The sequence below is a fragment of the Lucilia cuprina genome, chromosome 6 (assembly GCF_022045245.1).
Source record: "Lucilia cuprina isolate Lc7/37 chromosome 6, ASM2204524v1, whole genome shotgun sequence".
Lineage (NCBI taxonomy): Eukaryota > Metazoa > Arthropoda > Insecta > Diptera > Calliphoridae > Lucilia > Lucilia cuprina.
In genome coordinates, this window is record NC_060954.1 from 31,673,334 (window position 1) to 31,810,758 (window position 137,425).

Below are 137,425 nucleotides of genomic sequence, written 5' to 3' on the forward strand. Positions count from 1 at the left end.
TTATTGCACAATTTATGACATTATTTAATTGTTTTGAATAGAAAGGAAATGTTAAATTTGAATTAATCCACAATTTTTAATTTAACAATTTATACAACCAGTTTTCGACGGCGGTTGTTAAGATTCACCATAACCGAATATTGCATTCTAACTTGTTAACTATAACTTTATATTCTAAAAATAAAATTTCTCCCATCATTTACAGAAGAAACTGAAAAAAAAAGTTACAATTATCAAAATAATGGTATCAAGCAAGTTCAGAACCTATAACCAAAATGATGATAACAATTACCAAATTTGTAAAAAAAAATTTCCAAATAACAATTAATGTCAAAAATTGAGACAAGGTTTAATATTGATTAATTGATATAAAATTTAATAAATATAAACTTGATTTTTTATATACATATATGTTTTTTAAGTTGAGATATGAGCATTAAAGTTTTTTTCTGAAGGAACCCTTATATGGGGGGTAGGGCCAATTATGAACCAATCCTTATAAAATTTTACGAATATATTTAAATTATTATAAAACATGTTTGTAATTTCACCAATATTGATGCTTATCTTAACCAGATATGTCATTTTCTGAAGGGGAATTTATATGGGGGCAGGGTCAATTATGGGCCTATCCTTATAATATCTTACAAAGAGATTTAAGTTCTCATTAAACATGTTTGTGTCGAATTTCACTGCTATTAATGCATCTCTTAGACAGTTATGAGCGATAAAGTTTAGTTCCTATAAAACTTTTGTATGTCGAATTTTATTGTTATATATATGCTTCTTAAGGTAAATATGAGTATTAAAGTCATTATAGACCGATCCTTATAAAATTCTACGAAGAGATTCATGTTCTCATAATACATACTCACATACATACATACTTTTACAAATAAATGAGAAAAACAATATACCCTCATCTCTTTTGATGGGGGTGGGTATAAAAATAATCAAACAAATTAAAAATTAACTTTTTATTTTTAACAAGCACATATAAACAATCGTTTTGACAGTTTTGTTTTTGTTCTCATTAATTCTTCTGTTTCGAACGTCAATGTGGAATATTTCTTATCTTTTATACTTCGTGCACAAGTGTAAAGAGACTGGGACTGGTCCCAAAATAATCAAAGTACATGAATAAATCACATTTAATCAGATAAATCCCAAAACTACTCCTTTGCTATAATTACGGGAGTACATGATAATGCCGTCTGAATGCATTACATAGGACTAAATGGATCATGTTGTGCAATAATCTTAACAGAAAAGTGGTTTTGGGATAACTAAAATATTTTTTTAGCGATTTATATAACCAACAAAACAATTAGTTTCAAATACATACCTTTATAATTTATATTTTTATTATGTATTGGTAAATCGTTAGTAATATATATTTACAAAATTATAAATATTATTGCGTGCTAAAATACTTCTTTATTTTCCATGAAAATTAGGTACATATAAAAATAAATAATATAAAGTCATGAAAATAAAATTCATTCTATAACGCCTTCAAAAAGTTTCATAAATCACAGTGTTTGTGTATGAATTTCATTCTTGTACGGGTTTTGATTCTTGGTATACTACCAGTATTATATACTAAAAGAATAATTTAGCAAATTAAATGCATAAAAAATACAATCTGTCCACCTTCAGTGCTAAACTTGGCCGGATGTGCCAGTGCGAACAAAAAAAAAATAACGGTTATTTAAATAATCCAAGGAACAACGAAAAAATCTTTGCAAATATGAAATAGTAGTAGCGACTGATCATACACACCATCATAAGAAAGTTGGATGTTTTATGTAGTTAAACATATTTCACTACATACATAAAATGCTTCCAACTTTCTGGTAAAGTTAAAAAAAACTACAACTGAGAGAGTGAGAGGAAGAGAGTTCAGTAATAATAACATGGACAAACATTGCTAGAAGTGACATTGGTTGCAGCTGTATGACTATATGACTGTTTAATTTTTCTATCAGTTTCGTTCAACACCATTTACGAAAGCGGTTGCCGCACATTTAAAATGCAAAAATCCTTGCTTTAACAAAGAACGACGAAAGAGAAAACGATTACAAAACTAAATTCATTCCAAAATGACAAACTAAATACACATTCGTACATTTTCATATTAAAATTAAAACACAAAAGAAAAAAGAGAAAATAGTAGAAGAAATAAAAATAAAATTAATTACCAAAACGAAAAATAATTGCTGTCGTCTGGTTGCTTATATTACTCGGTTGCCAACAAACTGCAGCATACAACACAAGCAAATGACAAATAAATGTATTTGTACTTTCCCAGCAGTTCGACAATGAGCCAATGCCCAGCAGTCCGACAAAGATTTAATGCATACGAAGAATTTTCACTAATAGTTAACCACCTGGATGATTGTAATTCGTATGTTTTAGGTCATTCGTCACGAATGTACCCTTTGTGATCGAGAATGAAGGCAGTCATCTTTACTGTCCTCAAGTAACCTAGAGATTATACTTTTAAAAGTTGTTTTTTTTCTTGTTCTTCCGAAAATAGTTATTTTACCCATCTTTTGGTTGACTCAAATTTATATCTTCCGGGTCAATCGCCACATTGATGTTCCATAGTATTCTAGAGACACTTGAAATTTTTAAATTTTAGTTCCATTAATATCTTACCACCTGGTTGACTCCAATTCGTATGTTTTTGGTCTTTCGTCACAAATAAACTCTTTGTAATCGAGAATGAAGACAGTCGCCAGTTTATCGTCCCCTTTGTAAGCGATAGCGGAGGCAATCATCTCTTTACTGTCTCCAAGTAATCTGGAGATTAGACTCTTAAAACTTGTTTTCGTTTTATTGAACTTCCGAAAAAAGTTATTTTACCCATCTTTTGGAGAAATGATTGTTACTTCCTACTAATATACCATCATATGGTTGACTCAAATTTATATCTTTTGGGTCAATCGTCACATTGATGTCCCATAGTATTCTAGAGAGTAGACACTTGAAATTTGTAACCATTATTTCCATTAATATCTTACCACCTGTTGACGTGCGTGTTTCGGGCCGTTCGTCAAGAATAAAAATAAATCGTCACTATCCTAGAACACATCCATGTCCTAGTTTTATATAAAGAAGTCAAATAGCTAGGTAGGTTAAGTGGTCAGTTCGGGACTGTCCCGTCGAACTGTTGGGTTGTAACTGAGTCGAAATTCATGTACATATGTATGTATTATATCTATATGTGTATGTTTGCTTCATGTTCTTACATTCTACCTCAACACATGTACATCTATTAGGATAGACTACCAAAAATGTTCATATCTTTTCGGACTGAGAATACTCACTCTGCCAGGTTCTTATGGTGAAAAGAAAAGATTCACTTTGTAAACAACAGAACCTATCCACTATAGCGGGGACGTTTTGCATTTGTTCTCATGTTTGTAACACCCAAAAATATTGGTCACACAAATAAAATAAGTCCCCAAAAATGGGGACTTATTTCATTTTCGTTTTGGGGAGTTACTTTGTGGAAAGTTATTTCATGACGCCGACTTTTTTCCACAAAGTAGTAGAAGTTATAAATTCTTTTACCTCAGTAAAAGGAGCTACCCTAATGCAGCTACTTACAAACATGGAAAGTAATTGTGTAGTGCCATTTGCAGCAGTTGTAGCACTGGTATTTTAAGATTGAAAGTTAGTGAGTTTTAAAAATATATTAGCCAACTCTACTCCACAAACATACAAACTTATGTACGTATAAACAACATTTATCCTATTTTCGGGATTTTTGTTGATTTTAATTTTGTTTGCACAACAACGTGGAACTTGGATAAATTAAAATGGTTACAAATTGCAAATGGCATAAAAATGGCGGTACTTGATTTAAAACAATGATAAGTCAGTTAGTTGCTGCATTGGTGTTCCAAAAATCTGACTCGTATAAAAGTAATCGATTAAGCGTAAAATATACTACTTTTTAAATTATAAAAGATTTTCACATGTAATATATGTAAAATATATTACCTGTAATATTAAATAACATTTGGTAATAAGAACATTTTGTTGAAAATATCACAATATCCAAAAATATCCGATTGTTTTATAATAAATCTGCTTTATGTTTCTACTTCGAATTATTTAAACGGCAAATAAGACTGAAAATTTTCGTACTACATATTCAAAACAATGATAAAATAGAAATGTTACTGAAAACATTTACAAACACATAGCGGTGCACCGGTGACAAAATCAACCCTAAGGGCAATGAAAATATAAAAAATGCAAAGGAATGGGCATAAAAGAAACATACATATACAGAATAAAGAAACAACGAAATACTGGGTTTGTTAAATTGAAGGCTAAAATTTGGCATAGTACTTATGAATATTTTAAAGAACAAATAAATGATGCATCCCATATAGCATTTTTGGAATTTTTGATAATATTCGTGTCATTTAAGACTCTTCTACTCAATTTGATGAAAAATTAAACATTCGTTGGGAGAAAATGGTATTCCATCAGCGACTCTCCTAAATGAGTCATTTATAAGCCACTCTTCAGACTCATTTTTAATATTTTTTTTGTCATTAATGAGTCGGATTACCGGTCGTTGTATAGTAATACTTAAATCATATTTCAGTAATATTTGAATCCTTGCTGAGTCTCTTATGCAAACAATACAAACAATAATACAGAAAAAAGATTTATAAACAAACTAAAATAGATTTATATACAATTATATTCCGAACACTTGGATGATTTATTTATGTTTTCTGTACACTTGTTTTATTGTCTTTAGAATTAATGTAATATGAATCATTAATTTAAATGATTTTAACAGTGTATTAAAATGTTTATACAAATTTTAGTTTTAGAAATTAGTATAATGACATTTTCAACAGTTGTTAAATTTGCCATTCTACATAATAAAATTGTAAAATAGGCGTTCTATCGCCCAAAAAATTGCAAAGAATTTACCATTTATTGAATGTTTAAATTATTTTTGGATTTATATAATGTCTAATATTGATATCTGAAATTTTTGATATATCTTTCGGAGCGAGAAGGCTAAAAATGCTCTGATGGCTAAAATAAATATATGTTGATATACATAACTTTAATCCAGAATCAATGGACGATTTGTGTTAAGTCACGTAAATTTACAACTTTACTACAGGATGTCGCTCGAGACATTCTTTCAACAGGAATATAAACATCGGATGCAACGGTGCTGAACCATACCTTGCATCTGTTAAACTGCCCGTCGATTCTCTGACACCAACGTCGGAACTGATGAAATAACAAAGAAAAAATAAATTTGTTATAAGTTGTGATGCCAAATCCCACCATGCATGAAATAAGTCTATGATATAAGGAGTGAGATCGAAAAATTCTTAACATACATATATGTTTATAAAAAAGAAACCACTAAACTTACAGCTTTATTTTTTTTTATTTGATTCAAAATATTATTACAATTTACAAAAAAAAATATTTTTATAGTTTTAATCACTAGTGCTGAAATTTTGAACTCTTTTCGGAAACCCTTCCATTAACGTTTTTATAGTGCTTTCTGTCACTTTGCTCGAGCATGTAGTCCATCTCCGTTTAAAATCTACCACACTTTTGGACACCTTTTTTGTACTCTTCAATTCTCTTTTAACAAGAGCCCAATATCTCTCCACTGGCCTTAGCTCCGGGCAGTTTGGAGGATTTGCCTCTCTTGGTACAAATACCACATTATTGTTCTTGTACCACTCAAGGGCTTGTTTACCATAGTGACAGGATGCCAAGTCTGGCCAAAAATAAGTGGACACATTATGAAGTCTTATGAATGGAAGCAGCCTTTTTTGTAAACATTCCTTGATGTAAATTTCGGTATTTATAGAGCCCGTTGTAACAAATGATTGGCTTCTTTTGCCGCAACTGCATATTGCTTGCCATACCAAGAACTTTCTGGGAAATTTTGTCTGCTTTTGGGTCCTAAACTTTTCTTCAACATTCCCTCGAGCATCAGCAACATAAAACTTTTGACCTGGAAGTTGCGCAAAATCTGCCAGAACATACGTTTCGTCATCCATTATGCAGCAAGAATATTTTTTATAAAACTTGACTTCAATTTCCGTGCTCTGTTTTTGGCCTCTAAATTTTTAGCAGCGTTCCTGTCAGGAACTTTTTGAGCTTTGTATGTTTTTAAACCTGCATTAGCTTTAACTTTTCGTACCAAATAGTCCGAGCACTGAGCTAACCGAGGTGCTTTCCTACCGGATGTGTTGGGAGCTCTTTTGAAAATGCGTTCCATTTTTTTTGGCTTTAGAAACATCATGTGGATTATTCCTTCTACCTGAACCAGGTTTTCTATCAACTGACAAGTTCTCCCAGTACTGTTAATAACATTGGAAACAGTTTGATGGCAGACCTTTGTATGCTTGGCCAACTTTTTGTAAGACCAAGTTGGGTTTAGTTGAAAATATTTAATAATTTCAGTACGCACTTTTTTCTGGTCACTCATTTTAATCAGATTAACAAAAAAATTAATATAATTGACATTACACATAATAACTGACATGTTTTTCAAAGGTAACTTGATCAAAAAAAATCAAATAATACTTTGGTTGAAAAATGTAATGAAAAACGTGTGTTAAGAATTTTTCGATCTCACTCCTTATATATATTAGGTATAAATTCCAAGTCAAATGTAATATTTTATTAAGACTATATTTGCACAATATGTTTCTTATTTTATTAGTTCATAATTTTATTAAGCAGGATCGCCAATATAGAGTTTTTAATAAAGGTTTTTTATTGTAATATATAATTTTATTTTTTTAAAAGAAGAAATTTTGTTTATTTTACATGTTTAACAAGAACAATGAATATAGGTAATAAATAAACAAAAAGTTTTTAAAAATGTGCAATTAAAAAAAATACAATAATACAAACTACATACGTGTTCCCAGTTGCAAATGTTTTGACCATATATATATATATTATAGGGTCGGAAAATTATATTATAGAAATTACAAACGGAATGACAAACTTATATATACCCTTCTCACGAAGGTGAAGGGTATAAAAATTCTAACCACAATAATCCGCTTCTCTCATTGGTACTTAGCCAATTTATTACCCAAATGTTTACATGGATGTTAAAGTTATTCATGCAAAATTTTAATACTCTAACTGTAATATTTTCCAAGATTAACGAATTTTTGCATTTAATTTATATAATGCAAGTCATATTGATACTGTAGTGACGTCATTTGTTTTTAATTATATACTTTTGTTATGTTTTTAATAACTTGTAAAAAAAGTATTTTTAAAACAAGCAAACATTGTTTTTCGTTTTATATGTAAATTTTCATTTTGAAATTATTAAATAAAAAAACTTTTGTTAAATACATATTACAATAAAAAAACCTTTATTAAAAACACTATATTGGCGATCCTGCTTAATAAAATTATGAACTAATAAAATAAGAAACATATTGTGCAAATATAGTCTTAATAAAATATTACATTTGACTTGGAATTTATACCTAATATATATATATGTATATAAATAAGGCATATTCATGAATAATTTGGAGATCAAATCTAGAAGATAATTGTCTTTAAATAACTACATATCTTCAAGATAAATTATAAAGATAATTACAATCAACAAATCTTTAAAAGCAAATTTGGGCGAATGGTTCACAACATTTATTTGCTGTTATTAATACAAAATTGATACATTGACTTACATTGGAGATTTAAAATCAAGAATATATTTCTCAATTCCTTAGATTACCATTAAAAACAAGAATATATTCTCAATTCCTTGGATTACCATTAAAAACTGAAAAGCTAAACTCCAGTTTATCAAAAGATAAATCTATAAATTTTGTATGCTTGGCCAACTTTTTGTAAGACCAAGTTGGGTTTAGTTGAAAATATTTAATAATTTCAGTACGCACTTTTTTCTGGTCATTCATTTTAATCAGATTAACACATAAAAGTGGTGTAGGGTATAATTTAATATTGTTTGAAAAGTTGTTAAAAAATATAAAAGAAAATTAGTTATTAGTAAATTTGTGTTATTTCGGGCTTTTCGCGGCATTCATTCCTCAGACCCGTAAACCATAAAATATTGCAAATACTGATGTAAAAAATATTGAACGTCCAGGTAATAATCAATCCATTTACATACGTCGTGATCCCAATTGATCAATACATATTGAACGTGTGCCAGTGCCCTAACAAACATTTTATTGAAAAAATTAAAATTTTTTTTGCTGGTTCAATAAATGTTGAAGTTTTATTTATTTCTCAGCATATGGAATGCAACAATAACACAATGAATTTAAATTAGATGTATAAGTATTTCATTTTTTATAAAATAGTGGTTTCTATAATGTGAAATGTTCTAAAATGAATTGATATAATTCTTATTTGGTTTGTAACATTAAATGTATAAGTATTTCATTTTTTACAGTACAGATAAAATATTTGCTTACATTTCAGTTCAAATACAAATAACTTGCGTTATTGTTTTAGTAAACTAATTGTGTGGAAATATACCGAATATTTATTAGTGTTTTTCGTAAATAGTATATTGTTTAAATAAGAAAAATCCTGAAATTTTTTTTAATAAAGAATTTGAGTACTTGATTTTACGAATTTCGTGATAGTTCCTATTGTAGTAAAAAAATACTTTCCTTTTTTGTTTAATTTTGAATTTATTTTTTTTCTGTGTACGCATTCTAAAATAAAATGAATTCAGTACAATGTAGAGTATAGAGGACGGTGAAACTCTGGAGCATTTGCAAATATGACATTATAAGACTTTCCCCGATATTAGATCCAAATATCTTGGCATTGATATTAGGTCAGGTCGCGTACTTGATAATTTGCAACAATTGTTACTGGATTCCATTCATTTGAAAACTTGCAACGAGAAAGTAAGAGAGCGATAAAAATGACAGTTTGTTGATAGAGAATTTCTTGATTTTACTGCATATTTTTCCCCAGTAAAATATATCTAACATATGTTCATAACATATGAAAAAATTAAATAAAACAAGTAAGAGTGCTATATTCGGCTGTGCCGAATCTTATATACCCTTCACCATAGTGTATTTTAAACATAATTGATCTTACAGTCTTGTTAATAAAAACATTAAAAAAATTTGAGTCGATTTAAGCCGACTGTTTCGGCGGCGGTTCAAGCAACTAAATATAGTTCGGCGGCGGCGAAGCTCCGACTAGAAGCCGGTCGACTTCGACCTCTGATTCATTGCTGGTAAACATTGACGAGACGTAGATTTTGTTTTTGTTTATCGTAAAAAAAAATTGTTTTCAAAAGCACTTGGGAAAAATTTGTGTTAGTTTCAAATACGTTTTAAATACTTTTTTCTATTCATTAAAAAATATATTTGCAATACAAAAGGGAATATTATTTTATTTTAACAAAAAATGCAAATCATATTTTTTTGCTGTGTATTTTTTGTATGTTTGGATTCCAAACAAAACAAAAAAATACACAGCTGAATAAAACCAAATACATCTACACACACACATGTAAATCTTTTTCTATATTCAGTGTTGTTGTTGCTTTTATAACAATTTTTTGATGAAATTTTCAGAGGTTGTCTCGGATTTTTGTTCATATCTCCGTTATTTACCGACCGATTTTGCTGATTTTAAATAGCGATCTTCTCGAAAGCATGTCTAATAGAATTATTGAAGATTCGGATTTCGCCGATATCTGGGGTCCTCTAAAAACTGATTTCAACAGACAGACAGACAGACAGACAGACAGACAGACGGACATGGCTTAATCGACTCCGCTATCTATAAGGATCCAGAATATATATATGGGTCGGAAAATTATATTATAGAAATTACAAACGGAATGACAAACTTATATATACCCTTCTCACGAAGGTGAAGGGTAAAAAAATAAATTTTAATTTTTTGAAAGAAATATTTAAATAAATAGCACACGAATATTCAAAAATGATTTGTATGTCGATGTATTATAATTATATTCATCATAAATTAGTTTTTAGCTTTGTTGTGAAAAATCATAACAAGTATTGTCAATCTAGCGTTTTTAAAACCACTTAGTTTCTCTTAGCGATTTTGTATAAATTTATTTTACTAATATGTTTTTAACATGAACTTTTAAAACTATATTTTTAATGATATTACATGTTTTGTTAACTTTAAATATCCATTTATTTATAAGAAAAATCAGAGCTTCAATTGCGTTTGTGTACTTTTTTTTAATATTTTTTTGATTGAGAGTAAATTAAAAATTACTCTCTATCATAAATTGTCTGTATATTTTTTTAATGGAAAGTACGCAACAGACCTATTATTCTTTGTGAAAATTATTAAGTCCGCGAACAAACCTAATATTGATGCTTGAAAAGATTTTAAATAGAGTTATTCAAAAACAAGACTTTTATTTATAATTTTCTTTCTTTTTATTGGTACAGTGTAATCCTTTTTGGTGTTCGCTTTTATTTCACTTTTCTCATTATGGTTTTATTCTCCCCTCGTGCATTTAACTAAATACAACTTGAAAATTACTTTTAGCTAATGGTTGCATTGTGATTTTATTGGTTGCACTTATTGTTATTAATGATGTTGCAATTTTCTAGATGCGCTTCAATTAAGTTGCTAACTCTAAAAGTTGCAACTTTTTTCATAGTGACCTATTTTTTAAACAGAAAGTACGTATACGCACATTCATGTATACCTATTTATATATTTGTATATTGTTCATATGTACATATTAGGGATGCCAAACGGACTTGACTTTTACAAATCCCGGGATTGGGGATTTTGAAAATTGGAGTCCCGGGATGACGAGATTTTTCAGGATTTTATTTTAAATACTTAATCGTGTTTGTAAAAACAATTTTTTAATTTTGTTGATTTTTAGCAGACAGAAGATGTATAGAAAAGATTAGTCGGAAATAGGTTTCCATTATTAATATTTAATAAACACAACAGAAATGTAAATGTTTTTATAAAATATTAAATTGTAGCTGTTAATTTATGTTTTCGAACGAAAAGATGTCATTTGAAACGAATTAACATTATAACAAATGTATTATAAGTTGAAAAAATCGAATCATAACATTATAGTTACTATCTAATAAATTCGATATGGACAACAAGCTCTAATACTAAATATTGCCTTTTGTAATTAAAAAATCTGTTTTTACAACCAAAAAAAGGTTAGTATTTTTCTGACGTTTAGAAATAATAATTTAATACCCCATTTACACATACACAAAATCTAGTACTTATGAGATTTCGAGCCAAAAAAAAAACTTTATTTAAAATAAAAGGTAATGGTTTATTTCAATATCTAATTTTTTATTATAAATAAAATATTAATAAATATTCCATTTTTCCTTCTTATTTTTTATATCAAACACAATTTTAGGAAATATTAGAAAAAATGAAATCTTCCTAAATGCCAAAAATAGTAAGTTTAAACGGTGTATATTTAAAAAAAGATTTTATGGGGTATAAATTCATTTTAATTAATAAATTTGTTTGAAAAATACCTAGAAAACTAAATATATTTATAAAGATAAGAAATAAATATGTAAGTACGCTATTACTACAATGCCTTTAATTAATATTTAATAATAGTGCGATTTGAAGATGTTTTTATACCCTACACCACTTTAGTGGGGAGGGTATATTGGGTTTGTGCTGATGTTTGTAACATACAAATATATTCGTCCTATACCCACCTTAAAGTATACCAATCGGCTTAGAATCATTTTCTGAGTCGATTAAGCTGTGTCCGTCCGTCCGTCCGTCTGACTGGCTGTCCATGTAAACATTGTGCGCAAGGTACAGGCCGCAATTTTCAAGATAATTGGATGAAATTTGACACAAACGCTTTTCTTTAACAAAAGTCGACAAAACGTAGCTTCATAGAACTTTAAATGACACTACCAATTTTTGTAATCATTTTCATTTGACCCTACCCCCCATACAAACTCCCCTTCAGAAAATGACTTAAAGGTCAAAATTCACTTACAAACACTAATAACACTTTTAAATTCCATAAATAATATTGAAGAAGACTCAACTCCCCTACAAACATTTTTAAGGATAGGACCATATTTTGCCCTACTCCCCTTTGAGCAATCTTAAAAAAATCTCTTTTTTTGCCAAAAAAAAGGTAAAAATATTCCGAAATAAAGTTAAAAAAACAAACCAAATGCTTTATTTTTTTAATAATCCCCATTTTTAACATACATACTGACTGGTGTATTGTATCATATGGTCGGCTACGCCCGACAATACATTCATACTTGTTTTAATTAGCATGGTCCGAAGTATAATTATAAAGAATGTGCAAAATTGTTTTTGTAATGACAAATTATAAACAGATCATTTTAAATCAATTGTGTGTTATGTTTTCTTCAATTTCAATACTTTTACAGCAGTGTAATAGTATGCAAGCAAGAAAATTCAGTACCCATTTAATCTTTCTTTGGGTGTATTCATACTACAAACTACCAGTCAACATAAAAACTTTTGCACGTTGTAAGAAGTGTCGTATTTATTTCACTGTTGTAAATAAAGTACATGTGTAAATATTTTATAACATTTGTATATTTATGTTTGTATATGTATATTTTTTTTATTTTAAGCAAAATAAGGTAATTTTTATTGTATTCATACGCAATCCACTAATATACTTAAAATAAATAATATTTAATTTTTTAATACTGATAGTTTCAATTCTTATTACCGAATTATTTTTAAAAACAATTCTGAGTTCCAAATATTAGGACTAACTAAATTCAAATTCGGTTACAGCACAGAAAAAAATGAAATCCAAAATCAAATAAAAAACTCATAAAGCAAAGTATTTTTTTCTTACTAAAATAGGACCTATCACGAAATTGGTAATATCATTTACTCAAATTCTTTGTTAAAAAAAAAAAAAAAATTTTCAGCATTTTTTTATTAAATTAATATACTATTTACGAAAAACATTAATAAATATTCGCAACATTAATTACAGATTAATTATTTTTTATTTTTTATTAATGACAATACACAGAATTTTTTATAATGTATGAAATTTTAACAAAATTTTTGCTAATTCTACAAAATTACAGTTTGTAAAAAAGTACTCATATACCTATAACAATTTTATTTCACATTCTAGAAACTATTACTTTGTACTGTGAAAACTGAAACTCTTATACATTTAATGTTATAAAATAAAAAAGAACTATATCATTTTTAGTACATTTTAGTACATTTCAAAACTTGTTTTATTGTTGTATTATATATACTGACATAAAAATAAAACTCAAATAAAAACATTTATTGAATCAGTAATAATTTCAGGATTTTTTTATTAAATTAATATACTATTTAATAAATATTCGCAACATTAATTACAGATTATCAAAAGAAAATCGAACGAATACGCTATAAACCATAACAAAAATATTTATAAAAATCGAAATTAAATTTAAACAAACGATTGTTCAGAAAACATTGTGCATATTTTTTTGTGCACAACGAATCTCTTTTCTCTGTGCAGGTATTCAGTTGTTTTCTATGTTTCTCATTACAAACGCTTACTCGATGCTCCGGCGTCATGAAATAACTCCCCAAAACAAAAACAAGAATGAATTTATAGTCGGACATTACCGACCATATGATACCCTACACCAGTCAGTATGTTAAAAATTTAAATTTTTTTTAAATAAAGCATTTAATTTGTTTTATTGTGGAATATTTTTACTTATTGTTGACAAAAAAGAAAGATTTTCGACAAGAGGGCTCATAGGGGAGAAGGGGTAAATATGGGTCTATCCTTATAAATTTTGGTATATGAATTTATGTCTACTTCAAAGTCATTTATGTAGATTTTAATCGTTTTATTAGTAATTATAAGATAATTTTGACCTTCAAGTCATTTTCTGAAGGGGAGTTTGTATGGGGGCTAGGGTCAAATGAGGCCCGATCACTACAAAAATTAGTATTGTCATTTATTGTTCTATAAAACTAATTTTTGCTGATTTTTGTTGACATTATAAAACATATAACGTAATTGTGGGCCTAAAGGCCCGATTCGGGGGGTACGGTTGTATGGGGGCTAGGAGAAATAATAGACCGATTTCAACCACTTTCAATAGCTAAATCGACTCAGAAAGTGATTCTGAGCCGATTGGTATACTTTAGCACCAATATTTTTGGGTGTTACAAACTTCTGCACAAACGCATAATACCCTCCCCACTATAGTGGTGTAGGGAATAATGAAATAACTCCTCAAATTTGGGGACTTATTTTATTATGAAGTAATATCCAAAATTAAAAATGAAAAAATGCCCCAACGAAATGAAATAACTCCCTAAATTAAAATGAAATAACACCCCAGTTATAGAAAATAACAAATTATGAAACAAGTCGGTTTTATTAATTTTTTTTTAAAAAAAAGTAGGTCGCTCATACATTCGAGTGGGGTTTCACAGTTTAATACATTTAAATTTAATCGCTTAATAAAGATTTCCATAATAGCCGGCTTGTGGAGTAAAGACAATCAAACATATATTTTTTAATTAAAAGTAATATAATGAAATATCTCCCAAAATATTTTTAGGGATTTATTCATTTTTAAATTTTGAGGAATTATTTCATAATAAAATAACTCCTTATTTTAAATGTGAAATAATACCCCAAAAAGCGAAATAAAACCTGAAATTTCGTTGTTTTTTCTTTCTGAACAAATTTTTAGGGAGTTATTTCGTAGGGAGTTATCTCATGACGCCCGATGCTCCATTAACATGTTGCTTTTTGTAATTTTAAGAACGGCTTTTTACAGGAAGATGTAAATTAAAATATTTAAAAAAATTAAGGGTATTTAGCAGGAATCGAACCATGTGATAAATGTTGCTAGTAGATAATTATTTTATATATTATTGTAAAGAAATCATAATGTACATTGATTTGATATTTCAGAAAGATGTAAAATACAAATATTTGTTGAAAAGTGTAAAAGTTATTAAAAATAAATATATTAAAAATAAATATATTATTTATTTGTTTGCTATATTTTCTAAAATTACAGGAATGTAAAATGTATAAACAACAACAAAATTAACCCTTTAATAAAATTAACTCTAACATCCAGTCAGTCTATAGTGCTCAAAAAAAAGGCGAATTTTGCACTTCCCCCCTCTAGAATTGTTCTCTGGGTTGTAGTTTTTGCCTTTATAAGATAACGCAAACTTGTTTTCAGCTATGGTGAAAAATGTATGATTTTTTCATTTTTTAAATCTCCAATTTCAGTTTTTTTGAAACTTTGTTTAACAAATTTTAAAATTTTTAAGAGATCTCATGGGGATTTAATGACAATAGATGAGGATATTAATCGGTAAAATATTAGATACATATACATATCTTACAGTTTAGCGATACTTGCGGTTTGAACTCGGCGGATTTCGGTAAAATCTATGTTTTTTGTAATATTTTAGAAAATAAATTTAAATTAAATTTTAAATAAAGTATTTTCCGAGTATTATAATGGAAATTTTAACGCAAGGAAATTTTTAACGCAATATTTTGGAATTCTAAGTGTACCATATCGAAATAATATTTATTTTATTATTATTTTATAAATTTGTCCCATGTATTTTAATGATTTAATTTTACTTTTTTGTAAAATTTGACCTTTGAACTCCACATTTTATAGGTTAAGAATGTCCGTTTTGAACTAAATTTAGAATATGTATTTTATATTTTCTGTTCTTAAATACTTCGAAAATAAATGTGCAACAGTAAATAATTAATACATATTATCTGAAATTTGTACAAAAAAAATGCGATTTTCCCCAAAATCCGCAGAGTTCAAATCCGAGGTACAGCTAAACTGCAAAAATAATTTCTCTTATGTTTTCACCGTTTTATTCACTTTTCTGTTGTTCATATATCCCCATGAGATCGTCTAAAAATTTCGAAATTAGTTTAACAAAATTTAAAAAAAAAACTAAAATTTGAGATTTGAAACGGCCGTCGAAAAAAATCAAAGTTTGTTGACCATAGCTGACAACAAGGTCTCGCTATCATATCAAAAACTATTATTCGGTTAAATTTAAATATATTTTAAGTTAGAAAATGTTTTTTTTAATATGTCTCAAAAATAAGTAATTTTTTATGTCACATTTCTAACTTATATGCTGTGAGATACGTTAATAGCCTAGGGAATTTGCAATAACTTTAAAAATTTCTAACCAATATATGTGTTTTATATCTTTCTGAAATGTTTATTCTGTGCCCATTGCGATTCCTTTAGAATAAAGTGTAAATGGACAAATTTGAGCAATAACTGAAAAAAAAACTATATTTTTTCTTGCTAATGCACTTGGAAACTTCAGAGCGGTTGCGGAACCTGCTAACGTTATTTTATCAGATAAATTTTTTGCATGAGATAGTATTACAAACCATTGAACATACAATCTTGAAGCACTCTAATTTACTTACATATCCATTAGGGCCCTGGATCAGTTAAAGTGAGTTGTATTCATATAAAACTTGTCTAATTATAGGGATCTTATATGAAGGGTAGGGTAAATTTTGGTGTTGAAATAAAATCTGTTATATAGATTTTGTCTCATATAAAACAAGCATCAAAACAAAGTGATCGTTTGTGTAAAATACAAAGTTCGAAAACAACATGTGACAGGGCTAAACAATATGTATTTGAATAATTTATTATTTGTACTATACTACTTCTAAGTAATGCAGACGAAATGTAGTTGTCATTGAAAAGTACGTTGTTGGGTTAGTAATTCATTACCCATTTTTTGCTGGGATATGTTAAAAACTCATACTTTTGTCAATCTGAGTTCCAAGTAAGAAGATATTTTTCTAAGGGATAAACATTAAAATAATTTGCAAACAAAAATGTATTTTTTAAATTTTATTGTTGATTTATTTATTTAACAAATACGTATATAAATGTATATATAAATAGAAATACATATATGTATGTATTTATGTATGTATATAAATAATAATTCATTTGTATACTTGCATTGTATACATTACAAATGTAAAAAGTATTATATTAAAACAAAAATCGATCATTAAACAAACTACTACATATACATACCCAAACAAATAAATAAATAAAAGAAAGTATATGTATATGAGATACTACATACCTACACACAGATAAATTAATAGTGAAAATTTAAATGATACGTTCAATGTATTCGTAAAAAATGATAAATTCAATTTAAATATGTATATATATGAAAATGCATATAGTACATATGTACTTATGTATGCGTGTTTATTGTCAATGTATGTATTCGTATGTTGTATGAAAGTGCTGCATGCAATACGTCAATCTTGAATCAACAAGCGATGTCAGTCATTTGTATACTCGTGCAACAAATTACAAAATCCATCAAAAAATAAGTAGGAATAATGCCGGAGAATGCGTTCGTTTATTCCCGCACAGACTCAGGCACTTTAACACCTTTGTATGACTCGTGATTAAGGTAAAGCATTTATAAAATAAAATAATAATAATAATAATAATAAAAGTAGGAAATTATAATAGTAATAATAATATAATAATAATGTTGATAAAAATAGTATTGTTTTAAACATAAATAATTATATTTATGTATGCATATGAATATCTTGTATATGTATACGTGACATAAATTAATATCAAAATATACAACTATAATCTTAAATAAATATTTAGTTTTATTTTGCCTTTTGTTAGTACACAAATATTTGCAAGTATTTAGTATGTTTTTGATCGCAGGAGATTAAATAGAATTCGTAACTAAGAAGCAATACAGAATTTTACTACAATTTTTAATAACAAGTATTACACGTTTGGCTTATATTTAGTTTGTAGTCAATTACTACGGCTCATGGCAATAATCTCGGATTGAAGCGACCCATGAATAAAATCATGCCTGTTGGATTGTGACGGACAAAATAGAGGAATGGTTTGTCAAACCGTAATCTGGGAGCATCGGGGACGCGTGCTTGTCGTGGTCTTAAGGGTAGTGGAAGTTCCAGATATTTGGGATCCAACAAATCATCGTAAAAACCGCGACCCAAAACAGAATCTTGAACTAATGAACCAAAGTCGATAACTGCCTCTGAAGAGTCCTGTTCGTCATCATCATGGGCATCAACATCTTTATTGCGTTTGCGCAGTGGTGGAGCAGGATACATTTCGACGTGATGATGATCAGCTATTTTTTCTTCGCCACATGTACTGAAAGTATTTATTTGAATCATATCAGAAAGGTAAATGTCACGATTGGATGAACCCGTTAAGCCTCCCAAATCTGCATAGTCGGACTTGAAGAGACCCTTTAATCCCATTTTTTGGAGGCCTAATGTGGCATTTACAAATGATCGATGTGAAAATCTCGGTAGTTGTACTTCCATGCCAGGACGATCCATTAGCGAGGTGAGTAAGTTACTCCAGGCATACTTTGAAATAGCTGTTTCCATCAACTGTTTTTCAAGGCGGTCCAAGTTATCAGATGGTGATATAGAACTAAGATGTCCAGGCATAACGTAAATCATGCTAGTGGTATCCTGTATACGTCCAAAGGCTACTACAGTGGCATCTAAATTAGGTTCATAGCCAGCAGTAAAGCCACTCTTAAAAAGTACTGCAGGAATAGGAACAAGTCGTCTTTGTCGGACCGTTGGATGTACTTGAAAGAATATTTCGCCATCCTTATCTTGTGTAGATCCATGTGAACAATCAGTTTGGAAGAGATTTGCAGAGATCGTAGCCAATGGACCATTTACCCATACACTGTTAGTGCGCAAATATTCTAGGACTTTGCCCATTGTGTGGCGCTTCACTAACAGATTTGTACGTCTCCGAATGATGTCGTTAACGACATGGAAATTTACTTCCTCAACATGGCCGGCATACAATTGTTGCGTTTTTTCTTTAAAGAATTGCAAAATTTTACCATTAGCACGATCACTGAAAATTTCTCGTACAAATGCTGTTGTAGCAATGTCACTATCCATGGCCTTCTCAACAGAATCGGTGATATTTTTAAAGACTAAGTGTGGGTTAAATGTTACCATATCATCGAGCTTGAGAACATCATTCATTTCACCTGAAGTACTGCCACGAGCTCCTAGAAATACCATTGAAAGCATAGAAGTTAAAGCGAAGGGAGACATGACCAAACTTCTGGCAGAGCTAATTTTTTCTGATGTAATCGATTTCCAATAACTAAAGGCCAATTCATTACAGAGCTTTGCAAATGCTAAAATATCTTCATCCAAATTTGTCAAGGATGCTTCTAAACCCTTTGAATTACTGGGTGATGGATCCAGTTTGACTGGTGGTCTTGTGGCCTGCGTGGAAGAAATCATCAAATTGCTCAGTTGTGGAGGTCTTTGCATGGGACGCTGTTGAGGTGTTGGTATGGTGTAGGTGGAAACTTTATGGGGTGAATTTTCTTTTATCTGTGAGTACGATGACTGCATGGATGGTTTATTGTAGAGCGGTTCTACTGGTTCGTGATACAAAGCATAAGCTGGTTGTTTGTTGAAGTATGAGACTGGCTTAAGCGTATTCAATCGTCTTGTTGTTGTAACTTTTGGTTTAGAAGTGGTTGTTGTACTAGTTGCTGTAGTCGTAGTGGACGTAGTAGTTGTACTTGATACAGGATTTGGTAATTTGGGAACTTGGTAACCTATTTGATCATCCTCATCCTCTTCGTCGGCTTCTTCGTATGTTTGACCATTATTTTGTATTAACACATTTGATTGAGTTCCTGTAGGAACATCATTTTCAATTATTGAATGAATTGGTTTTGGTGGTGCTAACATAGGCATATCCTGTTCAAGACTAGGTATTTTGTCAAACATAATTTTTTCGACAGATGTTTGAGTGATAGTTTGAGTTTCAGCGTTCAAAGATAGTTCAGGTTTTTGAGTGGTAGTCGTTTCGCCTAGTTTTATATAGGGGTCCTCATCAATGGATTCATCAGTTTCATCTTCTTCAGAAATCATGGAATTTAGCTCAGCAGAAGTTTCTTCACTCATGTGATATGCAGCGGTATTGGTTTTTTCAGTATTGAAAATTTCATCTGCTTTAACTGTAGTAGTTTCATCAGATTCTGATTCTTTAGAAGTTGTCACTTGAGTGGTAGTTTCTAAAGAGTCTATGAGTTCCTCCTTAATTTTATCCTTATGATTTTCATTTTCAATTATGTTATCAGTAGTAATGACATTATATTCAGCATCTGTATTCTCTTTAGTTTCTTCAGTTGTTTCGGATTCATTATGCTCTGAGAATGTTGTGGTGATTTCATTTGTAGCTGTTGTTGATTCAATAACATTTGTTTGGTGTCCGATTTGAATATATTCATTTAAATCTTCGAAAGATTCAACTTTACCTGTAGTTGCTTCCATTTCGCTTGAAATCATTTTATCTTCTTCACTTGTTTCGTTGGATAATTCAGTGGTTACTCGAAAGTCTTCGTCCTTTATTGTAGTGGTTTCAGATTTTAAATCATATTCTGAACTCTCCGTAACGATGACGTCATTTGCGATGACGCTTTCATATGATTTATTGGCTACATCTACTTTATTAGGAATATTACTCTGATTGTCCTCACTGGAAGAATATGTTGTTTCTTCAGACAATACGTTTATAAAAGTTGTGGTATCTAGAGGGCTATCGGCTTCAAATAATGGTTCTCTTTCGACTTCAAACTTTTGTTGTTGATCATATATCTCTGGAAGGGATGGAATAGAGATTTTTGATGTTGTTTCTTTATTAGATTCAGTAATAGTTTGGGAAGTTGTAACATCTTCTTCAGAAGCAATAGTGGAGGTGCTATCATTGCTATCATCTTCTTCCTTTTTGTGTAGTTTCTCGTTGTTTGTATTGTTATATTCGTCAATGCTTTCAGTGATAGTTTCAGTTGTAGTCGCATCGTGCTCTTCATTGTTTTCATGCACAGATTTTGTGGTATTATCTTCTAATGTATCTGAAGTGGCTGTTGTAGACATGAAATGCTCAACATTGGTTGTATTCGTATCTTCTTCAATTTCTGTTGAGTAGCTTTGAGTGGCTTTTTCTACAGAGTCGGTATCAAATTCTTCATTTTGTATATCTTTGATGGTGGTGTCAGGAAAATGTGTTGTAATGGAATCTGTAGTAGAATCGTCTTCTACATTATAATTCTCACGATTCGTGGTATGGGTGGTTTCAAGTCGTTCATAAATTGGTTTATAATCTTGTTTGTAGTCTTCATCCATATTGGTAGATATGGTAATGGGATTTTGTGCTACCTCTTTAGTGGGTTTTATAAGGAATGATAAATTAAATTGAGCTTGATTTGAATAACGATTGTCGTAAGAATTACTTTGTTGAGTTTTAGAAATATCGTTGGAGTTCGATATTTGTTTAATGACATCCGACATTAAGAATGCAATTTCATCTTTTGTTTCGTTAGAGTTCATCATGCTATAATCGGATGCTACGGTGTTGGTACCGTCAACTAGTGTTGAAGCCACAGTTGCTGCTTGAGTTTGGAAATCGGACATAGTTATTTGTTCAGATGGTTTGATTACTTCCATGTTAAGCTGAGGTTTAAGATCAGCTACTAATACAGGACGAATAACGTCTTTTTCATCATTGCTCATAGCATCTACTTTATGTGGCATAATCACAGGAAGTCTAGTATCAGAATTCAGATGGCCTGTATAGTTTTCAGGCGTTTGGTTTTCATCCTCAATATTTTCTTCTCCATACGTAAATGTTGATTGCTCGATTATTTTTGTTGTGGAGCCATAAGCAGATGTTTCATATTCATGGTGGTGAATTTCGTCTTCTTGTGTCTTGGGAAATGCTGTTGTAAGTTCCTCTTGTTTTTCAATTAAAGTATTTGTGGTTTCTGGAATTTCTGTGTTAATAGTTGATTCTTTGATGACATCACTAAATGCGGTATAGCTGGGAAGTTCGGTAGTTTCAATATCATCACTTACATCCATTTCGGTTGACATGTTTGTGGTAAATTCATCAGGGATTTTAGTTGTTACATAAGATGAGGAAAGATTAGTTTTATTGTTTTCATATTTCATAGTAGTTTCTTCGGAACTATGGACATTAGTTGTCGATTCAAAATTTAGTAATGTTGTAGCAAGAGCGCTGTCTCCATATTGTTCCATAGAAGGTTTTGACATAGATGATGGTTTCGGCTTCATAGCATTTTTAATGGGAATCATATGGTTGTTAGCAATTTCTACCTCTTTGTGCTCATTGTTATCATATTTATTTGGTTTCATGCTGGAGTCATCTGATGAAATTTTAATATCTTCCCCTATCTTTTCGGCTATTTGATCAGGTTGCTTCAGTGTTTGCATTATTTGATCAAATGATTGTAAAGTATGTGCATCCTGTGCGTAAGGCTGGGATCCATGTTGTGTTAATGCAAATGCTGGTAGAGGTTGTTTCTTGAACTGATTAAAACTGAAATCTTCTGAATCGTCTGTTGATATACCGTATGATGGTACAGGATAGCCCGATGTCCCAGAAGTAGGTGGTATATTGGCAGACGTTGCTAATTGAGGCTTAGTGGTTGTTATTCTTGTAGTTAGAATTGCATCTTCATAATTATTTAAATCTGGTTGATAACCGGGAAAATCTTGTACAATTAGTGACATAATAGTTGGACTGTTTGTTGATGTTGTTGGGATAGGTGAAAAAACGACGGTGGTCGATGGTTCTGGAACAGGTGTAGTCGTTGTTGTTGTGGTAGTTGTCGTGGTGGTGGTGGTTGTAGTAGTAGTTGGTTTATTTGGTTTAGGGCGTGGTCTGTGATATGTTACATGCTGAAATTTATTGTGTGTGACTTCTTGATGAGCGGATCCTTCAGCTGCTAAATCGGAAGACGTTGTAGTGTGAGGATATTTGGTGTGCTGCTGTGCTGGTTTCGGCCTTGCTCTGTGAGGTTTTGGAGAAGGTTTCCGTTTTTCCCCAACAAAATGTGGTTTTTGTGTGAAACCATCTGAAGTTGTGCTGGATGAGTGAATTGGATGGCGAGTAGGCTTCTTCTTCTTTTTCTTTGGTGATTTAGTAGTTGATGGTACAGAAGTGGTTGTTATTGATGGAGCTGTAGTAGATGTGGAAGAAGAAGGTGGAGTTGTTGTAGGAGTAGGGGTTGTAGTGGTGGTTGTCGTAGTAGGCGCAGGAGTTGTAGTAGTAGTAGTAGTTGTTGTAGGTTCAGTTGTTGTAGTAGTAGTTGTTGTAGGTTCAGGTGTTGTAGTAGTTGTTGTTGTGGTAGGTTCAGGTGTGGTAGTAGTGGTTGTTGTTGGTAATGGAGTTGTTGTAGTCGTAGTCGTAGTTGTTGTTGTTGGTTTTCTCTTAATTTTTTGTTTGTTTACTTGTGGACGTTTTGTAGTTGTATGTCCACCATTTGGCTTCTTAATACGATGTGGTGGTAATGGTTTATGTTGCACAGATACTGGTTTTTTAGCCAAATTTTCATTTAGTATAACTTCATCATTTTCAGAGATCGTATCCGGTTTCTTTACCACTTCCTGATTGTTTATGAATACACGTCGTGTTGAAGTTTCTATTTCGGGAAGTTTGTGATAGATAGGCTGCATATGCAGTTGTGAAAACCCATCATAGTTTTGCATAGTTGCCGCTAGATTTTGATACTGTTGCATACCAGTGTAAACAGATTCTTGAGAATCAAGTTCTTCTTGTATTACTTGAGGTGTCATTTCAGTAGTTGAGGTTGTTGGTTTGCGCTTTTGACCTGGTTTTCTTTTACTAGGTTTAGGCTTCTTGGTAGTTGTGGTAGCTGCTTCTTTTGTTGAAGTTTCGATGATTTCGGTATCTGGAGTCATAACAATTTGTTGAGGTTTCTGTTGAGGAAATATATCAACACCACCAGTGTTACCAAAAATGGCTGGTAATATCATAGACCAAGATGATGATACATCAGGCGTATCGAAAACCGGTAGACTATCTGTGCTTGAATTTTTATTAGATTCAACTTCCTTGTTAAGAACACTTTGTACACTATTGACGATATCTTGAACATTTTTCTCAGGGTCTCGATCCTCAATTGGACCATGATGTATAATCGTTGGTCCTTCGCCATCTCCGTTTGCAACAATACTTTGGATTTCTTCCATAGTCATAAGACGTTTTACCAATTCACCATGTTCATCGAATGTATAGAATTCATACCGATCGGGATTGAGGAGATCAATAGGGCTAGCAACTTGTAATGATGGTTGTGGTTTAGGTACTTTTTGTCCTAATGCATCTGTGAATTCCGGTTCATTTCCATTTAAAATTACCGATACAGATGTTACAACACTAAAACAAACAAAAGTAAATAAGTATTTAGTAATATTCATTAATAATAGATACTTCGAATGAAATAAATGATTTATATTAAAATATTATACAAAAAATTTTGTTCATTCATTGCTCTTATTTATATATAACATGTAATTTTATTGTACAAAAAATTTATATTTTAAGATTTTATCGAAAAGTGATTTAAGTGTTCGTTGAAACATTTCATGTTTTATAAATTCTAAAATGATGCATTTTATTTCAACCAGGAAGAAATTTCCAAAAATCATGATGTATGGATGAAATCTCTACTTTTCATATTTTTGTTCATTAATAATGCTTGCAGCATATTGAATTGATGCATGCTTTAGTTCATCATTGAGTATGAGCGCTGGTGTTTTAAAATTACATGTTGCATAGTCATGCGAGTAAATTTGAGAGCTAAAAATCTTTCCAGTTTTACTGGAAAATGGCATTTGTACACCTACTACCATACTACTCGGATATAAAGTGTATTGCAGCAATAGCAGTTGCATCATCGCACCTATTTATATACATACTTACATATGTATTAGGGTATTCAATTATTCGGGTTTTTGTCTTATTCGGTTTATTCGACAAATAATTATTTGAGGTTTTACGTTAGCCGGTTAATAATCGGATAATTAAAAATTATTCGGTTATTCGAATAAAAGGAAACTGGATGTTACAATTGCTTTTTAAAATAATTTTCTTCATATTACACCCTGTAACAATTTTGAAAAAAGCATTCACACATGGAAAAGTTGATAAGCATTTGAAAATAGATTTCACATATAGATTTGCGTACTCCGATTCTTATGTCCTTATGAAAGGATTTCAAAGTTTAAAGAACTACAGCACAGAGTTAATAATAATTGTACACAGTTTTCTGTACGCATAGATTTTTTAATGTTTGAAAATACCGTTTGCACGGTTTATAAACAAAAATATTATTTTCACTTTAATTCTATGTTTAGTTTTCTCTGAAATATTAGAAGTTATTCCTGTTTATGTGAAGTGCTTTTCTATATGAAGAAATTACTGTTTTTAAGATTTTCAACGTTCAATTGAACACTAATGGTGTAGTTTAAATTAAGAAAATAGAAACTCATATTGAGAATTTCAATTTAAATTTAAGAAAATTCAAATTAAAGTTCAGAAATTTAAATTAATATTGAGAAAATCCCGTTTGAAATTGAGAAATACAAACTAATATTGAGAAATAATAAAATACAATTATGAAATGTAAAGTCATATCGAGAAAAAACAAATTTAAATTCAGAATTCCAACATTATATTAAGAAATTACCAAGTAAAATTGAGAAATTAATAAATGATAATGAGAAATTTAAAATTAGTATGAACATATTTTTTTATAAAATATTTAAATAGGATATGGATTAAAAATACTTATTATAATTTTTTTTTTTTAAAAAATTATTTTTTCTTAATATCATTTTGTATTTTTTAAATTTCAATTCTTATTATCTCAATATTAATTTAGACTTCTCAGTTTCAATTGATTTTTTCTCAATATTAAGTTGAAAATTCAAATTTCAATTTGTTTTTTCTTCATATCAATTTTGATTCCTAAATTTAATTTGGTATGTCTCAATATTAAATTTGATTTCTGAAATTCATTTTGTTGTTTCACAATATAAGTTTGGATTTTCTCAATTTAAACTTGAAATGGTGTAGTTCAACTATAACTGTTGCTAAAGAACTTATTAGAAATATGTACTTAAGAACACAATAATGTTCCCAAAAAACTGGTTGTAGAAATAAGAGGCGATAAAATTATTTCCGTGATTTCTTTTCAAAAACCATCAAATAATTTTTTTTATTATAGAAAAATGATTAAGAAATTAAGAAAGAAGAAAATTTACTATAAAAATATTACATTTTGTAGAAAATATATAGTAATTTTACTGCTAAATAGTGACTTTTTATTAATCGGTTAATTGATAGAAATTATTCGGTTTATTCGTTATTTGAAATTTGACAATTTTCATTTATTCGAACGATTAATCGACAAAAATTAATCGATTAACCGAACGACGATTAATCGTTTGAATACTCTAATATGTATGTATAAGATTCACTTAAACATAGTATGAATAGACTAAACAAAAATGCTGCTTTTGAAATGAAGAAATAGCAAGAAAAATGTACTTCTGGGCTATCATATAGATTTTTCGTGAAAGATTACACAAATTATGAATTCATATTTGATTAGAAAAAATTCTGACCTGTGCGGTAATAAAGAAAAGGTGTGGTAATAGTGATTTGTTTTGAAGGCGAGAAGGCTTACATACAGTACTCACAAAAATCTGAAATAAAACTCTTAAGTACTTTTAAGTACTAGTAAATTTTAAAATATTAACCTTATATAGGCCGACTAAGGATAATGTTATAAGTTGTAGTATTAACAGTAAACAGTAAATCGTATATACCCACCATCAAATCGTATGCCATAAAAGGAATGCAGCTCTATCGCGGTAAGATAAATTTTATACCGATTGTATTAAAATTGGGTAGATTGATTTTGGTTCGTATAACACTTATTTGTCATCGCTATTCTGGTTTTTTTATATTAAATCATGAAAAAATTATTTCATCACTGTGTTTGTATTTTTAAGCCAATTATATGGGGGTTAGGGTCATTAATAGACCGATGCTCAGATAAAACTTATTTGACTCAAATTCCATCGCCAAACACCTACTTTTAAACGGTAATGAGCGTTAAAGTCATTTTATGAAGGGACCTTATATGGGGACAATATTAAACGGATCACCATACATTTGGTGAAGAGATTATGTCACATAAAAAACTTAGTTATATTTATATAAAACTTACTTATGTCAAAGTAAATCGCCATACTTGTACTTTTAAAACAGTTATGACTGGTCACTTGTATGTGAACACACGGATCGATAGACAAATAAATAGACACGCGGGCGTACATAGCTAGATCGCCTTATAATTTAATAAGGACCAAATATTTCGATTGTTACAAACGGATTGACAACATTAATATATCTTTCATATATTTTGATGGTCGAAATAAAAATAATTTAATTTGTTTTGAGTTTCATATTTTTATTATGTGTACTTCCTAGATCACATTTATATCAGGTATATATTGTTACAGTCGGCCATATCCGAATACTATTTCTAACTTATTATTATACCCTACACCACTTTAGTGGGGAGGGTATATTGGGTTTGTGCTGATGTTTGTAACATACAAAAATATTCGTCCTATACCCACCTTAAAGTATACCAATCGGCTTAGAATCATTTTCTGAGTCGATTAAGCTATGTCCGTCCGTCTGGCTGGCTGGCTGGCTGTCCATGTAAACCTTGTGCGCAAGGTACAGGTCGCAATTTTCAAGATAATTGGATAAAATATGGCACACACGCTTCTTTTGTCCCAAGGACGAAGCCCCCCAAATAGGGCCTTTTGGCTTATAATTAATTTAAATGATCTATTATTTTAAAAAAAGTCGACAAAACTTAGTTTTATAGAACTTTAAATGACACTACCGATTTTTGTAATGATCGGGCTTTATTTGACCCTATCCCCCATACAAACTCCCCTTCAGAAAATGACTTAAAGGTCAAAATTCACTTACAAACACTAATAACACTTTTAAATTCTACATAAATAATATTGAAGAAGACTTAACTCCCCCTACCAACATTTTTAAGGATAGGGCCATATTTTGCCCTACTTCCCTTTGAGCCCTCTTAAAAAATCTCTTTTTTTGCCAAAAAAAAGTAAAAATATTCCGAAATTAAGTTAAAAAAACAAACCAAATGCTTAATTTTTTTAAATAATCCCCATTTTTAACATACATACTGACTGGTGTAGGGTATCATATGGTAGGCTACGCCCGACTATACATTCATACTTGTTTATATTGTTTTTGTGAGATATTTAAAATAATCTTTAAATAATTTAATTTATTTGAAAAAAATTAGATTCTTCAACATTGTTGGTTATGAAATTAAAAAATCTGATTGAATGGAAATCATTTTAAAATAAATATGTATTTCAAATGTAAGGAAATGGAAGTAATTTCCTTAATGGATTTATTGTACATAAAAATATAAAACAAATAAACATCTGTTCAACGCTGACCAACGAGCTAAATACAACACATTAATGTATCTGATAGAAATATCCTTATTGCCAACCAGCATCATTTGTGATTATATACATACATATGTATCCATGTTTGTGCCATTAAATGAATGTGTTTATGAGTTTTTTTTTTACATTAAAAGAAACCCCCAAAAAAGGCTTTAAAAAAGCAATAAAGGAAAAAGGTAATGTAAGTAGCATAAACAAAAACCCCTTTTACGTGAAAACGAACATTAAATGTTGTTAATTATACAAAAGTAAACTTTGAGTATAGCGAAGACAGTTGCTGGACAAGGATTGTGTAAAAAGGCACTTTTACAACAAAATCAATTTAATTAAAAATAATGTGAAAAATAAATAACAAAGAACACAGCAACAGACAGTTCCTAAGAATCTTAAGTAGCTAAAGCAATAATGATTTCCATTTAATGCTAATTATGAAAATGGGTCAAATCTATACCGCAAGACTATTATTATATTATCATGTTGGCCAATAAAATTATTTAAAAAAGGATTTTCACTTTTGTTGCTACAACTGGTGTGGCTATAAAATTTAAATTAGTTTTTTAAACTTAAATATATATTCGAAATAATGATTTTTTACAAGGAAAACATTTTTGCAACAGAGTTTTACATTAAATTAATAAATTTATGTTTTTAATAAATTGAAAACTAATATATTAAAATGTACCTAAACATATAATGGTGTATTGATAACTACTAATTCGATGTTTTAAATAAGTAATTTAAAAATATTCATGTAATCGTGTAAAGTATTTTATGAATTTCATTCACAATTTTTTTTTTTTTTTTCAAAATTTTACTTCACTCAACTTATTGCACCAATTTAAATGACATTTAACTATAAACCAATTTAGATACATATATTTGTATGCATAGCTTCTATTACACTTTTAAACTAATATAAAACCAAGACGAATGTTTACAAAATTCAAGTTCTCTTAATTTTTTTACCAGTTGATAACACAAGTCAACAAAATCGAGCTTTTAAAAAATTAGCTAATTCTTATGTATTTCTATCCGCTGTTAGCTCTAGTTTTTGAGATATTACCTTTTTTGTATAGACAATGTTTAAAGTATTTTATGAATTTCATTCACAATTTTTTTTTTTTCAAAATTTTACTTCACTCAACTTATTGCACCAATTTAAATGACATTTAACTATAAACCAATTTAGATACATATATTTGTATGCATAGCTTCTATTACACTTTTAAACTAATATAAAACCAAGACGAATGTTTACAAAATTCAAGTTCTCTTAATTTTTTTACCAGTTGATAACACAAGTCAACAAAATCGAGCTTTTAAAAAATTAGCTAATTCTTATGTATTTCTATCCGCTGTTAGCTCTAGTTTTTGAGATATTACCTTTTTTGTATAGACAATGTTTACGCCACTTTTTTGAAGTTTCCAAAGTTAACAACATGGAACTCTACGCAAAATTATCTTTCTAACAGATGACACTTATTGCAGTAAATCTAAATTGCCTTGCAAGGAAGTTGAAAATTGAGGCTTATTTTATTTTATACTTAAAATAATACTTTGAGCTAAATTTATTGCAGTTTTCCATTAAGTACTACCACACAAACCAATAATACCTTTTTTCGGAAATTCGCTTAAAACGCAGTAAAATATTTCGGATTGAATTTAACTTTTGTTTGTTATTTTTACATACCATGAATTCAAAATATTATACAATTCACAATCAGTGTCGTTACGTTGTATGTCGTACGTTTGCACTATTCTTTTGTTTTTGTTCAAAAAATTTTGTCTGCGAAATATTAATTTTTCACAAAATTTTTAATTGTGATTTAAAAGTGTTGTTATTGTTATGTATTAATACTATATTGTAAAAAGATATCAAACTCGTTTACATTAAATTAAAATTATAAGGATAAACGGGAAAAAGTACAATTTTCAACTTCGCTGCAGGACATCCAAGGTATCCTGTAATAACCGTCATCATGATTATACTCTAATGATGAATAGTTGATTACCATGTTGTTGAACAACTCCATAATTATTGGTCCGATTCTGAGAAATTGAGTAAAAAATATCAAAAAATTTTTTTAAATAAGCAGGTGGAAATACATAGGAATAAGCTATTTTTGTTTTAAAGCCATTTTCAGTGCTGTTTAATGTATTGAGTATTATTGGAAAATAATATGCACTTTCAACGTTTTAGAACCTAATAAAATAAAATAAGATCCATCCAAACAAAATCTATATTTTTTGGTCATCTCTAATGTACATCCAAAAATATATACAGATAGCTGAATGGCAGACATAAACATATAGTGAAACATTGAGAATTTCCTGATACGATATATGTATGTATGTGTTTATTACTTACCTTGAACCAATAATTTTCTTCGACAAGTCATCATCCTTTTCGGAATTATTGTTAGAATTTGTGTTCGTATTGCTTGTGTAGGATGTTGCTGATGGCGATGATGATGTAGATGAGGTTGCACTGAGGTTAACTTCATTGACAACCTTGTTGGTTTCCGGTTCAACGTGTATTGGTACTTCAGCCTTATAAACATAGGCTGCCTGTAAAGATGGTTTTGTTGACGTTGCGGATATTGCATCTGATGACGGTGTTGTCGATGATGCCGATATGGGACCAGATGATGTAGAGGTTGATGTAGAACTTGTTTTCGATGTTGTAAAATAAGTTAAAGTTGGGTGTTGATCGGGATATTTCTGTTGTTGTTGTTGCTGCTGTTTGTGTTCTTGTTGCTTTTGATGTTTTTCATGTTGTTGGAGTTGAGCATAATGAAGGTTGAACTGCGGAATTATGTAACCACCACCATCATCATCGTTGCCACCACTATCATTGACCGCAGTTGGTTCATCAGCATAAGTTGGAGGATAGGCGCACGCAAAGCCAACAACAAATCCAAACGCAGCTAATACTACAACAAATTTTTTCATATACATTGTTCTTGTTGCTGCTACTATTGTTTTACTTTAAAGCCCCTGTTTGTTGTTGTTTTCGTTAAACAATAACTATTTTCAAAAATAGAATAGACAGAACGGTTAAGTTACTGCTGACCTTTTCTGTTTCTTATTTCCGTTTCTGCACTTATTGTTTTACATTCAATTCTATTTTCTTTTTTAATTTCTTTTGTAACCTTTTGGAAATTTTTCTCAATTCCTTTAGAAATATTAAAAAGTTTTTTATTGTCGACAGGCTTTTTTCTTGACGTCGCTATTTTTTCGATACAATTTATATATGTATTTATTTTATATTTTTCGCTGCCTCACACTAATCCCCTAACAACTTGTTTCTTATTTAAAGTAATTTCTTTTATTCTTTTGATGAATGATTTTATTATAAAAGTGCTTTTTTGTTCGGGTTTTGTACCCTTTATTTGTTTCTTCCAAGTACGTATATGAGAGAACAATAACAGTGTGAAAAGATTCTCCTTTAAATACTGAAAAAGAAGAAAGGAAAAAATAAATAAGACAATGCAAATGGGAAATTGTTAATAATTAATGCGTTTATTCGACCATTAAAAAATAGTGAGGAAGGCTGTATAAAATATTCACTCAGCTTATTACTTTCTAAAATGATAAAACGTGTCTATTTAACGTTGATTTCTCACTCAATTTCCAAAGGATTTGAAAGATATATTAAAAGTCCATTATTGTGTCTAACTTTCATACAAATATAATGCTTAACTTAACAAAAACTTGTTTTATTCTTTAAAGTCCTGTACCTAAACCTGGACCTTTTTGAAAAGACATTATTTTTGTGCTGAAGACTAGTAGTATCAATCATGATTTCTCAATTTATGACATAAAGTGCTTTAAACAATTTTATTTTCGTATTTATAATTTTGTCATTATACCCTAAACCACTTTAGTGGAAAGGGTATATTGGGTTTGTGCTGATGTTTGTAACATACAAAAATATTCGTCCTATACCCACCTTAAAGTATACCAATCGGCTTAGAATCATTTTCTGAGTCGATTAAGCTATGCCCGTCTGTCCGTCTGGCTGGCTGTCCATGTAAACCTTGTGCGCAAGGTACAGGTCGTAATTTTCAAGATAATTGGATGAAATTTGGCACACACGCTTTTTTTGGCCCAAGGACGAAGCCTATTGAAAATGGTTACAATCGGTCGATTATTTCGACTAGCCCCCATACAACCGTACCCCCCAAATAAGGCCTTTTGGCTTATAATTAATTTAAATGATCTATTATGTTAACAAAAGTCTACAAAACTTAGTTTTATAGAACTTTAAATGACACTACCGATTTTTGTAATGATCGGGCTTCATTTGACCCTATCCCCCATACAAACTCCCCTTTAGAAAATGACTTAAAGGTCAAAATTCACTTACAAACACTAATAACACTTTTAAATTTTATACATAAATAATATTGAAGAAGACTTAACTCCCCCTACCAACATTTTTATGGATAGGGCCATATTTTGCCCTACTCCCCTTTGAACCCTCCTAAAAAAATCTCTTTTTTTGCCAAAAAAAAAGTAAAAATATTCCTAAAAAACAAACCAAATGCTTAATTTTTTAAATAATCCTCATTTTTAACATACATACTGACTGGTGTAGGGTATCATATGGTCGGCTACGCCCGACTATACATTCATACTTGTTTTATATTTTATTCTTTTTACTCATTTTCTTTAGAACGAAATTGATAATTTATGTATGGGAGTGACCTCAAGCCATAAATTTTTGACTTTACCTAAATTACCACAAACTGAAGCAGCAGTAATAGCAGTAACAAAAACAACAACATTAACTTTAATGCAAATTGATTTGTTAATTTGACAAGATTTCAATTAATTTTTTTGTTCATGTTCGAAGTTTGTTGTTTGTTTTTTTCTCTTTCTTTTCTACTTTTAGTGAGTTGTGTCCTTTTACTCTGCAATGCATGACTGGCTGTCTACGTAAATATGCGTGAGAGCGAAATTGTTTTTATTTGTGAGTGAATGTTGTTTTAACTTTTTGTAAATTTTGTAAATTAATAAATTGTATAATATAACTTGCACGTAATGAATGCTTGATAATATCAATGAAAGAAATTCATAAATTATTATGAAACCTGCCCTTAAAAAATTAATTTAATTTGGATCTATTATATAAAACTAATTATTAGAGAATTTAATTTGGATCCAGGATCTAAAACTATCTGATGTAAAATTGTAAGCTAGACAGAAAACGAAAATATCGGAATTTAAAATATCGTGCAATGTATCATGTTCAAATATGAGATAAGGAAAGTCAGTATAGCCCCCATCCTTGTTTCGTTCTTCAAGTACAGGTCTAATAGGAATGTATATATGTATCTGTGTATAAGAAAAGGTATGTAAGTAGTCGTCAATGCCTTGAGGCATAAATTGGTTGTTTTGTTGAGAGTTTATGAAATTTCCTGATACGATGATGTGTCTGAACTCAGAATCTAGTTTATTTTAAAATTAACTTTAATTAAAAGGAAAAGTTTTTAAAGTTTATTGTTGTTTTCGCTTTTAGAATTAAGTGAAATTTAATGTTATTTAATTGCATAAATAACTAATTGATATTTCATTACAACAAATTATACATATTTATTGTTTATATAATGGTGTTCAATTGTAAGGATTAAACTATGTTGTTGTAAATTAAAGAAATGCGAGCAGAAATGTTTTGAAAGTAGAATTTATTATACATATAAGTATATGTAAGTTTTGAAAGTTTAAGAGAAATTGGACTCACGGCCATGCGAAATTACTAATGCATATAAAATGAAAATAATAAAACTCTTGTACAACTTTTTAATGCCTATTTTTAAATGATGTCGTGGAATCAAAACAATTCCTAAATGTTTGATTATTTTTAATATTTAGGAAAATGCACTTGTTTTGTTTATTTAACTGTTGTGCTTATGTAGATGAACGTATACCTGTAAGTATGTGGAAGACATTCTGTTATTTTGGTGATGTTGCATGCGCTAATATTATCATAATTATTCTAATAATACCTTCAAATAGATACTTAAATTTAAATAGCATTGAAGTGGATGAGTAATCTACATACATACATACATAATATGTATGTACTATTTAAGAATGTTTAGATGATTGTTTAAATACGTGTGTATTTGAATATTTGTTCGTCTGGCATGTTGGATGTTATTCATTGTAAAGTTGTGATCACTTTCATAAATGCTCAAAATATGTTTGTAAGTGGCTCCTTAGGCTTAGAATAAGCAAACAAGCCTTCTTATAAACCGCTTATTGTACATATTTATGTGTCTTTATGTGTATGTGAATAAACACACCAAACACAATTGTAATAAGTACACATTAATATTTGGAGGAAGAGAATATGAAGTAGTATTTCTAAAAGCCAGTTTACATTATACAACATGTAATATGATATGATAAAATCTTAATGTCATTTAAAAACCAACACTCATGATGTGCTAAAAAATTTCCAGTACTAATTTTATTACAATAAATAAAAAATACCAGTTGAAAAATGAAAAAGTACCAGAAAGTCCTATTTTGAAGATTTTCGCTCAAACAGAGTGTTGTATGTGGGCATAAACAAGCCATATCCGAGTATATTTAGGCCTATGTGAATGCATGATGGTATGTAAGTACATAACATATCTACGTATAAACCTAAAAGTATGCTATTTCACGCCTCTCTAATGGAAGTGTTTTGTAAGATGTTACGGTACTTACTTTCATATAACTACAAATACCTTAGTTTGTTTTCACCAAAAAGTGAAACAACAATTCCTTTCGCTCTATATGCTAAATTTGGTTTTAAACTAAACGTTAGTAAATAAAAAAATTTAACAAATAATATATTTAGTAAGTACCCAGGGTATTTTAGTTAAAGTGCTACATGAAATGTATGTAGTTGTAAACTATGTATGAATGTATGTATATATGTAGTTATGTTTTAAAACATTTGTATATTTAATATCAGCAATCATCGCATACGAATCTTTCTAAAGTTGTTATAGTATTTGATGTGAAATAAATATATTGGAACTTAATTCTATTGAAATACTAACCCAGTCGGATTTTGAGTTAAGTGATAAATAACTCATAGTTAACCACAAATGAGACAGAAGTGACTAAAAACCATTTAGCTTATAAAATATTTTTATGGAATGTCATCGTAATTAGTCAGTATTGATTTGCTATAACCCAGTTCCAATTAACAAGTCTATATTTATGCTTCTGGTGCATAAAGGATAAGCAGCAGTGAGTTACATGTGCAATTTTCTTATATTTTTTACATAATTGTTACTAATTATATATATTGCATTTTTTTAATTTGTTAATTTTTAAATTAAATTTAATTAAATAATTAATACATATTGTTTATTTGTTATGAGTTTCTATAGCATTTCTATAGCATTTTCTATTATTTAAATCTTGGTATGCATGTAAAATGTACATAAATATATTCCTGAATAATTGTTGACTAAGTTCTGGAGATAGTTGCATATAAGTTATAGAAAATTTTGAGCTAACTCATAAAATCCTACTAGGAAAAATTTCTCACACTCACATATCATTACAAGCAATACGAATTATACAGTATTGTTCGAAACCTAAGCAACTTTTTTTGCCTTTGTATACAAAGTGATATATTTACTATTTTAATTGATTTATTCGAAATTATATAATTGATAATAATAACATTATGTCATTATAATAACAACAACACAAATTTAATTCCATTTCGCTGTGAGTTACAAGAAAATAATAACTGAATTAACTCCATAAATAGCTGTTCGAAACTTAAGCAACTTTTTGATGTTCTTATGAAAATCTTTGGTCCTTTTGAGTTCCAAATACCTTTATGAAATAGATTAGTTACTAGTGTAGTTCGTAATTAATCCCAAGCGGATGTTAAGCCATTCGAAAGCTGCAATGTTTTCTAAAACTGTGAGTTTCGACCCACCGCTTCAGAATGCCGATTTTGGTGGACAATCAAATAATTTGGGTCGCATTACTCGATAACTACTCTTAGATCAACTTTTCCAAAGGTTTTGGTTCATTATCATTCTGAAAATCGCAATAAAGTAAGTTGTTCTGTTCGTTGTTCTCAATCATATAATTCATTTTGTTGGCGAAAAACGTCCCAAGAAGAAAAACAATACAACTCTGTTTGTGTTTCAATATCAGGACCTTCTCTTCAAAAATCATGGCCACACCCTTAAATTTTAGCTCTCCATTCATTATTGGGCCTTCACTAAAAGGATATGTTATAATATTTCCTTCAGCCTTTGAGCCTCACATACATTGCCTGAATTTAAGAAGGAAAATGTGGACCCGTTTATAAATAAAACTGTTTTTTTATTAGTCTTGCGTAATCTATTTCAATATTCTACCCAATATTGTACAGAATTTGTAAAAAATCGAATTTCTTTAAGTAAACTCTGTGTCATGTCACTGCGGGATTCATATGCGGTTACATGATCCTACATTAAAGGCTTAAAACACATAGAGGTCAAACAATTAAGGTTGTGGGCAAGATTTTTGGTGAGTAGAGAAAGTCCTGATGTTGAAATGCAAATTGGATTGTTTTACTTTCTGGGACATTTTTGGCCAACAAAATGAACCATAGGATTAAATACATTGAACAGAACAACTTACTTTTTTCGATTTTCAACATGATAATGAACCAAAACCTTTGGCAAAGTTGATCTAAGAGTAGTTATCGAGTAATGCGACCCAAATTATTTGATTGTCCCTCAAAATCTCCCGACTCAAGTCGCTTAGAGATGCTGTTCGGCATTCTGAAGCGCTGGGTCGAAACTTGCAGTTTTAGAAAACATTGCAGCTTTCGAATGGCTTAAAATCCGCTTGGAATTAATTACGAACTACACTAGTAACTAATCTATTCCATAAAGGTGTTTGGAACTCAAAAGGACCAAAGATTTTCATAAGAACAACAAAAAATTGCTTAAGTTTCGAACAGCTATTTATGAAGTTAATTCAGTTATTATTTTCTTGTAACTCACAGCGAAATGGAATTAAACTTTTGTTGTTGTTAGTATAATGTAGACACATAATATTATTATTATCAATTATATAATTTTGAATAAATAAATTAAAATAAAAATTATGGCACTTTGTTTACAATCCCAAAAAAAGTTGCTTACGTTTCGAACAATTCTGTATATATATATATATACATGCGTATATACATACATATGAAAATACATATGTAAAACTGTCAAACAACGAACACTTTAGACAATCCACATTAATTCCATTTCATTCACTTTTTATTGTTTTTCGTTGAGTTTTCCTGTAAAAGGATAAATGCTTTTAATCCTTGTTCTATCAACACAACATTAGTAGAATGAAACAATAGATTTTGCCAACAAATATTCACACAAAGTGAAAAGTCCCCTTTGTTATTATAATAATATTTATTGACATTACTAAAACAAAACATATAGCAATCGGAAAAATATTAAGGCTTTTACTTTTTAGTCCTTTTTATGCCTTTTATAACACAGAAGTTTTGTCTGAAGTTTAAATATTTTGACTTCTAAACCAGAGTTTCAATTTTTTTCTTGAAGAAATTTGTGTGTTGACTTTTAATTACGGAGTATTTAATTTATTGATGAAAAAAAGAGACTTTATGTTGGAGGTAGCGTCAAACGTTAGAAGATTCTCATTAATTTGGAGAAGAGACATATATTTTTATATAACAATTATACAATCTTATTATCTTAAATGACTTATATATACATTGAGCATTTAAGACATTTTTTAAGAGGTATTTGTATGGAGGCTAGGGTCAAATCATTATAACAATCGGCATTGTACTTTATATTTATAAGTAAACTTAGATGTGTTTATTATTAGAAAAATAGAGGTATATTTGCCGTAATTATGGCATAAAAAGCTTAAATCGGGAGGTTGTATGAGTTCTAAGTTTAATAACCGATTTCAACCATTTCTAAAAGACTTCGTCCCTGTTACAATTACATATGAAGTAATTGAAATTGAAGCATTAAAAATTGCAATTACTTGTAATTGTAATTGAAAAATATCCAAATTGTGATTCAAAAAATAATTATGAATCGATCGGTATACCAATATTTTAGGGTATACAATTTATAAAAGTGCATTAGTTTAAGGCCTCTTAAACGGCCGTCATGTACTATTTTAACTCCTACTTATGTGTATATTGATAGTGAATTATCTTATCGAATGGAATCCGCATTGATTTTTAGTAACAACTTGACGTTTGGGTATTAAAGTTCCAAATTATAAGTATGTTTATGTTAGTATTCATAAATGTACATTGTACATGCATGAATGTTTGAATTCCACATTTCTGCTAAAGAGCTTAAAAACACAAAATAAAACAAACAAAAAATGATAATAAATATTACAGTAATGACAACTACTATAAACACTCGATGGCATTACATTCCAGCAGCTTACAAGGTGCCAATTATATTACTTATTTAATCAAAAATATCTGTTATTTGGGTTTGTAAATCAGTTTATAATACATTTTCGGTTTTTCGTGAAGCAGTTTTTAATATTTTTTGGTAAATATTGATATTTTTTATAAATTTTGATATAAATTATTTTTCATTCAAGTTTATAAATTCGGGAATAAGGCTGTAAAGCAAGTGTTAGTATTATTAGCTTTTTTTTTATTGATATAGCTGTATTGAACATTGTGAGATTAATTTAATTATGCTTCCTATGACAATTTTTTTATTCTTAACGAATAAATTATTCAATTAGTTTTGAAATTGATTATGATTATGTTTTTTAAAGTTTAAAATATATATGGCCAAAATATTAGTTTTTTCGAATTTGGACTCATAACACTCTTAAAAATAACGTTATTTTATTTAATGTAATCACTCCTTTAAATTTGGTTCAACTTAGTATATGTATATATGTATATATTATATGTAGGTATATTTGACCAATGTTCGCATTTAGACCATATTCACAAAATTTTATTATTATAATCAGGGAAAAAAATATGCAAATACATATATAAAAATTTTGGCACCGATTTGTTAGAGCATATTTTTGTATTTTTTATCCATAAGATCATGATTTGACATTTGTAGCATTTTTAAGGCATATTTTACTCTTTTAGTGCATATTTTGATGTTTTTCGCTTTAGTTGTTCTTATTTGCATATTTCAATAAACATTTTTTAAAATTTAATCTTATTTTTTTATATTAAAAACATATTTTTATTGAAATCTAAAATGCATTCATATCTTTATTTCTGCAGAAAATTTAACTATAAGGAATTAAAGATACCCTAATTGAGACGGGGAGACGGGGAAGTTAGCTGTTGGTTTCTTATATCCTGTGCAAGAAATAGTTTAACAGATGAATTTTATGTATGATAATTGTTTGTAAGATTTCAAATAAAAATTTGGTTCAATAATAATAGTAATTCCTCAACAGTTTCTCAAAATTAGACTAACAATTTCGAAAAAAACGCTGAAAAAATTAACTATTTATAAATAGAGTACACGTTCTTTAAACCTTCCTTAGAACTAGTTCCGAGGTTGACAAATTCGAATAAAAATCATTCCGGAACCTTTCCAAAGAACGAGTGTCGTCTCCATAACCCTTCCTCAGAACCAGTTCCGAAGGTGACAACTTCAAACAAAAATTATTGGTCTCAACGCCAAGGTAGAACGATTTCAGTCTATAATCATGCGTTGTAGAACTATTTGTGGAACTAATACAATTTTTGTTGGGACGTACGTTATTTTTTTCAAATTTATTTTAAATTGTAAAACTTGAACAGCATAAGGCCAATCCTTTTTAATCCTTTAAAAAAATTATTAATGATAAATATTATTAGTTTGGACGTAAAATAGAATTATATTAAAGTATGAGATAATTCAATTATCAAAATCTTGTAGCATGAAATATGACATTGAATATTTCATTACATTTTCAGTTTTGTTTAGCAATTCAATATAAAAAATAGAAAAATTTTAGAGCATATTTTAAAAATATTTTGAATTATTTTTTTCATATTTTAAGCGCTTAAAAAAGCATATTTAGAGCATTTTTGCGGTTTCCCTGATTATAATAATCAAATAATTGATTAAAACGAAGAAGGGATAATAAATTACATAAGTGTCTATATACAGACTCCTTTTAAATTGATGAATTGATATTGGGTACATAGATAAGATTCGGAATAGTGCAACCCTTTTACTTTTTAGTGCATTTGTATAATTTTAACTTTACTTATACATACTTATTATTAAGAATTTTATTGTTTCAATATTATTAAAAATATTAGAACACAAAGAGCGACAGAAGAAAGTCATTGTGTATTAAAAAGGAAAAGCATATTATTGTGTTTATAATTTTTCGTTTGAAGATTTTGCATTATTCTATTTAGTTTTGGATCCATTTTCTTTGTGCAACTTTCGTTTATCAAGTCAAACGTTTAAAAAAAAAAACTTTTTTTTCAAGACATGCAAGTCTTTTTTCGTGTGTCACATTAATATTGACGTTCAATTTAAAATGTTTTTTTTTTTTTTCATTAATACAATTGCTTTTCTTCACAAACAGAATTGTTTTGATTAATACTACAATGTCTTCTTACATTTCTCCGTTGTTATTGAAATTTATAAATAATTCAATACACTCGATGAATTTTGGTAACAAAAAATTAGGGATAAAATTAACTCTTCTGAAATTATCAATGGTTTATAGGAAGAATTTTGTATGGAAAATAAAAAGTAAGCTAAAACAAAAATAGAATTTCGTTTTAAGTTGTTTGTTTTGTATTATTGATTAAAATTAATTGATTAATTAATTAATTTTTAACATTTGTTTATCTTCACCATCTTTGAGAAATATTCACAAACTTTTAGAAATATTAATGTTATGTACCAAATATTTTTGTAATACAATGAAACTGATTTATGTTTACGAATGTGGTTTGAGTCAACGGTGACTTTAGCGAATTTTAACAATAATTTGAATTGAATAGATTCAAAAAAATCTACAAAAGGTTAAAATTGAAACAAATTTATTGTGACGAATTAAAAATTTGACATTCTTTGAAATACGTTTAAGGGGCATCAACCATTGATGAGTAATATATGTAGTGGTAAAGTCGTGAGTATTTCTTTGTTTTAATTAAACAAGGGGGGGTTACTCTGTATTTCGATTCGAAGTTTACGAAACACAATGTCTTAAACATATAAATTCGAAATGTTTTTCTTTCGAATCGAATTAGAGAGTAGCCCCCAAGGTAATAAATATAAGTATCTGTTTATTTTTTGTTACAATATAAAATGTTAATGTTTGCATGTCTATGAAAATCCTATCAGAAAATAATAAATAAAATTTTTTTTCGAACTTATCACAGGAAAAAATTTAGAACTTGTTCTAAAAGAACTAGCTCTATAATTAATGCAATGATTCACTTCAGATTCTTAAATAACAACCTTGGAACTAGAGATGTCACCATTACTTCTGGAACCTGTTCCTTAGAATATTGTTGAGGTTCTTGAATACATCTAAATTGTTTTTAAGGAACTAGTTCTAGTTATATATTGCTACTACACTAGTTCAATGAAACACATACTAGTTCCGAAACAACTTCTTGGAATCAATTGAAAAAATGTCAAAAAATTAAAATTTATAAATTTGTTTTTATCGAAATAGAAATAGGTGCGGAAAAATCATATTAAATTTTACGTGAGATATGTATATGTATGTAAGTTTTGTAAATAACATTAGTACAATAATAAAAATTCCTTAACAGTTTCTCAAAATTGCTCCTAATCTTAATAATTTGAAAAAAAAACGCTTAAAAATAAACATTTATTTATACGTTCTCTAAAGCTTCAATGGAACTAGTTCCGAGGTTGACAAATTCAAACAAAAATCATTGATTAAAGAACTAGTTCTAGAAGCGTTCCAAAGAACGAGTGTCGACTCCATAACGCTTCCTTAGAACCAGTTCCGAACTTGACGATGTCGAACAAAAATCGAGTTTAGGCTAAAATCATGTGTTCTAGAACTATTTGTAGAACTAATACATTTTTTCCTAGGAATAACAAAATTTGCAAGTTAGAAGGAAGGAAGTTTAATAAAGTCAAGAAATATCCAAGGGAAGATTTCAGTTAAAATCATTTGTTTAAAGTTGTGTTAATGACCATTTTGATTACATAATTATAATGTATTTTAACATATTTCCCTAGATCAATAAACTTGTAAACATTAAAATTGCATGTTTTTGTAACAACTAAATGACTGGTCATTAGGTGGCATTTTCTTGTCATCACTAATGACTGACTGCTGAAAATGGCTGATGACCTAAATGAATAAGTTGTCAATTGTAATGATATTCTTGCTTAAGCTCTTCAATTGGATTTGTCCCTAGCGTTGACAACGCAACCATTTCGTTGTTAGGATATTTGAAAATGTCAGCGGATGTCTTGAAGTTTTTTTTTATGGGAAATAATAACGAATTCATCAGTGATTCTGACAAGTCATGAAGTAATTCCTGAAATTTCTAACTGGGGAGGTGATACATGATTGTCATATCTTATAGCGTTGGCAGAGAAATATTCAGAAAATGTCTATCAAATCTGTTTTGCATGACAATATTTGTAAGTTGAAACGATTGTTTTATGCATTACTGCGACATTATCCTGAGTGTATTCTTTGGAGTTACGTACAATATTTTCTCTAAAAAAAATTGCTATAGAAAATTGCTTTAGAATACATTCACATATTTACAAGTATCTATCAATCTATCTATTGTATGTAAAAGGTAATACAGTGTAACTGAGTTACTGAAACATTATTTTAACCATATCTTTTTTATTTAACATTCTACTGTTGCAAAATACAAAAATATAAAATTCTATTTGAAACCATATAATATATTCGATTTCTTTAATACTTATGTTCATCATAATCAAGTTTAACTGTATTTCAATACTTTTTATCTTCGTAAGACGGATTTATATAAGTTTGTCATTTCGTTTGTAATTTCTATAATAAAGCTTTCCGACCCTATAAATATAAATATATAAATAAATAACAGAAATATTAGCAAAAATCCGACACAAATTTCATCAAAGAAAATTAAATTTTTTGCATGCTTTGACATAAAAGCAACACCAACATTCTAAGGTTGTTCTCATTCGGAGGCCTTGTGACCCATTGTAAACCCTTAGAATTGCCATTCCCTTATATTGACAGTTTGTAATGAATTGTAATTGAGCAGTCTTTGTATTTTAGTGCTGATATTTGATTTTCGCTTCACTAAAAGCCCAGTCTTCTATCAATTTAGATAGGGTCACCAGTGGAGAGTCAATATCCCTTTGCGCAAGATTTATGTCTAGGTACGCTCTTTTGGTTGCGCATTCATCAGATATTTCATTTCTCGGATGCAGTCATATGCAGGATCCCATAACAACTACACGTGATGTTGTGTCAGTTGTGCCCATGATTAAATACAATTGAGAAGACATATGCTTCAACATAAGAGATTCATTTTCAGGATGTCATTTATCTCTGCCTGAAAGAACGTTTAGGTGTCAGGTAAAGATACGAAAAAATATACCTACAATACTTGTATTGGTCTGTTAATAAAGTAATTCCATTTTTTTCGGTAACAGTTTATTCAACAATTAAATTTTGGTAATTGGTTAAATATGTTTAGCCAATGTTTCAAATCTAAGAAGAAATTGCTATCTAAACTCTTTTGGGCAATTCTTGCTAGAATCGATAAGTGAAACTCTTTTGAATAAAACCTTTTATGATCAAAATATCCATTTTTGACCCCATTTTTTAAGTCTGGCAGTTCTTCACCGATAGGCTGTGTCTGACTATTACCTAATAGTACTAACCTTGGTGCAAACTTCATTAAAATCGATGTTTTGAGTTGAGTCACTTGACACGAAATTGCTCATAGGGCTCAACGCTTTTATTTGGGTATAATGTATAATGTAGAACAATTTGAAGAGTTTTCTATGTTGTTCTCATTCTCCTTTTACTGTTCAGTAACACAGTAGCCCCGGGGAATACTGTTTCCTTAGTTTTAAACAAGTATGTGTGTATGTATGTATTTTTCAAGTATTCAATTTGTCTACGACTATTGACAAGAAACGAATTTATTATTTTAAAATTTCAAATAAAATATAATAGATGATTCAAAAAAATAAACTAAATAAAATATCAATAGAGAAATGTTCAGTGTATGGGATTGTTTGTTTAATAATGAAATGTTTTAGAGGTTTTTTACATTAAGAAATAATAGTTTACAAATACATTTTAAATACAATGTGCTTAAAACAACACTTAACTATATCATTTGATAAAAGTTTTACAAATGTAAAGTAATATAGTAGGTACATGTGTATGTATCAGAGAAAAATTAACTAAATAAAATAAATGTAAGTGCGTTTCAGCAAAGGAAACTACTTTAAACTAACAATGTAAACATAATAGAGCCTACACATTTTTAAAGGGAATAACTTACACTTATGTACATAATAGAGCAATAAAGATGTCACATGCAAATAAAACCCAAATAAACATAAGAAATATTTTGAAATGGGACTTCAAGTAACAACATAAAATATTTATTTTTAACAAAAGGTAAAGTGTTAAATAATACAATTTAATAAATTATAAATCAAATGAAAGACAAACATACAGAATTACACAAATTTATGAATGTATATTTACTTATATATTAGTTTAATTCAATAGTCGTCAACAATGGACAAAGTTTCTACAATTCAGTAGCTTTTTCCTGCATATTTTCTTAAATATATGTTTTCAGTTCTCTTATTGCCGACCGCTGTTCTATGTACATACATATGTATATGTAAATATATGCAAAATACAATTTAACAGTGTTTGCAAGTGTCATATCCTTAACAAAATTAAGGACATGTGTCTCTTTATTTACAAAGGCATGTTGTGTATTCACCTACAAAGACATTGTGAATATTTGGTTGAATGCACCCTGTGAATGTAAGAAAATACATTAGGTTCAAAAAATAAAGAATGTTGACAATTTGACAAAGGTAATTGTTTTATCGAAAAAGGGACAAATTAAAAACAGTCATGTTCTCTCTTCTATTAATAATAAAATGCCAATAAATGGAGTAAAATAAGTAGAATAGTAAAAAAAGTAGAATAGTAAAAAGAAGTGAAAAATTAAATTCAAAAACCTCTTTATCAAGAACAAAACTGAAAAGAAAGGATTTAAAATATTTAAGAAAGAGATAGTTTTACAAAACACAAGAATTCAACGTACATATGTATATACATATGTGTGTATATACATAACTATCTGCAACAAGTAGGAAAGTATAGTCGGGCATGGCCGACCATATGATACCCTACACCATGAGTATATTTTTACAATTTTTACTTTTATAAAATTTTTATTTTTTGTAAAGAAACTTTTATGTTGAATATTACCATAATTCCAAAATATTTAAGCCATTTATTGATAAAAAACTAAAATTTCTAAATGAGCCTTTATATAGGTCAAATATGGGCCGATTCTCGGTAAATTTGGGAAAAGGATATATTTCTAAATAACAGTTAGTTTTGTTGAGTTTCATTGCGATACAAATGGTTACGAGTCAATTTTAGACGTTTAAGTCATTTTTTGAAGGGGGGTTTGTATGGGGGCTAGGGTCAAATATAGGCCGATCCTTACGAAAATCTGCAGTATCATTTATACTTATATAAAACTTATTTGTGCCAATTTTTAGAGAGATAGCAGAATATTTGACGTAATTATAGCATAAAAAGTTAAAATCGGGAGGTACGGTTGTAATGGACCGATTTCAACCATTTTCAATAGGCTTCGTCCTTGTGCCAAAAAACATGCTTGGTCCAAATTTCATCAAATTATCTTGAAAATTGCGGCCTGTACCTTGCGCACAATGTTTACATGGACAGCCAGCCAGCCGGACAGACGGACGGACGGACGGATGGACGGACGGACATGTCTTAATTGACTCAAAAAATGATTCTGAATCGATCGGTATACTTTAAGGTATTGGACCAATATTTTTGTATGTTACAAACATCAGCACAAACGTATAATACCCTCCCCACTATAGTGGTGTAGGGTATAAATACTGTGTATATAATATGTTGCTGTGGGTGTTTCTTTAGTCGTAAAATATATTATAAAATTAGTGCAAATAGATTTGGTCATAAATGTGACTATGGATTAAAATATTTAAACGGACAGGGAAAGTTTACTTTTCAACTCATGATAATATACAAACCATTATAAAGACTTACCCCCTTATTTACAAACAAAATTTTTATTTTATAAACGGTTTATAAAATAGATTTTGTATGTAAATTTTGTTTTAAAAAACCTTTTATAAAGTATCAATTTTGTTTGTGAATAAGGGGGTTAATATTTTACATACATATTCATACATAGATAACGAATAAATTTTCTTTTAAAAGCCTTTTATAAAGTATCAATTTTGTTTGTGAATAAGTGGGTTAATATTTTATATACATATTCATACATAGATAACGAATTTGCGTTTACTCTTAAAATGATGCATATTGATGGATCATTTATAAATTTGTTATGGTGATTACAGAAACCAACGATCATAAAAAGTATCTAATCTTTAGATTCTAGAGTGATAAAATACGCCAACTGGCTAACAGGGTGACCAACTTAATATATTGTCCCTGTTTTATAAATGGCATTCTAAATATTACTTTGGGAATACACTTGAAATTGTTCTATTAACACTCGCATGTAATATGTAACATATTTTATATTGCAAAACAAAGACATTTTAGAGACATACACAAGAGTAGAAACATAAACATCCATACACTTACATACTTATATGTATATATAAGCCACTTTTGTTGTACATGTACATTAAATGTTAAAAGTTTTCTTAAGTAATGTGTGAGTAACTTTATTTTGCCAGAAACTTTTACAGAAAACAAAAACCGAAAAAAGATTTTCATCGTTCACAACAACTGTCACGTACTTCACATTGTGCTATTCTTTAGTGGCATTAGAAACCTCATTACAGTCCAACTTCATTTATACATATTCGCTTCTACTTTTATTCACTGAATGTATCTGTTGGTTTCCACTTATTGTTCGAATCCTTATTCTCATATATTCATTTATATATAAACATTTATGTAGGATGTTAAAGGTTTCTTTTATTTTCATCTATATTTTTTTACAATTTTCAAATAATTTGTGTGTGAGTGTGGCTATTGTATTATACATTAATACCAGTAAATAAAAAAGATAAAAATATGTACATTAGAGGTGTTCAAATATATATATTTTGTTTGGTTGGGTGTTATTTTGTTCCGTAGTGTCTGAATTTAAGTAAGATCTGATAACTGGTACCTGAATCGGTTAAAAGTGTAAATTTGTTTAAATAATAGAACTTGTTTTTCATTAAAATTGCATTAACATATTTTCATTTGTATCAAATGTTATCTTTTATTAATATCGAGCGACAAATAAACATTTTTTATTTCACAATTATGTATGTAGCATATTTGACAATCTTTTTTTGTAGATATTTTTGTTTAAATGAAACGATGCAAAAAATTTTTTAATTTTTAAAATATTTGAAAATTGCCGATAGATAGATACGATTTTAAGAATATATAATTTAAATGGCTCAGTTTTTTAGTTTTTTCAATCGATTGCCGGCACAATTGTTAGTTTTAGACACTAATGACCAAAATGAGACCCATCCTAACATAATTTATATTTTTTGTTCAACTCTAATGAACATGTATATTTTATACATGTGGATTTTTTTAAATAATCATTTATACTTATACATACATACGTATGTACATATGTTTCTGTTTATACTGAAGTTTCAAATCAGATGCGAAAATACTTAACAAACAATTTATGTGGAATGAAAATTGGGTCATATTAGCTAAATTTACCAGTTCATACTAACAAATGCTACATACAGTATTAACATAATATTTTTTTCGTTTGAAAATTGTTAAATAAACATTATAATCATTGAAAACAAACTTAGTTAACTTAATTTTAATAATTTCTTAATTTTAATTAACTACACTTTTATTTATGCAACTACAGATGAGTTTGTGCTGATGTAAAACACAATAAACAAATGGCTAATGTTGCAAATTTTTGATTAATTTTTCTGTCTTAAATAATGTGGATATAACTTGTCTCTTTATCTGTTTGCCCTTTTATTTTATTACTTTAAATAGTAGGTATCGCTTATACAGATCGTGAATACATATGTACTATATAAAATTGTAATTTGAAAATGGATTCGTTTTTCCGAAGCATTTCGTTCTGATTTTATCGCAGCCATAAAGAGTTAACTCTAATTTATTTCAATTAAATATAAGATGCTGGGCCAGACATAAATAAAAACTTGTAATATAATTCGAAAAAGACGCAATTACTATTTTTTTTGATTCTGCATGATTTTTGTAATTGCAATAATGTTGAAACATATAAAACGGATGTTGCCAAAGATGTATTGTTTGTACAAATATATATTTATTTAAAGAAAATCAAAATCTTAATTTTTGGGGATCACGTTATTTCCGTCAAATAAAGTGTTTATCGTTATAATTATAATTCGTGGGTATCGCTTCATTTAACCCTTCAATTCTAAAAATTCTATTTTTAAACTTATTAGGAAATTATTTATATAATTAAAAAAAGGAAAACTATTTTTAATTTAAACTTTGTTGTAAGATCCTTCTGACAAGACTAGTAGATTTTGAAATTTTACTTATGAACAAAAGGTATAAAATCGCAGCATTAGTAAGTATAAATGGCTATATCTTAATTATTGGGCAGATGGGTTGGGTATTGGACTAATAAATCAATTCTGCAACATTTCTACGAATTTATTGAAGTTTGGAAAGAAGATGAAATAGGAAATTGTTAGGAATTTATGTTAACAAGTGTGAAATGCCTCGTTAAATGTTTAAGGCAATTTGTGTTTTAAACTGTGATCCTTGAAATTGCTCAACTATAAATTTTGTAAATAAAGGAAGGAAACTTTATATTTGTAATGACACAAGATGTATAATGGTGGTGTTAAGTTCCGTCAATCGCAACCTCAAGGTGTTAAAATATAATATTTCATTTGTACGTGTGTGAATAAATAGTTCAACGTACATATTTAGTTTTCGAAATGTAGGCGAATATGTGAAAGAATTTCTCATACTTTCTAACATTTAAACCACCTACATTCAACCAATATCGATTGCAATTCTTATTGATAGTGGTCCATTAGTATTCACAGATGTGTATGGGGATGTGTTTGAATTTATACTTGTGTACAAGGTGTACAAGGAGCACTGTATTATAAACGTTCATCGGGGAATATATTACTAACTTGGACTTTGTCTTTTGGTTTTTGTGCAATTTATACAGTTTGTAGAGGTTTTTTATTCGAAATAAAATGCAATTTATTTTTTGTACTTAAAGGTCAAATCTGACATAAAGAAGAAAAATCATCTAAACCTACAAAGTTATGATTACAATTGAGATTAGAGTCTATTTCTTTTCGTTTATCCTGTTGTGAATTTGATGGTTGGTTTTTTTATTATTTATTAAGTTTTTGTTGAAACTTTTTGAATGATTTTTTTTCTTTCATTGTTGTTTATAACATAGATTTTTTTCTGATTTTTCGTCAATTTTTATTTTATACTGTTTTATATGGGATTCTTTTGAAGATTTTACTATTCATGTCACGTTCTCGTAGTATATGTTTCTGTATCAGTCCAACTTTAATATTATGTTTTGCTCTCATGTCCTTGTCATCTCTAATTCAATATTTTTTTGAAGCCATAACCACTATATAAAATGGCATTACTTTGTATTGTTCCATCAATTCTATTTAGATCGTATACATACAATATTTTAGCTACACGGCATTGCGGGTTGGTATTAGCATTTGTTAATATTATATTATAGTATATTTTCGAAACTAAAGTTTTACTTATGTTTCTAATTAATATGAAGTTGAATACTTTTAATTTAAAAGAAATCTGGTGGTAAATAAATATTTTAATAATTACATAACTGTTCACTTACAAAATTTGTTTATGTCTCACTACTAAATGCATTTTAAATTTTTGATTGTTACATGATTTTATGTAATTTTATGTCTTGCCAAAGTTCATACGACGAGGCCTGTTTTTGTGAGAAAATCATACCAATAGAATTTTGTAGTCATAGTGATACTAAAAAAGCCTTTTAATATTTTTTAAGAAATTAACATTGGATATACTATATGTAATTGAAAAATAATATTTTGAACAAAAAACTATATAAAAGTAATAATTAAAATTCACAAAAATCATAGATTGTTGACATTTACAGACAAAATATTATAAAAAAGACCACACGAGAGCGTGTGAAGAATATTAATTTCGACTTACAAAGTTATTATTACTGTTTTTCTTATATTAAAATATGTGTTTGTTTATAACACGTCATATTACTCAATGACATAAAATGTATCTTTCAATAAAGATCAAAAATAGTTTGACATTATTTATTAAATATGTATACATAAATGTAAAATTGTATGTACCATTTTTTTTCTCCGATACTCGAAACGCTGTTATATTGCTATACTCAAGATATGAGAGATTTTAACATTTTGTTGGAAATAATGTTAGATCCTTTTAAATCAGAATTTTCAAAAAAAAAAAAAAAAATGGAAAAATTACAAAGATTTAAAAATCTTAAACTTATTAAAAATTTCATAATAACTTTAGCTTTGTAAACCTGTAGACGACTGTTTATGTTATACCGAATTAAGACTATTTTTTGATATATACGTGCAAAAAATCCACTGTATAAATCCAGGAACACATTTCAAAATCCCATCACAAACTCACATGTACATGTAGATACTTAAATATGCATATAAACACATGATAGATATTATGTTTAGTACCCACTTGAAAATGTATTTTCCAATGACAATATACCTAATAGTTTATCAAATATGGACTAAAATATAAATTATGATTTTTTAGCGGAATAACCCAACTAACGTGAATACGTTTTTTGTTTTTCAATTCATATTTAAAGTAGATTTTTTTGAAAATCGGTATAAACTAATTAGATAACAGGCCTTATTCATAAACATTTGTATGGAAATTTTGTTTTATAAACCTAAAAACCTAAAAAAAATAAAATGTTGTTTTTGAATAAGAGGAAACATGTAAAAGATTAATATTTCTTACGCACCTAACTAAGTGATCACTAAAAAATATTTGTAAACAATACAAAGTCATTAATTTTGCAGATAATTTTAATATTTTGGCAATGATCAGCAGTTATTTCATACATTACTTGGTAATGTGTCGACATTACTTCATTTAACTAATTTAGTACTTATTGGTGTAGAAGGAAGTAATTTCGAACTGTTTATAGCCTAAATTATTTCGATTTTTGTCTGTATATATTATATAAATTATTTAAAAAGATTAACATAAAGAATAATTCTTAAAAATTTCCAACAGGGTTTGCAATTTTGTAAATACTTTTTGTTTTAAACTCTTTAATAGAAAACAAAGTAAAAGGAAGAAGAATGAGCAAATGCTACTTTTACATCAATTCTTGTTTCATTTTTAGAAAAATCATGAAGTATAAGAACGTATGCTTATTACTATGAAAGTGTATATATTTTTGTACACAGTAAAAAGTTTCAGCATTGGCTGAAGCCAATAATATTTAAGAATAAATTGTATGAAATCTTGTAGCATAGACTTTATATATTTAAAATTTTATTTCTATTTTATAATTTTTTAAAAAATGTTTGAAATTTTTCTTTTAAATTTTTTTGTATTTCCTTATGATTTTTAGATTAAAAACGATAAATTAGCGCGTAGCATGTTTTGCTATGTTTGTTGATATTTTTATTTCATAGTTTCCAATTTTTTAGTTATTTATTAAAAAAATTCGTTAATATACGACTATTTTCTATAAAAATACGGAAATTATTGAAATTTTTCATGAAAATCAAAGAAGAAATTGTGTCTTTATGTTCAAATTCACATATTTTATAAACTTTTAATATTCTGATTGAAAATCATGTTAGATTGATATAATTTCTTACTAAATTCTTTTTAATTATGTAGTATTTTTTCTGTGTGTGACTGTTGGTATATTAGGGTATTTTTTTCTTTTTCGGATCTTAATAAGCAAAACTATAAAAATAGTTTTAAAAAATAAATTTTATGGATTCTATGACACAGTTTCTCTATGTTCCATGGAATTACTGAAAAACACCTAAAGAAGTTATGATTTGTACACAGGCTTGTCATACGAGGGATGGCCTTTTTATTTCATTCCAAATTCACTACATCTGAAGTCATTCTCAGGAAGTGATTTTTATGTTATTTTTTTGGAAGTTATTAGGAAGTGAAATTGTAGTATTATAGAATACAAATAATTTGACTTAAAATTTAATAACATAATTAAATAAATTACAGGCATTTATCAATTAACTCCGAAATAAAATTGATTTATTTTAAAAAATTTCAGTACAAAAAATATACCTAAAAAATAGATTATTTTCGCTTTTTTGGAAGTCAATAAACATCACTTCCACAGTAGATAAAAAACATTCACATAGAGCTACTTTTGGAAGTATTTCGTTTTATTTTTGCTGGGTGTATATACAAAATTTTAAAAATCAAAAATTCGTCATTGAATATGTCGTATATCCGATATGCATATCGTAGATTTTCTTTGTACGAAATAAAAAAGGTCAAAATTATATTTTGATCCTTTATTTTGACCCTTTATTGATTTTTTGTTAATTAAATGCAAAGTTGTTCAAAGTAATGCATCACACAAGAGCGAGTGAGACGCTACTTCATCGAATGCTAGACAACAAATAGAAGTCTGACCGTCCTTAAATATAATGACGATGACGCGAGAGCTGTTCTCAAACTCAGAACTGACTTGCAAAAATATAGAAACCTCCATTTCCAAGTTATTTGTGTCATTCGATACTAAAGTTTATAATCATTTTATGCAACTTAAAGTGTTTTTCAGAACAGGCCATCAAGACACGGTTAGTTTCGTTTGATTATATGTAGTTACACTAAAAGATTTATCTTTTTTATCGCTTTGAGACTTTAAAATATAGTAATATTATGCATTAAAACGTCTAAAAAATCGCATGACATCCCCCAATTATATTGGTGAATGATTTAAAACCAATTTAAATAATTTCCTATAAAATACATGGTCCAACGTAATTTTAATATTTGGCAATTGTATTTGATTGTCGCCGGGAAATTCCCAAATTGAAAAATTCTAAAATAACTCCCTAATGTACTTTCTTTTAAATATTTAGCTATTTACATTTTGTCTAAAAATTTCTTGTTTTTGAGCGTTTAAGTTAATAAGAACAAAAAACTCATTCACACGTATGAGTTTAAAGCATTGTTTACAGAATATAATAATGAAGGAAGCCATATGGGCCCAAGTTTTATTTCTGCTTTTGTCAGGCTTTTTTGTTTCAATTTGTTTTGCCAGCAAAAAAAAAACAACAACACAAATTTTAAAGTATAAACTCCGGGCAACTAATATGGAAAGAGAATGTATTCTATGAAATCTTTGGAATAAAAAAAATATGATAAATTCAACAAGTATAAGGAGCATTATTAATTATTCCTTAAATTTGTTGGAAAAGAACGAAGACGATTAAGGTCTTGTTATTTAACATTAAAATATGATTGTATATGTACTTACTTAGGGTATTTATAAATGAACTTGATGAATGTATGAATAAAAAAAAGATATGATAAATAACGTGGGAATATCTGCATAACCGTAAATATGAGTGTGGATTTAAGATACAATACGTTGAAATTATTGTGTCGTAATACTTTATGAAAGTGTTAATTAATGTTTTGATTATATTAAATCATTATTACTTACATACAGATGTGTATGTAAGAGAACTAACAAAGTTTACATATTGTCTTTTAACCAGACATTGTGACTTATGACATTCATAACAATAATAAAAATAATTTTTGCGTAAAATGTTTGATGAGGACATTTTAGTATAAAAAACCTTCATTCATTTTCCTAACCCCTTAATAATTTTTTGATATACAAAATGTATTTTTTGAAGAATAAACTTTAATTATTTTATAACTTTTTTTATAACGTTCTGAAACGACCTTCCAACGTACATGTGTAGAAATACATATTTGTTTGTATTGTTTTACATGTAATATAAAAGCATTAAAGTTATTAAATAAATATTTATGTCTGTAAACTAATACATAACACACATAGCCAAACACAGATGTTAATTCATCAATAATCCCTGAAACTTAAAACTTTGACATTTAGATTTTACTCTCCTAACTATTTACAACTACTGTCAATTTGCTGTTATTAATGTCACTAAAATACGTATAAGGCTACGTTTGAACAAACTTATTAATTGAAGTATTTCTTTTTTATAGCATTAAATGTGCCATATTTTTCTTTAACAAAATAAAAAAAACAGGAACTGTTGTGTGTGCCTGGAATAATTCAAATAGATAAACATTATTTTTATACCTTACACAACTATAGTAGGGAGGGTATTATGCGTTTGTGCTGATGTTTGTAACACCCAAAAATATAGGTTATACCTTCAAGATAATTTGATGAAATTTGGCACATACTCTTTTCTTGGTTCAAGGATCATAATAACGTTAAATGTTCTATTATGTCAACAAAAATCTGGAAAACTTAGTTTAATGACACTACTAATTCGTATAGTGGTCGGGCCTCATTTGACCCTAGCCCCCATACAAACTCCCCTTCAGAAAATTTCTTGAAGGTCAAAATTCACTTATAATTTCTAATAAAACTATTAAAATCTACATAAATAACTTTAAGGTAGACGTGAATTTATAAGGATAGGCCCATATTTACACTTACTCCCCTATGACCGGTGTAGAATTTTGATCAAATCGATTAACAGAATATATTAAAATTGTTAAATGGACTAAAACTAAAACCGAGGAAAATATATATTTTTGTATACCTCTAATGTACATACATAAATATGATTCTATTACTCATAAAGAATTCCCTGTAATTCGGAGTGATTGCTCCAAATTAATGTTAACATCTTGTTATATGGAACCAGATATTACTTGCATATTCTAGGCAAAGATAACCCTTAACTGATTTCAATCAATTAACTAATTTTCATAAAATAAAAGATTGAAAATGACCGTATTTTCGATTACTTAGTAATACAAAAGTAATTATTTACTTCCTGATATATATTTATACATATATCGTAAAATAGACTTTTTAAATGTTTGTAAAATATTAACATACATACAATCATATTATTTATTTAAACCCAATTCAACCAATTACTTATAATATTGAGAAAATGCCATCCAAAAGGATACATTGTAAAATTACTGGGTTTTCAGTAAAATGTTAACACCAAAAAATAAATTTTGACAAAATTTGAACAACCTTGTTGTTTTTAATATTGTTTGTTGGAACAATAAAAACAGTTGTACAAGTTTATTTCTTTTTTCACATTAGAGAATTTTTAATCATATTGTAATAAAAACAAAACTGCATGTTGTCCTCATGCAAGTGTGAATACATATAAACAGTAATCCTGCTTTCCATCGTTGGAACAATTTTGTAGATTAAATTTTTTGGTCAATAGGCAGAATCAATTGAAACAAATTTGATCAATTAGATTATAGAAAGACATACCGGAAATGTTGATTAAGTAATCTTTGTAGCCTTTTAGTAAAATCTTTATAACAATAAAATCTTTATAACATATAAACTATTTCTAACTGATAATTATACATACAGCTCTTTTACTACAGGCTATATAACTATAGTTATATTATTCATATAAGTGTTTTTTATGTATTAATCTCTTCTATTTATTTAATTTTGAAACTCATTTTAAAATCCCAAGATTAATTTAAAAGTTAATTGATAAATAGGTTATGTTAGATTGATATGAGGATGTGTTTTTTGAGAAATAGTTTAAAGTTATAAAAAGATGCAAAGCCCTTTTTTCGAACCAATTTTTTTATTCTGTAATATCTAGCTATTACCATGATTTACTAAAGTAAATCAGATCCAGAAGGTAATTAAGATGGGGTTCAAATGTTAAACCATAAACTTTCTATGAGATAAATTCTAAATAAATTTTAGAAAATGTTGTCATTAATTAATTTTTTACATTAAATTAATAAAACAAAACTTTAGTTGAAGTAAACAATTTATATGAAAAATACTAGACATTTTCAAAAATGTTAATTTTTTATAAAATGATAACCTTTATAAATTTTGTAATTAATTAAAACAAAATTTAGTTTTTAAGTTTGAAAGGAAAATGTAGAGGACTGTCAATCCCCACAAACAGATAATTTAAAATAGTTCAAAATTTTGTAGAATCTTTAGAAAACCCCACTCTATAACAATTTCTTTAGCAATCCTATTTGAACAAATTAAGCGCTTTTTCAATTATTTTTTTCTAAAATATTGAGCTTAAAAATTATAATAAATAAAATTGTGCCACCCTAACATAGAAAAAAATCTTCATGTTTGAGCTTATGCATGTTGGTATTTGTGAGAAAGGTGTCGCATTTAATTAACAAAAATTAAAAAAGTTTTCACACCCCGCAAATGCAATTTTCATTTAATTTGTAATTTAAACTTTTGCATTTCGTGTTTGAGTTTTATTACTAATTATTGCTGTTATGACAATAAACCTATAATATTTACTCAGAATTACTTTATAATGCAATATATGTTTAAAAGTTTTATTTTGAATCTTATTATAAGTTATTGATACAACCTCCTTTTTAATGTATACTGCTTAAAATAATTTTAAAAGGTTGTGTTGATAGGTAAGGGTACCCAAATTTATATATAGATTTATTCGATTCTTACTTAATCTATCCCAAAAAGTTTTCTTAAATTGCTCTATTTTTTGTACTTTTTCGGTTTTCGGTAACGGTTTTTATTAGTACGCAAACGTACCAAAGGCTCTTTTTTAGGATGATTTTAATACCAAATTAAAAATACTTATTCTGATTCTGGAAATGTAGAAGTTCCAGAATTATTAATTGTCGACTCATTTCTGTCTCAACAATTTAAATTATACAAATCATAAAATCACTGATTAATGAACTAATTTCAGAACTGATCAATTGAAATTTTTGGTTGCGTATAGTTTTAAAATTGAGTTTATATATATAATGATATTTCAGATCAAAAAACACAAAATTAAATCCTATGTACAGAATGTGTCTGTTATAACTAAATGTTGTTACTAATTTTTATAAAAATATTTAAAATTTGTATTGAAATACAAAACTAATTTGTTATATATATTAAATATTTCTTTCGAATATTATACGAATCGAAATTTCTACAAATAACTGGTAAGAAATTATTACATTTTTTGGTGCTAAATGAGTTTAAAATGTGCCAAATCTAAAAGTGCAAAATTGGCAACAAAGATAGTAGGGTTTGATAATAAATAAAATTAAATAATATCAAATTAGTGTGCAGTACAGCCAGTACAAATTCCCTGCAACTGTAAGCTTTAATTAAATATTTTGATGGTAAAAATTATATATTCAAAGGTTTTGTATATAAGAGAAAATAATTTTTTTAGGAAACTTAAAAATGATGAAAAAAATTATGCTAATATTCCGTAAGAAACCAAAGTAAAGATAGCTTTCTTTCGTCTCTTGTGGAAAATGTCAGTTTCTTATTTTTCTTTTTAGAATTAAAACGTGTGTACCAGAGTTCGTCTGTATTTGCTTGAACAATGTCTTGTCAATCGACATTGTTCAAGCAAATAAATGCATCAAATTAAAATCATGAAACTTTTCAGGTGTTAAATACAAAACGTGTTAAGGAAGTGTGTACGAGTAACTAAGTGCTAAAAGTTTTTCGTTGTCAGGTTGTATTTAAATGAACGTGTTGTTATAAAACGCAGTAGATTTATATCAAAACGTACATATATACTAACTTACATAAATATTTATAAAATGTATGCATTTACTACTAGAAGATATGTACATATATACAAATAGATTTTGTTGGCAAATCTGCAAAATGTTCGACGTTTTTCGAATTTGAGTTAAAGATGACAAGAGATGATAAAGATGTTGTAAATTTAATGATATGAAGTAAAATACTTGGGCGTACTTCTAGGCAAGTGAATAAATCTGTGTCAGTATGAGGTCTTACAACTATAACTCTTTTTTAGAAATTGGTTTTTCTTTCTTTCTATAAATATATATAAAAAAGTAAAAGAAAAATGTTCTTACATTACGATATTTTAAAAACTGGGGATTATTTTTCTATCAGCAATTTTAGCAAAATAAAGATATTTAAACTATAATTGCATATGTTTTTTTCAGTCATATAAATTATAAAAGCTTGAATGGCAAAACTATATATGTTATTCTGTTAAGAATACTTAATATAAACGCAATCAATATGTTACATAGCTTATACTAATTTTTTTAAATAAGTAATAAGAAAACTTACAAAATCATATTCTTTCTCCAACTAAGTAGAAAAAAGGTATATCTCTTTTTTATCTGAAAGTACAAAAAGTTTATATGACAATTAAAACGTGGACATTTAATGATTGGAGTTAGTAGATGTATGAATATATTGTATACTAAGAACAACAAAATGGAACTTATGTTTTTAAATAAGCAATATTCGCTTTTTTTAATGAAAGATACCTGCTTTAAGAGTTATAATTCATAAGCTTATTATTAAAATAAGTCTTTTTTAATTTTCCTGTAAACGCATATAATACTTTATAATCAAACACTTTAAAGAACTCAAATACATAAACAATAAAGTAAACATTTGTAACTCAGTTTCTTGTAAGTTTTGTTAGTTAATTGATAATTTTTTTATAATTTGTGCTAATTTCAAACACAACATTTAAGTAGTAGTTTTTAAGCGACGTATGAGTATTGATTTCTAAAATTTCAATATTAAGTATACGTACGGATGTGCAGTAAATCCAGAAATGAAGAAAATATCTATGGAAATACAAATATTCCAAACAACAATATTTAATTACATGGTAATTTGCAAACCGTTTTTATTCTGTGAGATTTCTTTTCAAAGTTCGTAGAAGACTTGTCTATTCATCAAAATTCTTTTTTCTTATTCGTGCAAATCAATTCAATCAAAACAAAATTTTCTTGAAAAAGAATTTATGTATGTATGTATGTATTGGTATGTTTTCAAAGAGAGAAAATGCTGGATGAAAACTTGATTGTGCAAACTAAGACTTAAATTGGTATAAGGATCCTGGAATAATCATATTAATAATTGATTAGATTGTTTGCTCAGAAAAATTTGGTTTTTAAGGATCGGTTTAATAATTCGTTTTAAGGGAAAAATTTATGTATGTTTGAAAATTTCATGCAAATTAAAAAAATTAAGTATAATTTCTGCTCTTAGGAAGAACTTAAAAATTCAAGCAAAGTTTTTAGATATTATTTTTAAATTAAAAAAAAAATTAAAAATTTGATAAATTTAATAAGAGCCAGTCTACACGGGGACATTTTGTTTAGAATATTTTTCATAATTCTCTTTTAAAGTATCCTTAATGTCTACACAGAGAAACTTTTTTTTTAGCAAGTATTAATTAGATTGATTTGTTTTTATACAAATGCAAAGAATAAAAAAACAAAATAAGTTTCCGAACTTCTTGTAAAAATAACTTTTTAAGTAAATATAATTTTAATATCGAAATATATTCAAGATTAATTGGGCTTTTAATATGTACTATTTCTAAAAATTTAAATAAATTTATATATATTTTTTAATTTTTTGTATAATATCATTTTTTACCATTAATGCAATATTTATTAATTAATTGTCTATGCAAGCACATATAAGCTTTATACATACAAATTAACAGATGCAATATCGATAACAAAGCAAAAATATTTTACACTGATGACACAACCAGCTATCACATAAAAAAATTACATACAAATTTAAATAATATTAAAATTTATAAATAACCGGACTTTACACAATCCTGCAGATAAAGAAACAAAATACTTAATTTAAAAAAATGTACATAATAAAGATGTATATATAATTGATATTTTCGTAATGTTGTTAAAATACATGTTTCTTTTATGGACGGCTCGGCTCATTATGAATAATATTTATTTATACTTTGTATATTATTTTATATTTTGTATATTTAGGCAAAAGTTGTACCTATTTCTTTTTTTAATTTTAATCTAGCATTAACTTAATAAATACCTAAGTAAACATTATTTTTTTAAGATATATATTTTTTATATGCTTTTATTTCAAATTATGCTATTATTTCATATTAAAAATAATAAAATATTTTACAATTTATCTATTAAGTATGTCGTATAAGAATGACATACTGATTGATTTGATGAAATCAATCAAATAGTGACACTATTAAATTGAGCATATGATTTGATATTAAATTTTTATCAGTGCATGTAGTCTAGTGTCAATTTGAGGTTGTTAAGGTAGAAAAATCCATTTAAAAAATTGTGAGATAAAAAGGTTCACAGTTGCCAAAGTGCAAACAGGATTTCCCCAATACATAAATTTAAATGTATATTTGTTTCGTAAATAAGTTCAATTGTACGATAACATTATAAGTATATACATATATTTTTTATTCTTCATTTTTAACAATCAAAAAACTGAATAAAAAATATAAAAAATATTGGAAAAATACATGATATAAAAAAATTATGACAATTTGCGAACTCAATACTATGAATTAAATAAACTGTAAGCATTTCCATTTAAATGTTAATGAATTTCTAAAATTAGCCATTTTGTTTAACAAAAATATGAAATTTGGAATATCTTTTTAGCGATAATTTCTTATTGAAGGCAACAGTTTTCTGTAAAACTATAAATTGTCCTCTGTAGAAGATTAAAATATTTAAAGTTAAATAAATTATAATAGAAAACTCTTTAAAAGACCTATATATACATATACAGTGTCTTTCATAAGAATTCGAATTTAGGTATAATATAAAAAGAAACTAAATTTAATAACATATTTTGTATGCAAAATTAATTAATAAATTAATTTGTTAAATTCTCTAGACATTCCTTAGCTTTGATATCCCGCTTTCTAAAACTTTAAAAATTTACATTTACTTAAACTAATTTAGCTTTATTTAAAAATAGTCCATAAAATTAAAAAATCCTATATTATCGAATCTTTATTTTGCTAAAAATTGTTTTAAGGGGTAACTATCAACCGAATGGATATATTTTTGGACCATTTGGTCCACAATTTTGGGGCATTTGTACCATATTTTCATATAATGTCATTAAAATTACGATTTTTGAAAACAAATATTTAATATTGGAATTTAATAGCTTCCTTCAGGTATCTAAAAATAATAATCTTTGTTATAAGGATTTGTTTTTAAACATTCCATGATATATTTTTGGTATTTGGTGAATCTTAAGTCCCTTTTCGTACCACTAGGATCGATATTTTCCGACAAAGTTGGCTAGGTTATATAACTGTAGAAATTAGCATTAATATATTTAAAATTTTCAAGACATTGTAGCGGTGTACAACTCCAAAACATGCCTTAACAAAACGTCATGTTGCCCATTACAACAACACTGTATGTAAAAAATTTTGGGCTTATTTTGATCATAGTAGATAATATTTCAACAGATATCAATATTTTTGAGTTAGACCATAATGATATGGTGGCATTCAGCCTAGAGGCCATTGGTTATAAAATGAATGATTCCACTATATTGAATGGCGTTTCTTCGAGGCATGCTTTGGAGTTATAAACTTCCACAATATATTGAAAATTTTAAAATGTATAACAGCTGATATCTGAAACAATATACAGAAGACAAGTTTTCCCGAAAATTTTTGACCCTAGTATTATAAAAATGGACTTGAGTTCCAATAAATTGAATTAGCGATAGAAGAATGATTCCAATAATATATCTTGGAACCTTTAAATATAGATTATTGTAATAAAAAATATTATTTTTAGATACCCCAAGGGGTATATTAAATCCCAATAACAAATTTTGGTTTTATCTCTGGGAAAAAGGAGAAAAAAATCAAATATTGCAAAAAACCGCCATTTTAATGATATTACATAAAAAATGGTATAAATGCCCCAAAATTGTGGACCAAATGGTCCAAACATATATCCATTCGGTTGATAGTTACCCCTTTAAACAATTTTTAGCAAAATACACATTCGATTCTAATTTGTGTGTTTCGTATAATATAGTCAAATATGAGATACAGAAAAAATTCGTATACTTTTGTGAGGTAATTTTATGGACTCGTTTTAAATAAAGCTAAATTAATTTAAGTAAATGTGAAGTTTTAAAGTTTTAAAAAGCGTGATATAAAAGCTAAGAATTGTCTAGAGAATTTAACAAATTAATTTATTAATTTTGCATACAAAATATGTTATTAAATTTACTTTCTTTTTATATTATACCTAAATTCGAATACTTATGAGAGACACTGTAAATGTGTAATTTCAAACATTATTTTATACTTATGTGGTACATTCCACACTCACTCAATATTCGGGGGGTACATTGACCTAGAATGTTAAACAAAGACATCTACCATTTCTGCATCAGCAGCTGGACATAATAAATTCAATGCTTGTTTAGGGCAGTAAATAAATTATAAGCTACGAAAAGTAATCCTTTAACAAAACAAAAATAAGATAAATTATTTAATTTCATAAATGAATGAATTGGTGATATTTTTGTTATCTTGACACTTTATAAGTGTGTAAGTGTGAAAAATGTTTGAGTGTACGTTACAGACATATGTTTTTATGAATTGATGTGATGATTGAATGTGGTGGTTAAGAATTTGAAAAATACATACATACATACATACATACATACATACATACATACATACATACATACATACATACATACATACATACATACATACATACATACATACATACATACACTCATACATACATACATACATACATACATACATACATACATACATACATACATACATACATACATACATACATACATACATACATACATACATACATACATACACACATACAAACAAATGTACTGAACTTAGTTGTTTGTAATGATCATTTGATTGTCGTTAATGAATATATGTACTCATAATAACTAAAGTAGAAATTCAGATTTTTTATTTAAGAGGAATGTTGGTGTGTTGAAATTTCTCGATTCATTTAGTTGTTGTTGAACAGAAATATTACAATACAGAGGTGGATAGAATAGTAGAATAATAATTGCATCATATATGTACATATGTATAAATGATCTTTATCATTAGAATTTGTAAATTGTTATAAAAAATATTTAAATATTCCCTGTATTAATAAATTAGTAATAGAATTATAATATAAAAATTTGAGTTGAATACGGTATAAATAGCCTATATACCGGAGTAAATGTTTTTTGAATTCTTGTTGATTTAAATTTTTGCTCAAAAATGCATTAACGTTAATGTACATCACATTTACAGGCGTTTGGCGTTGTGTATGTTGTATGAGCAACACAAAAATACAAACATACATATAGGAAGCGTATGATAATATTGATATCCTCTTATTCATGAGTGTGTGAAAAAATGGTTGAATGCGTTTTTCTCCTTGACCGATTTCAAAATCTTCTTTTTTATTTTTGTTTCCCAAAATTTATTATCCTCTCTTTCTTTATTTCTTTACTATGTTTACTTTTCTTTTAAGCTTAAGTTTGTTTGCTTTTTCTGTTCATGGATACACTTGTGTTCATATATGTACATACATATGGATTACCCACTAGTTTGGCCTGGAGTCAGCCCTTTTAAAAATCTGTAATTGTTCCGAAATGCCTAATGGTTAAACAAAGTTTATTTAATTTTCAAGCATTTAATCGTAAGAAGTCAAATCAAATCTTTATTTTTCATACTATACATTAGGATGTAGTTATTGAAAAAATCTATGTAACAAGGAACCACTTTGAACTGCTGGGATGAACTACACTCATTCACACTAATATATCCACACTCGTGCAAGGATTTATTTGAGATGTTTCGGCTGTTTGTTGGTTAAATTGTTGTTGGCCTTAACTGTATTCAATTCAGTCTAGTGTTTACTTATTTATTCAATTTTTGTTTTAATGCTTTGTAAAGTTTGTTTCTTTTTGTTATTGTGCAACTACATTGCTAAAGAGTCTAAAATGCTTATTTTCAAACAAGTTATGTTTTTTATTTTAGTTAAATTCTTTTAAAGTGTAAGTCAGGAAGACAGAAATAACTTCTATCATTCAACTATCTTGCCTTTTTTATAAAATAGTATATTGTTTTTTTAGGATGTATAGCTGTCATCTTAACAATATTGATTCATGCTTTATATATATGTATTAGGGTATTCAATTATTCGGGTTTTTGTCTTACTCGGTTTATTCGACAAATAATTATTTGAGGTTTTGCGTTAGCCGGTTAATAATCGGATAATTAAAAATCATTCGGTTATTCGAATAAAAGGAATCTAGATGTTATTATTGCTTTTAAGAATAATTTTCTTCATATACACCCTGTAACAATTTCTAAAAAAGCATTCACACATGGAAAAGTTGATAAGCATGTGAAAATAGATTCAACTTATAGAATTGCGTACGCCGATTTTTATGTCCTTATAAAAGGATTTCAAAGTTTAAAGGACTACAAACGAATATTTAAAATAATTATATGTATTTTATAATTCTAATATTGGTATTAAATGAAAGTTGGGAATCTGTACATTTTATCTATATTTTTTACCTGTCTCACTTAGAGAAAAAAAACGAAAAAGAAATTAAATTTAAAAAGGTTTAATTTTCGACTCAAAAACTTTTAATTACTTTTTTGTGACAAATTTTTTTTAAGATTTCTAATTCTTTCCTGATGATCTTGATAATTTTATAAACAAAAATATTATTTTCACTTCTTTCACTTTAATTCTTTTAGATTTTTATCAAATACTAGAAATTATTCCTGTTTATGTGAAATGCTTTTCTATATAAAGACATTATTGTTTTTAAGTTCTAGAATTCGTACGTTCCATTGAACACTAGCGATATAATTATTTTCCTTATTATAGAAAATTGATTAGGAAATTAAGAAAAGAAAAAAATTTATTATAAAAATATGAAATTTTGTGGAAAATACATAGTATTTATACTGCTAAATAGTGTGTTTTTCTTAATCGGTTAATTGATAGAAATTATTCAGTTTATTCGTTATTTGAAATTCGACAATTTTCATTTATTCGAACGATTAATCGTCAAAAATTAATCGATTAACCGAACGACGATTAATCGTCTGAATACTCTAATATGTATACTCTTTGTCCTTTAAATTAATTGTTATGATACTTAAAATTTATAGAAGTTTTCATTCTTTCAAATTAAATAAGGATTAATACACTTAGTTTGCTAGTTTGTTACTAAATTTATGTATTTTTAATGCAGTAGATTTTTTATGGATAACAATGCTCCCAAGTTCTAAAAATATATAAACCCTATGATGATTTCTGAATTTTATAAGAAAAATTAAATTGCCAAATACAAATTTTCAAAGCATATTGGATTTTTGTTTTCAAATATGTTTGAATTTTTTTTTGTGGAAACATTTTTTTAATTAAGTTTGTATCCAAACTAAGCAGAAATTAAAATGCTGTCAAATAACTCATGTTATAAATTCATACAGTTTTATTCGGATTATTTATAGTTATAGATATAAATTTCGAAAAAAACAGATAATGTTTAATAATATAATTCAGTGCTATTAACTACAAGCTAAATATATATAAGGAGTGAGATCGACAAATTCTTAACACACGTTTTTCATTACATTTTTCAACCAAAGTATTATTTGATTTTTTTTTTGATCAAGTTACCTTTGAAAAACATGTCAGTTATTATATGTAATGTCAATTATATTAATTTTTTTGTTAATCTGATTAAAATGAGTGACCAGAAAAAAGTGCGTACAGAAATTATTAAATATTTTCAACTTAACCCAACTTGGTCTTACAAAAAGTTGGCCAAGCATACAAAGGTCTGCCGTCAAACTGTTTCCAATATTATTAAACAGTACCGGGAGAACTTGTCAGTTGATAGAAAACCTGGTTCAGGTAGAAGGAATGGTCCACATGATGTTTCTAAAGCCAAAAAATAGAACGCATTTTCAAAAGAGCTCCCAACACATCCGGTAGGAAAGCAGCTCGGTTAGCTCAGTGCACGGACTATTTGGTACGAAAAGTTAAAGCTAATGCAGGTTTAAAAACATACAAGGCTCAAAAAGTTCCTGACAGGAACGCTGCTAAAAATTTAGAGGCCAAAAACAGAGCACGGAAATTGAAGTCAAGTTTTATAAAAAATATTCTTGCTGCATAATGGATGACGAAACGTATGTTCTGGCAGATTTTTCGCAACTTCCAGGTCAAAAGTTTTATGTTGCTGATGCTCGAGGGAATGTTGAAGAAAAGTTTAGAGCCCAAAAGCAGACAAAATTTCCCAGAAAGTTCTTGGTTGGCAAGCAATATGCAGTTGCGGCAAAAGAAGCCAATCATTTGTTACAAACGGGCTCTATAAATACCGAAATTTACATCAAGGAATGTTTACAAAAAAAGGCTGCTTCATTCATAAGTCTTCATAATGTGTCCACTTATTTTTGGCCTGACTTGGCATCCTGTCACTATGGTAAACAAGCCCTTGAGTGGTACAAGAACAATAATGTGGTATTTGTACCAAGAGAGGCAAATCCTCCAAACTGCCCGGAGCTAAGGCCAGTGGAGAGATATTGGGCTCTTGTTAAAAGAGAATTGAAGAGTACAAAAAAGGTGTCCAAAAGTGTGGTAGATTTTAAACGTAGATGGACTACATGTTCGAGCAAAGTGACAGAAAGCACTATAAAAACGTTAATGGAAGGGTTTCCGAAAAGGGTTCAAAATTTCATCACTAGTGATTAAAACTATAAAAATATTTTTTTTTTGTAAATTGTAATAATAATTTAAATCAAATAAAAAAAATAAAGTAAGTTTAGTGGTTTCTTTTTTATAAACATATATGTATGTTAAGAATTTTTCGATCTCACTCCTTATATGTACGTACATACTAATAATGTTTTCATGTCTTTCGCATATTTTTTTGCTTATGTTCCGTCTCAAAAATATATAAATATGTATAAGAAGTAAGATATTATAGTCGGGGAGGCCGATGACTTTAATCATAAAATAAATCCGAACAAAATTAAAATTTTCCATACCGTTCGTATTTCCCTTGAACAAAAATCATGTGATGGATAAATAAACAATTAAATATAAAACCCAAATACAATAAAATAGCTACAAATCCTCCATCGCACTCTGTGTAATATTTCTTTTCTCTTGGAAAAAGAAAACGCAACCGCATCCGCAGGTTTGCATTTTTACTCTTAGTTTTCATAATAAAGCATTTTGAAAGAGGCTTTTTATACGGACTATCGTCAAATAAGGCCCTACAATTATAAAATTCATGAGGGTCATCAAGGCTGGAACTTGTCTTTGTAGCTTTTTGTCGATATTCGAATATATTAAACATAATTATGAACTTAAAAGCCCTATTCGGCGGGTTCAGTTGTATAGGGGCTAGGTAAAATAATCTTAACCATTATCTATAGGGTTCGTGCCTAAGACAATAGAAGATCATGTAACAACGAACGAAATTTTTCGTAAAACACAGGCATTTGAATGGTGAAATAGTGGTATTATAATTAAAAGTAATAAATTTTTAGATTAAAATTTGAAAATTTCTTTGTAGATCTTCATATACAAATCAATGAAAAATGATACTATACAACCTTCTTCAAATAATGCGTGTATGTAGGTTGTTGTAAATTTAGCAACGGCCGAAAAAAACGAGTGCATAGAAATTCGGACAACTAACTAGCTCTATATTTACTATGTCCTTCGGTGTAATCGTGTAAGACCGACATACACACATACTTTTTCCTTTATACTACAATAAATTTGCTACATTTTATGTGAATGTAAGTTAAATATTTTTTCATTTGTACGTTACTGCATTTTTTAGAGTTATCATCTTTTTATCACGATATGTACATTAAAGTACTACAAGAAAATTATATTACAAATTTTTATTATAGCCTGTAAAACTATCAAGGGGAATCATAATTTCTTTAAATTGTGCTTAGCCATTTCAATCTTTCAAACTCATTGTTACACAAATATTAAAATTTTAAAGGATTTTGTTGTCAATTGATTAGTAAATAAGAGACAAAAAAACATATTTTTAGTAATATTATAAAACAATATAAAATATATTTTCGAAAACTATTTTTTTTTGACATACAAGCTTGGAGCACTTTAATGAAACCACACATGCATATGAACATAAAAAAACACGAAAACTATTTTATTTTTGCTAACATTTAATTTAATCGTTTTTCATGTCAAGCAAAGCCAAAAATTGATTTATGCCATTTACCCCGACCAATCAAAATTTATTAAAAATATTTTCTACTGTGTGAGGGTTTTAGTTTTTATTTCTATAAATATTTGAAATTTTAACATGTTTGTAAAGTAATAGCGTTGACATTTAAAGCAAAAATGAAAATAAATTCATATACACATACAAACATAGAAACTTAAAATTGTGCCAATTTATTTTCATTTCCTTTCGATTGCATACATACATATGTATATAAATAAAAACGTTAATTTTACCTTGAACATTTAAAAATACTTTTTTTTTGAAAAATACTCAACACTTTATTTAAACATTAACTTTCTTGACAAAATCTATTTTAAAAGTTCTTTATTTCTTTTTGGTTTGGAAAATTAATGCAACCAACTAAGACCGCATAATAAATGTGAAGTTTTTAAGGATGCTAAAAAAATCTATCCTTAGTTAACATTTGCCACAATACAGGTGCACACAAATGTAAAAAACTAATATCTATATATCAGCACTCTTACAAAGTAAATATTTTTTACAGAACCTTCAACGTCAACCAGTTGTGAAGAAAACATTTTACAGTAAAGTATAAACTTTTGAAGCAACAATTACAATAAGAAGACAGAGACAAGTGGTCAGACATTTAAGCAAAAATACTATACGGGTTCCTACTTCTTAGAAATGCATGAGCGGAGCATAGCAGGCCTATAATGTGACAAAGAAAGATGTTCAACCAACTACTACTCATCCAGTCAATAAGCATATAAAAAGATTTTAAAGAATAAGAAATTAAACAAAAAACTAACAAAAATATACTGTACTTAAGCGGATTTGTCATACTGAAACTCTTAGCCAAGTGGTCAAAAGAAAGTAAAAGATAAAATACATAAGCCTTGTGAATAAAGTGTGGTTTGTTAGATTTTTTTCTTAAGATTTCAGTTTTTCTATTTTTTCTTTTTTTGTGGTACATTCATTTAGTAAAATATGGCACTAAATGCATTTTCATTTTTAGAAAACAAAAACCCAAAATAAAATAGACAAAAAAGTAAAGAAACGAAAAGTAAATTTTGAATATAAAACCTAGAGGAGAAATGTTGCAACAACAATAACAAAAAGTTCAAAGTGCATTAAAAAACGCTTAGAAATAAATTTCGTAGATCATATAATGCGTCTGCATTTAAGTTATTAGCAAAACAGCAGGAGTAAAACATAATTTTTTTCAACAAAACTTCAATTAGGGTCAGTAAACCAAAAAAACTAAAAGGAAAACTATCTAAATATCTCCTCGCAGACAATTCATAAACATCCACAGATGTTACTGGGAAAATATGTATGTATATCTCTGTGTAAAAGTTTTGGGCAATCTTAAGGCAACAACTGGTGCCAACAAAAAAATAATTGAAATTTTAATAGTGAAAAATAATATTTTAAATTTGGGGTATAAAATTATAAAATGGTTACAGGTATATTGCAAAACTTTTATAAAAAAAATGTATGTATGTGGTTGCGTTATTCTAATGACTTATACTAAATAATATATTTTAAACAAAGGGTATTTGTTATCAACGGTTTTTATCGTACACAGAAAAAAGCTTAAATATTATGAACTGCTTTCATTGACTAAAGTTAATAATATTTAAAAATAAGTTCCTTAATTGTGTACATTTTTTTATTTTTATTTTTTTAACATAATCTAGAAGCGTTGACTTATACTTTACATTTTTTTTTATTTTTTTATTTATTAAAAAATTTTTGAAATTTTCTTTGGAAAATATTTTATTTATTTATGATTTTTAGTTTGAAAACAATGAAATATTCGCGTAATATGGATGTTTAACTATATTTGCTGATGTTTTTATTTAATATTTTGTTTTCCAATAGTTTTATTTATTTATCATTAAAATTCGCTAATATGTGATTATTTTCTAAAAATGGGAATATACTAATAGGTTACGGATATTTATTGCAATTTTTTATGAATATCAGAAAAAATTTGTAAAAAAAAAAACAAAAAAATCGTTCTTGTACAAATTCATACATTTTATGAACTTTTCATATGCTGAATAAAAATGGTTTAGAAAAAAGTCACGTTCGATTCATACAATTTATTACAAAATTCATTTCAGTTATGTATTATTTTTTCTGTATACAATTTTTTAAAGGTAGAAGGTGTGGTCTCTGTTAGGTTAGTGGTTAGTGTTCTAGTCTGGTGGTCTAAATATGGAGGGTTCGATTCCCACCTGAGGCACTGGTTAAGAGGCGCACAACAGGTCCGATGGAGGCCTAGGTGTATTTCTTCAGATTTGATGTACATGTATACATTCTCCTTTTAAACTTACTCGAATTTAGTAAAAAATTCAATGACAATAATGCCAAAAACCCCTCCTCAATAAACTTTTTCAGAACCAGCTCACGGAGGATGAATACTAGGAAAAAAGTAATAGGTTTATAAACTCTGCTTCTATATATATCAAAAGATCACAAACGTTGTTTACAAGGCAAGGATTTCTATGAAAATGCATGTTTGTAGTAAAGGGTTGCGCATGTTTAACTGTTTAACATGATGAAAATTTTCACTCTAGACTTTGTTATGTCATATTATGCTATTTTTACCTTCTTAACATTATCACACGAAGGCACTACCAAGAAAAACAAAAAGCAGCACATAACAACAAAAAACAGAAGGCAGAAGAAGAAATGACATAAAATATTTTTTTATTTGCAATAAAATTTCTATACACATGTTTTAACGAAAATTTGCAGTTAGATAAAAAGCGTTTTTGGCATTCACTTGGTCCTCTCGGTATCAAAATATATAACGTACTTAAGCTTTTTAAATAGTGCAAAATCTTTTTTAATTTTTGTTTACACAATAGACAGACTGTTGGGTCTGAGATGAATATTTCTTGCTGTTACACACGGAATGACAGGGTTATATATACCCTCTATTACCACTGATGATGGTGGAGGGTATAAAAGTGTTCGAAGCTTTCCCATAAATTTCCCGAATATAAGACTTTTACATGTTGTATATATATTTAGTTTTTTTTTAACAAAAATTTTATTGTTATTATTAATGATAATAAATCTTACAATAACCCAAGTGTCAAACGTTTGAATGTTCTTTTTTGGGATCTAAATTAATTTAATGGTTATCGAAAAGTAAAATGGAATCATTTTTACTAGTTACTCAAAATACTAATAATCCAAAAGAATTTTTGTATCATAATAATATTGATCAATTTCAGAGCATAATTTAATTTTTTGAACTTTACATCAATATTAAAAAATTGGTTAGTGAGTTAAAACACCTTTTTAAGCAAATTTTATTTTTATCTTGCAAAATACTTACAAATTATTACAGAAATCAAACAATGAAATTTCTTGAATATCGGTGTACAACTTAACAAAGTTCCTATGCAAAGACCTCAAGAGTGTAATGTATCTTATATGGTATGCCATGTCATGTCTTTATAGCATGTAGGAATTTCGTGTTGAATATCTACAGTCTTAAAATTTTATAAAGCACTATGTTTTCGGCGAATTTACAAAATTAGTTAATAGAATCTTTTATATGCTACAGAATGCATTTTTAAAAGACAGGTTATTATTAAAAGAAACTTTAAGAAAAAAAGAACATTGGTAAGCACGTGTTAGTCAGTATGAACAGTTTTAGATGCACAAATTTTCATACATATTCTCAAAACTCTGCTTTGTTGGCTAGTTTCCTTTTTCACACATTTCACTGGAACATGTTTCCCAAAAGGTATTTGTCAACGACAAAACTGCACAATCTTACATATACTAAACCGTACTGTATTATCTAAGAAAAACCCATACAAACATAATAAAAAGAGTCTTCGTTGGTTTTGCAACAATAATTTTATTTTCTTTTAAGGTTATTATTTTAAGTTTTCTTGCCACATACTGCTTACAAATATAAATACTTACCTATGTGTGTGTATATGTTTAAGTTCATAAAGAAATACAAGAAAATACATTTGTATGTATAGTACATACTGATGCCCAAGTTGCAATTGCAATTTTAAGAGGTGCTGACACAAAACTACCACATACAAATAATTTCCTGTAACTCCCTACCAAGACGACTATTAGGAGTACAAAGCAAATATACTTACTTAAAAGTAGGTATCTAGAGATTTTATATCAAACTATAGTAATATTTATTTGTGTAGCCATTACTTTGGTAGTAGATTTTCTTTTACAGTACATAGTAGATATGCTCTAAAAAAAATTTCAATTGTAGGTTAACTATTTATATATTAGCGAAATCTGGTATTTTTTAGAGAATATAATTTTAGTGTATAGAAAATATACTCAACAAAGAATTAATAATATGGTCATAAGAATCTGAAATAAAATCGTTGAATATCAAGCAAGTGCAAAAGTGTAAGATGTAATTATTTCTATTACCAAGCAGTTTCAAATTTTGTATAAAAAATAACTGCATTTTACTTATTAATTGGATAAAAGGAAATTTTTCAAAAATATCCTTTATAATGGTGGTAGACTAATGTACATTCTTATACTTACTCGTAACCAATTTTTTTTAAATAAGAATATAAACTTTTACTAAGAATATTATGTCTTTGTTGCATGCATTCTTATATATATTACCTACATACATAAATGTTTCTTATGTTAAGGAAACTATTTATGTATAGTGTTGCAGAAGAATTATGTTAAAAATTTATATTTCTTTATATAAATGGATATGTAGGATAGAGTTATTCTAATGCATTTCATATGCATTACTATTCAATGTATCTAAAATTATGAAATAATATTATTCGTTATATATATGTATATTGACCAAATATCCTATGATAATTTATGATTGAAACATATCGAATTTACTAATGACTGCATTTTGAATGCAATAAAGGATTTAGTTTTACACTTAACCTAACGTTTACCATTTAAACGAGTTTTTTATGTACATACAAAAATACCCAGGTTGCTTCGCTGCCCACATTATAAACATATAAAATTTTGATTATTTTAATAGATAATTTTAATTAATTACATGTTTTTAATATAATATAATTCAAAATAAATAATTCAATATATTTCCAAAGTATCACGTGAATAAATTCGAATTCAATTATAACTATCATTTGAGGAATGAAAAAGTACCAAAGAGAAACATGTATGCTTCTGGGTTAAATAATTTAGAAAATTAAAAAAAGTGTCATTTGAGTGATAAAAAGTTTTCTCTTAAAGAATATATTCAATAAAGATCGTGTATGTTAAATAATTATGTGTTTTGGATATAAAGAGTATTTGATATTTGGAAAAAAAAGTGGAATAAAAAAGTGGAAAGTACTAAAAAGTATAATTTCTCCTCTTCTCACCTAGAAATTAAATTAAGTTTACAAATCAATATATCAGAGATAAACCGAAAAATATATCTGCATTTATTAGTTTAAGAAAAAAATATGTTTTCAAAATAAAACACCAATAACTTTTTTTGTTTGAGTAAATTAACATTTTTTTAAATAATATATGTATGTGTAAACAATTGCTCAATTTGTTTGAATAAATATAAAATATTGCAATACTTATATAGTATCCCAGCAAAATAAAACGAAATACAAGAATGTCGAGAGTTTCAACATGAGCACCTGCTTTGACGGCCTTATCTCACGGTGGTCTTTTTCAACCACTGGGTAAACTTGAGAACGGTCTACCATCGCGACTTTTTTCTTCAATGAAGAACGCAGGTGGCAATTTTTGTACATTGGTTCTGACCGGTCCACGCACAAGTACTTTGCTGGAGTACTCGAGCTATCTAAGTTGCCTCTGTTGATTCGGCAACAGCACCTAGAAACGTAACCGGTAGACTGAAGTACGATCATCAATAAGCCGTGGACATTGTTCTTACTCACAGGGACACACCGTGGTAATTCTGATATGAACAGAGTAAACCCTGAACATATCTAGACAAGGAAGGAAAATTCAATAGTATCGAATGTATATGATACCTTTCATCCATGATCATTCAACCCAGCACAAATCTCATTTATACTACACATTCATAAGAGAAAACATTCACACATTCACTAGGTAAAAGGGTGGGTGGTGCCCGCCGAACCTCACATTCATCCCGTACCATATACAATTAATACCAACTCATTTCCAACGCTTAGTCCCATAGTCACTCAACTGCGGGGTATCTGTTGTTCTCGGCAACAGCGTCGAATTTATCCCGAAATATTGACTATTATCATGCATCAGTCTTTTAACCACCAGTTACTCTACCCGCGAATTTGAGTTTAAACCACTGCCACTACGTGGATCCCGAAAGAACTTCAACCAACTGACCAGCCAGAACATAGTCCTGCGGTCAACTGACCCCCCGTAGTACCAGATTATGACCCCCCGTAGTACCAGATTATGTGCTCTGGTCTGACCTCTGGCAATCTATGCAAGGACTAAGCCAATCAGTAGACTGTAACCAATTTTTCAGTCCCGGTCAGACTGGAGGTATTGGTCAAGGTAACATGCCCCCGGGGGAAAAATGAAGTACAGGCGAATTCCCGTATAACGAATTTCAATTTAATTAAAATCCGATATAGCGAGCAGCCAAATTTAAACCTTATACAGCGAACGTTTAAAAAAATTGTACTCGATATAACAAATAAAAAGATAAAATACCGAAAAATCCATATTTTTTTAGAGTTTAATTTTATCTTTTAGATTAAATTTGGATCTAACAAATAAAATTTAATTTAATTTATTTAATTTAAAATTGAAATCGATTTTTGTTGAAATTGTCAAACATCAAAAATTCTATTGATATTAAAATACATCCCAGCCTGCAAATGGGAGTTTTAGACACATGAACTAAATCGTCACTATATAATCTCAACTTTATGTTTAAAAGGACAAAATCCAAATATGTAAATTACTTTCAAATTTTTATCCTATTTGTTTTAAATATCAGTTCTTATTAATATACTAAAAAAAACATAAGTGATTTTTAATAAGTATATAAACCATTAAACAATCTTATTAATATTTAATATATAAACTATTAAACAATCCTATTAATATTAATAGGATTGTTTAATACAGAATTATTTTTGCTCTAAAATTTTACATGATCAAACTACACTATTATAAAAATTTCATCTAAAATAATACTTTTTTCGAAATTGTTGAACTAGAACAAGTAGAATTACTACATAGCTCGAGAAAGGTATTCCGAACTGCAGGAACATAGTATGTATGTATGTATCACTTTTACGCACATTACACATACATATATACATTTGATGATTGTTTAAAGACTGAAAAGAAATGTTTGTATTTGCTTATTTTTGTTAGCATTTTTACACACCGAGGAGGCAGACTACATATTATGAATATTGAAAAAGTTGAAATATATTGAAAAGTGAAGAAAAAACATTTCGCACTCACTTTACATATTAACACAAACACTTATATAAATTGCTCTTGTCGATTATTTGCAATAAGAGTGTCAAAAATAGAAAATTAGATACTTTTGAATAAAAAGGCTACTTTGTCGATTAACAATTAATTAACTGTCGATATTTTCGACTAGGACTATGTCGGTCTAGCCATAGTCATAGTGATTCGGAATATAGCGCTGACAGGTGCCTTAACGAGGAAGACATGTGTATGTATGAAAATTTTGACTTATGACCTTCTATTCGTAAATGATACAATTATATGTATATAAATATTTGTATCTATTTATACATACATATATATGAATATATGTATGTATATTTGATATCCCTTTTCAAGTTCTCCCCCGAGAAATTATAAAAATATAAAACATCAATACAAACACAACACAAACTCTTAAATACATTAAACAATGGGACTAAAAATTTACACTTTGATACAAATAAGCGCGTGTTTTATAAATAAATAAAGTCAAACTAACAATTGTATTTGAATATTTATTTATAAAAATATTTATATGTGCAAGAGTTGCCAATTTAAACTATCCGAGGCTAGATTTCAAACTTTTATTTGTTACTAGCTTTATCCAGTGCGCTTCGCCACACTCGTCGTAATAAAATTATATAGAAAAATACATATATTAGAATCTGCAGAATTACTTTAAAAACCTTTTTATTCATTTTCCAGCATCAATATTACTCAATTTTTGAGAGCTATTTCTTAAATGTTGAAGATTTTTTTAAAAGAACTAGGAAAAGAGGCGCTTTTAAAAAAAAAAAATATTTTTAGTTTTTTCATATATAATACATCAATACGCATCGTTTGATAGATATTTGTTGTTTTTAATTTAGCTTCTGGCAACTCTCTAATATTGCATAATTAAGCAATAGAAATAGTAACTTGTTTTATTAAATTATACCCCAATATCTTTTTAAACGGCCTAAAGAGGTATTAAAATTACACGCTTAAGTTATTTTGTTTAATAAAGTAGACAATAGAGTTGTCAATATGATCAACATGTTTAAATTTTATACTGTTCACGAAACTAAATACATATACAAAATAAGAAAATGATTAAACTTACTTTTTAATAAATATTTAACAATATTCTTATGTACTTAAACTTACATATATGTGACATAATTATTTACTATAAATGTAAATATGTACAGTGAAGAACAAAAATATAACATGGGATAACATTCTTAAAAATTAGGCATAATATTTCTGATTTAGAAAGAAAAATTTATAAAACTGGAAATGGTGTTCCATGGTATTTTAGCCTTAAAATATTGCCTTATTTTGTTTTAGACAATCAATATCATATTTTTGGAAATTTTTGAAGCTAAAAAATTAAAACCATTAAAATTTAAAAATAAACAATCGACTCGGATGACTTTACAAAAAAGAGTGAAATTAGTTCTCTTGATTAGAGCTTTGAAAATATATACAATAATATAAATGGCTTAAATGCACAGAATATGTAATATTAGTATTATCGCTCACTGTAGTTCTACTAATAAAGGCGGAAAATATTTTCAAACAAAATTTTTAACGTAGACTACAGGCTACCAAGATTTGAAATATTGAATAAACTGCCATATGAATTAAATTCCTATTAAATAACTTAAACAAGATTTAAAATACCTCTTGTTTAATGAATGATTAAAATTGAACAAATTTTAGCTTTTTCAAGAAAATTCACAATAGTAATAAATCAATTAGCTGTTCACAAATAATTGTTTACTTTTTCTATTTGTATTTTTGAGAATTTTAGAGAGTAATTTTGTAAATTTTGGTTTTATTCTCTCATTGCAAGTATTTGAAAGTAAATGAACAGGCCAATAAAACAATAATCTCATCAGCTTGCTGCAACATCAATAAGATTCCAATTATAATCATTTTATATGGCTTATCATCGATTTCGTCAAGAAGTATAGAATTTAATTTGTTTTCAGAAAAATTAACAAATTTTTGAAATAAAGTGATTGAAAAATAATTAAGCAAATTAATTTTGTAAGAATTTTATAATAATTTTCAAAAGAAATGTAAAAAATGAACCATCTCTAAAATATTAGAAGTCAACAAAACATTAGCTTTAAACATTTAAGAAAAAAAAAGATTGAAATTTCACATTTTAAAATGAGGTCAATAATCAATGTTTAATAAAAATTGTCATTCATGTTACACTTTTGCTTCTAACTGTATTATGTATTTATTTTGACACATTAGATTTTTCTTGAACTTGTGAAAGAATTTATTTGGTTGAATGGTTATAATTCTATAAAAAACATGGTTTTCCCAAGATATAAATTATTTATGAATTTATTATTTTCTTAAAAACTTTGTTACCAAAATGTTTATGGACAATATTTTATATATGATTTTTTTACGATTTTTCATGCTTTTTGTTCTTGTTTTGCCTTAGGGAATATTGTCACATTTTTTAAGCAAATAATTTTGAAAAGAGCTTGTTTTAGAATTGTTTGGTTCATAAATGTTGCAGATTATTAGAGAAATTCTGTTAAAAATATATTAAGTGTTTGACATATTTTATCAAATTTAGTTTGATATACATGTGGCACATACTCAAATGTGTTTACCTTTTACTTTGATTTTAAAAATAAAAATATTTCAACATACTTCTATGGTGACATCAAGGCTTAAGCTCGACAACACTTTCTCTTTAGACTTTGAAAGTGCGTCAAACATTTTTTTGTTTTATGGTCAAGGACTGATATACGCAATAAAACTGTCTCTCACTAAACTATCCTTTTGTAAAAAATTGATTTTATAAAAATTCTGTGAAAATAATTTACTTCATAAAATAAAAAATGTGCCTATAAAGTTTCGAAATAATACCCAGTAAAAACTTTCATTACCATGTAAGGGGTTAAAATGCTATAATTTACTTACACAATAGCATTTTAAGTCATTATTTTAACACAGTGATGTCATAGGCAAATACCACAACCGATTACAAGTAATTAGAAAAAGTTGCTATTGTAAATCGCATAAAAAATTATACAGCTTCTATATCTTTGGGGGCAAGATGACTAATGAATTAGAAAGTATTTATATAAAACATTATTAGTAAGACCTTATTAGACTACTTCTATGTAATCCAGGCGATATCTAGTAGTTACTGAAAGGTATGTTGTTAGGTAAGTAATTACAATTGGAAGCCATTACCTAGTTTTTGCTGTATTATTAATTGAATATTCTTCCGGCTCAAAATAATAGTATTTCAAATCATTATTAATGCAAGGTAATTGGAGCCAATAACTTGCGCATTCGCTCGAAAGTAATTAGAAAAAATAAATCGTAGAAAAAGATGTACATTTGTATAAAGCTTCCAAAACTATACGCAGAAGATAACTAATGAATTAGAAATTATTTATATAGCACATTTATAGACTACTTCTATGCACTTAGGCCTCAGGTGCGAAACGAACCTCGGTCTACCAGACTAAACATTAACCACTTCTTAAAAACAAATGTATGTTACTATGATTACTTATGTAGTACATAAAAATAATGAAGATAAACTCTTTACATCTCCGTATAGAAGTTTTTATATTTGTTCGAAAAACAATAAATTTAATCTGTTTTTAACAAACTATTCAATCGTAGTTCTGCAATAAAACCACTTTACTTAAATTTTCATTCATATAGACTAAAATGTTGCAAAAATCAGCACACATTGCTAAAATTGAAACCTCTATGTATATATCGTAAAGATATTTTGAACATTCCCCTACGGAATAAAACGATGGCACATCCCTTAAGACAAGTAAAAAAGTAATTAATTTATCCTTTTTATGGGAAATCCTAAAAGCAACATACATACATTCACCATAATTAAAAGTACATATATAATTCTATCCAGGAACAGAGTCATAATCTTAAAACCTAATTTAATATTACATTTCCCTATAAAAATGTCAAAATGTTCATGGACTTTATGACATTGGACTTGTTTAAATTTTAAATAAAATAATTTGTAATTAACTTCCTAAACTATAAAATATTTTTTTAAATGCTATCCAGAAAGTATTTAAAGTATTGTTTATGAAGAGATACTTCCACTAAAAGTACTTCAGATTCGACCAGGTTGTTAAAACATATTTATCTATCTATTTATTTTATGTTCACTTGTATTTTAAGAAAACCCACAATTTGCTTGTTTTGGCAAGGACCTACATTTTTACTACAATTGCCAACATTATGCATTTATAGACCCATGCATATATTTTCAGCTTATTTTTTTATACATACATATATAAAAAACATACAAGGATAATAAATGTATGTATATAAATTTATTGTAAAATATCTATTCCATATACTACATTTACGAATAAGTATAACACATTTGTATATTTTTGATTATACATATTTGTTTAGGAAGAGAATGCAGAAAAAAAAAAATAAAATGATATGAAAAAAACATTTATTTCATGCAACATGGAAAAATGTAACAAAAAATGTATTTTATAAATTCAAACATGTTCTCAAATTTATACAACAATCGCACACTCACAAATGCAGGTTAACAGTGGATGTGATGTGAATTGACACAAATGGCAATATAAATTAAAAAAAGACAAACTATAAACTACAAAAATTACATTAAGACGTGAATACTAATTGGAATTAATATAATATTATCCGAAGGTCAAAAATGAAATCTGCGCTTGCAATTCCCATAATCAATTTCTAAATAATGATGAGTTTAATAGATTATATTTACATATAACATTCATCATCACTAAAAGATTGCTGATGACGTTTAATATATGATTCTCAATAGAATTTCTAGAATAAAATTGAAGAACTCTCAAAACCGAATAAGTAAGATTTTTCCATATACATATATAATTAAAGAAGTTGTGTTTTTTTCGAAGTTTATATAAATTTACAGTACAAATTTAAGTAGGTATAAATTTTATAAGTAGCTATCTATCGCTACTACTTAAAAACAAGTATGTATGTATTGTCGGACATTGACGACTATATGATATCCTACAAACTAAATAAAGCATTTAATTTATTCTTTAACCGTATTGTGGAATATTTTTTCGTATTATTGACAAAAAAAGAGATTTTCTACAAGAGGGCTCATAGGAGAGTAGGAGTAAATATGAGCCTATACTTATAAATATTGTTACAGGGATTTTTTTATCTTGAAAATTGCAACATGAAAATTCCAACATGGACAGACGGACGGACTGATAGCTCAGAAAGATAGGTATACTTTAAGGCGGGTCTATGACCAATATTTTTGGGCGTTACAAACAGCAGTACAAACTCATAATACGCTCCCCACTATAGGGTATAATGTATGGATAACAATGCTACCAAGTTTTAAAAATATTGATACGAAACATTAAATTTCTAGATATAAAATTTCAAAGCAATTTGGAAATTTTTTTAATATTTTGTTTGAATTTTTTTGGTGTGGAAACATTTTTTTAATTAAGATTGTGTCCAAAAATTAAAATGCTGTCAAATAATTCATGTTAAGCAGTCATAAAGTTTTATTCGAATTGGTTATAGTTATAGATATAAATTTCGAAATAAATACAGTTAAAAATATTTAAATTATTGTTGTTATTGTTCAAACTGAAAAAAATATTTAAAACAAGTATTTCCTAGAAAGATTTTGACTATTCAGATACAAATTAACTAAATGTGTTAAACCGATAAACTATTTTGAATTAAAGTATATTTACATGTTTTTAATGCCAAATAACCTTTAAAGAAATCACAAGATTTATAACCAGATTAAGAATATGTTAAAAAGTTTTTTAACTAAATTTAAATTAAATTTAAAATATATGAAACTAAATGAACGGTACACACTTTTAATTATTCATTGAAATTTACCAAATAAGTGGTTTTTTACAATAGTTCTAATATTATGTGGTCTACTGTAAATGTGTATTTACTTATATGTGGATTTTTACTTAAACAATTGGAAAATTTTTATATAAAATGTTTTATTGCGATTAAAAATATATATATGTATATACACATTTAAAATCTATAAACTCATTTATATTAGGAGGATAACTTCTCTACCCTAATGGAAAATATCAAGTTAGTCCTAAATTTATCTTATAATTTTTTCAAATTAGAAACAATTTTTTGGAATTCCTAGGCTTTCAATTTAAAATGTCTCTAAGAAACTGATAGGGCAAATAGAACCAATGTTTTAATATACCCCTAACTTTTCTAGACGTTTATGTACATCACGTTCATGTGAAATCTGTTGAAAAAAATTAAGAATATAACACAATGTATTTGTCAAACTATAATATCAAATACACTGAAATATGAAATAATTAAACATTTCATGTTTACAGCGCCAAAAAAGGAAAAAAAACTCCGTTACGAATTAATGCATTTAAATGATTATTGATCAGTTACAAGTTCAAACCTAAATTCAGTTCATATTTCAGTCCATTTGAGCGAAGTAAACCCATCTTTTCGATTGGATACTTTAATAAAAAGGCTTATTTAATGCAAAACTAAAGTATGTTATAGAAAACACAATTTTTTAGAGTGTATTTGGGAGCAGTAATAAACAAGACTGCATATGTTATTTTGTTATTTTTGCTTCACGATTTGGCAGTTGATCAAATGCATTCTTTTGCCGTTTAATGTAATTGAAATTTCTAAAATAGTTTTGGCTTAAATGTTGTGTGGTTTAGATGATTTTTTTTGTTTGTTCTGTGGATGTACAATATTAAAATCTGCATACATACATATGTAAATATATATTCGAAAAATATACGGATCAAATATTTTAAGTTGTACTTAAAACGAATTATTAAAGTTTTTATTTATTAATATATGTTTATTTCGTACATACTCTTATACACAGTGTACCCTGCTATCCTTTATGACATATGTACCCTACAACACTTTAGTGGGATGTTATTATGCTTTTGTGCTGATTTTTGTAACAAAAAAAACTATTGATCTTATACTGACTTATATTATAACAATCGGCACAAAATCAGTTTCTGAGTCGATTTAGCTATGTCCGCCCGTCCGTCTACCTGTGTTTCCATGTAAAGTTTTGAGCACATGCTACACGTCGAAATTTTTAAGAACAATTTTTTTCTTTTGACACAAATATGAAGCATATTGGACATATTTAAAATCAGTCCATTTTATCGCCTAGCCCCCATACAACCCCCGAATAATGCTTATGTTTATGTTAAATCTTATAGTATGTCAATAAAAGTATAAAAGACAAGATGAGACTGACGATTTTTTGAAAAAATACTTTACACACTTACAACACGATGAAATTCTATGAAAATAATATTAATTTAGGAATACATTTCTCTACCAAAGTTTATAAGAGCAGTGTTGCCATGTCAATCAATTACCTTAATGCATTTTTAGGCTAAAAATTAACATAATTTTTTTTATAAAAAAAGTATTTTTAATGCATTTACTCTTGTATTGTCCTTTCTATAAATTCTTATTTTAAAATATTTTGATGAAATATGAATACTATAGAATACAACATAATTACTTATTATTTTAAATTACAAACCTTAATAAGCAAATATTTCCGCATAGAATTAAATATAAGAACATAAATCTGAAATGGTATAAAAATATTAAAAAAAATCTTATTAAAAAATTGTTCAGCACTTTTTAATAAATAAAAATTCTTCGCCTGAAATACAAAGAGGCGTAACAACCAAAATATTGTAAATCGACTTTTGTAATGAGAAAGGGATCACTGCATCAAAATAATGTCGCAAAGTTTAAGGACTCTATTGTCAAAAACAAATTAGTCATATCCACAAGTTAAAAAGTCAATGTCTGGCGGTACAGAAACGTGTTTATTTTTATTGTTGGAATATAAATCTTGTAAAAATATTACAATAATATTCATTTAATCTTGTTTTTTTGCCACTCCTGTAAACATTTTTAAACTATTGTTACGCCCTTTTGCATTTTAGGTGACGATATGTTTTAAGAATAATTAAAAAAATAAATTATTATCAAAAATTATTAGGGGAAAAAATACATAAGTACTTGGGGAGATAAGAGAGTAATTTTTTAGTTTTGGTTTGAAAGTATTGAATTAAAAATAAGTAATTTTTACAAATTTAGAGAAATAATTGACATCATCATTTGTTGATACATAGTTGCAAAACAATTATTTTGATTTCCAATATTTAAAATAAAAAAAAAAGTTAATGTAAATTTGCTTGTTATTAGTTTCAGAAAATCGATTTGTCGCAAATAGTTTTTGCACAAAAAGGACTCGATAAAAATATTGAAAGCACTAGATTTTTTTACCCGGCGTTGCCCGGTGTTTTAAGTGGTTTATAACATTAAACTTAAGTATTCATTCATTGGAAATTCTTAAGGTCTCCTTATGAAGAAATTCCTAATAATTTTTTTGTGAACAATATTTAATGGAATATATTTTAGTTATATTTAAGTAAAGAAAAAATGGGTATTTGTGATCAAAAGTACTAATTTTAACCGCTTTTCACCCATTTTACACCCTTTGCGCCCTCCTAGTAATAAATTAGCCATATTTTTAGTGCTTTGTTCCCTTAAAATATTCATATTTTAAATTTGATGTATTTAGGATTTTTTATACAGCAAAACCCCGTTTTTTGTCCGCTTTGTATCGTACATATTTACGATACTATAAAAAGGAATAGTTGCTTTAGAACAGAAATATTGGTTTAAAGCATAAAACTAGTTTTCCCCCTTTTGTCGTATTTTTTATCCCCTTTTGGTTTAACTTTCGCAACAGTACTATGTTTATTCATATTTCTGAAATTTTAACAAGCTTAATGTAATATATTTTGGCTTTGGTAAAGACAATAATTGGTATTTATGCTCAAAGTACTAATTTTCTCCCTTTTTAGTCCCTTTTTGCGCCCTCGTTGTCCAAATTTTGAAAAACGATATAGCCTATAACACCCTCAAAAAATAGATCTACCAATGTTTTAAAATTTCAAGCAAATCGGTTCAGCCGTTTAGGCGTGATTGACGAACAGACTTACAAAGAGATTTATAATATATATTAGGATATTAACTTTTAATAGTCTGGTAGTACCGCTAAGAACCAACTAATAAAATTGGTTATTTAAATATTAGTAATTTAAATATTTGTCAACTTCATGTTATGACTTTTAAAATGTTTTTAATTGCAAGCGGGTCTAATTTCTTTGATCGGTATTAGAATACAATTTCATTTAACTCTACCAGGTTCAAAAGTATTTGATTACCTCCTAAAAATTTACTTCTGTGATATCGTGTACGCTTGACAACAAGGTTTAAAGTTTTTGTACAATACAACATTTTAATCAGAAAAGAATATTTTCCTAATAATTGATTAATATTATTGTAATAATAAGTATTTGAAGTGATTTTTCTTCCTTATTTAGTGAAATTTTTAGAATTTTCCGGTTGGTTCACCAGGCACCCAGACTTCAAAATTCGTTATATATCAAATTATATAAATTGATATTTTTCTGATGTTTTTGAATTAACTTATTTCAAAATGTAGCGTATCGAGTGGGGAAAGATCGGCCACTTAACTTTGGGGCTAAAATTGTTTCGAAACATCGGCGTACAATCGCTGTTCATTGTCAACTAGCGATATTCACCCAGATCACATAATACATTTACCGAAATATATAATATAAGGCAAACAACGCTGAATTCAAATTATTCATCACGAACAAAAGTTCGATATCGAAAATATGGCATAAAAAAATTGTTAGTAGCATCACCAAAAAAGCACTCACTATAGTAGTAGTGGGGTATATATAAAAGTCACAATTTCCGCTAGATATTTGATCAATGTGAAAAAAACATAGGGCAAAAAGTACATACAAACACAAAAATATTTTGTGAACGGTGTAAAATATAAATGATTATAATACCTTAATTCTTACCGGCAAAATACATGATTGTTTGGCTTATTCGTAATTAAGAAGAACAACAAATAAAAAACAACCAAGACATGTTTTCTTAACGGTTTGCTAAATGTTAAGACTACATTAAATTACAAAATTAAGCACCACGAAAGCCCCCAAAAGAATTACGATTTCGAGAATACTTCTGTACACAGATTTTCACACACACTCAGATAGTGGATATACACATACAAACATCAGTTTATTTAAAATTGTGGCTGTTATTATGTTTTTTTTAAGTAAAAAAATTATATGTATTTCGTACGGCCAAAATATTTTACAGCAAAACACGATTTCGGCCAGTAAATGTTAAATGGGAAATACGGTTATGACCGCAACAAACGGAAAAGCAATGTGCTGTTAAACGGAGCAGACAATGAAAAGAATCAAACCGTCATTACCCAGTACATTGCAGCAAATTCATTTGTAATAGCAGAAGCAAAAGCAACAGCGTTCAAAGCAGAATCTTCGGAATCTGCAGTGTAAAAGTGCAATTCATACACTCATCCATTCATTCGTTGGTTCATTCATTTATCTACCAATAACTTAATGGTTTGTTGTGTTGTATGTCTTGGCGTTGAATCTCATGGAAAACGATTTAAGAAATAAATGCTATTAACTGTTGTGGTCGTTGCTCTTGTTGTTGTTGCTGCTTCTGTTGTACTTGTAGTTGATTTTATTGTTGTTTTTGTTCATCTTAACCGTAGTTAATAACAAAAATTATGGCTAGAAATTTACCAAATCAAAAGCAACAACAATATACGTACTTCAGGGTTATTGAGTGAATTTTAAAATGCATCTTCGTGAAACAAACTGGAGCAGAGTTCAGTTCAAAATTAAAACAATGAAATACAACAAAATCTGTGTATTCCACTTGAGGCATGAAAATTATTTTAAGCATTTCAAATCATTAATCGTTTAAAAACAAAAACTCAAAAGCGGTAATAATCATGATAAATAATAAAAAAATAAACAAAAAATATGGAAAATGATGATGAAGAAAAAAGTAAAGATTGAGAAACTCGCAGAATTAAAAACACAGCTAATCCTCGATTAACGCGGATGTTATAAGCGATTTGATATAACACTTTTTAAAAATTAAAAATCTAAATTAATTGGGATTTTTTTCGATACCAGTATAAGATTTGATAAGTATTACCCCAACAAACCTCGTAAGACGAACTGTATATGTATGCCTAAGTGTATGTTCACTGGTGTTTGTATTTATTATTTCGGTCAATTTAAAATGTTGGTAAATAACGATGAAGATAATGACTTGATTGTTTGAATAAGAATTTTTAGTTTTATTATAAAACCTTCTTCCGCCATAAAAAGAAAATGGGTTTGGCTGACAAAAAACAACGGCCAAGAGTATGAGAAAGGTAAGGAAAAAGTTATTGTTAATAAAAACAAGCTGGGTTACCTAATAAACATTCACAATATAATATCCCAGTCAAATAACTAAAAATTCCAAAATTGAAAAAAGACTTTTCATCACCTTCTGTTATGAGAACTGTCAATATATTAAACATTTTTTTAAATGAATTTTACAAAATACTCTAGAACAAATAAGTAAAGTAGTAATCCAATGAATAGTCGTTATCATGACACGTAAAATGAGAATAGATTTATAGATCTCTGAACATTCACATATATTGGTTGCATGTATTCAATGACCTTCATTAGAATCCACTCATGATTGTTAACTAAATGAGAATTATATTGTTGCAGTGCGAACTACGATTATGGATTAGAGTCTGTTAAACGAATCAAATACGAAGTATATAAATTCAAAAGATACACGTTCATATGTATGTACTTTTAACAATTCTAGATTTTTTGCAATATCCCAATATATGGCAACACTGTGCGGCGAAATAAAATCGAAAGACGCGGCCGGATGACTGTGGCGCTGAGTGGTTAAATTAGTGGTTAGTAACACAACCATCAAAACACCAAACTGACAACAAAACAAGAACTAACTAATGGCAGACTAACTTACTTATATGATGACTGACTGACAGACAGATTTAAAAAAGACCGTAATATGTGAATATTTAGGTGACCCACTTCCTTAACGAATCCACTCAAAACATTTTCAATAAAATACACATTAAACAAACTCTCCTACACATACATACGAACTACAAATACAAACTTCAATTTATTGTTGTTGTATTTATTCATTTTTTGATTCTGTTTCAGTTAAACCAATAAAAATTGAAATTGGTCGATAACAGAAAATCAAGAGCAGTCAGTTCAAAAAAAAAAAAAAATAAGAACAAACGAAACGAAAAGTTTGCCAATTATACTACATACTATTTTGCTGTATGAGTTATCATTTGATTTCATTTTCTCAGTTTGTTGAGGTATTTTTAGGTTTTACTTTTTTCTCCCCTTTTTGTTGATATTCATTATTTCTTTATGGTTTTTTGTGTGAGTGTTTTGGCATGTTTTCATCGGCTTTCTTTACAATCATGCTTAGAATTATGATGACGAATAAAAATCAAATTCACGTTTTGTATACACGTTAACTTATTACATTCATATACATAAATGTACACATCTACATATTTACTATATGTGGAATGTACAATGTTTAGAGGGAGTTCCCAAATCAGGGTCATAACAACATTTCAGAGGTTTTGCGAAGTGTACCGAAGATTATTTGGATCTAATAAAATTTGTTACTTAAAAATTAAATAGTCTGTGGATGTGATTTAGGGAAGGCTTAACGTAAGGTCAAGTACTATAATAGATTTATAGACAGGGTCAATTACGAATTGTATTCTACAGAGTTTTAAAAATCAACGATTATTGGAATGGTGAAACTTACACCATTTAGAATTTAATTATTTCCACTGCACAGTGGCCTCGTGTGAAGAAGTTTAAGAACCCTTCATCAGTAAATAAATGTGTGATTTATTTTCGACTTCGGTACCATGTTAAATTTATTGTTTTGCTGTTTTTTTTCATTTTTTATTTCATCAGTTTTTTTGTTGTAATATTTTGGGGAATGCTTTACTTTCACATCAATAAGTTTGTATATAATTTTCCACGTTATTTTGTATTTAAACAAAAATCAACAACAATACTTAATAACAAAATTCAAATAACAATAAAATAGAAACGAAAATAGTTTCGGTTTTAGTAAAGCGCCATAAGCGTTTTGTTTGTGGTCGATACATATATTTTTATTTTGTTTTGCTTATTTTTTTTGGCATTAGTAGTATTATTAGTTAAACAAAAGGTAATAAAATAAACAACTAACTTATACAGGCATGTGGATGGGCAAACGTGTTGTCAAATGGGCAATAAAATTTCACTCTAAAATGTCTCTTCTTTTGCGATGAATTAAAAATTTAAATTAAATTTAATTGCCGTATCGCATCATTTAGTGTCATTTTTTCGATGATTTCATATGATTTCTTTAAACTTTAGACAATTTCTTCTTAAGGCGTTCTACTTTCTTACTTTCATTTTTTAGCCACAATAATTATTCTGTTTGTTTAGTTGGTACTTGCAAAAGAGATTATGTCGGAAATCGAATATAACATGTTATACGGAAACCATCAATAAAAAGTATTGAAGTATAAATAGACTTTTCCAGAAATTAAAAAAAAAAAAATCAGCACAATTTCAATAAAATATGCAAAAATTGTTGGGAAATGTGCAAAGTTATATATGTATGTTGTATGTAATGATTTTAAAAATTAAAACCATGCATATTTTTTTATAAATCGACAAACTTAAGAAAACTAACATATACAATTTAGAAGCGTGAAATTGTATATGTTAGTTTTCTTAAGTTACCTGGGTATTATTTTGATCATGTCAATTATCAAAAAAAAAAAAAAAAATTGCCCGTTGACCCCACAAACTATTCTGGGTCCTTGTAAAATTTTGAAACGAACTATACATGTTCGTCCGCTCATCTTGTAATGACGCTAAATGACATAGAGTAATTTAAAAAAAAAATATATTACCGTAGAATTATATAAAATGTAAGACGAAAATAACATTACTTACTAGAGAATCATTTTTTACTATATTAACACAAAAATGTATAGAAAACGATCTTAACGCCTGCCATAATTATTTCGAAAATGCTTTCGATATAGTAAATATTTCAAAACTGATGATATTTAGGGTATATACAGAAAAAATTAAAAATATAGCTACGACAGTAACATCTCATATGCTGCTAGAAATCGATAATTAATAGAACAATGCAATTAATTCATATTTAATTCCTATCTACCCCAGAAACGGATATGCAAATAAAGAGGAATGTTTGTTTGCTATTGAAAATGGGCAATATCTGTCAATAATTTCATTCAAGTTGCCCTCTATTATTTATCCCTTCAAAACATGACATCAATATATCATACATCCCATATTACCCTTTAAATTAAATACATTTTGACAAAACTATATGATTTGGCATAACCGAATATAAAACTTTGGATAATTTTATTTTCTTTTGTATTTTTATTTTTAAAAATTTTTAATTTAATAAAAACATTTTAATTACATTATTGTATAAAGAACAAGAATTAATATCCACACATATACATACTTACATATGCATAAACATATGTATGTAGATATGTATATACTTATTGTACAAATGGACTAAAGTCAAGACTATTAATTTAAAGTAGAAAATATATTTATGTATGGCAAAAAAATAAATAAATACTTACATAAATATATATGTATGTTTGTATGTACATTGTACACAAATACTTTTATAGCAAATTGAAATAAATTAATTTTATAAACGGCATTTAAAAACTACTCATCTTTTCATTCCATCCAACATTTTGGCATGATGACAGTTTTCACTGATTTTTATTATTATTTGGCTTTTTTTCTTAAATTTCTATTATTTTATCATTGAAATTCACTTTCACACGGAATTTAATAAAAAAAGAAACGAAATATTCATAAACCTTTATTCACATTGAGAGTTTGTATGTATGTTTTACGGGGACACGTACATACGTATACGTATTAGTATCTGTATGCTATTGTCTATCTGCATGATTTTTTTGTATGGATGCGACATACAGGTATATGAGTGTATGTATCCATACGCACGTATTGTATGTTCAATTATTTTTAATGGATTCAATTTACAATATACCTCACACATTCTGTGACAGTATTTTGTTTTAATGTATGTGTGTGCAAAAGCTTTTTTGCATTCTAGTGATTTTTAATTTGGTTTTTTAAATATTTTTTCTCAAAATTTAAGCGCACAGCTTAACGTTTTTTGTTTTGTTGCAAATATGTTTGCATGAATGTTTTATTTTTCAATTCGACAGTTTTTGTTGTGTTTTATTTTTTTGTGAAAATTTGAATTAACAGTCAAATGATACTTTGAGAAAATTTGCATGTGACATTAAAATAAATTACTTGCTATAAACTAAATGAAATTTGATATACACATACATACTTTTATTTATACAACGTGAACATTAGAGTGACTTGTAAATAAAATTTTAAAATGTTACAAATGCGTATCGGTACGGCAAAGTAGAAATGATCACAACTATATATCACATTTTTTTTATTTATTTTCTCATTATCAACATATTATATGCATCGTTTGAGTAGTATTAAAAAAACTATCCTTTGAAACACATATAGTACTTAAAATACTAAAGTACTTAATATTAAAGAATCCTTTAGATATTAAATACTTTATCTACATATATGAAAAACGAGTTAACAGAATAGTCAATTTAATAGTCCATAGGTGAGACAATAGACTTGTCTAGTCAAAAAATCGTAAAAAATTAAAAGTTTTGATAAACAAAATTGGTTTATTCTGGAATATTAACATGATGTTAAAATATAGGTAGAACGTTTTTACTTTAGATATTCGTCTTTTTCGGAAATTAAGTTAACTTAAAAATCTCTGGAAATTACAAAGGCCAGCGATAAAAAAGTTTTAAATAAATTTTTACCTATTCTAGTATAATTTATTACAATAGAAAAGTTGTATCTTCCACTAATTTTCCACGTTTTGATATTTTAGTCCCTGTGACTGTATACTTGTATCTTAAGTATTGAATTATTTAATTTGACCGACCGGGCATTAACTTTAAAAAATTAAAAAGTTATTACCCAGATTGGCGAAAATTCAATTTAAATATTTACGATTTCAGAGAAATAATTTTTTCGACAATATTTTTAAAAATTATACACAATTTATTACTGTTATGTATATTATATAAAACCTTGGCCTGTGTTATTTGTATATACAATTATTGCGCATAAATCCAATTAATGCATAAATCGTCTTATTAACTTGGCCTAAGCTCGACATGTTGATATCGATATTACATTTCTGTTGTACTTTTTAAATTAAGTTTTGAAAATAAAATTCTACCTTATTTCTAATAGAGCACTGTGAAAAATTAAATCTCATAGAAAAAAATTAAGCAAGTCTAATGTACACATACATTTTAATGTATATGTATGTACGTTATGAGCTAATACAAATGCACACACATACATACAATTAAATATCAAAAAAAAAAAAAAATACAATAAAAGTCAATTACAATTCAAAAAAGATAATTTAGAAAGTCATTGACTTTTTTATAAAAAGTGATTCAATTTTATTTACTACGGGTATGACTTAATTTAAATAGGATCAAGTAAATAAAAAACCCAAACTCGCTTACAGTATTCTAAACAGATTTTTCTAATGTTATTCAGAACTTTTTCATGTTGATCGTATGTATCATATTTTAGTTAAAACAAAATTTTATTTTCAAACAAGCATTGTAAAAACACAATTTTGTTTAATTTTGAAAAATAAAAAGATAGTTTTGATATTTATAAATTCATTTTAAAAATCGATATTATCTTTTTTCCATACAAAAACATAAAAAACAAAAATAATTTTATTTTTGCCATCATCAATGAATAGTTAAATAGTTTCTTTTTGTTGCTTTTGTACTGTGGATCGTGTGCCACTTGTATATATAGCTTTTGTTGAAATGGAAAGTTTAAATATGCTTAAAGCATATTTCACTTTTATTGTTATTAATAATATGATGATTTACAAAAAATAATTCTTAGTGAAGTACTATATAGTAATCAGATTAATGTTATACAGTTGCTGTTATTTGCTTTAAGCCAGCTAAAAATTAATAAAATTATATGTGTAAAATCCAAAACATTTTTATAGCCACAGAAAAAATTATATGCGTGTATGAAAGGGAAGGTTTTTCTATGAGATACTGTACTGTACTATGTATGTAAAGATAAAAAACAAGCAGGAAATTATAGTCGGGCGAGGCCAGCCATATAATACCCTACACCTGTTAATAAAAATAAAATGTGATTTAGTTTTCATAACAAAGCCATTTATTGTTGAATAAAATTGTAGATATTTAATTCGAATTTTTAAGACTATAATTATAAAATTCATGAGGGCCATAAGGCTAGTATAGAACTTGATTTTGGATAACTTAAAAGCCTTATTCGGTGGGTTCAGTTGTTTGTATGATAGGTAAAATAACGAAACGATCTTAACCATTTTCAATAGACTTCCTTCCTGGGACAATAGAAGACAATGTACCATATTTATAATTGCGAGAAGTAGTTGGTCACAAGGACAGACAGACGGACATTGCTGAATCGACTCAGAAAATGATTCTAAGGTGATTGGTATACTTTATGTTATAGGACCAATATTATTATGCGTTACAAACATCAGCACAAACACAATATACCCTCCCCACTAAAGTGAGGTAGGTTATAAAATGTTTAAGCTTGAATCACAAAAAGTAACATTTGTAAAATGTAAAAGATTGATAAAATTAAATTATAAATCTAGAATTTTTTAAATGCTCTCACAAACTGTAAATGTGTTAATTGGTTGTGTAAATATCTCAAATTGTGAAAGTATTAAATCAAAATCTAAATATGATTAGCCAAATGTCATATATGTATGGATATTTCATCAGCAAAGAAATTAGGTCCCTAAAAAAAATATATTAGTAGAAATAAAGATTAGATTCTGAAAAAAAGTCATTAATCATATTAATTTTACAACTGAAAAACACATTTGAGCTATATAGTTATTAGTTAAAGTTTTGGCTTTTACTAAGTATGTAGTGATAATTTTGAATTTTATTTTAATTCTGTTATATTTAAACAATATGAAACCCACGTTCATTACTCATATAAAAAGTAATGATTTACAAAAATCTCGAAAGTGGAATAATTCTCTGACATGCCTGTATGTTAGTGTATACATGTGTCTGAGCGTGATGTATTAAAAATTTTACTTAAACATAACGATGAAATTATGCTAAAAATTGCAATGTCATCGTTACTCAGTTATATTTTATGTGTGAAGATTGTCTTTTGTAAATTGTGCGTTTTTTACTTTTTATTGTTCATTCGAACGATGAACATTTAATTGATTTTTGACTTAAGTTGTGTGAGTTTGATTATATGAGTATATATGGGAAATTCTCGTTATATTTTAGTTTTAAAGAAATCAACTTTATATATTAAATATATCTTTCGATTAACATCTTCAAAATAAAGTGCTGACGAATTTTTCTTCACAAGACTTGAATAAATACTTCCATAAAATTTTGTGGTCAATAGTAGTGTTGAAGAACTAAATATTTAAAGTTCAACATTTCTCAAAAAACAGCTTAAAACTAACAAGTTTTTTTACAACTTTTGGATATTATGAAAACGATATTTTATCGGTAATCAATCTTTATATAGAAAGAATTGATTTACATTAAAAACATTTAATCAAGGTCTTTCGTTGACGAGAATATAATTGTACTTCTATGTGAGACAATGATGTGCTATATTTTGTTGAGCTATAAAATCTAAATTAAAAAAAAGAATTTCCCATATACAGATGACTGTACTACATATGTACATATATATTTATGTGTATGTATGTATATATTTGTGTATGACAGCTTTGTGAATGATTATTTATTATGAACACACGTTTATATGAATGTGTTTTATTTAAAATCCATTTTTTATATAGTAAAGAAGAACCTACTGACACTTTAACCGATTTTCATGCATGAATTACGAGTGTATTGAGAGGTTGATAATTTTATTGTTATTACAGTTTTTAATTCTTTTGTTTTAGCCATTATTATTATTATTATGCTGGGATTTATTTCACTTTCACAAGTTGTAAAGACAACATAAAATGATAACAACAAAAAAATTTAAGAAAAGCAAAATGTGGTAAATTTGTAAGTAGTAAAGAAAGGAATAATAATAATAACAACAATAATAAAATATTGGTCATTACTTTTGAGGTCAAAGAAAATTGCAATATAATACGAGAAGTTGTTGAATTGTTGCCTTCCATAAGAAAGGTTTCATTTATTATGACACACTTTTAATAAAATTTTCATACCACAATATATACATATATATGATCATAAATACATATTAATTGTAATTAATTGTAATAATGTAAAATTATAGTTTTTCTTAGTTCAAGCTTATAAATTATATTGTTATTTCAAACTGACAGATTTTTTGGTTTAAAGACAATTACTATCACAACAAATAATTGTGCCAAGTCAGCTTACCCATTATTACAATTATTGTCAATCATCATTTTTATAATCGTCATTGTCATCATTATTATCATTAGCATTAGTATCAGCGCCAGCGACACTTAATGATTACTTATACTAATTAAAACGATACCACATACAATTTTAATGATCTTGTATTAAGACAAATATACATATACATATATAGCATTATACAAACATTCACAAACTCATTCATTAATTCATAAAATATTTATGTACATTTTGTTCATTTAAACATTTATACGTACATATATACAAGTTTGTTCAATGAATAAGATGTAACCGTGCGTATAAAAGCCAACTAATGTAAACAATAAGTTTTGTTTCGAACAGGTTATGACCAAATAAATATGAATTTTATACAATGTATTTTACTTAAAATGAATTTTAGTAATTTTTAGATTTTTACATTTACATCGTTTCAAGTCTATTATGAGTATTATGAAAACGTCAAAAAAGAACTTTTTGTGGCTTAAATTTTTGAAAGATACTTGAACAAATAATTTGTTTATAATTAGACGCTAGCACTTTAATGTATTGCATGATTGTGTACAACTGAATTCGAATATTTTAAAACTATAGTTTGCTAAATCGTCCACATCCTATATACATAAAAGTTTGATTATATTTTGTCAATATTTGGCGATAAATGCATTAGAGAAAGAGTAAATAAATTAGTTGCGAACACTAACATTTGTAAATGCGACCTTAAACTTTTAATCTAATGTAGCATAAATTGTGTACATTTTATATTTATACCGTTCTATAACGAAACAATAAACATCAATTCACAAAGCATTAAGACTAGATATTTTTACATTCTATCAATACAATTGAAAATCGGCTACTATTGAACAATTAATTATAAAATGTCGGTTAAGTCATAACATGTTAAAAAAAAACAAGTAGAAAAGTATAGTCGGGCATGGCCGACCCTACCCTACACCATAAGTATATTTTTAAAATTTTTATTTTTCATAAAGAAACTTTTATGTTGAGTCGGGCATGGCCGACCCTACCCTACACCATAAGTATATTTTTAAAATTTTTATTTTTCATAAAGAAACTTTTATGTTGAATTTTACCTTAATCCAAAGTTTTTAAGCAATTTATTGATAAAAAAAAAAAACAAAATTTTCTAAATGAGACTTTATATAGGTCAAATATGAGCCGATCCTCTGTAAATATGGGAAAAAGATATATTTTTAAATAATAGTTAGTTTTATTGAGTTTCATTGCGATACAAATGGTTACAAGTCAATTTTAGACGTTTAAGACATTGTTTGAAGGGGGGTTTGTATGGCTGCTCGATCATTACAAAAATCTGCAGTGTCATTTATACTTATATAAAATTTATTTGTGCCAATTTTTAGAGAGATAATAGAATATTTGACGTAATTATGGCATAAAAAGTCCAAATCGGGAGGTACGGTGCTATGGGGGCTAGGTGAAATAATGGACCGATTTCAACCATTTTCAATAGGCTTTGTCCTTGAGCCAAAAAAGATTGGTCCAAATTTCATCAAATTATCTTGAAAATTGCGACCTGTACCTTGCGCTGGACAGCCAGCCAGCCGGACAGACGGACATGTCTTAATCGACTCAAAAAATGATTTTGAATCAATCGGTATACTTTAAGGTATTGGACCAATATTTTTGTGTGTTACAAACATCAGCACAAACGTATAATACCCTCCCCACTATAATGGTGTAGGGTATAAAAAATAAATATGTTAAAGTATATGTAATATAATATTGTTGAATTTGCCCCTACATATGTATTTCCTTCACAATAGTTACATTATTGGGCAGTGCTGACATACTGTGAGGCACATATGAAAAATTGCGATATTAAGGTGTAAGTCAATACAAAATTTTTCCCAGGTTTTCAAAATTTATGTTTTTCAGTTGTTTAAAAAATATCTAATTTATAAAAATGTCGTTCTAATTGATCACTTCTTATAATGCAAGTTTTATGAAATTATTTAGTGGTCGTGTCATTTTCATTGTACCGCAAGAAAGGAACCTGCCAAATACACTCACCATAAATTGGATGTTCTCTTTGATTAAGTGAATTTAGCCGTAAATGTGAATATCGATTTAACAACTTATACCACAGAATTCGGTTAAAATGTATTGTGGCGGTGGTGTTGGAAATAAGTGGTTTTGTTGGTTTTATTGATTCTCTTAAAAAAATGTATTATGTATAATTATTTGAAACATTTGTGATTTATTATTACTTATCTCATAATTTATCATTATTTTTAAGCGTCCTATAGACCACCTTCTCTTTTCTTATATCTTTCTTTTCTTTTGTTTTTATTTGGTTTCTGTTATTGTTTTCTTTTAATGAATTGTTTAATAAGCACCACCTTCTTTTTTGATTTACATTCTTCCCTCAAGTTTAAAATTCTTTTCACCTTTATTATTTTTATTTTTTTATTATTTATGTTTTTATTTAAACTTTTTTCTTTTGTATTAAGTAAATAAATAATACTTTCGCTTTAATGCATATTATGTTTCTCTCAGGCTGTCTGTCTGTCCGATTCTCCGCCACATTGTCTTGCTGTCTGTCAGTCAGAATACTTACAAGTATTTAAGTAACTTTTTCTTTTAGATTGTTGACGTTTTCCCCACCATTATTCATGCATAGTGTGTATTTTCACAAAGTCGGATGATGCTCTCATAAATTTTAATTTCTTATTATAAGTTTAGTTTAACGTTTTACTTTGCAAGTGGATTTAATGGGTTTCTCTCTAAATTTCTAGAAGAACCCTGTTACGTTTACATGTTGGAGCAAATTTCAATATATATTCGATTAACAATTCATATTAAGTATATTACTATGACACACATATAATATGTAAATAAAAAATTAAGTACATATGTATATGTATTTGATGTTATGTTTCTAACTAAACTAAAGACTATTTGATATTCCCAAAGAGACAAATTTTAACTTAAAAAATTATAAAAATTTTTAGAAATTGCAAAAAATACAGAAATGCCAATTTCGTTAAATATGTGTCGATATATTACAGTTCCCAGAATGTTGAACGGTACACATACCATTTTTATTTCAAGGACGAACTATCCACTGAAAACTATTCATGCTAAATATATGTGACTCTCGAATACTGTACGAAATCCTTATTGGTTTCGCACCTCAAATATTTTTTCTTAATATATACAAAAATGTCAGAAATCTATTCCATTCAAGGAAAAACTTACATTGAAAAGTAATGAGTTTAAATGCGAATAAAACCTCTTTTCAATACTTATTCATTAGCACTTTAACTCATTATTTTAACACGGTGGTGTCATTGGCGTCTACGCTCGCTTACAAATTGGGAGTTAAGGAAGTACATTTCTCATATTAATATCGATATCTGAATCATTACATTTAAGACTCTGAAAATAATGATAAGCGAGAATTCTAAAACTTTATATTAAAAATCTTAATTTTTTAACTCAAAGGTATCGAAAACAAATACAGTTTTCTCAACAAAACTACAAATATAATATTATGTTAAAGTTCTGTTGTATACTAACAAAAAAATTATTGCGATTATATTTTGAAATAAATAATTTTTATTAAAAAACTTATAGAGAAAAAGTCTGGATTACAACGTAAAATTGCACATATATTTTTTAGCGCAATAATAAATAAAACATGTATCTAAAGTTTAAAAGATAAGCAAAATTTTTTGTATTAAATTTTTGATGCCACCGTTGTTTTTATGTACATTATTATACTTGCTGGAAGTGCAGAGTGGCTCTATTGTTTTTAAATTTTTTTTGTAGTTGTGTTTTAATTCGATAATTAATTAAAATGCCAAGATTACTCTGTAAAACTATGCAAGACTTTTTAGTTGTACAGTTTCGGTTTATTCGTTTTTATATTTAGTTATAATCACTACCATTGTTGGCATCATGTTTTTCTCGACAATGATAATAAAACGTAAATTTGTACTTAATGTTTGGTACAAGTACCTTCTAAAAAACTCAAACTATTATATATATATTTTTTTTTAATTTTTAGTTTAATTAACAAACATCATTATCATCTACAACATTTGCAACAATATTTTAATAATAACGATTAGCATCAAACAATATAAAACATCTATGTGGAACACAAATGAAAAACAAATTGTAACATAATGATTATAATGCAGTGGCTATAATTTTATTCTTATTTATGAGTTGTTATCATTTTTCACTTTTAATAATGGATACAAAAACATGCATGTTAAAAGAAACTACTGTTTGTTAGTGACATTCTGCATTTGCATGCTCTGCTTTATAAAAAATTAATAAAAAGTAAATAATTTTTTTATTTTATTATTTTTTATAGCAACAAACACGCAATATAAACCTTGACAGCGTTAGAAATTGATTTTACGTATAAACATGTTGTTTCTAAAAACCAAATTTTATTCTTATTTATAGACCAAATTGTTCATTATTTTATTTTTTACTTTTAAAAATCTTTATTTTTCTTATTTTCGCTTTAAAACTACTTACTATTGCAATCAATTGTAATTAAATACTTTAATTAATGAACGCACCTGAAAAAAAACAAATACATAAGTATTATGTAATAATTTTTAAAAATTTTAGTATTTTAATAAGTAGAGACACCAAAATATGCAAATGCATTTATTTATCGAACTTTGTATGAACACATTTCAGAACAATACTTCGGTTAAACGTCTTCCGTCGATTATTCAATCGTTTTGCTCTAAAATCACTTAATTTTCGTATATTTCTCAATTTTAATCCATGTTCCCTATCGAAAAATAATAATAATTCAGTGTAATCAGCGTAATTTCAACATCGTGAAATATGAACATTTTGGATTCCTTAAGAGGAGCCTCTACGCGAGGAATCCTATACAAAAATCATATAATCTTTTATAGAAAGTGTAAACTGTAGCAACTGCTTTCTACCTTACAAACCTGCTTCCAAGGAGGCATTATTTTTTTCTAAGATTTATCTAGTTAAGTCAATAGTCTATAGTCCAGTCGGGTTTCAGGCTAGTATATAGTCTAGTCTAGAATCAAGTCTATAAATTGTATAGTTTATATTTCAGACGCGGATCTACGGAGGTGTAAAAAATGTAAAAAAGTGAGGAAAAAATTAAAATTAATAAGTTTACTTTTTTAATTTATTTATGAAAATTTAATTTAATGTTGTTTATAATTTGTTTTCCTAGGAACAACAATTTAAACAATTTCTTCCAGAACGTCAAAATAAGTGCGAAAAACTGTTAATTATTCATATGCATTTAAGTTAAATATCAAAAGATATATCCAAAACAGGATTACCTATCAGTAAAATTTTGTTAAAATAGATCGGATAGAAAACCCGTCTCTGAAAATAAAATAGTTTTGTGACCACATTTACCCCAGATTTTAAGCTTTTAATGTTCATTTCTGTTTGTTCATATATAATGTAGTGAACATTTTCAATATCTTCCATGGACATCCCCACAAATATTCAACGTTAAAGCATCCAATTTCAACAAATCACACATGCAACAAATACTTGAAAAGTTGTAAATTCTCTAAGTTGGTGGTGGGTGAGCCAAGAAAACTATTTAACTTCAAAGATTTGAAATCAAATGAATTTAATTGTATTATTATTCATCACAAACTATTCAAAAGTTCATAAATTGTTTGGTGTGAAAACTGCTGAATTGTATTCATTAAAAACAAAGAAAAACTACAAAACAAAGAATTTTGCAATTTTCTTTTTATTGTTTTAATGGAATCCAATAGCAGTGCAACGTTGTTTTTTTAATCTTGGGAAATACTATACAATATTATTTATTTTAATACTCACTAATACAACAGTTAAGTAAATGCAACATCGAAAATTGTATGTATGTCCATATGTTGTATGATTGAAATGATGGAAGAATAAACAAATAATAATACAAGCAGTGTGTGCAACTTTACAAATATACAAATAATTTCATTAAGCATTTAAAAGTCAGTTAAAAACTACTAAATTTTTTCTTTCAATGAATGTTGCAAGTAATAAGTTATGAAGTTTGTACGTGTTTTATTAACTTGGCCTTTTATTAGATGAAGTGTTACACTTTAGTTTGCTTTTTAAGTCTTTAACTTTGTATCGAAAGAAAATTGTGTAAATGTTTTAGTAAATTGATGTTGTTGTCTTTAATCCATTCTGAGATACTTCAATATTCTTTTGATTATTCTTGTTTAACTATTTTTTTGTTTTACGTTTAACCAGCATTGGATATGAGTGGTAAGTATAATATGATCTTCTTTTGTGTGGCCATTTTAAATCCGCTTTTTATCTTTTTGATTTAATAAAATAAACATTTACTGACATACTTTTTAAAGAAAACTTAAAAAAATATATAAAATAATAAAATATAAACACGATGGAAAAAATAACATTGGAATATATTCCCACTTGTGAGTTTTTCATTTTGGTTTTTCTTATTGTATTGAAAAACATTGTTTAATATAAAACACAAACATACTTGCATACAAATATTTTTTGAAAATATAATACCCTGCAATTCAGGATTACTGTCCTGAATTAACTGTATATATTTATATTAATAACGTTTAGTTGCTAAATGAATATGTAACTTCTTTTCAACATGTAATACTTACAAAAACGTATGTAAGGATTATGTTAAACTTCGCATTTTAACGAAAATATAAGTTTCAATATTTCGAATCAACCAAAACAAAACACTGACTTTAAGGGATACATTATGTGTAAAACTGCAGGAATACTATTTCTACCAAATAGACACACGTACAAACCAGTATACACTACAATACAGATTGGTACTTTCATAAACCAATACAAACAGAAGTAAAGCCTTTTTTGCATTATTGGGTCAATGTTTAAATTGAATTTATTAAATAAACAACAAAGTGGTGGTAGTGATGGTGGTGAGCACATGTTGTTGCTACATCAACTGTTGTTGCATTGCATTTGTTTTTGTATCTGCTGCTGGTCGGTCCCTTGTTGTTGTTGTTGTTGACGTATTGTAAGTTGCACTTGCACCAAGCAAGAGCAACAAACCAACAAGAAGATATAATTCACATACACACAATATAGAATCCAGAATCTACAACTTACGTATTAACAACATCAATACACATACATACGAATACATAGATACAAACACACACACAACAAACTTAACCCAGTAATTCCGTGTAACCATTTGAAGTTTCTGTTTATTAATGACTTAACTGTTAGGTAGTCCATTGACTTTTCACAAATTACTCCTCACTAGTAAGGGACAATTGACTCTGTAAAAGATTATTTTACTGCAAAATGTAATATAAAGAATGTTAAATAATCTCTTAATTTATATGGTTTGTATACATATATGTATGACTATATATGTATTGACTATCTAGGATGTATGATATTCCTGCATTTCATAAATACACAAAAAGTAAATTTCGCCAACATAATATTTACACATTTACACATTACAAGATATTACTATGTATTTAAAAAGCATTATTTTACGATTACATTTGAAGTAATTGTATTTGTAATTGTAATAGAAAGTTGGTCAGTTACAATTAAGTATGTATATGTAATATATAACTGGACAGTAACCAATTACAATTACTTGTAATTCCAGAATTTACAATTACAATTACATAATTTTAATTAGTTGTTAACAACTAATTGTAATTGGTAATTGCTCAAATACACATTAATAGAAATTGCAACTGATAACGTCATGAATAAGCCTACTAAAGGGTTACTTTGAATTATTGTAAAACTGCTGGGAAATGCTTAAAGGATTTAAACATTTTACTGCAGAGTAAAATATGGTTTTGGTTCTGCATTTTTTCATTTTTTTTCTCAAGCATCTTTAAAACTATACTTTTTTGTGTTATATTTGTATTTTATTTTAAAGTTTCTTAAAAATATAAAATGTTCAAAATTTGTATTTGATTTTTTTTGGGAATGGACTTAAATATAAGAATCCAATAGAGTTTTTAAAAATGCATATTAAGACAATTTCATAAAAATGTTATGTAGACTTCAAAAAATCGTAACTAACTGTTTACTTGAAAGTATTTTACTCACTGCAAGAAATTTGGGTAAATTGTTGAATTGCATGTTTGGATTGAACAAATAAAGTATCTAAATATCATATGATTGGTTTGTACCATAGTTTTTCCTAATTGAATGATCTTATCAAAATCACTGGTTTTTTACACATACTTAGTACATTACAAGTAGCATGATGCGAAATTATCGATAAATTTAAGAAAAAGGGAGAAAAGAAAAAAACATATTCTATTGAATTTCTATTTAAGCATAAAATGTGTTGATATATGTATTGTTAAGATAAATGAAAATAGCAAATAAGAAACAATAGTGAAAACAAAATACATACAAACATATTATGTTGACTACTTTGCTGAAAAAGTGCAAAATACTCGGTCCGTTCAGAACAAAGTTTTAAAACAGGAAATTGCTTCCTTAAATTTGCGAATAGATGCGATATAAGTTAAAAATGTCGGATATATTGATAATGAAAATAATTCTTAAAAAGTACACAAACATCTATTTATGTATGTTGTTTTTATCAACATATATAGGTTAGGTTGTTGATTCAGACGGTCATTCAACCAACTCACTTGGGTCCTAGTGGTCCCGTTGTGATATCCTGTAACAGATCCTGCGAAGAGAAAACCTAAAACCTATGGGGCATTACATGATTGATGATTGATATGGTATTAAACCAGCCAGAGGCACGAATAAATGACACTATCATATTCAACGTACATACATAGATAGTAAAAAATTGTTTCAAACAAGTGATATGTACTATTGGCTTTAAATGTATTTTATAGAGCAATTACTTACAGTAAACTTAAATTTATTATTTTAAAAAATTCTGGTTACGTCATATAAATTTAGATATCCACAAAAACCGTATACATATAGTTATATCCCTAATGTAAATACATACTTATGTACATAAGCATATCTATATCTATGTATATAGAATATAATGGAAACTTGCTACTTTCTAAAATATCTGTTTATAGTAAACAAACATTTCCCAAAGAATAACAATAACAACATTATAGTGGCAACAACCATTGTGCTAAATACATTATATCGAAAGATTGTGGGAAAATGTAGCTAAGAATATTTTAAATTTTTTTTACGAAATGTGTTTTCCTCTTTTTTACTACCACATATCCATTATATTAGCCAATGGATTTTGTTGCTGGTGAGAAGTTATTGTTTGTATATTTTATTTGTAAAATTTTGTAAAAAAAAATTAGTAACGGAACTATTACTTTTTCCTTTATTTTTCCTTTTTGTTTTCAATTCAAATTAAATTTAATATCCTGAGAAAAAAGAAAAATTTCAAGTATGTTTGTATATAAAATTAATATAAAAATTTAAATTAATTTTTACATTTTAAATTGAAATAATTTACACTGGATATATAATGACCAGGGAAACCAAAATATGAAAAGCATATTTTACCCAGAAAAGTATAATTTAGCATGAATTGACTTTTCAAGTTCCATTAGGGCAAATTTATTTTTTAGGTATATTGTGATGTTTTTTGCTTTAGTTTATCATTTTTTATATTTCTTAAAACTTTTAATTTTAATTTTTTAATTTCTTTAATATAAAGTAGTCTCATGAAACCCAATGTTTTTGTTTATTAAATAAAGGTTGTTCAAAATTATTCACTACTATTATTTAAGTTTAGTGATGAATTGAAAAATATAAGCCTCAATCAATAGTAGTAATAGTGATAGTGATATTTAAAATTTTTAATTAAAAATATTTTAAAAATAGTTAAAATATTTGTTTTTACAGCCTAGTGAAAAAATATTCCTGCACTATTTTGGTTTTCAACAGAGATATGTTTAACCCAATTGAATGTTTAAGTTACTATATTTAAGGAATAAAGCCATAAAAACGGTATTTAAATACAAAAATTACACAATTATAATAAAAACAGAAATAAATATACATAAAAAATTTGCCATTCTTGGCTTTAAGTAAAACAAATTTTTTAAAATTGGAATCACTTAATTTGTTTCTCCGAGAAGAGTCCATCATTCCGTTATAAACGTTCTACTGGAGCAGAAGAAAGCTTTTCGACTATATCAAAAAAGTTATGAAAGAGAATAGAATTGTTCCCATTGATTTCACTTTTGCCTTCAAAACTTTCTGGAGATTCATTCAGATCACTCTGAGTTTCTCTATAAATATGATTGTGTAATTAAAATATTATTAAAAAAATATTTAGGATGGTGGCGATATAAATTTGTTTATTCTTATCATAAAAAATTATATTTCCATTTCTATTTAAAGCATGAGATGTCGCTGGGGTAACTGCATATGTATAGACCATCATACTGTCATCGCTATTCTACATTTTTAAAGATGTATATTTAAAAAATGCAATTATTAAATGTCTTACAAATTCTCTAATTTCTTTTCTATTAAGTATTGATTTAACTAAAAAATAGTGGACTATTCCCATCTCTGATTAAAATGATCGTTTGGAAGCAATGAATTGAATTGAATATAATGTACAAAACTGGTCTATATCATAATATAAATAAATTTTCAAAAAATCTTAATAATTTACCGACAAAAATAACATTTTCTATTTCATATTACAATATGAATATATTAAGTATATGTTTATTACCACAGAAAGCTTTCCTATAAGTGTTTTGTGAAATTTTTGAAAATCAAATTAATTAAAAGTACTAAAAATAATAAAATATATATTTAAATACAGTGCTTTCTAGATACACCACTCATGAGACCAACCGTAATGGCCGTTAGGGAAACACAAAACTGCTCTATATCAAGTATAGCCATCGTAGTACCAGCTTTTTCCAAGTTATCGGCAATATTATTTCCAGTTATACATCGTGTCCCCTTAACCAAATAAGAGAATCATCATCTCGCCATCTTATTAACAGGTTGACTGCCAGTATAGATTCTCATATACCCATATCCGATAGTATCAATGCCTATTTATTGTCCTTTTTATGCCCTTCACCACTTTAGTGGGATCGCCTAAAACAGGGGGCTTAGGGGAAGCCCCCATATAAAGCATATTTCAGAAAATTAGTTTTTTAACAATAAATTGCTTAAAATTATCGGAGGAAAGGTGCAAATCAAGTAAAATGCTTTATTATAAAAACGAAATCATAATATCTTCTTATTATATGTCCGATAGTATCTAGCCTATTTATTGCTCTTTTTTATTAATGTGCTCATCAAAAATTTTGAAGTCCATTTACAAGGAAAGGGAATCATGATATAATAAATTATGATCGCAGTTTTGTTTCATTTAATTTCTAATTTTAGACTTATAAAATCTGATTCTAATTTTGAGTGGTTTGTATCGAACTCATTTCGATACTATTATAATTTCGTAAAAAGTCGTATGGTTTTTGCATTTACTCCACAAAAAAAAACGATATTTCAAAAATAAGGCTAACTTTAACTAGCCGCTGAAGATTTGAGGTACATCAAATAATTAATTTTTAATTAATAATAATTAATCAAAATGTATATACAAAAATTAGTTGTCAAATTCCCCAGGCCATTAACGTGTATCCTATAACTTAAATGTGAAAAAATCTTATGGGATAATAGAGCATATATTTCAGTTTAGAGAAAATTATTTTACAAAAAAAAAAAATAATAATAATAATAATAATAATAATAATACGCTTTCTGATGCTTTTAATTATAATAGTGTCAGCTATTATAGATTGAATAGTAATGACAGAAGTATAAATACAATCATTACATGTTTCATGCATAGATGTATATATAAAACTAGTCTTTAATTAATAGACACCCAATAAAAGGTGTTTGTTTAAAACAACAAACAAACAAGGAAGTAATACACATATATATGTTTCTACAATTGTTTGAGAAGGTTTCCCATTCAAGGCCATTTGTTGTCAGCCTGTTCGTAAAATTGAAAAGTTCGTTATATGCAGTACTAAGTAAAACGTGGGTTTTTGGTAGGAAAATAATTAAAAATAGGTACATAAAATATTTTTTAAATGTATTTTATAAAAATTTTTTCTTTTTTTTATAAAAATAGTACAAAACACAAAATTCCGAATCTTATATACCCACCTCCAAACCATATTTGTGTCGAATTTAATCGCTGTATTTTTAATTATGTCATGAGCTTTAAAGTTATTTCTCGAAGTTCATCGCTATACTCGTATTTTTTAAGCGAGTAATGAGCGTTGAAGTAATTTTCTTAAGGGGGCCTGATATGGAGGGTAAGGTCAATTATGGACCGATTCCCATAAAATTTGTTAGAGATATCGGTTAGTACTCGGCGTACTCGTATTGTTAAGCGAGTATTGAGCGTTGAAGTCATTATCTGAAGGACGGACGGACATAGCTACATCGAACTAAAATTTAATAAGAACACAAAATGAGTTACAGTTTTGGGTATAAAAGCACCGCTTGCTACAACTTATGTTATTTGTTATTTTTGATAAATGTCATTTTATCTTAATTTAAATAATAATATTTTTATTAGTTCGTTAAACAGAGTACAAAAAACAAGTTTTCTTCGTTATTTAAAGTAGTCAATAGGAAAAATTAGCTAGTTCGTTAAATGCGATGTTCGTAGAATTGAATGGTCGTTAAATCGGAAAACTACTGTATGTTAATATGTAAACTACATTTTTTTTATTCTAGAAACATGTTTCCTTAAATTATTCAAACTATAAACCTTTCTTTAACGATCTGTGGTGTACATTCCTTGATAGTAACATTATTAAATTTTTTTTAGTTTCTTATACAGTTAAGGTGATATAATTATGTTACTAACTAACGAATAAGAGATTTGTATTTTTGTGAGATTTTTTACTTGCATAAAATAAAACAACTTTTGAACTCCTTATTTGAACTTGTACCGGTATATTTTCTAAAACTAAAAAAGAAATTTATATGAATTTTTAATATTAAATTTACATTATTGTGTATCTACTAAATTTGGAAGAGGGATAAACCGCAGCCCCTATATTTGCTTTTTCATCGTGTAAATATAGTGGATCAAACAATGACACCAGTTTATACCTAAAATGTTATTAAAAACTTCAATATTTTGTTAATAGTATGAATAGTTGAATAAATTTTGTACGAAAAGTTGCAAAACGATACGCTTTGATACCATTATTTATTGAAAATGCTTTAATGCTTTAATTATATGAACATAAGTGTACATATACTACATGTATGTATGTATTTTTATATATGCGCAGTATTTACTTTAAAAATGTAAGTTTGGAAAATTAAAAATTAAAACTAAAGAAACAAGTGCTGCCTTTAAAAAAGCTTAACTTACAAACAAACAATTGTTGGCACAAACATAACAAAACAACACTAACTAACCCAACAAATACGAAAAGAAAAAAATGATCATAAGAATAAAAAAGTAACAAGTAGAACAAGTACAAGAAGAAAACAAGTTCAAAACTGCAATAAAAAAATCAACAACGAGAAAATAGTTTTACAGAAAAAAGCGACAACGACGAACAAAAAAAAAAGAAGTTTTAATATCACTTGGCCTGTAGGTTGGTTATTTAGTTTGTTGTTACAGGCAGTGTTGCTATCGCAACACTTCTATATAGTCATTCATAATAAAATTAAAAAAATTTGTCTAGACGAAAATAATAAAATATCTATCCGCAACCTGCCCATAAGAGTGTCAAACATAATTAGAACTTTTGGGACCTTTAGATATTTTATGAATACTGAACCTTGATACTAATAAATTACATCACATTTACAGTAAAGCAAAACATTCGTATAGCCTTACATTTGTACAGCTTTCCTGGCAACACTGGTTACTAATATTTTACAACAATGAAATGTAGACATATCTACATGTATATAAGACTTGTACATACATATATGTACATAGGTATACATCTATTTATATAATTTTACTTACTATACACAAACGTACTAGATACATATTCAGTTGAAAAACTCTCTATTTTTATAGAGTTAATCTAAAAAATTTATAGCAGGCAACATATTTTAAGATTTTCTAGAATAAACTGTATGTAGTATTAGACCTGTCCTCAAAACATATATGTCTTGGATATATTTTGTATCTAAAATTAACTAATGCTATTGGAAGAAGTATGTTATTTAAATCTATTCAAAGTTTTTAAATTATGTAAATTATTACTGAAGTAGCAATTAAATAAATAGTAACTCCCATATTCATAAATGCTTAATAAATTTATTGATAGTTTATTGTATGAATTTTGTATGGAAAATGTGCGTAATAAACCTAAAATAAGCAATTAATATCTTTATGAATACGGGGGTAAAAGTAGATTGCTTTGTTTCGATATGGGTTTTTGTTTTTCTCGTGAGATCAAATTACCAAAAACAAATCTAAATAGATTAAGGGAAAGTCTATTAAGTAGAAACAAAAACATTTTATATCAATTAAAATATATCTAAATATTTTTAAAAACAACAACAAACTGCGATTCTGTAAATATATAAACGTATTTTAATAGTCAGTGACTACTAGTCACTAATGACACTAAAAGTCATCACAGAAGGAAATCATAAATCTTTGTTTATGTCTTTTAACAGTTTTGTTTTGTTATTAAGCGTTGCTACTAAAAACGTTTACATCATTATAAATGTGTGCACCTGAGCCATTCTTTTAGTTATTCTACTGCTATGGAACATTTATAGACAGAGTTATAAAAGAATATATAATGTTAAAAAATTATCGAATGCAATTCTTGATTTCAGAATTCAGAACATTTCAGCAGATAAGTTAATTAATTAAATTTTCAATCACTAATATACCCAACAGAAAATTTATAGCTTACTTCATTGATATTGTGTTGCTTATTTTGTATTCGAAAGTGCTTACAAACACACACTCTGGCTTACTTTACACAGGGTATGGCCGCTTGAAAATGACACACTAACTGATATACTTGGTTTGTGATATTGTGTGTAGATTATACTTTTTTAATAATATTCTTGTGTATGGAAAAGTAGCTATTCCTACATTCTTCCCGATATACCTAGTAAGTAAAATTGTTTTTACAGCACCTTCCTAGCTGGGACACAAGTATATCAAAAAATATCTAAAACAACTTTCTATTTAAAATACATGTGTATTAAGAAGTATCTAAATATGTATGTTTTTTAAAAAATGCTACCCAAATACATGTTTCTACAAATTCATTCATAAGCATAAGGCCATTCCAATCATTACTAGATCATGATCCTAATTTTAAGCAACAAATTTTGCTTAAAATTCATCTAAACATTGAAAAAATGTTTATCCAAAAAATATTTTTCGATAAATGAAAAATTAAACAAAAAAATTTTTTGTTGATTAAATTACAGCACACTTGATTTTTTATATTATAATTTTCTGTTCTCATATACAATGTTAATCACTCGTATATTAAAATGTAATGCAGAAAAAATTTATTAAAAATTTAAACTTCATATCCAGATTTTATATACAAGTAAATCAAATTATAAGTAACATAAAGTAAAGCACACAACATTGGTTACAATTCCGAGTACTCTATAAATTTTCTTTGGGGTACATACACTAATTTTTAAATTTTTTTATTGGTATTATTGAATCTGACTTATTAAAACATAACAATATAACAATAAATAATTTTACAATATACAGACATTGAGCATAAATGAATTAACAATATTTCAATTGTTGAAAACGTTTTTGCACGATTTGAAAATGCCCGATCTGAAGTTTAATTTCAAGATTTACATGTACGGATATCGCTCAATCAATTCAGAATATTATTCTGAACCGATAATGTTATAGGGCGTTTCAAACATCAGCACAAACCCAATATACCCTCTCCGCTTAAGTGGTAAAACGTTTAAATATTCGGATGCTTTTAATTAAAAAATTTTATTGAAAGACGGAATTTGTTAAAGTAATTGCAAGCGAATACGAACATCGGTGTAAACGCTTTTCTCGTGGAGCGAGGTATAAAAAAGTAAAGAAATCGAACCGAATTTTTTACATATTTCAAAAAAATAGTTCTCGAGTTCTGATGAAAATGTTTGTATAATTTAATAATATTTTATAAAACAACTTATACCGGAAAAGATATATAAATAAAAAAGGAATTTTTATGCTGTTATATAAAACATTCTTTAAAAACTGTTTAAATTACATTTATTGCGATATTCATTCTACATACATATGTATATATTGTTCACTGTCATTAAAATTGTGAAAGTACATAGGATATGTAGGGTAGAAGTGGGATCATACGCCATAGAGGCACATCTGCCAATAGCGAATAACTTGAAAACTGAGTAATCGATTTTATCGCATTATCAAATTTTGTTTTAGTTTATCGATTATCTATTATCCCTGAAAATTTGAAACATTAACTTAACATATGATGCGAGGTAGACATGATTAATTGTTTTTGAAAGAGCTGTGAAAATATTTTACTGTGTGAACTTTTTTAGTTTTTGTGATAGAAATATATATTGGCCAATATTAGAACGTCAATAATAGTGAACAATAAGACATAATAATATTTTCGATAGTATAATTTGAAGCCAGAAAAAAATTGAAACTAAACCCCAAAACTGCCCGTGTGCACATGCGCCAAATATATGTAACGCTTGTGATGTAAAACAAAATTTGGTTAAAAAAATCAGTAATAATTTCTTTTAATTTTTTTTTAAGTTTTGTGAAATAAACAATAAATATCTATTATATTATACTTTGTTTAATGAATTAATGTATAAAACAGCAAAATAACCTGCCCCATCCCCTTGGCGTATTTACCCCATGGATGGGGCGGTATCGCCGTTTTTGGTCAGCGCGGAAAAATTAAAAAAATATGTACATGAGGATGACTTAGGAAATATTGAAAGAAATAAAACTAAAGCCAACTACCATGAAAAAAATTAAGAATATGTATTGAGGTTTTAATTTGAGGCCGCCTCAAAAAAAGTGGCGTATGGTCCCCCTTCTACCTTACATATGTATCTGGAAAAATGTTATAGAGTTGCAGTGAGTTTATTAATAAAAGTGTTTTAGAAATGAGATAAATTAAAAAATTCGTGTAAGATTTTATAAACCGTTTTGTTTCATTTGAAACTTGTAAATACCAAATAACAATGTTAGCACAATCAGTTGTTGAAGTAATTGTATAACGTATTGTTTACACGATCTAAATACTTGTAAAATATTAAGAACATAAATGTATAAATAATTCATTGTCTAAAAACTGGTACAGTAGGTTACAAAAGATACCTTTATTTAAAATAATTTACAAATTTTAAAGAGAATGTAATATTTCAATCAAATGCATGTTGTTAATATTGATGATGTAATTCGATATAAATTTATAAGAAACATTTATGTATCTAAACATTTGAATTATATTTTTTTATTATGTATTAACATATGTATGTAAAATAAATATTTTAAGTGTTTCAGATTTAATTTTTGTTTTTTTTTTAATTTTTAAATTTTAACTATTTTATGGATTCAATTAAACATTGTAGTAATGAATTAAACCACATTTTATAATTACTCTTTACATGCCAAACTTATTTTGTATTTATATAATCTTTTGGATTAAATACAGTCAATTTAAGTAACAACGAAGATACGGGTATAACATATCAGTTCAACATACTATTTGTTACTTGTTCCAAAGAAGCACTTTATTTGTGATAAATAATTAAATAGAATAGAATATAAAATAATAATTAGAGCATTTCGTAGTGGGATTTATAAAACAAACAAACATACATACATATATACATTTGTATATGTGTACGTTTTATATTAAGAACTCATAACAAAATTAACGCTTAATATAATGAACTACATTAACGTTTAAATGAGTTTTGCAAAGTGAAACTTTTGAACATAAAAATAAACGAGTTGTATAAAAAAAGAGTAATAATAGTATTTAACACAATTTGTTTTTAAAAATAACATATACTTAAGTATGTATGTTATGGTCCAGATTTTTTTAAATTGTTTAAGCAATATTTTACCAAAATAGTCAACAATTTTTCTGGCATGTAAGTAAATTATTTCTGCAAAAACATTAGTTATTATTTTTAAATTTTATTTGTAAATCGTTGATGTCTTTAAGAATCTTGATGTTGTAATTAATTTACATTTCGATGTTAATTGATTTAATCAACTTTTGAAATTAAAATCCATAACTGGGCTAATTTTATTTCATCGTCCTTTTTGATAAATGGAATGTTTACTTCCTTAAAAAAATTAATATCAGTTTTGATTTTATAAAAAAAAAAAACAATAAAATTCTTGAACAAATTGATCTAAATCTTTTTTATAAATAAAAAACTTTTTTTGCTTTGCTTTTCGTAATTATAATTAGTAATATTGTCCAAATCTTTGACTTTGGGCAAGACTGGAAGACACGGGTCTTCTTATTTTTGGTCTTTTATCATATAGTGGTGTCGGCACATGGTTACTTTTTTCGTGTTGCACTGTGTATTTTATTTATTGTGTAATATTATTTTTATTTATTTCAATTGTATTTAAATCTCAATGTCTTATTAAATTTGTTAATAAATCTTATATAAAATTAAAATCGAATGATCACAATCGCAATTCAAAAATTTCGCTTATTTTGACGACTTCATCATTAATTGTGCTTAAAGAATATATTCTTCTGAAAACAATCTAAAAATAAATACATATATTCTTTAATTTATAATTACATACATAGTATGTATTTAGTTTGTTGTGTAATATTCATAGTTTACTGCAACAACAACAAAGTTTCCTATTAGTTTCTGAGTCTACACAGAATTTATAAATCCATTTTATTGTTTACATAAAAATATTTTCCATGTTTTGTATTATGTTTTTATTTATTTTTCAAACAAATATTTTAATTTGCATTTGAAATATATTGCTATAAAAGCTATTAGGATCAACCACAAAGTGGAGTTACTACCTAATAAACACTTTCCAATTGGAAAATAAGTATTGAATATTGAATTATTTTTTATATAGGTTTCTTTATAGAGAGATTTTTAAATATTTCTAGATTCATGGAGCTCTAATATAAAAAAAGTATATCGGTCCTTTTTATTAACTTTTAGGGCAACTTATGTACTTGTTACAAAAAGTTTTAGGATAGTTCTAAGCTTAAAAGTTAATTAATTTATTATAATAAACATTGTTAGAAAAAGAACGTTAGTTAATCTTTTCAGAATAAATGTTTATATATTTTTTTAATTTATAAATAAATTTAAATAGTTCTATGGGTCAATTTATATATACATATGTACATATTTGTGTGGTTGGAAACTTATATGTATATCCTTTGTAATGTAAAGCGAATTTAACCGTTAGTTTAGGGACCCAAGTAACCAGCAGGAAGAGAGTATTAGTTATAAAACTCTTATTCTCTTCTGTACTTACTTTAAAATGAAATGTTTTTTAACATAAGTAATATAGTCCTTACTCAATTGTCTACTAATAGTCGCATATTTTTTCGTAACTAGAGTTTTAACTCGGTGCCTTTTAGTTTTATTTATCTTTATTATTTTTTTTTAATTTATTTACTTGCATACACATGAATATGTTGTATATTTATTAAAAAAATATGTTATAAATATATCTATGAGTATTTAAATACATACATTTTATATCCTGTAGCGATCTCCTGTTTTTTGTAAATTTTTTACAATTTTTCTGTTTATGAGAAAGTTAGTATTTTTCAGATTTATTTATTTAGTTATTTTTTGAAATTATTTTTGTTTTATTTGTTATATATCAAATATTGAAGTTAACATTTATTTATCAATCAATTCATGCATTAAATATGACATTTTAGAGATTCTATTTATGATAAAATATTTATTTGTATCTAAGTTTTGTTTGTATTTGCACTTAAATGGCACCGATCACAATCCACACTCAAACACACTTTTATTTGCTTTTGTATTTTATTATTTTTTAAATAAAAAAATAAAATCCTTTAGTACTTTTATTGACTGTAGCATATGATTAGAATTATTCGAAATGAAGCTGTGTTTACATTTTGTATTAACATATAATTTACCGTTTCTTTTTAATTTATTTTTTCTAATTCAGCCGGTGATACGAAGTAAACGCTTTAAGAGTATGTAACGTACTGATTCGCCTAGTTTGTGGTCTAAAAGATTTTTAACCATTCTTTATTGTCTACATCAGCCCAAACTATACAAGAAAGAAGTCTTTAAAACTGCTACTGTTTCTGTCTCTGTATGTTGAAGTATATACGTGTGTATACTTTCATGTTGTCATTGTTGTTGCTGCATGTCACCGTTGTTCTTCTTAGCTTCAGTATCTCGGCCTCTATTGTAACAAGAAGAAAAAACTACAACAACAACAAAAAAGCTAAACAATTAAATAGTCCGTAAGTCAGTCAGTCAACAGTATAAAGTTATAGACTTTTAGCAGACATAAAAACAAGAAAGTGCATGGTTAAGAGCAGCTTGAAAAGGCTAAAACACACTCACAAATACTCAAGTACAAACCTGCACACACTCTTCTATAAAAACCGTAAGACCAAGATCAACAGCCAAAAAAAGAAATGTACATTGTACAAGCAAACGCTAACAAAGAGCTCCAACCAACAACAAACACACACAAGAACACAACATAAATGTTTGAATGAAAGTTGCGCAGACGTAGCAGACCTGACGCTACTAGTTGTTCTCATTCATTAAGACCACCAGAGCCAATCTCAGAGTCCAAGACTCTGAGAGATATTAATAAGTGGTAAATAGCGAGAGAACATGGTTTTCAACATGGTCTGTTGACTTAGGTAGAGTGGAGTCAAGAAGACCGGCTTTTTTCGTGTAAATAAAACTAAATTCTTTAATATTGATTCATGAGATTGAAGCTTTTGGAGTTGGTTGTGTCAACAGGTTTGATGTGAGTTTGAATTGTAAATTAAATTTACAAAAAACAAATATTTATTTAAGTGTTAACTTGTTCCCATAAGAAACTACGTTGTTGGTGAAATGTTGATGGATTCTAGTTTTCATCTGAAGATTCCAGAAGTAATGTAAAATTTATACATTAAATCGGACAATAGTTTTTAATATTTAAAGAAATAATGACCGTTTTACTCATTGCGTTATGAATTAATATAGTAATCAATTTTATACAAACTATAGTTATTTCCTATTATTTTCTTCTAATTTATCTTAACAATTATCAAAAACACCAAGAAAATCTATCCCTATTTCGCAAGAAGATGAAGTGGAGTGCAAGTGACTAGCTGTTTTAACATGTGCTTGTCATAGGAGGAAGTTATTCGTCATATATTAAGAAGAGAAGCAAAAATGCTTAAGTTTGAATTTAAAATGTCATTCCACCTGTAGATGTATGTAGGTACCTAGTGTTAAGACTTATAAAATCTTTTTTGTATTATAATAATTTAAACTGATATCTCCACTTAAATTTTATGTGAGAACACGCAAAAGAGTATATAGGAAACCTAGGACACTTTTAAGTTTAAACTAAGTAAAAGAATTACCCAGAGAATTTGAGAATTGGAGGTAAATAGCGAAAGAAACAAGTTAGAGTGTTATATTCGGCCGTGCCGAATCTTAAATACCCTCCACCAGCTGCTTTTATATTAATATATTATATTAATAATGTGAGTGAAATGTTTAATAAACTTATTGATGGTTTGTTTTAGAAATTTTGCTTGGAAAACTTGCATACTAAACATAAAATAAGCGACTAATATCTTCATGAATAAGAAGATAATTGTTTATAATTATAGTTATGATAATGCAACTAGATTAATACTGTGAAAATGGCTTTCGATGGAACGATCAGATAAAGAAATTGACAGTAACATTTTTGAAGTAAAAAAAAAGTTTATTTTTTAAAAACTTTATTTGGTAATGTTTTATTAATTTTCGAAAATGAACGAACAATTATGGATGATCGTTAAACAAATTTCAAGTATATAAAAGTAATATTTGTGCCAAATTTTGCATGGATATCACTGTTTGGCAATAAGTTTATGCATTTAAGTGTTTTTCTAAAGAGAACCTTGTTCGGGAGCTATGACCAATTGTGGATTGATCAAAATTTTTCAATGACTTTTCTATGCATAAAAGTAACAATTCTATCCTAGATAATGAGGATAGTTAGGTATATGACAAATTGTCGTCCAAACGAAAAAAAAAACTTACGGTTACATTTGCATCTATAAATGTGATATTTTTGCCAAATTTTGTATAAATATCTTAATTAGGTAGCGAGTTATGTGCATTTATCTGATTTTCGGGAGGGAACCTTGTATGGGAGCTATGGCCAATTGTAGACCGATCGGAAAAACATTTATGTATATAAACGTAATATTATTACTATGACCAACTGTGGACTTATCGGAAAAATACGGTAACGGTAACATTTTATATACAAAAGTAATATTTGTGGTAAATTTTGTATAAATATCTTATTTAGGTAGCGAGACCTTGTATAGGAGCTATAACCAATTGTGGACCGATCGGAAGAAAATTTTACTGTAACATTTATGTAGATAAAAATTATATTTGTGCCAAATTTTGTATAAATATCTTATTTAGTTAATGAGTTCTGAGCGTTTAAGTGATTTTCGGGAGGGGACCTTGTATGGGAGCTATGACAATGTTAATTCTGGCACCAATAGACGTATCTCTGACAAAATTCATCAATTTATCTGCTGTAGTTTTTGTAAAAAGTACAAATAAATATGTGAAAAATCGCCATTTTTTTGAGGTTGTCTTAAATTTTTACCCATAACTCTGAAACTATTTCACCGATCTGGCTGATTTTCAATACTAAACTGCTTAGGATAACAATGAATATTTTGAGTGAATTTTGTGGAGTTTCATTGCTTCGTTTTAAAGTAAGCGTGTTTTATACAGACAGACGGACATATCTAGATTGACTCAGAATTTGATATACTTTGTTGGGTCTTAGATGAATATTTCTTAGTGTTACAAACGGAATGACAAACTGATATATACCCTCTATCACCACTGATGGTGGTGGAGGGTAAAAAAAGCATGATCAGTTAAAATAGAAGTCGGGTTTAGGAAAATTCTAATCACTTGTCTGTTTTCCTTACTTTACATGAGCAATTTCTGTCTAAAGATCCACCTCCATATTTAACATATACACTCAAAATATTATGTAAGTAAATTCAACTGAAAAGTAATATAAAACAAATTAAATTTTAAAAATGTTTAAAAACTAATGTTTTTTAGTTATTTTTACTGACAAAATTTTACCTAATCGTAACTTTTAACAATTTTTTTCGACGGTTATTTTTTAAACAACTTATATTCATATAACTACTAATTTTTCATTAATTTTTAACTTAAATGAAAACTTTTTGAACAAACTACAATCAGTAAATATAAAAATTGTTTTAGTGTAAATTTACTGACTGGCAATATTTCCAGACTATTCTTTACAATACAATTCAGCGTAATTCAAATCCTTGCAATATAGATCATCTTGAGAATAATGTTGAAACATTAACCAAACAAATTCAATAGTCTGCTTGGAAGAGTACGCCGTTTTTCTAGTGAATGATTTCTCTTAAACGTAAAATAAGAAAAAGATGGCAAAAAACAGGTAACCCACAAAAAAACACGACAAAACCAAATTTCACACAACGTTATCATTGTTATAAAGAAATTTAAAAACACAACGTTAATTTATGCTATGTAAAATAGCAAAAAACATAAATCGACATATGCAACGGAAACTTGGAGTTTCATGTTGAGTTTATAACATGTATCAAACATGTGGAAAGTTGCTGAAGAAATTATGCATTTGATAAAGTTTGGCACTCTGGACTAATTTCTGAACTCAACGAACTTTTTCCCAAAATATATATTCTAATAATATAGTCATATCTAAAAGAAATCAATACTGACGTTCCACAAGGAAGCATATTGGGTCCCATGCTATATCTGCTACATACGAGAGATATTCCTGTGTCAACAAATACAGATGTAGCAACATTCGCTGTTGATACTGCTATCCTGTTGCTGAATCGGAATCTACTAGAGAAAGCGTTCTATCTATAGAAAACAATTGGAAGAATATTAAAGTGAACAAAGCCGAGCCTAGTGTAAACATAGTCATTATATTTACATTCTAGAGCATTTCTATATTTCAACTTAACCTAAGCAAGAAAAATTTACAATTTGGAAGAGTGAATTGGTTTAATTTATTTTCAGTCATTAATACTATAATACCATGCGCCACTTTGTTGAGACGACCTCAAATTAGAACCATAATACATATTCTTATTACCAATATTGTATAAATTTTAACCAAATTTAGTTGTACATTATGCATTACATATATTTGATGAATGTGCCCCAGGGTCTGTTCTGGGATTTAGTTTAAATTTTTGTCAGGCTTTAAATTATATTATCAAAAAACTATTATTTTTTATCACAAAACTAAAAAATAAACAAAATTTGATAAAGTGATAAAATCGATTAATCAGTTTTCAAGTTATTCAGTATTGGCAGATGTGCCCTTGTGGCGAATGATCCCCCTTCTAAACTACTTTATTTTATCAATATTGCAAAATTATTTAATTTATTTTATATTATCGAAAAGGGAAAATCAATTAGAAGTTTTACGAGACAAATATTAATAACATCTAGTTGTAAATTGTTTTTCTAGCATAAAGTCATTAACATAATAAATAAACAAATTCTAAATGCCGGCTAAGGAAAACAACTTTTTGACAAGATTTAATATTTGTGAGTTGTGACGGGACACTAGCACGGGAACGCCAACTAGCAAACTTCTACTTAAATTTACATATGATGGTCATAGAAGCAAAGTTAGTAATCTCATTTCTTTCAAGAACTAACATATTTAATACTCAATTCAAAAAGCAATAATAATTTCAATTTTTCCCATAAATTTCGTTGGTCAAAATATATGTATACACATATATATGCTTTCATTGATAATAGTTAATAATATTTAGGAATAAATTCCTAATTTGTATTAATTTTCTAATTTTTATTTTTTGAAACATAATCTAGAAGCCATGACTTAAAATATTTCAAATATATTTTTATTTTCTATTTGTTAAAAAAATGTTTGAAATTTTCTTAGGAAAATTTTGTGTCTGTTTATGATTTTTAGAATAAAATCGATGAAATATGCGCGTAATTCACGGGATTTTATGAACAAAAGATATTTAGCTATGTTTGCTTATATTTTTTTATTTAAGATTTAGTTTTTCAGCATTTCAATTTATTTTTTTTTTTATACAAAATACGCTAATAAAGGTATACTATCTCTAAATTAGTAGATAATAGACTTTTTTAGCAGTTTGTTCATGAATATTGCAGAAAAAATTTAAAAATTCTAAAAAAAAGTCAGTCATGTACAAATTAATACATTCAGAATATCAAAAGTTTATTATGTGTATGAATTGGAACATAACGGAATTTTTTTAAATTTTTACTTTTTTTCTACGATATTTATGAAAAAATTGCAAAAGAAGTCCATTATCTACTAATATCTTTCCATATTTAGTAGATAGTAATCCTATATTAGTAAATTTTGTATAATAAAAAAATATAAATTGAAATGTTGGAAAACAAAATCATAAACAACAAAATACCAACAACCCTAGTAAAACATCTATTCATCATAACATCCGACCAATTTCGCGAACATTTCATCGAATTTAATCTGAAAATCATAAAAAATTGTCAAACATTTTAAACAAAAAGATAAATGTAATTTAAATTTGAAATACTTTAAGTCAAGTCTTCTAGATTTTGTTTGAAAAAATTAATATGAAAAAAATTTTATTCTTTAATATTTTTAACTTTTGTCAATAAACGCAGTTGATAATATTTATGCTGAAACTTTTTTCTATATACAGTAGGACCTTGATTATCCGTGATTCCATTATCCGGCAACATCAATTATCCGTGATGGAAAAATAAATTTTTTTGCATCGACTTAATTTGAATTTGAATTGACTTAAATTTTTCAGCATTGTTTAACCGTGATTACCTCTATTATCCGTAATTATAAGCAAAATTCTGTTATTTTTTTAACAATTAGAACAAATCAAAAAGAGGAATTCCCGTAAAACGAAAATACTAAGTTGGAAAATAAGAGACAAACAACATTAAACCATTATTTTTAGAAATTATATAATATGAAATCCTTATCTACTGTTTACAGTTTTCTGACAAAATTTTTTTCTAGATTTTTGAATCATTTAAGAACATAAAATCCTTGAATTATTTCATTTTTATATAGATATGTACATATTCATTTATTAATTAATAAAAATATCTATTAAAAAAGTAGAAAAAGTTGGCACTCAATTAACCGGGAAAATCGATAATACAGAATGCTTCCGGTCCGGTCAAGGAAAATCGGGGTCCCACTGTACTAATAAATTTATTTTCTTTCTATTTTCTATATTATATATTTTTTATTTCATGCTCAGAACTTTTCTACTTAAACCGGCCATCCGAAAACTTAAGACACATTACAAATTAAAGTTCTAATTGTTGTTTCCTGGTAGCCTCGTGAAATGTCTGGAGGCATATTTTAACCTTATATATGCAATATTGTTTATGGAGATAGCTAATTTTGCTTGTATACCATTTATTAAGTAGTTGTTATGGTAAACGTCTGTAAATACTAAAAAACAACTACAATATCTAATAGAATAATATTTATTTAACGGTATCTAACCACATTGCATGTGGTATAAAACAACCAAAATTCAAAATAAATATTTAACATACATTTGCAGAGTGTGCCAGAGTTGTATGTTAAATGTCCTTGAGCCACAGCGGATATATTCGACTTTTTTAATCTGCATTTAAAAGCGTATGTATGTACACCTATGTATGAACATGTTTAGGCTGTTAGAAAAAGTGGACAGACAGTTAAAATGGAGTCTATTAACATTTAAATTCGATTGCACAATTCCGTATTTTATGCAAATATTATGTTGAAATTTGTTTATCAACCAGAAACTTGTCAACAAACTGATGCGAGTTTATAATGTGAATTTCTGTGTATTTTTAGTCGTATTGGTATTTGAATTGAAGTTAATTTAGTCGATACTTAGGAATAATTTATTTGATTTTTTAGTCATAAATTTATTAAGTTCCTTTATTAGAACCAGTTACAAAATATATTTTTAATGTCTACCCCCATAATAAATAATTAAAAAGGGTACAGAACTAAAATACATGAATAAATAAATTAAAAATGTAAACACATAGTATATGATTGTACATTAGGCTGGCCCCAAAATGAAAGTTGCTTCATTCAACATGCCATTCTTTCCAACATCACAAAGATCATTTTTTTACAAATAATTCACTTATAATGCGTCGTCCGTTTTTGTACATTTTAGTCAAATACTGTTATTTTTTTATTGTAATGATATTATCCAATCATAGTATTTTCAAAGACTTAGTTATGAATATACCTTCAAAAATAATTTAAAAGTTAGAGGTCTATTTCCACTAAATTTAATAAATATTACATTAAATCAAAAATGACTATATAACATTTAGAGATTAAGTCGAATTTAAATATGAGGATTTTGTTAAGCACTTTTTAAATTTAATTAATAATTGTGACCTTTGACACTATTGGAATTATGTATAGGCAGATATTGCACTATTTGCATATAGCGATTCTATTACTAAACGTGTAGCAATTTATACGCAAGCTTATGGATTAGGTATGTAAAAGTTATGACAAATTTTTTGTGTAGTAGAAAATAATGCACTATAGCTCAAAAACAACTAATTATAGTCAAAAACAAGTATGAATGTATAGTCGGACATTGCCGACTATATAATACCCTACACCAGTCAGTATGTTAAAAAAGTGGATAATTTTAAAAAATAAAGCATTTAATTTATTGTGTGGAATATTTTTACGTATAACTGACAAAAAAAGGGATTTTCTACAGGAGGGCTCATAGGGGAGTAATGGTAAATATAGGCCTATCCTTATAAATTTTGGTAGAGGAAGTTACGTCTACTTCAAAATTATTTATGTAGATTTTAACTGATTTATTATTAAAAATTATAAGTGAATTTTGACCTTCAAGACATTTTCTGAAGGGAGTTTGTATGGGGGCTATGGTCAAATGAGGCTCGATCACTATAAAAATTAGTAATGTCATTTATCGTTCTATAAAACCAAGTTTTGCAGATTTTTGTTGATATAATAGAACATTTAACGTAATTATGAGCCTAAAGGCCCGATTAGGGGAATACGGTTGTATGGGGCTAGGCGAAATAATGGACCGATTTCAACCATTTTCAATAGCGTTCGTCCTTGAACCAAGAAAAGAGTATGTGCCAAATTTCATCAAATTATCTTGAAAATTGCTACCTGTCGCGTGCGCACAAAGTTTACATGGACACACAGACAGACGGACGGACAGACTGACGGACATAGCTAAATCGACTCAGAAAGCGATTCTGAGCCGATTGGTATGATTAAAGTATACTTTAAGTCTACCACCAATATTTTTGGGTGTTACAAACATCAGCACAAACGCATAATACCCTCCCACTATAGTGGTGTAGGGTATAAATAGTCTTGAATGTTGTTTACAACATCATTAGATGCCGCCTTAATGTACATATTATCTATTCATGTTGTTTCCCAATCTTGTGTGGTTTGCACTTGTCGAAATGATCTTCAAACAATGTTTTTATACCCTACACCACTTTAGTGGAGAGGGTATATTGGATTTGTGCAGATGTTTGTAACATACAAAAATATTCACCTTAAAGTATACCAATCGGCTTAGAATCATTTTCTGAGTCGATTAAGCTATGCCCGTTCGTCTGGCTGGCTGGCTGTCCATGTAAACCTTGAGCGCAAGGTACAGGTCGCAATTTTAAAGATAAATGGATAAAATTCGGCACACACGTTTTATTTGACCCAAGGACGAAGCCTATTGAAAATGGTTAAAATCGGGCTTCTGAGCTCATAATTATGTTAAATATACAGATATATCGATAAAATATGGCACAACAAATTTTTATAGAAGTCTTGATGACCCTGCCAAATTTCAGAAAGATTGTGCCCCATTTGACCCTAGCACCCAACAAAGTCAACTTCAGAAAATTTGTTGAATGTCCCAAATTAACTTATAAACACAAATATCGCGATGAAATTCAGCACAATAAAATATTATGTAAATATAAATATGTATATTAAAAAAATTTTATCGGGCTTTGTCCATATTTGCCCCTAGCCCCCATATAAAGCCTCTTTCAGAAAATTAGTTTTTTGTTCATAAATTGCTTAAATGTGTCGGAACAAGGGAATATTGAAGATAAATGTTTTATTATGAAAAATAAATCACATTTAATATTCATAACGGGTGTAGGGTATCAAATGGTCGGCCAAGCCCGACTATACTTTCTTACTTGTTTTATATTTCAACTATTTTATATTATATACATATCATGATAAAAATAAAGAAGGTAGTATCAATCAAAAAATTTTTTATCAAATAAGGATTTTTGAAGTTTAGTTTTTTGTGTGCATTATATAAAGCGTTGCCACATTCTTAAAAATGATTTTGATTTTCGAGAAATTTTTTTACAAAAAATGTGTAATTTAAAATTTACAATTTTAATAATAATGTACTATTACGTTATTTTGGACTATTTGGACTAGCAGTTTAGAAATTTCAGATTTATTTCCAAAAAAAAATCGATTGTGATCGGAGATATGTATATACATACCTTAAAACTCAATGTTTGCAGATCAATTAGTATTTTAAAGTTACCTTGTGGTCATTGGCACAGTATTTTTATCCAATCTTACACGTTTTGCATTAACTGAAATATTACTATTAAGGCAATGGTCGGAGCATACCATTGGCTCTTTTGGCAAATCTTCTTCGGAAATTTTACATATATCTAGCCATTGTTGTCGTTTGTTGGGTAATGTAGGGAGTTTAAAAATATGTTTGCTTAAAAAATAGTTGGTATTTTAGCAGTTGGGGACTCATTTTTAATATTTGAAAATTAAGATCTTCCCTTTAATTCCAATTTAAAAGTAAACGTTTTTATATTTTTCAACAAATGAATGAAAATTATGTATTACATTTTTTCTTAAACTTCAAATATATGGGAAAATTTTAAATTAATATGGTATTACTATTTTTTCAAAACGTCAAAATCCTTAAGCATGTCAGATATAGAATTTTAAAAAATATAGAGAGAATGACACTACCTTCTTTATTTTTACCATGATACATATTATATTATTATACCCTACACCACTATAGTTGGGAGGGTATTATGCGTTTGTGCTGAAGTTTGTAACACCCAAAAATATTGGTCCTAGGCCCACCTTAAAATATACCAATCTTCTCAGAATCACTTTCTGAGTCGATTTAGCTATGTAGCTATGTCCGTCTGTTCGTCCGTCCGTCTGTCTGTGTGTCCATATAAACCTTGTGCGTACGCTTCAGTTCGCAATTTTCAAGATAATTTGATGAAATTTGGCACATACTCTTCTTTTGGTTCAAGGACGAACGCTATTGAAAATGGTTGAAATCGGTTCATTATTTCTCCTAGCCCCCATACAACATAAAAAAATGAGTTGAAATTCTAATGAATAAGAATTAGCGGATTTATTAGTTTTTTAAGTCATTACTTTGATACTTAAAATAAATTGTATAAATAAATATAAATAAATAGTATGAAATTCTCAAAAACATATTTTTTAACCTTTGGCTTTAATAATTCTCTAAGAGTATTCGATATTTATAGTGACTTTTTTTGATTTATTAAATCAATTAAAGTATGTATGTACTTATTTTGAATAAAGGCACATTTCAAAAAATTTCGAACATGTTTTTTGCTTTTTTATGAAACTTTTTACACGCATTGTTTGTATAAATAATATGTTTAGATTTTATTGAGGTTCAAATTTCACATTTTTAAAATTTTTTAACAAGCATTAAATTTGACAACGTATATTTTCTAAACTATATATCCGATATTAATCGTTGAATTTTCTTTAAAAGAAATTATAATTTTAACATAAGAATAATGATAATTTTACTAAAAGATGATTTCATCATAGTCCCACTCTGATTTTTTATATTTGGCTCATAACATTATAAGCTACTTCTAGTTATGAAAAAAATGGAAGGTACCTTTTTTGAGATATTTTTTAAAGACATTTTTGATTATAATTATCCTTGTATTAAAACTATAATATTTTAACAATAGAAGTATTAAAGTAAAAGATATAGTCTTTAATTAGGGATTTAAACGATTTAAATCGGATAAATAGTTTGGAAAATATAAAATTTCAAATTTAATGTTTGTCGAAAAAAATCATAAAAAGTATATGAACTTTTTAAACCTTACTATAATCTTAATCGGAAAGGGACAAAATTCAAAATTCTACTTTTTTGTTAAAAAAATTACCCTACATACCTATATCTTAATAAAATCGTAAATAATTTTTTGAGTACATTTACTGTAAAGTTAAGTAAAAAGGACGTAATTATTGCATGCTTTTTTTGTTCAGTGTATTTTTCTAAGTTATATTCTCAGTTACTGTGTTTCTATATGCGTATTTAACCGTTAATTTTTCAAATTGACATTTTCATTTGTCAACAAATTCGTTTTTACCATGTTTAACAATAACCAAGAAACAAAAAAACTGACGAGTGCAGTGATGGTGGCAGTATTTATGTAGTAGCGACATGTTATTTGAGGGTGTTCGATTAGCTTTTAGTTAAGAGGTGATAATGATGGTGAGTTTTATAATGATGAAACTAAAGTCGTTGGCAGAGAATTTATTGTTAACAAGAATTTCGATGTTGTTTTATAAAAAAAAACATTGTATAGTGATTAAGTTACAGCATTAAGAGTGAAGTGATAACATTATGAAAAAACGTTAGTTCTTAATTGATTTTAACCTTTTGTAATCGAAATAAACACGCTAAGTTGTGAAACATTTTTTTATGAGTTTTTACTTTTTTTGTATACAAAAGTAACTTTAGGCGAACACGTTGACCTTTGACATGTGCTATTGCGGCAATGTTGAACAAGTGTTTCGTAATAGTTTATACAATTAATGGTGTTAAATGTTTAAAAAATGTTTGAGTTTAAGAAATAAATTGCTGTAAGTTCTTTTTTATACAATTTAATTAATTAGAATCTTTCATTAAAATTAAATGGAAAATAAGAAAGAATTTACATATTAATAATTTTTTTATACAACACAAATTTAAATAATTTTGCATTTTAAACAAAATATACCCTCTGAATGAAATCGAACCTTAAAGAAATAACTTTGGACTGTTTCCTAAGTGGGTTTAAACTTCTTTCCAAGTGGAGATTTACTAAACAAAATTATATGTTTAACAAATAGCAATGCAGTTGAGCTTAATACGTTTACGTATAACCAACTGATCATTATAATCATAATACAATTCATCCCAAGTAGGTTTAAGGTACCTACAATCTTACTGTAAAAAGTTTGATCATATCATTTCAGAAAACTAATTTTATATGTTTATATTACACTAAAACAAATTATAAAAGATTTGTGTCACGTATGTAGTTATCAGAAGTTAAATTAGAAAATTAATAACACTTTAGAGTTAAGAACTGAAATATAGCTTTGGAAAGGCTCATTTTTTAATCGTATGCCTAACTCATTTATTCGTGTTTGTAATAGTCATGTTAGACTGTAAATAGAAATTTGTCAGAGTAAGCTTGTACCTATCGTGTTGACTGCATAAAGTATTTTTCTAATAATACAATGATTTTTCATATAAAGTCACACGATCATATAGAATGAAATAACTGTAAAGTAAGAAAAAGTTCTAAGAAACATAAAAAATATTCTAAATGATCATGCGCCCAACAATTTTCTCTTCAGCTGTCAAATAGAAAAATCAAGCATCCGACAATTTTTTTAATACATACACGTACGTATACATTTACTTTTGTACATATTAGGGTGGTAATGAGATGTATGAGTTTTTTTTATTTAACTAATGTCTTATTTTTTTAGGAAATTATTTGTCAAAATTTACACAGAGGTACCAAAATTGTTCAATAACATCCGTTGTCAAAATATATACATACGTACGACAACACTATGTAATGTTAACAACGCAACGCTGTGAAACTGTGGATCATTTGTATTAACTCTATGCACTCATTTGTTCAATTCACAGTCAAGTTGTATATTGTATCTAATAAAGTGTAGTAACAGTGATTGTGAACAGATTTTTGTAGCAAGTCATAAGGTTATGTTCAAAATAAAAAAATAAAAACAAACAATGTGTTATCACTTTATCGTTTTTTATGCCAAAATCGATAAAATTTTTTATTTATATGCTAAAATAAATAAATGACAACACTGAAATTTTTTACGACATTCGAAAAACATATGAAAAATTGTCGTGAGAGTTGTATAGAGCTTTTGCATAGAAAATACCAACAACATTGTTATGAAATTTGTAAAAGCTGCTGACATGCAACGCATACAACAATTGTTTTATAATCAGCTCTTTTGATTGTAAAAGGACCTTAAAGTTTAAATGACATACGATTCTAAATAAAAAAATTAAAAATTTATATGAACGACATACATAATATTAATATTGAATGATGCTGAAAATCTCTATTTCAAAATAATAATTATAATATTTTAAATTTGTTGGGATTTAAAACGAAATGAAAGCTTAAAGAAAATTAGACACAAGTGTTTACAAATTTTTGTTTGGAAAAAGAGAACTTTTTTTAATTTAATTAGATTTTGAATGAGTAAAATAAATAATATAGATTTCATTTTATACCAATATTAGCATCATATAATTATTTAAAAAGTATGTTTGGATTTCTTTGTGTTTTAAATTCTGAAGTTCTTTTATAAAAACAAAGGTGCAGTAAACAGAATTTTGAGCTAAAAAGTGAAATACATGTATCAATCTTGTATTCGGGGGTTAAGTTATATGCGGTCTAGGTGAAGTTATAGACCATAGGCTTCGACCTATTGCAATTTGGAATAGTTTTCACCTTCCGCACTTTAGTGGTTTTTAGTATAAATATTATTTTTAAATTCTGCGATAAATCGTCGTTTTGATCTTGGACCCATTCAACAAATTTCGAAAATCAAGAAATGTTGTTGGACTATTATTTTTCACTTAAAACTGATTCTTAAGCTATACAAATTTAGCCTTTTTCAAGCTTTATCTTTAAACTCTTTTTTGGCTTTATTTTCCATTTAGCCTTGTATTTTTTAAGCTCCTGCCAACACTTATACGAGCCTAAAGAGTTTCAGCATACGCCCTTTAAAAGGTATTGGAAACCAATAAATATAAGAACAGTGGTTTCCCGGTTTAACGAAAGATGTAATGTCAGGCCCATTCGTAAAAATGAAAAAAAAAATGTTAAACCAAATAACAATTTTTCTATGATTTAATGGTAAAAATAGGGTAATGGAAGGTAGGAAGTCAATTTTTTAAACATAAAGATTTTGACAATTTCCTTACATAAATTTTGAATGAAAACAAAATTAAGGATTTAAACATTTTAATAAAAGTATGTAAAAAACATTCATTAAAAACAATTCCATTTCTCACTTTATTAGTAAAATAATCATAATAAGTACTACCATAAATAAAGAATTTTATATTAAAATGTGTGTTTACTTAATAAACCTTATTTAAACTTCCGAAAAAATTTCTTAAATATTATTTTCATTTCTATTTGAGGATTTTTGTATTTGTAAATTTTGTACCCATTGAGTTGGGTATTGAACTTATATAAAATCTTATTATGTTATTGCTTTGGGTTAATAATGAAGTTTAATGATCTCTCCGTATTTTTTCTTTATAGAAAATTTGTTTGAATTTCGTTATATCGAGTACAAAATTTACTCATTCATTCGTAATATAAGGTACTCAATGGAAACAATTTGTCCGTTCGTTAAATCGCGAATTCGCTAAATTTAGTATTTATGCTGCTTCAGAATTTTTGTATAAATATTGCTTATCTAAAGGAGCTAAATTTAAAAAAAAAATAATATTTTTTTGTAGTAAAAGTTAATTAAAATAACGAATTCATTATTTGAAAGTTCTGTTAGTTACTTTGATTTTGACATATGTAATGTAGGAAAATGAGGAATATGCAGCATCACGCAAACTATAGTTTTCATCACATTATTGGAGCAGCAAAGCTAAATAATGAACAATAGAATTATACAAAGAGATAACAACATCTAGAATATAAAAAACATTAGAAGAAAAAGTACAACATCGACCACAAATGTTTTGTCAAGTGCATAGTGTTACACGCCACATATGTATGTATATAAATCGGATTTACTACTCCTCAAAACACTTATTGTTTGAAATATACATACTTACATACAAAAGTTAGTATGAATGTATGCTCTATGTACAACATAAGCAAGCCAAGAATACTGTCTGATTATTTATATATTCACACATACGTACATAGCTATTCATGTTCATACTTACTTACAATAGGATGGACCTTATAAATTTTTGTCGTAATTACGTTGATACAAAACTACACCTCTTTAATTATTTATTTATTATTAATTTATTTACCACCGAAGAAATGATTCAACATAATCCAAATAGTAGGAATTGAAAAAATAGAATAGAAGATCCCGTTTTGTACACTATAAAAAAGTTACATTTTGACAAGTAGCTCAATTTCCATTATATCGGAAAATTGTTCATTCCATCTAAGAATTCCAAAGTATGGATTTTTTAAACAGAGTACCAAAAATGCTCCGTTCTAAAATTGTGGATATAGTTTTACCAATTTCCAAAAATATTTTCGGTGTGAGATTGATTTTTTTGTTGTAAATGTAAAAATTCATTTTTTATTAGTATTTAACAAAAAAATATCAACCTCTACTAATATCTAAAAATATATATATTTTGATAATGAGGAATGTGGTTATTATGTTTAAGGCCACCCTAATACATATATGAATACCTTTATGTCTTTTTGGATATTCATATATAGTAGTAGTAGAAGTTTGTTATTTTGAAGAAAAAAATTATGTATGTTTGTATGTCTCACAAGTCGACACGGTACTTTGAATTGAAAGAGAAAAACTAACACACACAATAAAATGCGGCATAAAATATAAAAACAATACATTGGAGACGAATATGGCATTTTGTGTTGCATACAACGAGCATCAATGCATCTTTTTCATCCATATGTATTGTAACCTGAAAATAAAAAAATAAAAAAACAAGAAATATTTAATAATATGTTAGAGTCTTTATATGGTTTGTTTTTTACTGCACGGTGATTGTGAACTATTCTTTCAAAAGAAAAGAATAGAGAAATAATTGTACAAAAAAACAAAATCTTAAAAATTATTCATACAATATTTAAACTTTAATTATTTATGCATTTGTGTTGTATACAGCTTAGTGGTCCAGCGGTGAATATATTCAGTGAAAATGCCTTATAAAGGCCTCAAATAAAAAGTGCAATGGTTCCATCGGTATTACAAACAATTTCGTTTCTTACTTAGGTTGATATTGAAGATAAGTCATTCGAGGTTATGATCCGTATGAATACGTTTGCATTTCAGATTAAGAAAATTTAATCAATGTGCAAAAGTGATATAACTTTTTTCAAATTTTAAAAGTTATTTTTGATAATAGATAAGCCGATAGTTAAAAAGTTTAAGTCTAAAACACAATATTTAATTTATTAACATAAATTATTGATATAAATAAGTTTCATTGTTTGGAACCCAGTGGTTTATCCCTATTCCAAATATAGAAACTTACTATTAATAAATTTTTAATATGTTAAACTTAAAAAGCTCCATATGAGGGCCTGCCGAAGTTAACACCCAGTATTTTTTCCGCTGGGGATATAAATGTGTGCAACAAAAGAATAATACAGCCAAAAATACAAACATTGTGAACTGTGAATTTATTGTTCACATTGGCAGGGTGTCGTTCATTTTCTTCTGAAAGGTGTTAAAATGCTGATTTCAAGTTGAATGACAGGCAAACACACAACATCAAAAGAATTTTGAGAAGTGTATACTAAAGAAATTACGGAGAGTAGATGATATACTGTGAATTGTGTCAAGAAAATGAGGAATCTATATCAATATAAACTTGTTAAACCAGCTAAACAATGAAGAGAATTCTAGCACATCATTTAATACTACACTTATGGAATATAGAAGTAAGGCTTTAAACTACACTAGTGGCCGAAACAAAAGCTACTGATTCCGTATTTATATGGAATTGTTTACTAAATTTTCTACTCAGAAGATATTTTTAATTTGTTTTTGGTATTATATATCACCAACTAAAACATATATAATAAGAATATTTCCTAAATTTTGTTCGTTAAATATGATTTAAATAGACAAAGAAATTCATACTAGATTTGAATTAGCAACTTCTTCATAAACTTTTTTTATACCCACCATCAAAAAAGATGGGGCTATATTGTTTTTGTCATTCCGTTTGTAACACATTGAAATATTCGTCTAAGACCCATAAAAGCATATATATATTCTGGGTCCTTATTAGATTTTAAGACGATCTAGCCATGTCGGTCCGTCTGTCTGTCTGTCTGTTGAAAACACGATAGAGTCCATATGGAAGTAGATAGCGAGCTGAAATTTTGCACAGATACTTATAGTTGATGCAGTTTCTTTGGTATGGAAATGGGCAATACCGGTCCGGGATTTCGCCTAGCCCCCATATAAGGCCCTCTTCAGAAAATGACTTTATTGCCCATATTTAGCTAACAGAAGCATCAATAGCGGTGAAATTCGGCACAAACATGTTTTATGGGGACATAAATCTCTTCGCAGAATCTTATAGGGATCGGCCCATAATTGACCCTACCCCCCATATAAAGTCCCCTTCAGAAAATGACTTTATCGCTCATAACTGGCTAAGAGAAGCACCAATAGCAATAAAATTTGGCCCAAACATGTTTTATGGGAACATAAATCTCTTCGTAGAATTTTATATGGATCGGTCCAAAATTGACCCCACCCCCATATAAAGTCCCCTTCAGAAAAAGACTTTATCGCTCATAACTGTCTAAAAGAAGCACCAATAGCGATGAAATTCGGCACAAACATGTTTTATGGAAACGTAAATCTCTTGGTAGAATTTTATAAGGATCGGTCCAAAATTGACCCTACCCCCCATATAAAGTCCCCTTCAGAAAATGACTTTAATGCTTATATCTGACCTTAAGAAACATATATAGCAATAAAATTCGACATAAAAAAGTTTTGTAGGAACTAAAGTGATTTTCTTTTGACTCAAAAATGTTAATACACCAGTAAAATTCTACATAAACAAGTTTTTTGAAAGCTAAAAGCTCTTTATCAAATTTGGAAGGACCGGTCCTTAATTAACCACATCCCCCTTGTAAAGCCCTCATAAAAAAATTACCATAAAGCTCATTACTAGTTTACAGCGATCATATTCTACATAAATCGGGGAAATCGGTCTATAACTGACTCATAACTTATTGGCTGTAATGGTCAAATACGACTACAGCGATGAAATTTCACATAAAAATATTTGTATGAGCCCCTACCCTAAGCCCCTATTAAGGTCACCACCTTATTAAAGGCCCTCTTCCAAATATTTCCTCGATGTTCATATTAATATTGACATATGATTCAACATAGATCGATAATATCAAAATTTATTAATAAGAATGATTTGATGGTGGGTATATAAGATTCGGTCGGCATGGCCGAATATAACACTCTTACTTGTTAAATTAATTTTTAACATAATAATGCAAAGAGCTTTTCTCATTCTGAAAACCGATCTATGTTTCAAAATTATAAAATTTGGGTTCAGATCAGGAGATTAAGTTGCTCGATGAACATTTTTTTGTTAGTTGTCGAATTAGTCCAATATCAGAGCCGGAATAGTTATCAGAGACAATAATTAAAGCTCCCCTTGTATCTATGTACCAAATTTTGAATAAAAGTGATGAAAAAATTTTATCATTGAAAGACTTTCGTTTATTCCAACTCGATAAAAATCACATCACAATTATTAAGAGGTAATATGTTGGAGGCTTCAAATGTTCACGTTTTTCATTAAACGACAAAACCTATGTTAATTAAAAAAAACAAATGTAAATTAAGAAGTTGCTTTGGTTTGCGCCAATTTAAATGTAGTTGAGATAATTCTTTCTGTGTAATTTAACGATATTTAATGAAAAAATTTTTGGAAATTTTCTTATCGCCTTTTAACTGGTATTGTGCAATATTTAAAACAAACTTTAAATATCTTCAGCGTTAACAATTTTATTGACTATTCCACATGCGGTAAGACCTTGATTATTTGTGATTCGATTATATGTCGACATCAATTAACCGGGATAGAAAAATAAATTTTTATACATCGACCTAACTTTTTTATGGATTGACATTTATCTGCATTGTTTAACCGTGAATTTGAACGAAAAGACAAAATTGAAGAAGCAGAAATAAACAACATTACATTATAATTTTTAAAAATTACATAACATGAAATCCTTATCTACAGTTAATTTATTTTTAAAACATGTATGTTTAAATAATACTAAATTATTTAGTTTTTATATAAATATTAATTTAGTAATTAATAAAAATGTCTATATAAAAATAGCCAAAATGGGAACTCAATTAACCGAGAAAATTGATTTTACACAATTATTTCGGTACCAACCATGACGATCCAGGTCGTACTGTAAATATAACATCAGTTGCTTTAGTTTCGACCACTAGTGTAAATTTATTTATAAAATAACCTTATTTGTTGTTACATGCACCAAAAATTTACCAATTAAAAATGGGTTTACCCCCTTTCTGATAAACAAAGTTTTCTTTCATAAAAAGTTTAAAAAACAATATTTCCATACAAATTTTGATTTATAAACTGTTAATAAAATAAAAAATTATTTATGAATAAGCCCAACCCAAATCTATAACGAACATTTTAAAAATGTTTGATACAATTTTTTTAAACGTTTGTCGAATCGTTTTATAACATGAGGGCAAAAGTTAAAAGTTAGTATATTTTTTCATGAAAAATTCCAAATCATTAATAAAATTTGAATTTGCACTGAATTAAGCAGATCTAGAAACAGATAAATTGTCAAGTAACTCAACTCAAAAAAAAATCGATTTGAATGAAATTTGTATAAAGTTTAGTTAGTACCATTGAATAGTGGCTAGACACACAATATCAGCTCTATCGGTCAAGAACTGTGAGACATTTTTGTCATACAGGGTTTTTTTAAATGAGTCTAACTTTTCACCTATTGGTCTGGGAAATACATTTTTTCGTTCCCGTTTCCTGAGAAATTGAAAAGTCCGGGAATTCCCAATCTTTATTTGTAACATATCGAAATATTGGTTAAAATATTTTGTAATGATCGGTTTATAATTGCTGCTTTCTGCATAGAACACAACATAAAGAAATTCAGTTAAGTGAATCGTTATATTATTATGATACAATATGTATTTGTGTGAAGAAAATTATTACTTTTTAAAATTCTGTCGATATCTGCCAATAATTATCTCAAGCTCAAAAGAATTGCTCGAAGTCGACCTATGTCCATATACATAATTTACTACCCATATTTAAATGTGGTCCAAAATTTTGTTTTTTTTATTTGTATCCTAACTTTAGGCTTTACAAATTATTGCATATTTATGTTTCGTCATGTAATTATATTGTATGTGTATTGTTTTAATTAAACTTTTACGTCTAACGTTATTCATTGATGGACAACTAAAAATTAATTTAAAGAAATACAAATAAGTATATATTTCAGATACGCTTGAATGAATTCAAGCGAATAGCTGTAATTTTATTATAAAAGTGTGTCAACAGTTTTTTAAATTAAAATGACCTTTCAGTAGATGTCAATGACTATTTTACAAATGTAAAAATACAGTGTGTTTTAAGGGCAATACTTAATCAATAATAACAATAAAAATTTTTTGCCGATTTTTATATACCCTTTACCATAGTGTATTTAAATTTTAATTTAAAAAAAAAGAATATAT

The 137,425-nt window shown here is 27.6% G+C and overlaps 1 protein-coding gene across 1 annotated transcript; it reads right to left on the reverse strand.

The window, feature by feature from the left end:
* Window positions 1-16,943: 16,943 nt before the first annotated feature.
* LOC111683014 (mucin-5AC) lies at window positions 16,944-115,943 on the reverse strand. Its single transcript, XM_046953450.1, has 5 exons — window positions 115,927-115,943; window positions 84,172-84,219; window positions 59,160-59,212; window positions 30,909-31,995; window positions 16,944-24,380 (listed from the first exon to the last, which is right to left on the reverse strand). Exons 4-5 carry the CDS (start codon window positions 31,496-31,498, stop codon window positions 17,921-17,923), a joined length of 7,050 nt encoding a protein of 2,349 aa, XP_046809406.1. The 5' UTR covers window positions 31,499-31,995; window positions 59,160-59,212; window positions 84,172-84,219; window positions 115,927-115,943; the 3' UTR covers window positions 16,944-17,920.
* Between the last annotated feature and the right edge of the window lie 21,482 nt (window positions 115,944-137,425).

Bases quoted from the DNA above. Each gene is read 5' to 3' on its own strand.
- LOC111683014 (XM_046953450.1), bottom strand. From the start codon at position 31,498: ATGTATATGAAAAAATTTGTTGTAGTATTAGCTGCGTTTGGATTTGTT. The intron at 24,381-30,908 runs GTAAGTAATAAA...TGTTTGTTTTAG, and splicing joins AAGAAAATTATTGGTTCAAG to TGTTGTAACATCTGTATCGG.